This window comes from Carcharhinus amblyrhynchos, unplaced genomic scaffold (assembly GCF_965287045.1).
Source record: "Carcharhinus amblyrhynchos unplaced genomic scaffold, sCarAmb.v2.hapA scaffold_568, whole genome shotgun sequence".
Lineage (NCBI taxonomy): Eukaryota > Metazoa > Chordata > Chondrichthyes > Carcharhiniformes > Carcharhinidae > Carcharhinus > Carcharhinus amblyrhynchos.
Genome location: NW_027650308.1, coordinates 1 through 113417, shown reverse-complemented (window position 1 = coordinate 113417; position 113417 = coordinate 1). Strand labels below are relative to the sequence as shown.

The 113417-nt window shown below is 48.5% G+C and overlaps 2 protein-coding genes across 3 annotated transcripts; both read right to left on the bottom strand.

Annotated features, from left to right (window-relative positions):
• Positions 1-2947: 2947 nt before the first annotated feature.
• On the bottom strand, positions 2948-22520 carry utp6 (UTP6 small subunit processome component; the record flags this gene model as incomplete). Its single annotated transcript, XM_080184111.1, has 8 exons — positions 22393-22520; positions 10532-10616; positions 8047-8088; positions 7866-7958; positions 7107-7154; positions 5947-6010; positions 5615-5733; positions 2948-3025 (listed from the first exon to the last, which is right to left on the bottom strand). Coding segments are annotated over exons 1-8 (621 nt in total), but the record flags the coding sequence as incomplete, so codon positions are not given.
• A 9399-nt stretch (positions 22521-31919) lies between these two features.
• On the bottom strand, positions 31920-110484 carry rnf157 (ring finger protein 157). Of its 2 annotated transcripts, XM_080184109.1 has the most exons (19): positions 110082-110484; positions 108514-108632; positions 101461-101549; positions 100283-100429; positions 95916-96033; positions 93230-93296; positions 92327-92370; positions 91073-91120; positions 90879-90950; positions 90278-90437; positions 90045-90157; positions 87871-88121; positions 87624-87729; positions 71917-72028; positions 67680-67858; positions 65204-65269; positions 54371-54428; positions 52909-53016; positions 31920-32588 (listed from the first exon to the last, which is right to left on the bottom strand). In XM_080184109.1, the coding sequence occupies exons 1-19, from the start codon at positions 110167-110169 to the stop codon at positions 32482-32484; spliced, it is 2052 nt and encodes a 683-aa protein (XP_080040235.1). In that variant the 5' UTR covers positions 110170-110484; the 3' UTR covers positions 31920-32481. The 2 variants fall into 2 exon arrangements, with proteins under 2 accessions (XP_080040235.1, XP_080040236.1); XM_080184110.1 differs by lacking the exon at positions 52909-53016.
• Positions 110485-113417: the final 2933 nt, after the last annotated feature.

Below are 113417 nucleotides of genomic sequence, written 5' to 3'. Positions count from 1 at the left end.
AGGATTGGGAGAGGTTTAAATGTCAACAAAGATTGACAAAGAAGTTGATAAGGAAGGGTAGGAGAAACTATGAAGCTGGGCTAGCGCTTAATATAAAAAAGGATAGCAAGAGTTTTTATAAATATATAAAAAGGAAGAGGCTGGCTAGGGTGAATGTTGGTCCTTTAGAAGATGAGAAAAGGGTAGGGGATGGGGATATGGCTAAGGTATTGAATAACTTTTTTGTTTCTGTCTTCATGGAGGAGGACGTGAATAATTTGCCGGGTGTTAGCGATGGAAAGGTGGTAGGACTGGAGGGTCTTAATGACATTACTGTTACTAGAGAGGAGGTGCTCGACAGACTGGAGGGGGCTGATTGTGAACAAGTCCCCAGGACCGGATGGAATGCATCCGAGGGTTCTGAAAGAAGTGGCGGAGGTGATAGTGGATGCCTTGGTGGTTATTTTCCAAACGTTGCTGGATTCCGGGGAAGTGCCAGATGATTGGAAAACGGCTAATGTTACGCCGTTGTTTAAGAAGGGTGCCAGGCAAAAGGCGGGGAATTATAGGCCGGTTAGTTTAACATCTGTGGTAGGTAAAATGTTAGAATCTGTCATTAAGGAGGAAATTGCGAGGCATCTTGAAGGGAATTGCTTGATAGAGCAGACGCAGCACGGTTTCATTAAAGGTAAATCGTGTCTGACAAATTTACTGGAGTTCTATGAGGATGTGTCTAGGGCGGTGGATAGAGGAGAGCCGGTGGATGTGGTCTTTCTAGATTTTCAGAAAGCGTTTGACAAAGTGCCTCACAAGAGGTTATTGCAGAAGGTCGAGGGACATGGAGTTGGGGGTAGGGTGTTAGCGTGGATAGAGGATTGGTTGTCAAATAGGAGGCAGAGAGTGGGGGTCAACGGGTGCTATTCGGATTGGCGGATGGTGACTAGTGGAGTGCCCCAGGGGTCGGTGCTGGGGCCTCAGCTTTTTACCATTTATATAGATGATCTGGAGGAGGGAACCGAGTGTAGAGTGTCGAAATTTGCTGATGACACCAAGATTGGGGGAACGGCAAATTGTGCGGAGGGTGTGGAGAGTCTGCAGAAGGATCTAGATAGGCTGGGCGAATGGGCCAGGAAATGGCAAATGGAATTTAATGTTGGCAAGTGTGAGGTGGTCCACTTTGGTAGGAAGAATGGTAGGAAGGACTGTTACTTACGAGGCGAAAAACTGCAGCAGGCGACGGTGCAGAGGGACCTCGGGGTCCTTGTGCATGAGTCGCAAAAACCCAGCTTGCAGGTGCAGCAGGTGGTCAGGAAGGCGAATGGGATGCTGGCCTTCATAGCGAAGGGGATTGAATATAAAAGTAGGGAGGTCTTGCTGCAGCTGTATAGGGCATTGGTGAGGCCGCAGCTGGAGTACTGTGTGCATTTTTGGGCGCCGCACCTGCGCAAAGATATTTTGGCCTTGGAGGGAGTGCAGAGGAGGTTTACTCGGCTGATACCAGAGATGAGGGGGTTGAGCTATGAGAGGCTGAATAAACTGGGCTTGTACTCGTTAGAGTTTAGAAGAATGAGAGGAGATCTCATTGAGACGTATAAGATGATGAATGGGATGGATAGGATAGAGGTGGAAAGACTCTTCCCGCTCAAAAAAGACAATAGGACTAGGGGGCACAGCCTCAAGATAAAAGGGGGGCGGTTTAGAACGGAGTTGAGGAGGAACTTCTTCACTCAAAGGGTGGTGAATCTCTGGAATTCTCTGCCCACTGAAGTGGTGGAGGCTGCCTCGCTAAATATTTTTAAGACGCGGGTTGATGGGTTTTTGATAGGAGAGGGGATTAAGGGTTATGGGGAGAGGGCGGGAAAGTGGAACTGAGCAGCGACAGATCAGCCATGATCTTATTGAATGGCGGGACAGGCTCGAAGGGCCAGATGGCCTACTCCTGCTCCTATTTCTTATGTTCTACTAAGAACTTTTGAGTTGATTTCAAAAGGACATGCTTAAAACATCTGTGATTAGCGAATTTATCCTTTAACAGTTCTCTTTCTTTCAATGTAACAATATTATGACCTTAGATACGGTTAACCTGACTAGAACAAAGGGTGTCTTCTGGAGATCGTCCATGAATATCTGTACAGGCTGTTGTATGTTTATCGATGTCTCCTTTTACATCCCCAGGTGATTCGGTCCACCTTGTTGGCCAACAAGGGGCGTACACGCTGTGGGTTGTACGAGGGCTGCTCTTGGATGTTGCTTCGAGAGTTGCCTCGTGCTTCACATCGTTAGTGTACGCTTAAACTGGACCAATTGATGGGCAACACGACAGCTCAGTGACTATCACTATCTGCTGTGCAGTTACAGGGACCCGGGTTGGATCTCCGACTTGGGTCAGTGTCTGTGGGAGTTTGCACATTCTCCCCATGCTTGCGTGGGTTTTCTCCGGGTGCTCCGGTTTCCTCCCACACCACAAAAACGTGCCGTTAGGCTGATTGTTGTTAATAAATTGTCCCTAAATTAGACCTCCCTTAATCTGGCGCACATATAATTCCCTAAATGTGCACCTCTTTATTGTGGAGTCCAAGAGGCATAGACAAAAGTCGTAGGTAGAAGGAGGATTGGAATGAGGCACTCACTGAGTGTTAAAATGGGCTGTGGGGGCTTGTAGGGCCGAAGGGCCTATTCCCTGTGCTGTGTTGTTCTTTGTCTTGTGATTAGCTATACTGTATCAGATCACACGTGATCTGAAGGATTGTAAAAGCTACATAAAGGAAGATTGTCCCGTTGCTCAGCGCGCCTTTGCTACCTGATTCCCAGCACTGGGTGGAAGTTACGTAGCAAAGGTTTGCCAGCTTGCATATGTAAGAAGAATAAAGAACTTTTGAATCGGACAACGGTTGGTGTTTGCCTTTGTATCAAAGATGGAAGAATCTCATGAAAATGAACATAAGACTGGGCTCTCAGTTCTCTGTACCTGCTCCAGGTTTGCTGCCTCCAGGAGTTGCTTTTCCTTCCGCAGTTTCTCAACATTCATCAGCTCCATCCGGAAATACTGGGAAAGACAGAAGCAGGAACAGCTGTGGACGGCCTGAACTGTACCCACTGCCCCTGCGGCCCCTCCCCCCCCCACCGCCAACCCGAGATTACCCCCCCTCCCCCACCAACCCGAGATTACCCCCTCCCCCTCCCCCGCCAACCCGAGATTACCCCCCCTCCCCCACCAACCCGAGATTACCCCCTCCCCCTCCCCCACCAACCCGAGATTACCCCCTCCCCCTCCCCCGCCAACCCGAGATTACCCCCTCCCCCTCCCCCGCCAACCCGAGATTACCCCCTCCCCCTCCCCCGCCAACCCGAGATTACCCCCTCCCCTCCCCCGCCAACCCGAGATTACCCCCTCCCCCTCCCCCGCCAACCCGAGATTACCCCCCCTCCCCCACCAACCCGAGATTACCCCCTCCCCCCCACCGCCAACCCGAGATTACCCCCTCCCCCCCACCGCCAACCCGAGATTACCCCCTCCCCCCCACCGCCAACCCGAGATTACCCCCTCCCCCCCACCGCCAACCCGAGATTACCCCCTCCCCCTCCCCCGCCAACCCGAGATTACCCCCTCCTCCCCCCCACCACCAACCCGAGATTACCCCCTCCCCCCCCACCGCCAACCCGAGATTACCCCCTCCGCCCCTCCCCCAACCCGAGATTACCCCCTCCCCCCCCACCGCCAACCCGAGATTACCCCCTCCGCCCCCACCAACCCGAGATTACCCCCTCCCCCCCACCGCCAACCCGAGATTACCCCCTCCCCCACCAACCCGAGATTACCCCCTCCCCCCCCACCGCCAACCCGAGATTACCCCCCCTCCCCCACCACCAACCCGAGATTACCCCCTCCCCCCCCACCGCCAACCCGAGATTACCCCCCCCCACCGCCAACCCGAGATTACCCCCCCCACCGCCAACCCGAGATTACCCCCTCCCCCTCCCCCCACCGCCAACCCGAGATTACCCCCTCCCCCTCCCCCCACCGCCAACCCGAGATTACCCCCTCCGCCCCCACCAACCCGAGATTACCTCCTCCCCCCCCACCGCCAACCCGAGATTACCCCCTCCCCCTCCCCCGCCAACCCGAGATTACCCCCTCCTCCCCCCCACCGCCAACCCGAGATTACCCCCTCCCCCCCCACCGCCAACCCGAGATTACCCCCTCCGCCCCTCCCCCAACCCGAGATTACCCCCTCCCCCCCCACCGCCAACCCGAGATTACCCCCTCCGCCCCCACCAACCCGAGATTACCCCCTCCCCCCCACCGCCAACCCGAGATTACCCCCTCCCCCTCCCCCACCAACCCGAGATTACCCCCTCCCCCCCCACCGCCAACCCGAGATTACCCCCCCTCCCCCACCACCAACCCGAGATTACCCCCTCCCCCCCCACCGCCAACCCGAGATTACCCCCTCCCCCCCCACCGCCAACCCGAGATTACCCCCTCCCCCTCCCCCCACCGCCAACCCGAGATTACCCCCTCCCCCTACCGCCAACCCGAGATTACCCCCTCCGCCCCCACCAACCCGAGATTACCTCCTCCCCCCCCACCGCCAACCCGAGATTACCCCCTCCCCACCAACCCGAGATTACCCCCCCTCCCCCACCAACCCGAGATTACCCCCCCTCCCCCACCAACCCGAGATTACCCCCTCCCCACCCCCCCCATGATGCTAATAACCAGAACCCAGGAAGGACATGCTGGTAGCATTTCCCCGTTCCCCAGCACGCCAGGACTCTGTAATGTGAGCGTCCACATCAGTGTGGCCAGTCATGTGACAGCCAAGGTGCATTCTGGGTAGTTTGGTCTGCATTGGTCACATTCTCTTGCTGAGGGTCAGTGAAGCTGATGTCTGCACATGCATGGGGGTGCAGCCAAGGTACCAGGGTTCATGATCTTAGAATCCCAACAGTGCAGAAAGAGGCCATTTGGCCCATCGACTCTACATCCACCCTCCAAAGAGGTTCTTACCCAAGCCCAATCCCCTTAACCTCGCTCATTATCCCCTTAATCCATCGAATCTGCACATCTTGGACACGAAGGGGCAATTTCGCATGGACAATCCATCTAAGCTACATATCTTTGCATTACGGGAGCAAACCAGAGCATCTGGAGGAAACCCATGCAGACATGGGGAGAACGTGCAAACTCTACACAGACAGTGACCTGAGGGTGGAATCAAACCCGGGTCCCTGGCACGGTGAGGCAGCAGTGCTAACCACTCCTGCCCTGTTGGTGGTCTCTTACTCACACAGAGTTTGCTCTTGGCAAATAAAGGCTTTGAAATAACCGGAAGTTTCTCTGGATTGCGGCAGAGACCTGAATGAGCCAGGAGTCATCATCATCCTTTCAAAGAGAAGGTGCCACATGGCTCAGAGACGGGACAGAACCAGTTCAAGGACGTTAATAGCTCCGTAATGCATCCTGAGCCATTGCTGTTTGCTGGGTTTTGAACCAATGTTTCCCAGATTCAGAGATGGGCCGGACAGGGTCACACTCGAGGTCTGTCGTAGCTGCCTTGGACAGACAGGCTGAAGGTAATTCCCACACTCTGAGCACTCTCAGATTAACACCTGCTGGTGAAACAGCCCTTACCTCCAGATAGATCTTCGGACAGTCAGGGTGGAAACGCAAAGCACGGAGAAATAAATGCCTGGCATTTTCAGATGACAAACGCTCCTCTATCTCCCACTTAGCAGCCATGATCCAGAAAGCTGCAAGATCATCCAATAAAAATACTTTAAAAACACTGAGTACCACGTCAGTCGCAACATATTCGCCGCCGGCACAGCCGCTCGCCCCGCCGGCACAGCCGCTCGCCCCGCCGGCACAGCCGCTCGCCCCGCCGGCACAGCCGCTCGCCCCGCCGGCACAGCCGCTCGCCCCGCCGGCACAGCCGCTCGCCCCGCTGGCAATGTGTATCTTACCTGGCTTGTTCGGGTGAATAGCCAACATTGCAGAGAACACTTTGCTCAGCATCACCTTGGTATTCTGGGAATGAAACAAGAGATGTAACCACCACACCAATATCAGTCAGTAACACAGGGTGCTGGGTGGGGAGAGAGGGGTTACTGAGTGACAGTGTGAGGGAGCTGGATTAACATCAGTACAGATACAGTCAGTAACACAGGGTGCTGGGGGGGATTAGAACATAGAACATTACAGCGCAGAACAGGCCCTTTGGCCCACGATGTTGTGCCGACCAGTTAAAAAAGCAATGACCCTCTAACCTAAACCAAACCCTTTCCATCCATAAACCTATCCACGGATCTCTTAAATGCCCCCAAACTAGGCACGTTTACAACTGCAGCAGGCAGGGCATTCCAATCCCTCACCACCCTCTGGGTAAAGAACCTACCCCTGACATCCATCCTATAACTACCCCCCCTTAATTTAAAGCTATGCCCCCTCGTGCTAGCTTTCTCCATCCGAGGAAAAAGGCTATCACTGTCCACCCTATCTAAACCTCTAATCATCTTATATGTTTCAATAAGATCCCCTCTTAGCCGCCTTCTTTCTAATGAAAACAACCTCAAATCCCTCAGTCTCTCCTCATAGGACCTCCCCTCCATACCAGGCAACATCCTGGTAAACCTCCTCTGCACCCTCTCCAAAGCCTCCACATCCTTCCTGTAATGTGGGGACCAGAACTGCACACAATACTCCAAGTGCGGCCGCACCAGAGTCTTGTACAGTTGCAACATGACGCTGCGGCTCCTAAATTCAATCCCCCTACCAATAAACGCCAAGACACCGTATGCCTTCCTAACAACCTTATCTACTTGATTCCCAACTTTCAGGGATCTATGTACACATACACCTAGATCCCTCTGTTCATCCACACTATTCAGAGTCCTCCCGTTAGCCCTATACTCTACACATCTGTTATTCCTGCCAAAGTGAATTACCTCACACTTTTCCGCATTAAACTCCATCCGCCACCTCTCGGCCCAGCTCTGCAACCTGTCCAAGTCTCCCTGCAAACTATGACACCCTTCCTCACAATCTACCACACCTCCGACTTTGGGGTTACTGAGTGACAGTGTGAGGGAGCTGGATTAAAGATATTGTTATTGGAAATATTTACCCATTTCTTGCAGAAAGCGATGTGTGAGAGCCACAGCTGGACATCATCCTGTAAAACCAAACTCACTAAGTCCATCTGCATTAAGGGATACAGCAAACACCCATCCTAATCCCCGCCCCACACACCCCAAACTCCCCCACCTGCGCCCCTAACACCCCCAAGCCGCTAACCCCCTCCCATCCCGCACCCCTAACCCCCACCACACACCCCTAAACCCCCTGCTGCACCCCTAATCCCCTCCTCCCCACCCCATCCCCCAATCCCCTTCTGTGCTGCCACAATCCCAACGCTCTTAACCCAATCCCACCCCCCTAATTTCCTCCCGCACCCCAAACCCCATCCTAACTCAGACCCCAATCTGTCCCAAAAGACCCAAACCCCACACTATTCATATTTGCCCCCAGTTTGACTCGGACCCCCTGGTCTTCCCAGTTTACATTCCTACACTAATTATAGCTCACACTCTGCCAACACCCCCAGCCTTATCCCCCTCGGTTTATACCCGCACCCCCAACCCACCCAGGCACCCGTCCACAAGCACACCCACCCCGCGGCATTCAAACAACTGTCCCATGGCACCTGCGCACACCCCGCCCTGCCCAGCCCCCCTCCCCCCGGCCCCCGCGCACACCCCGCCCGCCCCCCCCCCCCCCCCCCGACCACCCCCCCCCCCCACCCCCCGGCCCCCCCGCACACCCCTCCCTGCCCAGCCCCCCGGCCCTGCCCAGCCCCCTCCCCCCGTACACACCGCTGCCTTACCTTCCACTTGGTCAGAGCTCGATTGAATAATCTGTGAATCCGGTGAATGATGGCAAATTCAATTTCATCTTTCTTAAAGCTGTAGCCAATCCGCTAGGCAGGAAATGAATATGTTCAGAAAACAACAATCCAACAACTCACTGAGTGTAATTCAATCTCTCACAAACTGAGAATCACTCACCACTCGCCGTCGCTTAATCAATTCCAGAAAGTTTATTTCATACTGAAAGAGAAAACACATGATCAGTGAGTCCGAGGGCCAGCGGGGGGGAGGGGGGCGAGGGAGTGTACGAGGGCCAGGAGGTGGAGTGAGGGTGAGCGAGTGTACGAGGGCCAGGAGGTGGACTGAGGGTGAGCGAGGGCCAGGAGGGTGGAGTGAGGGTGAGCGAGTGTACGAGGGCCAGGAGGTGGAGTGAGGGTGAGGGAGTGTACGAGGGCCAGGAGGTGGAGTGAGGGTGAGGGAGTGTACGAGGGCCAGGAGGGTGGAGTGAGGGTGAGCGAGTGTACGAGGGCCAGGAGGTGGAGTGAGGGTGAGGGAGTGTACGAGGGCCAGGAGGTGGAGTGAGGGTGAGCGAGTGTACGAGGGCCAGGAGGTGGACTGAGGGTGAGCGAGGGCCAGGAGGTGGAGTGAGGGTGAGGGAGTGTACGAGGGCCAGGAGGTGGAGTGAGGGTGAGGGAGTGTACGAGGGCCAGGAGGGTGGAGTGAGGGTGAGCGAGTGTACGAGGGCCAGGAGGTGGAGTGAGGGTGAGGGAGTGTACGAGGGCCAGGAGGGTGGAGTGAGGGTGAGCGAGTGTACGAGGGCCAGGAGGTGGAGTGAGGGTGAGCGAGTGTACGAGGGCCAGGAGGGTGGAGTGAGGGTGAGGGAGTGTACGAGGGCCAGGAGGGTGGAGTGAGGGTGAGCAAGTGTACGAGGGCCAGGAGGTGGAGTGAGGGTGAGGGAGTGTACGAGGGCCAGGAGGGTGGAGTGAGGGTGAGGGAGTGTACGAGGGCCAGGAGGGTGGAGTGAGGGTGAGGGTGAGGGAGTGTACGAGGGCCAGGAGGTGGAGTGAGGGTGAGGGAGTGTACGAGGGCCAGGAGGGTGGAGTGAGGGTGAGCGAGTGTACGAGGGCCAGGAGGGTGGAGTGAGGGTGAGCGAGTGTACGAGGGCCAGGAGGTGGACTGAGGGTGAGGGAGTGTACGAGGGCCAGGAGGGTGGAGTGAGGGTGAGGGAGTGTACGAGGGCCAGGAGGGTGGAGTGAGGGTGAGGGAGTGTACGAGGGCCAGGAGGGTGGAATGAGGCTGAGGGAGTGTACGAGGGCCAGGAGGTGGAGTGAGGCTGAGGGAGTGTACGAGGGCCAGGAGGTGGAGTGAGGGTGAGGGAGTGTACGAGGGCCAGGAGGGTGGAGTGAGGGTGAGCGAGTGTACGAGGGCCAGGAGGGTGGAGTGAGGGTGAGGGAGTGTACGAGGGCCAGGAGGGTGGAGTGAGGGTGAGCAAGTGTACGAGGGCCAGGAGGTGGAGTGAGGGTGAGGGAGTGTACGAGGGCCAGGAGGGTGGAGTGAGGGTGAGGGAGTGTACGAGGGCCAGGAGGTGGAGTGAGGGTGAGCGAGTGTACGAGGGCCAGGAGGTGGAGTGAGGGTGAGGGAGTGTACGAGGGCCAGGAGGGTGGAGTGAGGGTGAGGGAGTGTACGAGGGCCAGGAGGGTGGAGTGAGGCTGAGGGAGTGTACGAGGGCCAGGAGGTGGAGTGAGGCTGAGGGAGTGTACGAGGGCCAGGAGGGTGGAGTGAGGATGAGGGAGTGTACGAGGGCCAGGAGGGTGGAGTGAGGGTGAGGGAGTGTACGAGGGCCAGGAGGGTGGAGTGAGGTGTCAGTGAGATGTGGGTGTCACTGGCTGGGCTGGCATTTACTGCTCATCTCTAACTCACCCCTCAACGGAGGGACTTTGAGGCCATTTCACAGCAAAATAGCAAATCTAAAACTTTATTCAGGAAAGCAAAAAACTATCAGTTAGTTAGCTTAACGTCTGTCAAAGGGCAATTGCGAGAATCCTTTATTAAAGAGGTTCTAACAGAATAGCTGGAAAATGAGTCAAAGCCATTATGGCTTTTGTATTTAACTAATATCTATCTGTCTGCTTTGCACATTCTCCCCACGTCTGCGTGGGTTTCCTCCAGGTGCTCACATTTCCTCCCACAGTCCAAAAGACGTGCTGGTTAGATTCATTTACCCAAACAGGTGCTGGAGTGTGGGCAACTAGGGGAATTTCACAGTAACTTCATTGCAGTGTTAATGTAAATCTTATTTGTGACTAATAAATGAACCTTTCTGAATGTATTTGAATTTTTTTGATTCAGTCACATTCAAGGTGGATAAAGGGGAACAGGTAGATATAGTGTATTTGATTTTCGGAAAGGCATCTGTTAAGACGCCACATTAAAGGTTATTACACAAGAAGGCAGCTGGAAGTCACTCACTCAGATCTCCTACCGCTGAATTTCACAATTACCATTACTGAGACTAGCAATTATTATTTAAATTCCACCAGCAGCAATAGTGGGATTTGAATGCGAGTCCCCAGAGCTTTCGCCTGGGTCTCTGGATGACTGGTCCAGTGATATTATCACCACCCCACCTTCTTGCTGCCTCTAACCATCAAGATGTTTGGTTCTTTTTCTGTTCTGATGTTACCTGGATGTAGCTGATGAAACTCTCCTTGCTGAGTGCTCGCCTGTGCACTTTATGTTCCAGCGCAGTGACTTTCTTCATTAATGCTCTTCAAAACCAACAAAAAACAAGCAGAATTACATACCTGGCAGCTCAATATTCATCCCAAATCCAAAAACAGCTTCAAAGCCAGTGATTCTCAAACAAACCTCACTCAGCAATACACAGAGACGTTACAATTAATGACCAGAATCCCAGATCATTTATACAGCATTGTAAACACACCAGTTAGAACCGAAGCTTCACAGAATTGGAACGCCCTCTGCTCAGCTGGAAACTACCCATCCAACCTAATGTCATCTCTCAGACCTTGGCCCAGAGTTCCCTAGCATCACCCCTCAAATCCACATCCTCTAAACATGACAAGGATTTCTACATGTGCCACCCTTCAGGGAGTGAGTTCCAGATCACCAACCTAGGACACTAGGACCCAAAGCAATAATTCTGCTTCTCTCCCCCACAGATGCTGCCAGATCTGCACAGATTCTCCAGCATTTTCTGTTGTTACTTCATCACACTCCTGACTGGTGCTTCGTAGATGGTAGATAGGCTTTGGGAAGTTGGGAGATGAATTACACATCGTTGGTGAACTTTCTTAACCATAGTCAGCACTGGGGTGGGGGGGAGGGTGGGATGGTGGCAGGGCAGGTTGTTGGTGAGCTGGACACCTAAAAACTTGAAGCTCTCAACCATTTCTACAATCATTCCTGTTGATGTAGACAGGGGCATGTTCTCCACTATGTTTCCTGAAGTCGATGACAAGCTCCTTTGTTTTGTTGACATTGGGGGAGAGATTATTGTTGCTGCACCAGTTCACCAGATTCTCTATCTCATTCCTGTACTCTATCTTGTCAGTGTTTGAGATCTGACCCACTACAGCTGTGTCATCAGCAAACTTGAAAATGGAATTGGAGGGGAATTTGGCCGCGCAGTGATTGGTGTATAAGGAGTATAGTAGGGGGCTGAGAACACAGCCTTGTGGGGCACCGATGTTGAGGATGATCACGGAGGAGGTGTTGTTGCCTATCCTTACTGATCGTGGTCTGTGAGTTAGGAAGTTCAGGATCCAGTCACAGAGGGAGGAGCCGAGGCCCAGGGCACGGAATTCAAAGATGAGTTTTAATATAAAAGATAGGAGTAGGATGAGGCCATTTGGCCCTTCGCGCCTGCTACACCATTCATTACAATCACGGCTGATTGTCCAACTCAATAGCCTAATCCTGCTTTCTCCTTTAGGGGCGTAAAATAGAAAGTATTGTAGTTGATACAGAGGATGTGTTGGATATTCTAGATGGGTTGAAAATAGATAAGTCCCCTGGTCCAGACGGGATTTACCCTAGGATTCTATGGGAGGCAAGAGAGGTGATTGCAGAGCCACTGGCTCTGATCTTCAGGTCGTCGTTGGTCTCTGGTATAGTACCGGAAGATTGGAGGACAGCGAATGTTGTCCCATTGTTTAAGAAGGGGAACAGAGACTTCCCTGGGAATTATAGACCAGTGAGTCTTACTTCTGTTGTGGGCAAGGTTTTAGAAAGAATTATTAGGGATAGGATTTATAGTTATTTGGAGAGTAATGAATTGATTAGAGATAGTCAGCATAGTTTTGTAGCGGGAAGGTCGTGCCTTACTAACCTTATTGAGTTCTTTGAGAAGGTGACCAAAGAGGTGGATAGGGGTAAGGCAGTAGATGTGGTATATATGGATTTTAGTAAGGCGTTTGATAAGGTTCACCATGGTATGCTTCTGCAGAAAATGCAGATGTATGGGATTGGTGGTAATTTAGGTACTTGGATCAGGAATTGGTTAGCAGATAGGAGACAGAGGGTGGTGGTTGATGGTAATTATTCATCATGGAGTTCGGTTACGAGTGGTGTGCCTCAGGGATCTGTTTTGGGGCCACTGCTGTTTGTAATCTTTATTAATGATCTGGATGAGGGTATAGTTGGGTGGATTAGTAAGTTTGCTGATGACACCAAAGTCGGAGGTGTGGTAGATTGTGAGGAAGGGTGTCGAAGTTTGCAGGGTGACTTGGACAGGTTGCAGAGCTGGGCTGCGAGGTGGCGGATGGAGTTTAATGCGGAGAAGTGTGAGGTAATCCATTTCGGTAGGAATAACAGATGTGTTGAGTATAGGGCTAACGGGAGGACTTTGAATAGTGTGGAGGAGCAGAGGGATCTAGGTGTATGTGTACATAGATCCCTGAAAGTTGGGAATCAAGTAGATAAGGTTGTTAAGAAGGCGTACGGTGTCTTGGCGTTTATTGGTAGGGGGATTGAATTTAGGAGTCGCAGCGTCATGTTGCAACTGTACACAACTCTGGTGCGGCCGCACTTGGAGTACTGTGTGCAGTTCTGGTCCCCACATTACAGGAAGGATGTGGAGGCTTTGGAGAGGGTGCAGAGGAGGTTTACCAGGATGTTGCCTGGTATGCAGGGGAGGTCCTATGAGGAGAGACTGAGGGATTTGGGGTTGTTTTCACTGGAAAGAAGGCGGCTAAGAGGGGATCTTATAGAGACATATAAGATGATTAGAGGTTTAGATAGGGTGGATGGTGATAGCCTGTTTCCTCAGATGGAGAAATCTAGCACGAGGGGGCATGGCTTTAAATTAAGGGGGGGTAGTTATAGGACGGATGTCAGGGGCAGGTTCTTTACCCAGAGGGTGGTGAGGGACTGGAATGCCCTGCCTGCTGCAGTTGTAAATGCGCCTAGTTTGGGGGCGTTTAAGAGATTGGTGGATAGGTTTATGGACGAAAAGGGATTGGTTTAGATTAGTGGGTCAATGTTTTTTTTTAAAAATAAGACTGGTCGGCGCAACATTGTGGGCCGAAGGGCCTGTTCCGCGCTGTAATGTTCTATGTTCTATGTTCCTCATAACTTTTGATCCCATTCGCTGCACGCCCTATATCCAGCTGCCTCTTGAATACTTTCAATGTTTTGGCATCACCTATTTCCTGTGGTAATGAATTCCACAGGCTCACCACTCTCTGGGTGAAGAAATGTCTCCTCATCTCCATCCTAAATGGTCTGCCCTGAATCCTCAGACTGTGACCCCTGGTTCTGGACTCCCCCACCATCAGGAACATCCTCCCTGCATCTACCCTGTCCAATCCTGTTAGAATTTTATAAATCTCTGAGATTTTCCTCATTCATCTGAACTCCAGTGAAAACAATCCTAACCCAGTCAATCTCTCCTCATACATCAGTCCCACCATCCCTGGAATCAGCCTGGTAAACCTTCGCTCCACTCCCTCGAGAGCAAGAACATCCTTCCTCAGAAACGGAGACCAAAACTGTACACAATACTCTAGGTGTGGCCTCACCAAGGCCCCTGTATAATTGGAACAACACATCCCTGCTCCTGTACTCGAAACCTCTCACAATGAAGACCAACATACCATTTACCTTCTTTACCGCCTGCTGTACCTGCATACTTACCTTCAGTGACTGGTGCACAAGGACACCCAGATCCCTCTGCACACTCCCCTCTCCCAATTTACAGCCATTCAGGTAATCTGCCGCCTTGTTTCTGTTTCCAAAGTGAATAACCTCACACTTATCAAAATTATACTGCATAAGAACATAAGAAATAGGAGCAGGAGTAGGCCATCTAGGTCTTCGAGCCTGCCCCGCCATTCAATAAGATCATAGCTGACCTGAAGTGGATCAGTTCCACTTTCCCACTTTCTCCCCATGACCCTTAATTCCCTTGTCTGTCAAAAATCTATCTACCCGTGACTTAAATATATTTAGCGAGGTAGCCTCCACCACTTCAATGGGCAGAGAATTCCAGAGATTCACCACCCTTTGAGTGAAGAAGTTCCTCCTCAACTCCGTTCTAAACTGCAACCCCCCCCCCTTATCTTGAGGCTGTGTCCTCTAGTCCTGCTGTCCTTTCTAAGTGGGAAGAATCTCTACCTCTACCCTATCCATCCCCTTCATTATCTTACATGTCTCTATAAGATCCCCCCTCATCCTTCTAAACTCCAACGAGTACAGACCTAGTCTATTTAGTCTCTCTTCATTGTCCAACCCCCTCATCTCCAGTATCAGCCTAGTGAACCTCCTCTGCACTCCCTCCAAGGCCAATATATCCTTCCGCAAGTGCGGTGACCAAAACTGCACACAGTACTCCAGCTGCAGCCTCACCAGTGTCCTGTACAGTCGCAGCAAGACCTCCCTGCTTTTATATTCAATCCCCCTCGCTATAAAGGCCAGCATTCCATTCACCTTCTTGATCACCTGCTGCACCTGCAGACTGGGTTTTTGTGACTCGTGCACAAGGACCCCCAGGTCCCTCTGCACCATAGCATGCTGCAGCTTTTCGCCTTTTAAATAGTAATCCCTCCTAGTATTATTTCTGCCAAAGTGGATAACCTCACACTTGCTAACATTGTACTCCATCTGCCAGGTCCTTGCCCACTCGCTCAGCCTATCCAGATCCCTCTGCAGACTTTCCACACCCTCCACGCAATTTGCTTTTCCACTCATCTCTGTGTCATCAGTAAATTTCGTCACCCTACACTCAGCCCCCTCCTCCAGATCGTCTATATAAATGGTAAATAGCTGAGGCCCCAGCACCGATCCCTGCGGCACTCCACGAGTCACCAAACACCAACCAGAATAGCACCCATTGCTACCAACTCTCTGCTTCCTATTAGGCAGCCAATCCTCTATCCACGCTAACACCTTACCCCCAACTCCATGCACCCTAACCTTCAGAAGCAACCTTTTGTGAGGCACCTTATCAAATGCCTTTTGGAAATCTAAAAACAACACATCCACCAGTTCCCCTCTGTCTACCGCACTAGTCACATCCTCATAGAAATCCAATAAATTCATCAAACACAGCGTCCCCTTAACAAATCCGTGCTGCATCTGCTCGATCAAACCATTCTTTTCTAGGTACCTCGCTATTTCTTCTTTGATGATGAACTCTAGCATTTTTCCAACTACAGATGTTAAACTAACCGGCCTATAATTCCCTGCCTTTTGTCTGCTACCTTTTTTAAACAGCGGCGTAACATTAGCCGTTTTCCAATCTTCCGGCACTTCCCCGGAGTCCAGCGAATTTTGATAAATAATTACTAAGGCATCCGCTATCACCTCTGCCATTTCTTTCAGAACCCTGGGATGCATTCCATCCGGTCCTGGGGACTTGTCCACCATCAGTACCTCTCTAGTGACAGTACATAGAACACTACAGCACAAACAGGCCCTTCGGCCCACGAGTTGCGCCGATCACATCTATACCTACCAATCCATAGACCTATCTATAACCCCCAATGCCACTAAATCCCATATACTCATCCAGAAGTCTTTTAAAAGACCCCAGCGAGTTCGCCTCCACCACCACTGACGGCAGCCGATTCCATTCACTCACCACCCTCTGAGTGAAAAACTTACCCCCTAACATCACTTCTGTACTTGCCTCCCCACACCTTAAATCTGTGTCCTCTCGTAACGACCATTTCAACCCGGGGAAATAGCCTCTGAGAATCCACCCTATCTATTCCTCTCAACATTTTATAAACCTCTATCAGGTCACCTCTCAACCTTCGTCTCTCCAGGGAGAAGAGTCCCAGCTCCCTCAACCTATCTTCATAAGGCATGCCTCCCAATCCAGGCAACATCCTTGTAAATCTCCTCTGTACCCTCTCAATAGCTTCTACATCTTTCCTATAGTGAGGCGACCAGAACTGCGCACAGTACTCCAAGTGAGGCCTGACAAGGGTCTTATAAAGTTGCAGCATTACCTCCCGACTCCTAAACTCAATCCCTCGATTAATGAAGGCCAGTACACCATACGCCTTCTTGACCACATCCTCCACCTGCGAGGCCGATTTAAGAGTCCTGTGGACCCGGACCCCAAGATCCTTCTGCTCTTCAACACTGCTAAGACTCCTGCCCTTGATAGTGTACTCGTTCATCCCATTGGTCCTGCCAAAATGGACGACTACGCATTTATCCGTGTTGAAGTCCATCTGCCACTTCTCCGCCCAGTCCGGCATCCTATTTATGTCCTGCTGCAACTTTTGACATCCTTCCAGACTATCCACAACACCACCAACCTTCGTGTCATCAGCGAACTTACTTACCCATCCCTCCACTTCCTCATCCAGGTCATTTATGAAAATGACAATCAGCAAGGGTCCCAGAACAGATCCCTGGGGCACTCCACTGGTGACTGACCTCCATGCAGAAAAAGACCCATCCACAACCACTCTCTGCCTTCTGCAGGCAAGCCAGTTCTGAATCCACAAGGCCAAAGCCCCTTGGATCCCATGCCCTCTCACCTTCTCAAGAAGTCTTGCATGGGGGACCTTATCAAACGCCTTGCTGAAGTCCATGTACACCACGTCCACTGCACTTCCTTCGTCAATGTGTTCAGTCACATTTTCGAAAAACTCAACTAGGCTCGTAAGGCACGACCTGCCCTTGACAAATCCATGCTGACTATTTCTGATCATGCCAAACCTCTCCAAATGCTCGTAAATCTTGTCCCTCAGAAGCCTCTCCATCAGCTTACCAACCACTGAGGTCAGACTCACCGGTCGGTAATTTCCCGGGCTATCTCTGTTCCCTTTCTTGAAAATAGGAACCACATCCGCAATCCTCCAATCTTCCGGAACCTCTCCCGTCTCTATTGATGGCGCAAAGATCATCACCAGGGGCTCTGCAATCACCTCCCTCACCTCCCACAATAACCTGGGGTACATCCCATCTGGTCCCGGCGACTTATCTATCTTGATAGAATTCAAAAGTTCTAACACATCCTCTTCCTTAATATCCACAAAGTCAATCTTTTCCATCTGCTGCAAATCTGTAGCAAAATCTCCCAGATCAGTTTCCACTGTGAATACTGAGGCAAAGTACTCAATAAGCACCTCTGCCATTTCTTCTGGTTCCACACAGACCTTTCCCCCTTCACCTTTTATAGGTCCTATCCCTTCTCTTCTCATCCTTTTACATTTCACATATTTATAGAAGGCCTTGGGATTCTCCTTAATCTTACCCACCAAGGCCTTCTCATGACCCCTTCTGGCTCTCCTAATTTCCCTTTTAAGCTCCTTTCTACAATCCTTATACTCCTCAAGATCCTTACCACCTCCTAGCTCCCTGAACCTTTTGTACACCTTCCCTTTCCTCCTGACTAGGTTCACCACAGCCTTCGTGCACCACGGTTCCCGTGACCTACCAAAACCTCCCTGTCTCATCGGAACGTTGTCGTGCAGAGCTCCAGACAAACATTCCTTGAATATCCGCCACCTTCCTTCGGTACTTTTCCCTAAGAACGCCTCCTTCCAGTTTATTTGTCCAAGTAACTTCCTGACATCTTCGTATTTCCCCTTACTCCAGACAAACACCTTCCTAGCCTGCCTGATCCTATCTCGTTCCAATGCAATTGTGAAGGAGATAGAATTATGGTCACCATTCCCAAGATGCTCTCCTACCGAGAGATCCGTCACCTGCCCTGGTTCATTTGCCAGTACCAGGTCAAGTACAGCCTCTCCCCTCGTAGGCTTATCCACATACTGTGTCAGGAAACCTTCCTGAACACACCTAACGAACTCCTCCCCATCCAAACCCCTTACCCTAGGGATATTCCAGTTGATGTTTGGGAAAGTGAAGTCTCCCATCACGACAACTCTGTTATTACTACATCTCTCTAGAATCTGTTTCCCTATCTGCACTTCAACTTCCCTGTCACTATTGGGTGGCCTATAGAATACACCCAGCAAAGTTTTCGACCCTTTGCTGTTCCTTACTTCCACCCACAGAGACTCTGTAGACAGTCCCTCCACGGCATCCTCCTTCTCTGTAATCGCATTTAGGCCCTCATCTCCTCCCATCCTTCTATCTTTAATAACCGGCAAACTATTCGTGTCCTCCTCCGTGAAAACTGAGGCAAAAAACTTATTTAAAGCCTCAGCCATTTCCTCATCGCCCACCACTAAATCCCTCCTCTCATCCTCCAAGGGTCCAACATTCACTCTAGCCAGCCTCCTCTTCTTTATATATTTGTAAAAACTCTTACTGTCTTTTTTTATAATTAGTGCTAGTTTAGCTTCATAGTCTATCTTTCCTTTCTTTACCACCTTCTTAGTCTTTCTTTGTTGATTTTTAAATCTTTCCCAATCTTCTAATCGCCCACTATTTTTAGCCACTCTGAACGCATCAGCTTTTGGGGGAGATCTCATTGAGACGTATAAGATGATGAATGGGATGGATAGGATAGAGGTGGAGAGACTCTTCCCGCTCAAAAAAGACAGTAGGACTAGGGGGCACAGCCTCAAGATAAAGGGGAGGCGGTTTAGAACGGAGTTGAGGAGGAACTTCTTCACTCAAAGGGTGGTGAATCTCTGGAATTCTCTGCCCGTTGAAGTGGTGGAGGCTGCCTCGCTAAATATTTTTAAGAAGCGGGTTGATGGGTTCTTGATAAGAGAGGGGATTAAGGGTTATGGGGAGAGGGCGGGAAAGTGGAACTGAGCCACAACAGATCAGCCATGATCTTATTGAATGGCGGGGCAGGCTCGAAGGGCTAGATGGCCTACTCCTGCTCCTATTTCTTATGTTCTTATTTCCTTCGATAACCACGGCTGGTTATCCCTTCTCCTACAGTCCTTCTTTACCATTGGAATATATTTCTGCCATCGATTAGCCCACTCACCCAACCTGTCCAGATCATTCTGAAGGATCTCTGTATCCTCGTCACAGTTCACCCTCCCACCCAACTTGGTATCATCTGTAAACTTTGAAATGTTACATTTTGTTCCCTCATCCAAATCATTAATATATATTGTGAATAGCTGGGGTCTCAGCACCGATCCCTGTGGCACCCCCACTAGTTACTGTTGGCCAATTTGAAAAGCACCCATTAATTCCTACTCTTTGTTTCCTCTCTGCCGACCAGTTTTCTCTCCATCTCAATACACTTCCCCCAATCCCAGGCGCTTTAATCTTGCACGATAATCTTTTGTGCGGGACTTTGTCAAACACTTTCTGAAAGTCCAAATATACCACATCGACTGGTTCCCCCTTGTCAACTCTACTCGTTACATCTGCAAAGAATTCCTACAGATTTGTCAAGCTTGATTTCCCCTTCATAAATCCATGCTGACTCTGTCTGATCCTGCCACTGCTTTCTAAATGCTCCGCTATAAAGTCCTTGATAATGGATTGGAGAATTTCCCCCATCGCCAATGTTAGGTTTACTGGTCTATAATTACCTGTTTTCTCTCTATCTCCCTTTTTGAATATTGGAGTGACGTTCGCTACCCTCCAATCTGCAGGGACTGTTCCAGAGTCTATAGAATCCTTGAAGATAACGACCAATGCATCCACTACAGGCCCTGGGGATTTATCCACCTTCAATCTCATCAATTCCCCCAACACCATTTCTCTACTAATATTGATCTCCCTCAATTCTTCCCTTTCACTAAATCTTGCATTGTCCAACATTTCTGGTATCTGATTGCTGTTCTCTTGTGGAGACAGAACCAAAGTGTGTATTCAGTTTCTCGGCCATTTCTTTCTCCCCTATTACACATTCCCCCATTTCTGTCTGTGGGGGACCTACATTTGTCTTCACTAACATAAGAACATAAGAAATAGGAGCAGGAGTAGGCCATCTAGCCCTTCGAGCCTGCCCCGCCATTCAATAAGATCATGGCTGATCTGTCGTGGCTCAGTTCCACTTTCCCGCTTTCTCCCCATAACCCTTAATCCCCTCTCTTATCAAAAACCCATCAACCCGCGTCTTAAATATATTTAGCGAGGCAGCCTCCACCACTTCAACAGGCAGAGAATTCCAGAGATTCACCACCCTTTGAGTGAAGTTCCTCCTCAACTCCGTTCTAAACTGCACCCCCCTTATCTTGAGGCTGTGCCCCCTAGTCCTACTGTCCTTTCTGAGCAGGAAGAGCCTCTCCACCTCTATCCTATCCATCCCATTCATCATCTTATACGTCTCAATGAGATCTCCCCTCATTCTTCTAAACTCTAACAAGTACAAGCCTAGTTTATTCAGCCTCTCCTCATAGTTCAACCCCCTCAACTCCGGAATCAGCCTAGTAAACCTCCTCTGCACTCCCTCCGAGGCCAAAATATCCTTGCGTAACCTCTTTCTCTTCACCTATCGATAGAAACTCTTAGCATCAGTTTTGTTGGAATGATGATAAGGCTGAATTACTAAAGCAGCTGAAGATGGTTGGGGTTGAGGACACAATCCTGAGGAACTCCTACAATGGTGTCCTGGAGCTGAAATGATTGACCTTCAACCACCACAACCATCTTCCTTTGTGCCAGGTATAACTCCAACCAGCAAAGAGTTCTCATTGACTCCAGTTTTACTTGGGCTTCTTGATGACACACTGGGTCAAATGCGACCTTGCTGCCTCTCCTCTGGAATTCAGCTCTTTTGTCCATGTTTGAACCAAGGCTGTAATGAGGTCAGGTACTGAGTGACCCTGGTGAAACCCAAACTGGGCGGCACTGAGCAGGTTGTTGCTGAGCAAGTGATGTTGTCGATGACTCCTTCCATCACTTTACTGAGTTTACAACATGTCATTGATGAAGACGAACATCTCGCCATGGCCATCCCCACACCCCGACTTCTTGCCTTCAAACAACCGCACAGCCTCAAACATTGTCCACAGCAAATTACCCAGCCTTCAGGGGAACAGTAACCACGACACCACACAACCCTGCCACAGCAACCTCTGCGAGCATGCCAGATTATTGACTTAGATGCCGTGATCTCATGTGAGAACACCATCCACCAGGTACATGGTACATACCCTTGCAACTCGGCCAACATTGTCTACCTGATATGCTGCAGGAAAGGATGTCCCGAGGCATGGTACATTGGGGAGACCATGCAGGTGCATCGACAACGGATGAATGAACGCTGCTTAACAATCACCAGGCAAGACTGTTCTCTTCGTGTTGGGGAACACTTCAGCGGTCACAGGCATTCGGCCCCTGATCTTCGGGTGTGCTCCCCAAGGTGGCCTTCACAACACACAGCAGCGCAGAGTCACTGAGCAAAGACTGATAGCCAAGTTCCACACACGAGGACGGCGTCAACCAGGATCTTGCGTTATGTCACACTATCTGTAATGCCCGTGACTTGCCTCGACTTGCAAAATCTCACTAACCGTCCTGTCTGGTGACAATACGCATCTCTTTAACCTGTGCTTAAAGCCCCCTCCACTCACACTGTCTGTACCTTTAAGACACTCATTTCAATCGTTATTTTGTAAATTGAGTTTGTGTCTTTATATGCCCTGTTTGTGAACTGAAATCCCTCTCACCTGACAAAGGTGCAACACTCCGAAGCTCGTGGATTCTGCTACCAAATAAACGTGTTGGACTTTAACCTGGTGTTGTGAGATTTCTTACTGTGTTTACCCCAGTCCAATGCTGGCATCTCCACATCATCACTTTATTGATGATCGAGAGTAGACAGATTGGGCTGCAATTGGCTGGGCTGGATTTGCCCTGCTTTTGTGTACAGTGGTTGACACTGCTGCCTCACAGCTCCAGGGACCCAGGTTCGATTCCCGGCTCGGGTCACTGCCTGTTTGGAGGCTGCACATTCTCCCCGTGTCTGCGTGGGTTTCCTCCCATAGTCCAAGTTGGGTGGATTGGCCGTGCTGAATTGGCCCTTAGTGTCAGGGGGACTAACAGGGTCAACACGGGCCTGGCTAAGATGCTGTGTCCGAGTGAGTACAGGCTCAATGGGCTGAATAGCCTCTGGCCCTGGGGTGGGGTGAGGTGGGGAATTCTCCACATTGTCAGTGCTGAACCCTCCCCCGGCCTCACCTGGTCTCCTCCAAGCTCAGCAGTCCCACTCTCTGCAGTTGCTCCAACTCCGGGAGCCGCTCCTCCAGCTCCCACTGCACAAACTCCGCCATCACCCCACGTGTACAACAGCTTCCGGTCCGTTCTCCAAAACCATCCCCGGCATTTCCGCTTCCGGCTGACACTCACGACCCTGCCCCCGGTATTTCCGCTTCCGGTCCGCGTTCCAAACGCTCCGCCGATATTTCCGGTCCGCCCCAAACCATTCCTGATATTTCCGGTTCCGGCCCGTGCTCCAAACTGCTCCCCAGTGTTTCCGGTTCCGGCTTCCGGAGGGAGGATGCGGGCCGCGCTCTCCTCAGGCAGGGGCTAGTACAGAGCTGAGTGGCTCAATGGCCTCTTGGGGGTCAGACATTGGATCCTGTACTTTTAAGAAATGTATTTATATTTTATGTCTCTTGTGAGGGGTATGTTTAAAATTGAGCTGAGTTTACTCAGTGCTGAGAATCCCAACAGTATAGGAGGCCATTCGGCCCATCGAGTCTGCACTGACCACAATCCCACCCAGACCCGTCTTCATAACCCTGTGTATTCAGGCTGCTAATCCCCCTGACACAAAGGAGCAACTTAACATGGCCAATCCACCTAACTCAGAGAGATAGGTTAGTAGTTAAGAATTGTATCTTGTTTAAATATTCCAATTAATAAAAGTTAAGCTAATTTATTAATTATAGGTAAACTGTTTAAATAATAGTTATATAAAATTTGTTTTGATGAAAGCTTCCTTGTATCACAATAGAATCACACCTGGAGTGAAACACTTGATCCTCTCACTAATGCCAAAACAAAAGTAAAGTTGTGATTTAGTCAGGATTCATAACATACTTTCTGATCTGATCCCTAACAAAACTGGGGGCTCTGGTGAGATTAAGAACTTGGTTTCAGATTATTGAACTCAAAGACAGTGGGTGTGGAGTATTGGTGTTTCCAGGTGTTGCATTCGGTTAGATTTAATCAGGAACACCTTGTGGAATTTTAGCTCTTTTGGTGGCTGAAGATTTCCTGGGTATGGAAGTCACTCAGCTGTTTTCAAAAAGCGGGTGAAGCAAAGCTTTTGAAATTGGCAAACAAGCTTCAGTTGAAGGTACTGGAAGGGGTAAGGAAGGTAGAGACAATTTTGGTGATAGCTCAGCATTTAAAACTGCCAGAAACACAGTCAGAATCCTTGGAAATAGCTAAAATTCGATTACAAATGAAACAGTTTGAATTAGAAGCAAGAGAAAGAGTAACAAAAGAGAGAAGAGAGGTAATTGCAGCAGAGAAATGCAACCGCTTGAATTACAGGCATTGGCAATGGGAAGGGGAAAGGAATGAAACAGCTTGAATTGTGATTAAAAGCAGAAGAAAAAGAAAGAATTGCCCTGGGAGAACCAAAAGTAAAGGAGTGAGAGAGACGAAAGGGAGAGAGTTTTAAAAGTTTCAGGAACTGGAAAGACAATTTCAACTTGAAATGTTAGAAATGCAAATACATAAAACTGCTAGGTTAGCAGATGATTTTGAATTAATTCATAAATCAAGGTTTGGTTTTTAACATCGGTTTCAGCCGGTGAGGGATGGAAACTGGGGAAAAGGGAAATCCTCGGGAGATAAAGGAGATCTTGTGGGAGATAATGAAGACAGGATAACTCAGGTTAAAGAGGAAATCCAGAGGGTGGAACAGAAATGAAAAGCTTCAGATGTTTTCATGTAATAAATTAGGGCTGCGCAAAGTCACAGTGTCAGCACTGGGAAGACTGACAGGATAAAACAGGACAAGCCAGTGGGATTTGTTAGTGAGAAAGGAAAGCCCAGTGAAGCTAAAGAGGTGTAAAAGAATGTACCAGGAAGATTAAGTAAACAAAGTACAGCACAGGAACAGGCCCTTCAGCCCTCCAGGTCTGTGCCAACACAGATATGTCTCCAATCTAATATTTTCTTGCCTTTATATGGTCCATATCCCTTTATTCCCTGCCTATTCATGTATCTATCAAGATGCCTCTTGAATCTTGGTATAGAATCTGCTTCCACCACCTCCCCTGGCAGCACGTTCCAGGTATTCACCATCCTCTGTGTGAAAAACCTGCCCCTCACATCTCTTTTAAACTTTCCCCCTCTCACTCTCAACCTATGCCCCTGAATAATTGACCCTTTGACCCTGGGAAAAAGACTCTGACTATCCACTCTATCCAAGCCTGTCATAATCTTGTAAACCTCCATGAGGTCCCCCCTCATCCTCCAATGAAAATGATCCAAGTTTGTTCAACCTTTCTTCACAGTCCATAGCCTCCAAACCAGGCAACATCCTGGGAAATCTCTTCCGCACCCTTTCTAAAGGACTGGAGGGTCTTAATGACATTACTGTTACTAGAGAGGCAGTGCTCGACAGACTGGAGGGACTGATTGTGGACAAGTCCCCAGGACCGGATGGAATGCATCCGAGGGTTCTGAAAGAAATGGCGGAGGTGATAGTGGATGCCTTGGTGGTTATTTTCCAAACGTCGCTGGATTCCGGGGAAGTGCCAGAAGACTGGAAAACGGCTAATGTTACGCCGTTGTTTGAGAAGGGTGGCAGGCAAAAGGCAGGGAATTATAGGCCGGTTAGTTTAACGTCTGTTGTAGGTAAAATGTTAGAATCCGTCCTCAAGGAGGAAATAGTGAGGCATCTTGAGGGGAATTGCTTGATAGAGCAGACGCAGCACGGTTTCGTTAAGGGAAAGTCGTGTCTGACAAATTTATTGGAGTTCTATGAGGATGTGTCTAGGGCAGTGGATAGAGGAGAGCCAGTGGATGTGGTCTTTCTTGATTTGCAGAAGGCGTTTGACAAGGTACCTCACAAGAGGTTATTGCAGAAGGTAAGGGGGCATGGAGTTGGGGGTAGGGTGTTAGCGTGGATAGAGGATTGGTTGTCAAATAGGAGGCAGAGAGTGGGGGTTAATGGCTGCTATTCGGATTGGCGGTTGGTGACTAGTGGAGTGCCCCAGGAGTCGGTGCTGGGGCCTCAGCTATTTACCATTTATATAGATGATCTGGAGGAGGGAACCGAGTGTATGGTGTCGAAATTTGCTGATGACACCAAGATTGGGGGAACGGCAAATTGCGCGGAGGGTGTGGAGAGTCTGCAGAAGGATCTAGATAGGCTGGGCGAATGGGCCAGGAACTGGCAAATGGAATTTAATGTTGGCAAGTGCGAGGTGGTCCACTTTGGTAGGAATAATGGTAGGAAGGACTATTACTTACGTGGCGAAAAACTGCAGCAGGCGACGGTGCAGAGGGACCTCGGGGTCCTTGTGCATGAGTCGCAAAAACCCAGCTTGCAGGTGCAGCAGGTGGTCAGGAAGGCGAATGGGATGCTGGCCTTCATAGCGAGGGGGATTGAATATAGAAGTAGGGAGGTCTTGCTGCAGCTGTATAGGGCATTGGTGAGGTCGCAGCTGGAGTACTGTGTGCAGTTTTGGTCGCCGCACTTATGCAAGGATATTTGGGCCTTGGAGGGAGTGCAGAGGAGGTTTACTAGGCTGATACCGGAGTTGAGGGGGTTGAACTATGAGGAGAGGCTGAATAAACTAGGCTTGTACTCGTTAGAGTTTAGAAGAATGAGGGGAGATCTCATTGAGACATATAAGATGATGAATGGGATGGATAGGATAGAGGTGGAGAGACTCTTCCCGCTCAGAAAGGACAGTAGGACTAGGGGGCACAGCCTCAAGATAAAGGGGGGGCGGTTTAGAACAGAGTTGAGGAACTTCTTCACTCAAAGGGTGGTGAATCTCTGGAATTCTCTGCCCGTTGAAGTGGTGGAGGCTACCTCGCTAAATATTTTTAAGACGCGGGTTGATGGGTTTTTGATAAGAGAGGGGATTAAGGGTTATGGGGAGAGGGCGAGAATGAGGAACTGAGCCACGACAGATCAGCCATGATCTTATTGAATGGCGGGGCAGGCTCGAAGGGCTAGGTGGCCTACTCCTATTTCTTATGTTCTTATGATATGAGGGGGAATCAGGATATTGAATTTGATGATCAGCCATGATTAGAATGAATGGCAGAGCAGGCTCGAAGGGCCGAATGGCCTCCTCCTGCTTCTAGTTTCTACATTTGTGTCCATTCTGTCTCTTGATGAGTGGAAGCTGCACTGAGACTCAGGGAGGAGCTCTTCAGCCACTGGGAGGGGGCGGTTGAGGAGGATCCTGGCAGTGACCTTTCCCGTGGTGGAAAGTTGGGAAATCTCTCTGTAACGCCGGCAGTTGGACTAATCTTTGTTGAAGATGGTCACAATTAAAGTATCTCTGAGATCTCGGAGCATTCCTTCCCAGACAAGGGTTGTGGATTCTTGTCAAGAATGCCTCTCTGCCATACTTTAATATTTCAGCGGGGATTCTATCTGTGCTGGAAGCCTTGCTGTTTTTCAGTTATCAGGTTGGTTTTTGGACCTCCCAGTGAGCAGGGGTTGCACAGAGATGTCGGTGGGTAGCATGTTGCAGGGTTGTGTCGAGGGCATCTGTATTGAAGGTTGCATCTTGGGTGAGGAGGTCCTCAAAGTGCCCTCTCCAGTGGGTGTTGACTGCCTCTCTGTCTTTGGGCGTGCCTCTGTTTCTGGTTCTCAGTTGGCGTGGGGTAGGGGGAGTACACGGGGTGGGGTAGCTCCCTGGGTACTCGGACCATGAATTGTGCTGAGAAAGCCACGCACGTTCTGTTGTCAAGGAGTTGCTAAGTCTCCTGCGCTCTTTCCACCTGTCTGTTCTTTGTTGTACCGTTATCTCCAGTTGTGTGTAGGTTTGTCAGCGCCGACCCCCAACCCCCGACACAACAGACAAAAGAGGCATTCTACTCCAGTCTCGATCAATCACTGTCCCGAATCCCCAAGAGAGACAAACAAACTGACTGTTCTCAGCAACTGCAATGTGACAATCCAGAGGAACGCAAAACTTTGGGAAGGCTTGTGAGGCGAGGGAGGATGTGGGGAGAAAACAAACGCCATAGAAATTCTCCTCGTGACAGAATGTCTGGACCACGAGCTGGTCATTAGGAACAATCTGATCCACCAGAGGCACAAACAGGAGAACCTCATGGCCAGACACCACCCCCCTCCCAAAGACCAGCAGCCAGACTCTATCATCATCCAGGAAAGATATCCACAACACTACATCCGGAGCCAACAACTGCTGGACTGACCACCGACAAATCCACCCGGCCACATCCATCACCCTGGCCCCAAACCAGCAGAAAAAACTCAATGTCACTGGACTCAAAGACCAGAGAAGAAAGATATTCTGTCTGTCTCAGAGACAGGATCATCTTCTGCTTTGTAACAGCTGTGTACAATGAATAACGCTGCATTGTGCTGGGTCTAGGGTATTATTGATCCTGTGTATAAAATAGGGGCCTAGGTTTAAAGAAGATGTACAAGGCAGAGGTGGGTGCCTGGAACTCGTTGTCGGGGGAAGTAGTGGAAGTGGATACGGTAGTGACTTATAAGGGTATCTTGACAAATGTCTGGAGCTCTGCACGACAACATTCCGATGAGACAGGGAGGTTTTGGTAGGTTACGGGAACCGTGGTGCACAAAGGTTGTGATGAACCTAGTCAAAAAGAAAAGAAAGGCGTACAGAAGATTCCGAGAGCTAGGCGATGTTAAGGAGTATACGGGTTGTAGGAAGGAGCTTAAAAAGGAAATTAGGAGAGCCAGAAGGGGTCATGAGAAGGCCTTGGCGGGTAAGATTAAGGAGAATCCCAAGGCCTTCTACAAATATGCGAAGAGTAAAAGGATGAGATGTGAAGGGATAGGACCTATAAAAGGTGAAGGGGGAAAAGTCTTTGTGGAACCGGAAGAAATGGCAGAGGTGCTTAATGAGTACTTTGCCTCGGTATTCACGGTGGAAAGTGATCTGGGAGGTTGTACTACAGGTTTGCAGCAGACTGAAAAGCTTGAGTATGTGGACGTTAAGAAAGAGGACGTGTTGGAACTTTTGAATAGCATCAAGATAGATAAGTCGCCGGGACCGGATGGGATGTAGTCCAGGTTACTGTGGGAGGTGAGAGAAGAGATTGCAGAGCCCCTGGCAATGATCTTTGCGTCATCGATGGAGACGGGAGAGGTTCCGGAGGATTGTGGATGTGGTTCTTATATTCAAAAAAGGAAATAGAGATAGCCCAGGAAATTATCGACCAGTGAGTCTAACCTCAGTGCTTGGTAAGTTGATGGAGAAGATCCTGAGGGACAGGATTTATGAACATTTAGAGAAGTTTGGTACGCTCAATAGTAATCAGCACGGCTTTGTCAAGGGCAGGTCGTGCCTTACGAGCCTGGTTGAGTTCTTTGAAAATGTGACTAAACACATTGACGAAGGAAGAGCAGTGGATGTGGTTTACATGGACTTCAGCAAGGTATATGATAAGGTCCCCCCATGCAAGACTTCTTAAGAAAGTGAAAGGGCATGGGATCCAAGGGGCTTTGGCCTTGTGGATCCAGAACTGGCTTGCCTGCAGAAGGCAGAGAGTGGTTGTGGATGGGTCTTTTTCTGCATGGAGGTCGGTCACCAGTGGAGTGCCCCAGGGATCTGTTCTGGGACCCTTGCTGTTTGTCATTTTCATAAATGACCTGGATGAGGAAGTGGAAGGTTGAGTTGGTAAGTTGCTGACGACACGAAAATTGGTGGTGTTGTGGATAGTCTGGAGGGATGTCAGAAGTTGCAGTGTGACATAGATGGGATGCAAGACTGGACGGAGAAGTGGCAGATGGACTTCAACGCGGATAAATGTGTAGTGATCCATTTTGGCAGGTCAGATGAGATGGAGTACAATAGCAAGACTCTTAGCAGAGTAGAGGATCAGAAGGACCTTGGGGTCCGGGTCCATAGGACTCTTAAATCGGCCTCGCAGGTAGAGGATGTGGTCAAGAAGGCGTATGGTGTACTGGCCTTCATTAATCGAGGGATTGAGTTTAGGAGTCGGGAGATAATGCTGCAGCTGTATAAGACCCTGGTCAGACCCCACTTGGAGGACTGTGCTCAGTTCTGGTCGCCTCACTACAGGAAGGATGTGGAAGCTATTGAAAGGGTGCAGAGGAGATTTACAAGGATGTTGCCTGGATTGGGAGGCATGCCTTATGAAGATAGGTTGAGGGAGCTCGGTTTCTTCTCCCTGGAGAGACAAAGATTGAGAGGTGACCTGATAGAGGTTTATAAGATGTTGGGAGGTATAGATAGGGTGGATTGTCAGAGACTATTTCCCAGGGCTGAAATGGTTGCTATGAGAGGACCCAGGTATAAGGTGCTGGGGAGCAAGTACAGAGGAGATGTCAGGGGTAAGTTTTTCATTCAGAGAGTGGTGGGTGGGTGGAATCGGCTGCCGTCGGTGGTGTGGAGGTGAACTCGTTGGGGTCTTTTAAGAGACTTCTGGATGAGTACATGGGATTTAATGGGATTGAGAGATATAGATAGGCCTGGTAGATAGGCATATGATCAGCGTAACTTGTGGGCCGAAGGGCCTGTTTGTGCTGTAGTGTTCTATGTCCTGAATGCATGAATAGGATGGGAATAGAGAGATATGGTCCCCAGAAGGGTAGGGGGTTTTAGTTGAGTTGGGCAGTATGGGCAGTGCAGGCTTGGAGGGCCAAAGGGCCTGTTCCCCTGCTGTAATTTTCTTTGTTGTTTAACCTCGCCCGTTGTTGCAATTTCTTCGGTCCCGCTGCTGTGAGTGAAATTTGGTTGAACATCAATCTCTCTGTTCTCACCGGCAGCGAGATGGGAAAATTCCAGCCAATACAGTGATTTGTCACCGTGATCACAGAAGGGGGAGGGATGTTATTTGTTGAAGTGGTTGTCAGTTATATTAACATATTTTGATGGTGATGTTATTAGGGTGTTGTAGAGGCTGCAGTTTGGGTTTTGTACAGACAGCAGCTCCACAATAACCTGTGTTCCTGTCAGTTTGATTGTGTGTGTGCAAAACACATCTCCTTATTTGTGAAAACCCACACCAACTCACAATACAAAAAATATTTACCAAGTTTCATCCCAGTCAGTTATTTCCTCAGTCAGGGGTATATACCCAGTTCGGAGGAAGGGGGGTGCAGGAAGGAAAGAGTTCCCCGTTCGGGGGTGGGGGAGGGGTGGTATATTCCCAGTCGGGGGATATATTCCCAGTTGATTCCTAGTTTGCTCCGAGTGGGTCAGTGATTATTGCCCCCCCCCCCCCCCTTTTCCTGCTGCTGCTGTTTATAGTAAAGAGTAAAAAGTCTGACAACACCAGGTTTTAGTCCAACCTATTTATTTGATAATATTCTCACAAGCTTTCGAGGGGTTACCCTCTTCGTCAGGTGAATGGAGAGTTCTGGCCTCAGACAGAGCATATAAAGCACAGACAGTTTAGAGATTACTGATTAAAATGCGAATCCTTACACCTAACCTCGACTCATAGATCGGCAGTTTCGATGCGCCACAGCGAAAAACCGCACCGATCTCCTCAGAAGACAAACACGGGACACAGTGGACAGAGTTCCCTTCGTCGTCCAGTACTTCCCCGGAGCGGAGAAGCTACGACATCTTCTCCGGAGTCTTCAACATATCATTGATGAAGACGAACATCTCGCCAGGGCCATCCCCACACCCCCACTTCTTGCTTTCAGACAACCACACAACCTCAAACAGACCATTGTTCGCAGCAAACTACCCAGCCTTCAGGAGAACAGTGACCACAATACCACACAACCCTGTCACAGCAACCTCTGCAAGACATGCCGGATCATCGACATGGATACCATCATCACACGTGAGAATACCATCCACCAGGTACATGGTAAATACTCTTGCAACTCGGCCAACATTGTCTACCTGATACGTTGCAAGAAAGGATGTCCCGAAGCATGGTACATTGGGGAGACCATGCAGACGCTACGACAACGGATGAATGAACATCGCTCGACAGTCACCAGGCAAGACTGTTCCCTTCCTGTTGGCGAACACTTCAGTGGTCACGGGCATTCAGCCTCTGACCTTCGGGTAAGCATTCTCCAAGGCGGCCTTCACGACACACGACAGCGCAGAGTCGCTGAGCAGAGACTGATAGCCAAGTTCCGCACACATGAGGACGGTCTCAACAGGGATCTTGGGTTCATGTCGCACTATCTGTAACCCCCGTGACTTGCCTGGGTTTGCAAAACCTCACTTACTGTACTGTCTGGAGACAATACACATCTCTTTAAACTGTGATCAGTGCTCCTACCACTCACATTGTCAGCCACTTCAGGTCTTGAACAGCAGGTTAGGTGTAAGGATTCGCATTTTAATCAGTAATCTCTAAACTGTCTGTGCTTTATATGCTCTGTCTGAGGCCAGAACTCTCCATTCACCTGACGAAGAGGGTAACCCCTCGAAAGCTTGTGAGAATATTATCAAATAAATAGGTTGGACTAAAACCTGGTGTTGTCAGACTTTTTACTGTGTTTACGCCAGTCCAACGCCGGCATACCCACATCATGTATAGTAAAGAGTGACAGTGCAGACTGACTGATTTTGAATTTTAATGATCTTTCTATGTAAGAGATTACAGAGATTCATTTACAATCTTCATAGTGAGAACCAGCTTGCTGGGAGATTGGGAATGCTATAATAATATTGTTCACTTAATATACACCTAGGAGTGGAGTTCATGCGTGTTTGAAACAAGGTAAATTGCTGGCAACACATGTATGTATTGCACAGCATGATCCCAGGACCCTGACAAACACATGAAAAAGCAGCATGACATGATAATCAGTGACAGTGGGAGCGAGCATAGGGCCCATAATGCAATTTCCCAGATTGGGAGAGAGGGAATGAGGCAGGGACTGAGAGACTGATAGAGGGGGTGAGGCACTGGGGGAGGGAGAAATGGATAGTAGAGATTCAGATGGGAGAAAGAGTGACTGCTGAGGGATTTGGTGACGGGGAGATGGAGGGCTGATATCTCAGTGCTACACTGTGCTATCTGAGGTATTGCTTCACTATTGCTACAAAGTGCCTTGCTCCCAATACTGGTTGACTTCAGGAGGCATCACACTGCATGTTGGATTCTGATCCATTGTTGGTGTTTCCTTCAGACAACCAGGGCTCCGTAGATTTGGTTGGGATCTGCATCCTTCAGATCAATGTTACTAGCAACAGAGAGTGGATGTTCAATACTGTCTTCATTCAGAGATGTACCTGTGACAGTTAGAGGAGATTGTTAGAAACCAACAGCAAGTATCTCAGTCCTGTTTACATCCTTAGCACATCAACAACCTGTGTCAAACTTGGATACATTGATGTCAGCTCCTTGTGGAAAATCAACTAATCACTAAGCATCTATCCATTATCCCTGCTCACCTAATGCTTAATCAATCTCTTAACCAGATCCATATTTTGCTTTTAATTAAATGAGCTTTAATTTTTAGCTAACAGTCTATTTGGAACCTTCTAGAAAAGTACAAATGAACAACATGAAAATATATTCACCTGTCCACTATAGTAACTTGCTCAGAAAATAAAATGTTTTATTAAACGTTACCCAACTTGTACAAGTTTATATTGACTCTCTGACCGATGACATTTTTCCAGTTATTAACTTTGAGATGAACAGCTTGCTCATTCTCTCTGCTCTTAAATAGCAGAGGAATATTTGCAATTTGCCAATCCCAAAGGGACAGTTCTGAAAATAAGAAAAGCTTTGGCCACAAATCCCTCATCGATTTCCTTCAAAACCAGAATTGGAAACCACCAGGTTTACAGGCATGTTTTTTCTGTATACAGAAGGAGGCCATTCAGCCCATCGAGTCTATACCAACTCTAATACAGAGCATCTTACCCAGACCCATCCCCTCCCCTCCAACTCCAGCAACCTCACACACTTACCCCACTAATTCCCCTAATCTACATACCCTTGGACACAAAGCAGCAATTTAGCATGGCTAATCCATCAAATGTGCACATCTTTGGACTGGGGGAGGGAACCAGAGCATCCACAGGAAACCCACGCAGACACAGGGAGAATGTGCAAACTCCACACAGTGACCCAAGACAGGAATCAAACCCAGGTCCCTAACACTGTGAGACAGCAGTGCTAATGACTGTGCCACCCCAGGGCCCTGGCACTGCAAGGCGACAGACCTAATCACTGTGTCACCATGCTGCCCCGGGTCCCTGGCGCTGTGAGACAGCAGTGTGAATCACTGTGTCACCGTGCTGCCCCGGGTCCCTGACGCTGTGAGACAGCAGTGCAAATCACTGTGTCACCGTGCTGCCCCAGGTCCCTGGCACTGTGAGACAGCAGAGTGAATCACTGTGTCACCGTGCTGCCCCGGGTCCCTGACGCTGTGAGACAGCAGTGCTAATCACTGTGTCACCGTGCTGCCCCGGGTCCCTGGCGCTGTGAGACAGCAGTGTGAATCACTGTGTCACCGTGCTGCCCCAGGTCCCTGGCACTGTGAGACAGCAGAGTGAATCACTGTGTCACCGTGCTGCCCCAGGTCCCTGGCACTGTGAGACAGCAGAGTGAATCACTGTGTCACCGTGCTGCCCCGGGTCCCTGGCACTGTGAGACAGCACTATGAATCACTGTGTCACCGTGCTGCCCCGGGTCCCTGGCACTGTGAGACAGCAGTGCTAATCACTGTGTCACCGTGCTGCCCCGGGTCCCTGGCGCTGTGAGACAGCAGTGCGAATCACTGTGTCACCGTGCTGCCCCGGGTCCCTGGCGCTGTGAGACAGCAGTGCTAATCACTGTGTCACCGTGCTGCCCCGGGTCCCTGGCGCTGTGAGACAGCAGTGTGAATCACTGTGTCACCGTGTTGCCCCGGGTCCCTGGCGCTGTGAGACAGCAGTGCTAATCACTGTGTCACCGTGCTGCCCCGGGTCCCTGGCGCTGTGAGACAGCAGTGCGAATCACTGTGTCACCGTGCTGCCCCGGGTCCCTGGCACTGTGAGACAGCAGTGCGAATCACTGTGTCACCGTGCTGCCCCGGGTCCCTGGCACTGTGAGACAGCAGTGTGAATCACTGTGTCACCGTGCTGCCCCGGGTCCCTGGCACTGTGAGACAGCAGTGCGAATCACTGTGTCACCGTGCTGCCCCGGGTCCCTGGCACTGTGAGACAGCAGTGCGAATCACTGTGTCACCGTGCTGCCCCGGGTCCCTGGCACTGTGAGGCAGCAGTGCGAATCACTGTGTCACCGTGCTGCGCCGGGTCCCTGGCGCTGTGAGACAGCAGTGCGAATCACTGTGTCACCGTGCTGCCCCGGGTCCCTGGCGCTGTGAGACAGCAGTGCGAATCACTGTGTCACCGTGCTGCCCCGGGTCCCTGGCGCTGTGAGACAGCAGTGCGAATCACTGTGTCACCGTGCTGCCCCGGGTCCCTGACACTGTGAGACAGCAGTGTGAATCACTGTGTCACCGTGCTGCCCCGGGTCCCTGACACTGTGAGACAGCAGTGTGAATCACTGTGTCACCGTGCTGCCCCGGGTCCCTGGCACTGTGAGACAGCAGTGCTAATCACTGTGTCACCGTGCTGCCCCGAGTCCCTGGCGCTGTGAGACAGCAGTGTGAATCACTGTGTCACCGTGCTGCCCCGGGTCCCTGACACTGTGAGACAGCAGTGTGAATCACTGTACTGCAGTCTTCTTATTTACATTCAGTTTACTGAGTTCCAGATACTCAATGATGATTGGTTTATCCCTATTGTGAAGATTGACTGAGGTCAATAAATTAGTCAATTCCTTACTTTCATTCCAAAGAACCAATATTTGAATATTCTTATTCTCCCAACTCAATTATAAAAACATTAGTATCATCCACAGAATAATTTTAATACCATAACGACACCAAGCCTGATTTACACCCAGACAGATTTATGTTCTGCAATCATGCAGGCACAGGCACAGCAGGCACAGGTGCAGACGCAGCAGGCGCAGACACAGCAGGCACAGGTGCAGCAGAGGCAGATGGCACAGAGGCGGACAGCGGTACAGTGGTTAGCACTACTGCCTCACAGCATCAGGGACATAAGAAATAGGAGCAGGAGTACGCCATCTCGCCCTTCGAGCCTGCCCCGCCATTCAATAAGATCATGGCTGATCTGTCATGGCTCAGTTCCACTTTCCCGCCCTCTCCCCATAACCCTTAATCCCCTCTCTTATCAAAAACCCATCAACCCGCGTCTTAAAAACATTTAGCGAGGCAGCCTCCACCACTTCAACGGGCAGAGAATTCCAGAGATTCACCACCCTTTGAGTGAAGAAGTTCCTCCTCAACTCCGTTCTAAACTGCCCCCCCTTTATCTTGAGGCTGTGTCCCCTAGTCCTACTGTCCTTTTTGAGCAGGAAGAGTCTCTCCACCTCTATCCTATCCATCCCATTCAAGGTTCAATTCCCAGCTTGGGTCACTGTCTGTGTGGAATCTGCACATTCTCCCCATGTCTGCATGGGCTTCCTCCCACAATCTGAAAGATGTGTTGGTTAGGTGGATTGGCCATGCTAAATTCTCCTTCAGTGTATCTGAACAGGCACTGGAGTGTGGCGACTAGGGGATTATCACAGTAACTTAGATACATTGAAATATAGTAAGCAGAAGCAGGAGGAGACCATTTGGCCCTTTGAGCCTGCTTCACCATTCATTTTGATCATGACTGATCGTCGAATTCAATATCCTGATTCCCACTTCCCCCAATATCCCTTGATCCTTTTAGCCCCAAGAACTATATCTAATTTCTTCTTGAAATAAGATGTTTTGGCCTCAACCACTTTCTGTGGGAGTGAATTCCACACATTCACCACCCTCTGGGTGAAGAAATTTCTCCTCACCTCAGTTCTAAAAGGTTTACCCCTTATCCTCAAACTCTGACCCCTAGTTCTGGACTCCCCCCACCATTGGGAACATTCTTTCTGAATCTACCCTGTCTAACCTGTTAGAATTTTATAAGTTTTTGAGATCCCCTCTCACTCTTCCAAACATCGGTGAATATAATCCTAACCGACTCAGTCTCTCCTCATATGACAGACCTGCCATCCCAGGAATCAGCCTGGTAAACTCTCGCTGCACTCCCTCTATAGCAAGGACATCCTTCCTCAGATAAGGAGACCAAAACTGCACACAATACTCCAGGTGTGGCCTCACCATCGCCCTGTACAATTGCAGCAAAACATCCCTATCCCTATAATCAAATCCTTTCACTGTGGAGGCCAATGTATCATTTGCTTCTTTACTGCCTGCTGTACCTGCAAATTTACTCTCAGTGACTGATACACAAGGACTCCAAGGTCCCCCAAAAATCCACCTCTCTCAATTTACACCTATTCAAATAATAATCTGTCTTCCTATTATTGCTACCAAAGTGGATAACCTCACATTTATCCACATTTTACTGCATCTGCCATGCAGATATCCACACACTCAGCCTGTCCAAATCACACTGAAGCATCTCTGTATCCTCCTCACAGCTCACCCTCCCACCCAACTTTGTATCATCTGTAAATTTGGAGATAATACATTCAGTTCCCTCTCCCAAATCATTAATATATAATGTGAATAATTGGGTCCCAGCACAAGTCCCTGTGAAACTCCACTAGTCACTGACTGCCAATCAGAAAAAGACCCATTTATGCCAACTCTTTGCTTCCTATCTGCTAACCAGCTTTCTATTCATCTCAAGACATTACCTGCAATCCCATGTGCTTTAACTTTACATCGTAGTCTGTTATGTGAGACCTTGTCAAAAGCCTTCTGAATAAACCACATCCACTGGCTCTCCTTGGTGAGCTCCACTAGTTACATCCTCAAAAAATTCCAATAGATTCATCAAGTATGATTTCGCTTTTGTAAATCCATGCTGACTTTGTCTGATTATACCACTGCCTTCCAAATGCTGAGTTATGAAATCCTTGACAATGGACTCTTGCAACTTCCCCAGTACCGACGTTAGGCTCACTGGTCTGTAGTTCCCTCCTTTCTCGCTACCTCCCTTTTTGAATAATTTACATTCGCTACTCTCCAATCTGTAGGAACTATTCCAGAACCCAAAGAATTTTGGAAAATAACCACCAATGGATCTACTATTTCCAGGGTCACTTCCTTCAGTTCTCTGGGATGAAGATTATCAGGACCTGGAGATTTATCCACCTTCAATCCTATCAATTTCCCCAAAACCATTTCTCTCCTAATGCTGATTTCCCTCAGCTCCTCACTAAAACATCTTTCTCTCAGCACTCCTGGTACATTATTCATGTCTTTGTGAAGACTGAAGCAAAGGACAGATTTAATTCTTCAGCCGTTTCTTTATTCCCTGTTATAAATTCTCTGTTCTGACTGTAAGAACAAAGAACAATACAGCACAGGAAACAGGCCCTTCAGCCCTCCAAGCCTGCGTCGCTCATGCTTCCAACTATTCGTTTGTAACCCTCCATTCCCAGTCTGTTCATGTGGCTATCTAGATAAGTCTTACATGATCCCAGCATGTCCGCCTCTACCACCTTGCTTGGCAGTGCATTCCAGGCTCCCACCACCCTCTGTGTAAAATACATCCCTCTGACATCTGTGTTGAACATTACCCCCCTCACCTCAAACCTGCGATCCCTTGTGTTCATCCGACCTGAGAAAAAGTTTCCCACTGTTCACCCTATCTATGCCCCTCATAATTTTATACACCTCTATTAGGTCACCCCTCATCTTCCGTCTTTCCAGGGGGAACAACCCCAGTTTACTCAGTCTCTCCTCATAGCTAAGACCCTCCATACCAGGCAACATCCTGATAAAGCTTCTCCGCACTCTCTCCAAAACCTCCATGTCCTTCTGGTAGTGAGGTGACCAGAACTGGATGCAGTATTCCAAATGTAGCCTAACCAACGTTCTATACAGCTGCAACATCATATGCCAACTTTTATACTCTATGCTCCGTCCAATAAAGCAAGCATGCCATATGCCTTCTTCACCACCTTCTCCACCTGTGCTGCCACCTTTAAGGATCTGTGGACCTGCACACCCAGGACCCTCTGTGTGTCTATACTCCTGATGGTTCTGCCATTTATTGTATAGCTCCTCCCTATATTAGTTCTACCAAAATGCATCACTTCGCATTTATCTGGATTAAATTCCATCTGCCATTTCTCTGCCCAATTTTCCAGTCTATCTATATCCTGCTGTATCTCTGACAATGTTCATCACTATCCGCAAGTCCAGCCATCTTTGTGTCATCCGCAAACTTACTGATCACACCAGTTACACCTTCTTCCAAATCATTTATATATATCACAAACAGCAGAGGTCCCAGTACAGAGCCCTGCGGAACACCACTGGTCACAGACCTCCAACCGGAAAAAGACCCCTCCACTGGTACCCTCTGTCTTCTATGGCCAATACAGTAAAAAGTCTGACAACACCAGGTTTTAGTCCAACCTATTAGTTTGATAATATTCTCACAAGCTTTCGAGGGGTTACCCTCTTCGTCAGGTGAATGGAGAGTTCTGGCCTCAGACAGAGCATATAAAGCACAGACAGTTTAGAGATTACTGATTAAAATGCGAATCCTTACACCTAACCTGCTGTTGGACTACTACTAAAACCTGGTGTTGTCAGACTTTTTACTGTGTTTACGCCAGTCCAACGCCGGCATACCCACATCATGACTTCTATGGCCAAGCCAGTTCTCCAACCATCTCGCTAGCTCTCCTTTTATCCTGTGAGATTTAACCTTGTGCACCAACCTGCCATGAGGGACTTTGTCAAACACTTTACTAAAATCCATATAGACGACATCCACGGCCCTTCCCTCATCAATTGTTTTTGTCACCTCCTGAAAAAACTCAAATTTGTGAGGCGTGACCTCCCTCTTACAAAACCATACTGTCTATCGCTAATGAGATTATTCCATTCTAAATGTGCATACATCTTATCTCTAAGAATCCTCTCCAAGGGGTAAGGGGCCGACATTCGATTTTGTCAATCTTTTTCTGTTTACATATCGATAGAAACTTTTACAGTGAGTTTTCATGTTCTCCACTAGCTTACTTTCATTCTCTATTTTTCCCTTCTTAATCAATCCCTTCATCTTCTTTTGCTGAATTTTAAACTGCTCCCAATCCTCAGGCCTATTGCTTTTTCTTGCCATTTTGTATGTTTCTTCCTTGAATCTGATACTATCTCTATTTTCCCATGTAATCCATGGTTTGGCCACAGTTCCCTTTCCACTCTTGCGCCAAACAGGAATAAACAACTTCTGAAGTTCACCTTTTCGTTCTTTAAATGCCTGCCATTGCCTGTCCACTGTCTTTCAGTTCAGTAATGTTTCCCAGTCCCATAATGGTCAATTCATGCCTCATATCATCATAGTTACCTTTACTGTGATTCAGGACGCTGGTCTCAGAATCAACTATATCATTATCCACCTTGACAAAGAATTCTACCATATTATGGTCACTTGTCCCCAAGGGTTCTCTCACAACATTGAATACAGGAGTTGGGACGTCTTGTTGAAGTTGTACAAGACATTGGTAAGGCCACACTTGGAATACTGTGTGCAGTTTTGGTCACCCTATTATAGAAAAGATATTATTAAACTAGAATGAGTACAGAAAAGACTTACTAGGATGCTACCGGGACTTGATGGATTGAGTTATAGGGAGAGGCTGGATAGACTGGGACTTTTTTCTCTGGCACGTAGGAGGCTAAGGGGTGATCTTATAGAGGTCTATAAAATAATAGGGGCACAGATCAGCTAGATAGTCAATATTTTTTTCCCAAGAGTAGGGGAGTCTAAAACTACAGGACACAGGTTTAAGGTGAGAGGGGAGAGATACAGAAGTGTCCAGAGGGGCAAATTTTTCACACAGAGGGTGGTGAGTATCTGGAACAAGCTGCCAGGGGTAGTAGTAAAGGTGGGTACATTTTTGTCTTTTAAAAAGCATTTAGGTAAGTTACATGGGTACAATGGGTATAGAGGGATATGGGCCAAATGTGGACAATTGGGATTAGCTTCGGGGTTTTAAAAAAGAGAGAGCAGCATGGACAAGTTGGGTCGCAGGGCCTGTTTCCATGCTGTAAACCTCTATGACTCTTGACTAGATTGCCAACTAATCCTTTCTCGTTGCACAACACCCAGTCCAAGACAGCCTGTTCCCTTGTTGGTTCCTCAATGTATTGCTCCAGAAAACCATCCCGTATGCAATCCAGAAATTCCTCTTCTATTGTACTGTGACAAATTTGATTCTCCCAATTTATATCTAGATTAAAGTCACCCATAATCACAGCTGTTCCTTTAATACATGCAGCTCTGATTTCCTGTCTAACGCTTTTCCTAACATTACCACTGCAGTTTGGTGGTCTGTATACCACCCCACCAATGCTGTTTGCCCCTTGTTATGTCTGTGCTGCCTGTGTTTTCACAGACGCAGGCAGCCCCAGACGCAGATAGCCCCAGACGCAGGCAGCCCCAGACGCAGGCAGTGCATGCAGACACAGACGGAGACAGCACAGACAGTCCAACGACCACCCAGAGGATGACACAAGGCCTCAAAGTTAGGAAAGGACATACAAGCGTCAAAAATGAAATGACACAACACACTGGCAGCAAATGGAGGTCAAGTGACAGAGGTTATAAATAAATGTAGCAGTTTGATTGGTGGAGTGTTTGGACCTGATGAGTAATTGTGCAGGCAGACCCTTTGAACAGTCGATAGGTGCTGTGAAGATGAGTAATTGTCGATTGAGGAGTAGAATGTTAGAATTTGGTGTAAAAAGCCGAGAGGTGTCAGCATTGCATGGTTCTGTAAAAAAGGTGATATTTTTTCTGTGCTTAGAAAGTTAACAAAAATGCAGCTGCCTTTGGGGCCCCAGAAATATCTGAATCAAAGGCCAAGCAGCAGGGTTACCAAGGCAACAAACAGGCTTTTGAATTTTTTTGAATTCAACCAGTTTAAAATCAGGCACTTGGATACCAGCAACTTATTAGATTTGAATTTGATGGTTTTGGCAACCCCGGAACAATCCGACTGTCGGGGATGTTGAGATGTCATCACAGTATAAAAGAGGAGGGCAGTGGGAAAATAAGCAGACAGCGACTGCCATTTGCCAGGGAAACAGCCTGATCCATGTCTCAGAAAAAGCTCCATCCTGGACGAGTGAAGGTACCAAAGAAGACAGAAGTTCCAGACAGAGGAATCAACCGAGAAAGCCCAGAATATTTCAGAAGGTAAAACCTGGTTGTAATTTAGAGAGTGACTAAGTGGAAATTGTGTTTATCTAAACAGTTTTCCATTAGAATGGTGATTTATTTGAGATGTTAATTGTTGAGTTAACCCGTTCACTGCTAATTAGATAAATAAAATGTTACTTGTTGATTTTACGGAGAGAGTCTCAGGGAGACTTTTTGGTTTAACCACTAAATGTTGCTAAAGCGCCAATCGTCCCACTTCACACTCACTTTAACAGATTATAAGGCGAGGGACTCCTCTTTCAGTGTTAGTGTTAGCTCACAGAGAGGGAACACTTCTGCTTTACAATAAAAAGTGTGTATGTTACTGAGGTCAGTGTGTGTATTGCACCGTCCTGCACTATACCGTGCCGCATTGTGTTGTGAAGTTGGGAAGAGTAATTTTAGACTGGGAGGGAAAAAGTTAGAATTTGGTGTTTGTAAAATTGTACATTGGGGACTGGGGGACTGGGGGGGTGGGTGGTGCCGGGGAGCATTGCACAGTCCCAATAACAGTTAGTGCTTTTTCCGTACTCAGAAAATTTAAAATGCAAGTACACAGAGAGCCAAAACTGAAAAATCTGCTGGTTTTGACAACCTAGAACCAATCCTATCGTGGGAAATATTGATATGTCATCAGGGGTATAAAAGAAGGGGCAGTGGGACAAAAAGAGAAAACAACTGTCACCTGCCATAGCTAACAGCTAACAACTCACAGATCTGGAAGAGAGAGAGAATCACTGTCTCACAGCTTCATCAATGTCTTAGAGAAAGCACCATCTAGGTAGCAAAGGCACCAGAGGAGAAAGACATCCAGACAGAAGAATCAACAGAGAAAACCCAGGATATTCCAGGCACAAAACCCGGTTGTAATTTAGAGAGTGACTAAATTCTATTTTGTTAATGAGAGGGAATTGTATTATTTGAATGGCATTCCATTAGAATCTTGTTTTATTCGTGAATAGTTAGAAGGGATTTATTCAGTTTGTTAATAGTTTAGTTAATTTGTTCATTGTCAGTTAATAAATAAGTTATTATGTGTTGATTTTAGAGAGAGCGTCAGGGATTTATTTGTATTTAACCACCAGGAGGAGCAGGTCACACCACGTCACACACACTTTTTTACAGATTATAGAGTGAGGGACTCCTCTTTGGGGGTTTTGGTATTAGTTCTCAGAGGGGGGAATCACCTATGCTTTATAATAGATTGGAGGCTTGTCTGGGATTTGAACAGTCTGAGATCTTTAAATAAACTTGTAGTGAAAAGTGGAAAATCTGTTTAATTTTGGTGTCTTGTTGTCGGTTAAATCAAAAGTGGGGAAATGGCTCTTAGCATTGCTAAAGAGGTTCTGTGGATCCAAGATGCTTCCCAAATTTGCCAACAAAGATTAGAAAGACAGAGAAAGAAGACACTTGTAGAATTAGCAAATTAGCTGAAATTGGGTTTACCCAGGAATAATAAAAAAGCTGAAATTGTAATGGAGTTAGCCAAACATATAGTGTATCAGAGAAACAGTAAAGTGCAGTGGAGTTAGAAAAATTAAATTGCAAATGAGGTGACTGGAGTTAGAAAAGAGAGAGAGGGGGAGGGGGGAAGAGAGAGAGAGGGGGAGGGGGGAAGAGAGAGAGAGGGGGAGGGGGGAAGAGAGAGAGAGAGGGGGGAAGAGAGAGAAGAGGGGGGGAAGAGAGAGAGGGGGGGGAAGAGAGAGAGGGGGGGGGAAGAGAGAGAGGGGGGGGGAAGAGAGAGAGGGGGGGGGAAGAGAGAGAGGGGGGGGAAGAGAGAGAGGGGGGGGGAAGAGAGAGAGGGGGGGGGAAGAGAGAGAGGGGGGGGGAAGAGAGAGAGGGGGGGGGAAGAGAGAGAGGGGGGGGGAAGAGAGAGAGGGGGGGGGAAGAGAGAGAGGGGGGGGGAAGAGAGAGAGGGGGGGGGAAGAGAGAGAGGGGGGGGGAAGAGAGAGAGGGGGGGGGAAGAGAGAGAGGGGGGGGGAAGAGAGAGAGGGGGGGGGAAGAGAGAGAGGGGGGGGGAAGAGAGAGAGGGGGGGGGAAGAGAGAGAGGGGGGGGGAAGAGAGAGAGGGGGGGGGAAGAGAGAGAGAGGGGGGGGGAAGAGAGAGAGGGGGGGGGAAGAGAGAGAGGGGGGGGGAAGAGAGAGAGGGGGGGGGAAGAGAGAGAGGGGGGGGGAAGAGAGAGAGGGGGGGGGAAGAGAGAGAGGGGGGGGGAAGAGAGAGAGGGGGGGGGAAGAGAGAGAGGGGGGGGGAAGAGAGAGAGGGGGGGGGAAGAGAGAGAGGGGGGGGGGAAGAGAGAGAGGGGGGGGGAAGAGAGAGAGGGGGGGGGAGAGAGAGAGGGGGGGGAGAGAGAGAGAGGGGGGGAGAGAGAGGGGGGGGAAGAGAGAGAGAGAGGGGGGAAGAGAGAGAGGGGGGGGGGAAAGAGAGAGAGGGGGGGGGAAGAGAGAGAGGGGGGGAGAGAGAGAGGGGGGGGGGGAGAGAGAGGGGGGGGAAGAGAGAGAGAGAGGGGGGAAGAGAGAGGGGGGGGGGAAAGAGAGAGAGGGGGGGAAGAGAGAGGGGGGGGAAGAGAGAGAGGGGGGAAGAGAGAGAGGGGGGGAAACAGAGAGAGAGGGGGGGGAGAGAGAGAGGCGGGGGGAAGAGAGAGAGAGAGAGAGAGAGAGAGAGAGAGAGAGAGAGGGGAAGGGGGAAAAGGGAGAGAGAGGGGAAGGGGGAAAAGGGAGAGAGAGAGAGGAGGAGGGGGAAAAAAGAGAGGGAGAAAAAAGAGAGGAAAGCCCTAGCAGAAGATAAAGAAAAAGAATGTTTGAGTTGGAAAAGGTGAAGTTGGAATTTGAAGCAAAAGGACTTCAAATAACAGAAGTAAAAGTACAAGATAGAAGTGGCGATGAGCAAACTCATTGTAGCCAACCGCCTGGTGGGGATATATAAATATGTCCAAACGCTACCAAAGTTTGATGAAAAAGATGCAGGACCCATTTTCAATTCCTTTGAGAAACTGGCTACACAGATGAATGGGTCAGAGAAGGTGTGGCTAATATTAATTCAGACTAAGTTGGAAGGCAGGGTGACTGAGGTGTTTGCAGTGCTGTCAGAGGAGGTGTCAGGAAAATACGGAAGAGGTAAAAAGAGCTGTTTTGAATGCCAGAAGTATATAGACAGGATTCAGAAACGTAAGAAAGAGCTTGTATCAAGTTTAAAATAATTAAACAGAACAACTTCAATAGATGGGTGGGAGCATTAAAGATAGAAAAGACAAATGAGGCTCTTAGAAATAAGAAGTGTTAGGAATTTATGTTGAGGAACAGAAAATTAAAACAGCGTGAAGAGCTGTAGAGATGGTGAATGAAAACACACTGGTGCATAAATTGAAATCTAGCTTCCGACAGCAATTTCATTCCATAAGGGGGATCATTCAATGAAAAAAAAAGTAGGTCAGACAGGGAGCAGTTTACCACAGGTGAATAAAGAAACCCAAGAGGGTAGAAATGAGGGGAAAGACCTGAGGTGTTTTCACTGTAATAAGGTGGGACACACAAAGGTACAGTGCTTACTCAAGAAAGGCACTGGGGAAAGGATGTGGTAAAAGATGCTCAATGAGTACGATTAGTTAAAGTAATGAAGGAAATCCCAAGAGAAGTTGAGGAGCTGAAGGAAAGTGCACAGCCTAGGCATGGGTTAGATTGTAAGGTAGTGCCTGATCTTTTCAAAGACTTCACTTGTATGGGTAAGGTTTACTCAGGTAGAGCAGGGGGAGTAGGTAAAGAAGTTAAACTATTGAGAGGTACGGGAGCTAGTCTGTCTCTAATAGTAAGAGATGAAAATATATGCACTCCTTCTGAAATACTGCCCGAGAGACTGGCAATCTGTGGAACAAATGGAGAAAGCAGTTGTGTTCTCCTGTGTAAAATAAGGCTGGAAAGTCCAAACAAGACTGGGAAAGTGATAGTGGGAGTGGTGGAAAACAGTTTATCCTTGGAAACGATACAGCTATATTGGAGTACAGGTGGGAGTGATGCACATTGTCGTGGAAAAGCCAAAAGAAAATCAGGGAACCGAGGAGTTAAGAGAATTTTTCCAGACTGTGTGATGACATGTTCCCACAACCAGAAGTTAAAACAAGAAGGGAGAACAAGAGAGAACGTTGAAGGAGTTGAGGTTCAGGTAGCTGACACTCTGTTTGATGAGATGGTAAAGGAAAAACCTAATCAGGTGGAAGATTAGGCAGAGGTGTTTAGTTCTGAAAGATTAATTAAGTTACAACAGAAAGATGAGATGATAAAGGATTTATATCATAAAGCCTACAAGGCAAAGGAATCAGAATGTATTCTAGAATGCTATTACCTTAAGGATAAAATCTGAAGGTGGAAATGGAGACCTTGGCAGGTTAGTGCAGATGAGAAATGGGGGGGAAGTTTGTGTTGCAATAGCATACAGACAGGAAGTACTTCATAAAAATAGAAACACTACAGTGCAGAAAGAGGCCATTCAGCCCATCGAGTCTGCACCGACCACGATCCCACCCAGGCACCACCCCCATATCCCTACATCTTTACCCACTAATCCCTCTAACCTACGCATCTCAGGACACTAAGGGGCAATTTTAGCACGGCCAATCAACCTAACCCACACATCTTTGGACTGTGGGAGGAACCTGGAGCATCCGGAGGAAACCAGAGCATCCGGAGGAAACCCACAGACACGAGGAGAATGTGCAAATTCCACACAGACAGTGACCCAAGCCGGGAATCGAACCCAGGTCCCTGGAGCTGTGAAGCAGCAGTGCTAACTACTGTGCTACCATGCCACCCTTTTGCAGGTATTGCGGGTAGCACATGGATTACCTGTAGGAGGTCATCTAGGAGTGAAGAGACTCAGGCTAAAATTCAGAAGCATTTTTATTGGCCTGGATTACATAAAGATGTGGTTGAATTTTGCCATATCTGGTTGGAAAGCTACAGGCAGTAATAGAACCAAAGGCTTTGATGCCAATTTGAAGAACCTTTTACACGGATTAGAATTGATTGTGTAGGTCCCCTCCCTAAAACCAAAAGGGGGAACCAGTATTTGCTAATTGTAATGGACGTGTACACCAGGTTTCCAGAGGCAATTCCTTTACGAAATGTCAAGGCAAAAAGGGTTGTGGAGGAGTTGTTTGCTTTCATTATGGATTACCCAGGGAGATTCAGTCAGACCAAGGATCCAAATTTACTGCCAAATTATTTCAGGAGATCATGGATAATTTAGGCAGCAGACACTTTACGTCGAGTGTGCACCACCCTGAATCCCAGGGAGCATTGGAAAGGTGGTGTCAGACCCTAAAGACCATGTTGAGGGCTTATTACCAGAATCACCCAAATGACTGGGATGAAGGTGTCATCCCATTTATATTATTTGTTATTTGCAATGCTCCAAATAAATCGACTCAGTTTACTCCATTTGAATTGATATTCGGACACAAAGTACGAGGACCTTTAAAATTAATTAAGGGCAGTACAGTGGTTAGCACTATTGCCTCACAGCGCCAGGGACCCGGGTTCAATTCCCAGCGTCGGGGCACCGTATGTGTGGAGTTTGCACGTTCTCCCTGTGTCTGCATGGGTTCCCTCCAGATGCTCCAGTTTTCTCCCACAGTCCAAAGATGTGCAGGTTAGATTGATTGGCCATGCTAATGTCAGTTATTAGCAGGGTAAATATGAGGGGTTATGGAATAGGGCCTGGGTGGGATTGTGGTTGGCACAGACTCGATGGGCTGAATGGCCTCCTTCTGCACTGTAGTGTTTCTATGAAAAGCTGGTAGGTCTGAAGTCAGAGATCTCACAGTTGGATTATATATCTGAGGTGAGAGAAAGATTAAACAGAGTGGATGAATTAGCTAAACATTTGAAGGTGGCCCAGCACCTAATCAAACAAGAAGCACATAAGAAATCTAAAATTCATACATTTGCCCATGGGGATAAAGTATTGGTGCCATTACCAGTGGTAGGAGATCCCTTCAAAGCAAGATTTAGTGATTCCAATCAGATTGAGAAGATGTTAAGTCAGGGGAATTATCTGGTAAAGATGCCAAATAGCAAAATAATGTATAGGGTACGTCATGTGAACATGCTGAAATAGTACTCTGACAGAGTAAGGGAATCAGAGGAATAGGAATTAGTTACTGCTACTCAGAAAATGTGGAGTTTGGTATGTCTCAGAATAAGTTGAATAATCAAGAAGTCCTTAAGTAATGGAATAGGATAATGAGCTACCTGTCTCAGGAACAGAGAACTGAATTGAAAGATTTGTTACAGTGCTCTGAGGACCTATATAGAAATGGAATGGGGAGGATTAATGATATGGTACATGAGGTTGACATAGAGAATGCTGTTCCAATGAAACAACACCCGTATCGGCTTAATCCTCTCAGAGCAGCACAGGTGCAGAAGGAAGTGGAAGCAATGCTAAAGGAAAGCATCACAGAGTCGAGTTAAAGCGAATGGAGTTTGCTTATTCACGTTGTCCTCCAAACCTGATGGTGCTCAATAATTCTGAGTAGATTACAGGAAGGTCAACATTGTGCCTAACACTGACTCATACCCATTCCCAAGGCTGGAGGATTGAGTGGAAAAAGTCGGACAGGCCACTTACATCACAAGTTGGACTGACTTCGCGGTTACTGGCAAGTACCTTTATTGAAGAGAGCAAAAGAAGTTCTGCCTTTGTAACTCCAAATGGCTGTATCAATTTAAAATAATGGCCTTTGGGATGAGAAATGCACTGGCTACTTTTCAAAGGCTTATGAGCAGAGTTGTTGCAGGATTGGTTAACTGTACCATCTACAAAGATGACTGAGTGATCTTTTTTCAAAGTTTATTTATTTGTCACAAGTAAGGCTTACATTAACACTGCAATGAAGTTACTGTGAAATTCCCCTTCAGCCATTCATGGAAAGATCACAAGGAGCATTTGGCAGAGCTCACTGAGACACTGCAAAGGCGAAAGTGACATTCTTAGGGCACAACATTGGATACGGACAGATGACACTGAGAAACATGAAGACAAAAGCCATTGAGGAATTTCCATGATCATCAAAGAAGGAAGTGCTATGATTTTTGGGACTGAGTGGATTCTACAGGAAATTTGTACCAAACATCAGTAGCGCAGAGGCACTGTTGATGGATTTGATAAAAAAAAACATGAAATTTGGGTGGACGGAACAATGCCAGGAGATGTTTGAGAATTTGAATGTGGAGATGCTGGCGTTGGACTGGGGTAAACATATCCTGGACTTCTTACTGTGAGAATTTGAAAGCAGTGTTAACCACTGCACCTGTTTTAGCCACACCATCGCCAGCAGTGAGTTGGAGCTGTGTTGTTACAGGACAATGATTGTGGAATTGAAAAACCAATTGATTATTTTTCAAAAAACCCCCCAATATCCACCAGATAAAATATTCCACTATTGAAAAGGAGTTACTGAGTTTGCTAATGGCCTTGCAACGTATTAATGTTTACGTTGCAAACAACAGAGACAATTGTGTCTACCAATCACAATTCTTTGACATTTCTGGGAAGATTTAAGGTCAAGATAACCAGATTATTTCATTGGACTCTCATGGTACAAGCACCTAATTTACAGATTGTACAAGTTGCAGGTGGGGAGCATGTGTGAAAATCTTATTGTGGATGCTTTATCACGAGTTTAAAAGAAAAATGTTTATATAAGATAGAAATGGCCGTGTTCAATGTTATATATAAATAGAATTAGTATAAAGTACGAGAGTCAAGAGTAATGAACTATGGGTCGAGTAATATAATGAAGTTAAGGCATTTTAAAAAAAGCCTTCTTTTCATGATAATGGTTCATTTTTTTTCTGAAGGGGGAGCACTGAGGTTGGGCGGAGCAATTGTAGATTAGGAGGCAGGAAATTAGAATCTGGTGTTTATAAGAATGGTAAAATTCTAAAATGCTCGGGAAGTGGGGGGGCAGGGTGCATTGCACCGTCCCTTTAACAGGTGGTGCTTTTTCTGTGCTTAGAGATTTTTAAAAATGCAAGTACACAGAGAGCCCAAACTGAAAAATTTACATCAAAAGGCCAAGCAGCATTGTTACCAAGACAATAGGCTTTTGAATTTAGTCAATCAATTTGAATCAGATCCTTAGATACCAAAAACCTATTAAATTTAAATCCGATGGTTTTGACAACCTAGAACCAATACTATTGTGGGAAATATTGATATGTCATCATAGGTATAAAAAGAAGGGGGCAGTGGAACAAAGAGAGAGCAACTGCCATCTGGCAGAGATAACAACTCTCAGTTCTGAACTCTCTCTCAAGAGAAAATCGTCGGCTCTCATCTAGAAAGCAAAGGTACCAAAAGAGAAAGAAGTTCCAGACAGAAGAACCAACAGAGAAAGCCCAGAATGTTCCAGAAAACATAAAACCTGGTTGTAATTTAGAGAGTGACTAAATTCTATTTTGCTAATGAGTGGAAATTGTGTTTATTTGAACAGTATACCATTAGAATCTTGTTTTATTCAGAAATAGTTAATTAGAAAGGATTTATACGGTTTGTTAATAGTTTATTTAATTGGCTCACTGTTAGTTAGATAAATAAAATGTTAGGTGTTGATTTTAGAGAGTGTGTCAGGGATTTATTTTGTATTTAACCAGGAGAAATTGCTGAAAAGCAGGTCACACCACTCCACACACACTTTTTACAGATTATAGAGCGAGGGACTCCTCTTTGGGAGTTTTGGTGTTAGTTCTCAGAGGCGGGGGGGAATCACCTACACTTTGTGTTCAGTTCTGGTCACCTCACTATAAGAAGGATGTGGAAGCATTGGAGAGAGTGCAGAGGAGATTTACCAGGATGCTGCCTGGTTTGGAGGGTAGGTCTTACGAGGAAAGGTATCACGCACTCATCCTCAAAAACATGGCCCCTCTCCTTAGTGAGCACTGAAGAAAAGTATTCATTCAACGCCTCACCTATCTCTTCTGACTCCATGCACAAGTTCCCACTACTATCCTTGACTGGCCCTAACCTCACCCTGATCATTCTTTTATTTCTCACATAAGAGTAAAAAGCCTTAGGGTTTTCCTTGATCCGACTTTATAACACATGCAGCGTGCTGTATTGCATTATAGAAACACAGAATAGTACAGCACAGTACAGGCCCTTCAGCCCTCAATGTTGTGCCGAGCTATCCCACTCCCTATCATTCTGGAGTGCTCCATGTGCCTATCCAATAACCGCTTGAAAGTTCCTAAAGTGTCCGACTCCACTATCACAGCAGGCAGTGCATTCCACACCCCAACCACTCTCTGAGTAAAGAATCTACCTCAGACATCCCTCCTATATCTCCCACCATGAACCTTATAGTTATGCCCCCTAGTAACAGCTACATCCACCCAGGAAATAGTCTCTGAACGTCCACTCTATCCCCCTCATCATCTTATAAACCTCTACCAAGTCACCTCATCCTCCTCCGCTCCAAAGAGAAAAGCCCCAGCTCCCTCAACCTTTCCTCATAAGATCTACCCTCCAAACCAGGCAGCATCCTGGTAAATCTCCTCTGCACTCTCTCCAATGCTTCCACATCCTTCTTACAGTGAGGTGACCAGAACTGAACACAATATTCCAAATGTGGTCTCACCAAGGTCCGGTATAGTTGCAGCATAACCCCACGGCTCTTAATTTCAAACCCCCCGTTAATAAACGCTAACACACTATAGGCCTGTTTCATGGCTCTATCCACTTGAGTGGCAACCTTCAGAGATCTGTGGATATGAACCCCAAGATCTCCCTGTTCCTCCACATTCCTCAGAACCCTGCCGTTGACCCTGTAATCCAAACTCAAGTTTGTCCTACCAAAATGAATCACCTCACACTTATCAGGGTTAAACTCCATCTGTCACTTTTCAGCCCAGCTCTGCATCCTATCAATGTCTCTTTGAAGCCTGCAAGAGCCCTCCACCTCATCCACTACTCCACCAATCTTGGTGTCATCAGCAAATTTACTGACCCACCCTTCAGCCCCCTCTTCCAAGTCATTGATAAAAATCACAAATAGCAGAGGACCCAGCACTGATCCCTGTGGTACATCGCTGGTAACTGGCCTCCAGTCTGAAAACTTTCCTCCACCACCACCCTCTGTCTTCTATGATACAGCCAGTTACTTATCCAATTGGTCAAATTTCCTTCTATCCCACATCTCCTTACTTCATGAGCCTATCATGGGGAATCTTATCAAACACCTTACTAAAATCCATGTATACGACATCAACTGCTCTACCTTTGTCTACACACTTAGTTACCTCCTTAAAAAATTCAATCAAATTTAAGAGGCAGGACTTACCCCTCACGAAACCGTGCTGACTATCCCGGATTAAACTGCATCTTTCCGAACAATCATTAATCTCAGGATCTTTTCCATTAACCTACCGACACTGAAGTAAGACTGACTGGCCTATAATTACCAGGGTCATTCCTATTTCCTTTCTTGAAGGAAGAACATTCGCCACTCTCCAGTCCTCTGGCACAATCCCCGTGGACTGTGAGGACCTAAAGATCAAAGCTAAAGGCTCTGCAATCTCATCCCTTGCCTCCCAAAGTATCCTCGGATGTATCCCATCTGGCCCAGGGGACTTATCCACCCTCTGGTTTTTCAAAATTGCTAATACATCTTCCCTCAGAACATCTACCTCCTCCATCCTATCAGCCTGTATCACACACTCATCCTCAAAAACATGGCCCCTCTCCTTAGTGAACACTGAAGAAAAGTATTCATTCAATGCCTCACCTATCTCTTCTGACTCCATGCACAAGTTCCCACTACTATCCTTGACTGGCCCTAACCTCACCCTGGTCAGTCTTTTATTTCTCACATAAGAGTAAAAAGCCTTGGGGTTTTCTTTTATCCGACCCACCAAGGACTTCTCATGCTCCCTCCTAGCTCTCCTAAGCCCTTTTTTTAACTCATTGCACCGTCCTGCGTTGCACCGTCCTGTGCTGCAGGCAGTGACCTTTGTCCACTTGGACCCAGGCAGAATGTAAAGATGATAGTGCACCCCATGGTGGTTTTGCATTTGAAATAACGGAGTTTGATCCAGTGGATTCAGGCTTTGAAAAAACATTTTCTTTCGCAAATCAGAAAATGGAGCGGATATTATAATTGAACCTTACTCCAGGAGGAGGAAGATATGTTTCAGAGACAGACAGGGGCGGGGAGGGTCAGCAAAGGTTTAGATTGTGTTCCGATTGGTGAAATGAGACTCTGAGGTGGGAAAATGCTCTCTGACTGGCTGTTCAATGTAGATGGTCAGTCATCACTCACCAGGCAAAGCATCCTCTGGACAGGGGTCATTGTCCAATCGCATCTGGCCGCTCTGCTGATTATTATTGTCACACACAAGCGTTGTGACAGCTGGAAATCGCCATCCTGCTGCAGGGGCAAAAATCCAACAAGGTGGGCAGGCAGTGAAGAAATCTCAAAATGACCAACCCATCAGACTGACGCAAATCCCAAACTGGGCAGTGAGGAATGGTGAGAAAGGGACGCTGCACTCAGCTTTCAGAGTGACTGTCCCAGAGAGCACACAGTTTATCACCCCTCACCCCCAAACCCTGACCCTGGCACTGCTAATCTGTCCTTAGTCACAAGGACAGGCTGGACCTGATTCATTGGCAGTACCTCACACAGAGTCACTGACTGCCGTGACAGCCACTCAGGAAACACCAGGAAGATTCCCCCCGCAGCGAACCCCCCCCATTCTCAACACCTTTTCCTTGGGCAAGTCCACCCCACCCCCACACCACTCCACACATCTCCTGGCAGTGAATCTCTGCTGACAGAATCATCCACATCAACTCTCCCAACACCACCTGCACGTTGGGAACAAGGCCAGAAAATATTACCCCTCAGTGTCCCCAACTCCCCCAATAAACACCCCCTCCCCCCACCCACCCACCCACTGGGAGGATGTAAGGCAGGAGTGGGCATCAACTGTGTCTCTGTCTCTTTGACCCATTCATTAGCACAAAGGGGGGAGGGGGCTGGACAGACCCTCAGGGTGAGGGAGGGAGGGGTAAGGAATGGGGGGGGTGGGGAGAGGAGGCAAGGAGTAGGGAAGAGGGGATGGGGAGGGGAACTTGGTTAAGGGCAGAGGGGAGGGGGAGTGGCATACAAGAGGGATGAGGGGGACAGGCGAGAGGGGGAGGGAAGGGAAGGGAGTGGGGGGGGGAGAGGGCAGCAGGAGAAGTTGGGGGGGGAAGGGAGTGGGGGGAGGGGAGAGGGCAGCAGGAGAAGTGGGGGGGGGGAAGGGAGTGGGGGGTGGGGAGAGGGCAGCAGGAGAAGTGGGGGGGGGGGGGGAGGGAGTGGGGGGTGGGGAGAGGGCAGCAGGAGAAGTGGGGGGGGGGGGGGAGGGGAGAGGGCAGCAGGAGAAGAGGGGTGGGAACAGATTGACTGAATTGTTCTGGGGTAATCCCCAGCCAATAAGGGCTGCTAACAGGTGACTGGTCAATGATGCCAGGAATCCCAGGTTTAAAGGGATAGTTCATTGGCTCCTGGTTCCAGGTCAGAACATCCCATAACTGCAAGAATCTCACCAATCCCAGAGCAGACGGTCACCAGTCTCACCAATCCCAGACCAGACACAGTCTGTGAACCGGATACATTCCCTTCGATTTGGATTAATTTACAGTTTGCGCGATTGGTGCCTTTTCAACAGCATTGTGCTGCTATGGGGCGGGGATGCAGGTGGCGGGTGGGGTGGGGGGGCAGGGAGGGGGACAGTTACCGTCATTCTGCGAATCCACCTCAGTCGATGCTGACACTTCCTCACTAACCGAGTTACCCTAGAAAACAGAGAGCACAGTAACAGCACTGAACATTCCAGCTCTCCATGTAGCAAAGCCCCAAAATACACACTCTAAAAAAATACACAAATCCCCCCCAAAATACACAACCTATCCAAAATAACAAACCCAAAAATACACAAATCCCAAACACCTTGGCCTTACATCACTGTCAATATTTGAAATACATCCTAAAATATAATTCACAAATGTCCAAAATCCCCACCCTGCCCAGGCCCTCCCCATTCTGACTTTTAACTTTGATGATATTAGGCAGGAATTTTCAGAAGTTGATTGGGGGGAGACTGTTCGCAGGTAAAGATCGGTCTGGCAAGTGGAAAGCGAGCCAGAGTTCAGGGGCAGCATGTTCCTGTTAATGTGAAGGGTAAGACTGGCAGGAGGAGGGAACACTGGATGAAGCGAGATATTGGGGCTCTGGCTAATAAAAGGAAGAATTTGTCAGGTATAGGCAGCTGTATCTGACTCTCTGTAGGGAGGGGCAGAGGAGTACACTTCAAAGGGAAATCAGGAGGGCAAAAAGGGAGCACGAGATAGCTTTGACAGATAAAGTGAAGGAAAAGCCAAAGAGATTGTACAAGTATGCTAAGGGCAAAAGAGTAACTAAGGAGAGAATAGGGCCTCCATAGGGGCTTTGTGAATTTTGGGGCTTTGCTATGTGGAGATCAACAAGGATTCCTATATATAGAGCCACAAGAGATGGGTTAGATCCTAAATGAATATTTCTCATCAGTATTTACCATGGAGAAAGACCTGGAAGCTCAGGAACTCAGGGAAATAAATAGCGATATCTTGAAAAGCGTCCACATTACAGAAGAGGTGGTGCTGGAAGTCTTAAAATGCATCAAGGTGAATAAATCCCAGGAACCTGATGAAATGTCTTCCAGGATGTCTAGGGAGGAAATTGTGGGGCCCTAGCAAAGATATTTGAATCATCAACAGCCACGGGTGAGGTGCCTGAGACTGGAGGGTAGCAAATTTTTTTTTGTCTTTCAGCACAGTACAGGCCCTTCGGCCCTCGATGTTGTGCTGAGCTATGTCCAAACCCAAGATCAAGCTATCCCACTCCCTATCATTCTGGTGTGTTCCATGTGCCTATCCAATAACCGCCTGAAAGTACTTAAAGTGTCCGATAATCCTTTCTAATTATTAACTATTCCAAATGTGACCTCACCAAGGTCCGGTATAGTTGCAGCATAACCCCATGGCTCTTAAACTCAAACCCCCCGTTAATAAAAGCTAAAGTGTTGTACCTTTACTTAAGAACGGTGGCAGGGGAAAGCCTGGGAACTACAGACCAGTGAGCCTGATGTCAGTGCTGGGAAAGTTGTTGGAGAGGATTCTGAGAGACAGGATCTACATGTATTTGGAAAGACAAGGACTGATTAGGGACAGTCAGCATGGCTTTGTGCTTAGGAAATCACGTCTCACAAATATGATAGCTTTTTGAAGGGGTAACCAAGAAGGTAGATGAGGGCAGTGCAGTTGATGTTGTCTACATGGACTTTAGCAAGGCCTTTGACAAGGTACCGCATGGTAGGTTGTTGCATAAGTTTAAATCTCACGGGATCCAGGGTGAGGGATCTAAATGGATACAAAATTGGCTTCCTGACAGAAGCCAGAGGATGGTTGTAGAGAGTTGTTTTTCAAACTGGAGGCCTGTGACCAGCAGTGTGCCTCAGGGATCAGTGCTGGGTCCACTGTTATTTGTCATTTATATTAATGATTTGGATGAGAATATAGGAGGCGTGGTTAGTAAGTTTGCAGATGACACCAAGATTGGTGGCACTGGGGACAGTGAAGGTGGTCATCTCAGATTGCAACGGGATCCTGATCAATTGGGCCAGTGGGCTGATGAATGGCAGATGGAGTTTAATTTAGACAAATGCGAGGTGATGCATTTTGGTAGATTGAACCAGGGCAGGACTTACTCAGTTAATGGTAGGGTTTTGGGGAATGTTGTCCAGAGAGACCTATGGGTTCAGGTACATGGTTCATTGAAAGTGGCGGCACAGGTGGACAGAGTGGTGAAGGTGGTGTTTGACACACTTGCCTTCATCAGTCAGAGCATTGAGTACAGGAGTTGGGATGTTTTGTTATAACTGTACAAGACATTGATGCAGCCATGTTTGGAGTACTGTGAATGATTCTGGTCATCCTGCTATAAGAAGGGTGTTACCAAACTGGAAAGGGGCAAAAAAAAAAGATTGACAAGGATGTTACTGGAACTGGAAGGTCTGAATTATAAGGAGAGGCTGGATAGGATGGGAGCGCAGGAGAATGAGGGGTGACCTTATAGAGGTCTATAAAATAATGGGGGCCATAAATAAGCTGAATAGTGAAGGTCTCTCCCCCAGGGTAGGGAAGTCCTAAACTCCTGACAGCATCTGTGGAGCGAGAATAGAGACAACACAGTCAGAAGTTGTTGCGTACATCGATACAAATGATGTAAATGGAAATAGTGATGAGGTCCTGAGGAGTGATTCTAGAGAGCGAGGAAAAAGATTAAGAAGCAAGACCTCGAGGGTGATAATCCCCAAACTTCCAGTGCCACGTGCTAGTGAGGGTCAGAACAGGAGAACATGGCAGATCAGTGAGAGGCTAAAGAATTGGTGAGGGGACAGGGATTCAGATTCTTAGATCATTGGGATCTTTTCTGGGGCAGAAGTGACCTATTTAAGAAGCTTAGGTTGCATCTGAATTGGAGGGGAACCAATATCCTGGGTGGCAGATTTGCCAGTGCTACAAAAGAGGGTTAAGCTAGATTGGCAGTGGGATGGGATTCTCAGCAGCAGGAGAGTAAGCGAGGGGTGGAAAGGAGATGCAATAGTGAGACCACATTTGGACTAGTGTGTTCAGTTCTGGTCACCTCACTGTAGAAGGATGTAGAAGCATTGGAGAGAGTGCAGAGGAGATTTACCAGGATGCTGCCTGGTTTGGAGGGTAGGTCTTATGAGGAAAGGTTGAGGGAGCTGCGGCTTTTCTCTTTAGAGCGGAGGAGGGTGAGAGGTGACTTAATAGAGGTTTATAAGATGATGAGAGGGATTGATAGAGTGGATGTTCAGAGACTATTTCCTCGGGTGGATGTAGCTGTTACTAGGGGGCATAACTATCAGGTTCATGGTGAGAGATATAGGAGGGATGTCCGAGGTAGATTCTTCGCTCAGAGAGTGGTTGGGGTGTGGAATGCACTGCCTGCTGTGATAGTGGAGTCGGATGCTTTAAGAACCTTCAAGCTGTTATTGGATAGGCACATGGAGCACTCCAGAATGATGGAGTGGGAGAGACTGATCTTGGGTTTGGACATAGCTTGGCACAATGTTGAGGGCCGAAGGGCCTGTACTGTGCTGTAATGTTCTATGTCTATGATTAATAGGACCCCTCAAGGACCAAAGTGGACACATGTGGAACCGCAGGAGATGGGCGAGGTTCTCAATGAATATTTCTCCACAGTGTTTACTGTGGAAAAAGACAAGAAGACTTGGGAACCTGGGAAAGTTAGTGGCGATATATTGGGGATAGTTTGCATTAGAGACAGTGATGGAAATATTAAAATGTATGAAGGTGGATAAATCTCCTAGCCCTGACCAGGTGTATCCAAGAACACTGTGTGAGGCTAGAGAAGAAATTGCAGGAGCCCTGGCTGAAATATTTACATCATCAATAGCCATGGGTGAAGTACCAGAAAACTGGAGGGTAACAAACATTGTGCTCTTGTTTAAGGGCTCCAAAGAAAAATCTAGGAATTATAGTTCGGTAACACTGTCTTTTAAAAAGTATTTAGATAGTCACATGGATAAGATGGGTATAGAGGGTTATGGGCCACATGTGGGCAATTGGGATTAGCTTAGGGGTTAAAAAAGGGTGGTATGGACAAGATGGGCCAAAAGACCTGTTTCCATGCTGTACACATCTATGATTCTATCATCTGTGGCGGATAAGTTACTAGAGAGGATTCTGAAGGATAAGATATACAGACATTTGGAAAGACAGGATTTGATTGGGAGCAGTCAGCATGGCTTTGTGCAGGGGAGATCATGCCATACAAATGTGTTAGAATTCTTTGAGGAAGTGACCAGGAAGGTTGATAAGGGCAGGGTGGTAGACATAGTCTATATGGACTTCAATGAGGCCTTTGAGAAAGTTCCACATGGTAGGCTGGTCTAGAAGGTTAGAACACATGGAATCCAGGGAGCGCTGGCAAACTGGATATACAATTGGCTTGATGTTTGGAAGCGGGGGGTAATGGTGGAAGGATGGTTGTCAGACCGGAGACCTGTGACTAGTGGTGTTCTTCAGGGGTCAGTGCTGGGCCCATTGCTGTTTGTTATCTATAGCAACAATTTGGATGAGAATGTACAAGACATGATCAATAAGTTTGCAGATGACTTTAAAATAGGTGGTCTTGTAGACAGTGAGGAAGGTTATCAAAAATTGCAGCAGGATTTTGATCAGCTGGGGAAGTGGGCCAAGAAATGGCAAATGGAGTTCAATACAGATAAGTGTGAGGTGTTGCATTTTGGAAAGTCAAATCAAGGTAGGATTTTCATGGTGAATGGTCGGACATTACAGAGAGATTGAATAGGTTAGGACTTTATTCCTTGGAGTGTAGAAGAATGAGGGGAGATTTGATAGAGGTGTATAAGATTTTGATGGGTACAGATAGAGTGAATGCAAGCAGGCTTTTTCCACTGGGGCTAGGGGAGAAAAAAACCAGAGGGCATGGGTTAAGGGTGAAAGGAGAAAAGTTTAAAGGGAATATTAGGGGGGGCTTCACACAGAGAGTGGTGGGAGTGTGGAATGAGCTGCCGGATAAAGTGGTAAATGTGGGGTCACTTTAAACATTTAAGAAAAACTCGGACAGGTTATGGATGAGAGGGGTGTGGAGGGATATGGTCCAAGTGCAGGTCAGTGGGACGAGGCAAAAAATGGTTCAGCACAGACAAGAAGGGCCAAAAGGCCTGTTTCTGAGCTGTAATGTTCTGTGGTTCTATGGTTCTACATCAGGGAGTATTGTGGAACAGAGGGACCTTGGAGTTCAGGTGCATGGCTCTCTAAAGGTGGAGTCACAGGTGGATAGGGCAACGAAGGAGGTTTTTGACAAGTTGGCCTTCACCAGTCAGGGCACCGAGTATAGAAGTTGGGAAATTATGTTGCAGTTGTACAGGATGTTGGTGAGGCGGCACCTGGAGTATTGTGTTCGGATCTGGTCACCTTGCCTTCAGAAAGATGTTATTAAACTGGAGAGAGTACAGAAGAGATTTACAAAGGTGTTGCCAGAACGCAAGGGAATGAGTTATAGGGAGAGATTGGGCAGGCTAGAGCTTTTTTCTTTGGAGTGTTGGAGACTGAGGGGTGATCTTATAGAGGTGTATAAGATCATGAGAGGCATGGATAGGGTGAAAGCACTCAGTCTTTTTCCCAGGGTTGGAGAATGGAAAGCTAGAGGGCAGAGGTTTAAGTTAAGAGGGGAAAGAATTAATGGGAACCTGAGGAGTAACTTTTTTTTTTACACAGAGGGTGGTACGTGTGTGGAATGAGCTGTCGGAGGAGGAGGTTGAGGCAGGGACATTGATAACATTTAAAAGGTACTTGGACAGATACACGGACAGGAAAGGTTTAGCGGGATGGGGGCAAATGCAGAGAAGTGGGGTTAGCTTAGATGGACATTTTGGTTTGCATGGATGTAGACTGTGTGAAAGACCTGCCACTGCTTGCTTTCTGTCATTTCTGCTAATCTATCTGCCCTATCCACTTTAACTAACTCTATCCTCATTTCAGTGTAATTCACTTTATTTCAGTTAAACATATTCTGCTTTTAGGACCTCATCCCTTTTTTTACCCAAATGGTTTTTACCAAGGTGTATCACGGCCACTGGCTGTTCACCTTCCCTCTTCGGAATGTCCTGCAGCTATTCCGAGAGATCCTTGATCCTAGCACCACGGAGGCCACATACCATGCTGGAGTCCTGGCTGCGGCCAAAGAAATGTCTGTCTATTCTCCTCATAATTGAATAGCCAAAACTTGCCGATAAGAAAAGCTCATGGTGTAGAGGGCAACATATTGGCATGGATTAGAGACTGACTGGCTAACAGGACACAGGTGCTTGACTGGCACTCCATCCACAAATTTTCACTCCCTCCATTACTGATGCTCAGTGGCAGCAGTGTGTACTATCTTCGAGATTCACCACAGCAACTCACTAAGGCTCCTTAGACAGCACCTTCCAAACACACAACCGCTTCCATCTAGAAGGACAAGGACAGCAGATAAATGGGAACACCACAAGGGGGATTGAATATAAAAGTAGGGAGGTCTTGCTGCAGCTGTATAGGGCATTGGTGAGGCCGCAGCTGGAGTACTGTGTGCAGTTTTGGGCGCCGCACCTGCGCAAAGATATTTTGGCCTTGGAGGGAGTGCAGAGGAGGTTTACTAGGCTGATACCGGAGTTGAGGGGGTTGAGCTATGAGGAGAGGCTGAATAAACTGGGCTTGTACTCGTTAGAGTTTAGAAGAATGAGGGGAGATCTCATTGAGACGTATAAGATGATGAATGGGATGGATAGGATAGAGGTGGAAAGACTCTTCCCGCTCAAAAAAGACAGTAGGACTAGGGGGCACAGCCTCAAGATAAAAGGGGGGCGGTTTAGAACGGAGTTGAGGAGGAACTTCTTCACTCAAAGGGTGGTGAATCTCTGGAATTCTCTGCCCGTTGAAGTGGTGGAGGCTGCCTCGCTAAATATTTTTAAGACGCGGGTTGATGGGTTTTTGATAAGAGAGGGGATTAAGGGTTATGGGGAGAAAGCGGGAAAGTGGAACTGAGCAGCGACAGATCAGCCATGATCTTATTGAATGGCGGGGCAGGCTCGAAGGGCTAGATGGCCTACTCCTGCTCCTATTTCTTATGTTCTTACAACCTGGGAATTCCCCTCCAAGTCACTCACCATCCTGACTTGGAAATATATCGCCGTTCCTTACTGACTCTGGGTCAAGATCCTGAAATTCCCCCCCTAACAGCACTCTGGGTGTACCTACCTCTCGGGGACTGCAGTGGCTCAAGAAGGCAGCTCATCACCACCTTCTCAATGGCAGTTAGGGATGGGCAATAAATGCTGGCCTAGCCAGCGACACCCATGTCCCGTAAATGAATGATATTAAATCCAAACTTGCTAGTGACATAACGGTGACATTGCAAGCTGTATAGATGGAAGTTTAAAAGAAATACTGATGGATTAAGTGAATGAGAAAACTGTGACCAATGAAGTTCAAAGGACAGAAATGTGAGGTTTGGCCACTCTGAACCTGAAAAGTATAGAAGGGGATATTTCAAAATGGTGAGAGATTAGAAACAGTGAAGGTTCAAAGAGTTTCAAGAATCAGAGAACATAGAACATAGAACACTACAGCGCAGAACAGGCCCTTCGGCCCACGATGTTGCGCCGACCAGCTTTTAAAAAAAAAACACTAACCCACTAATCTAAACCAATCCCATTTCGTCCATAAACCTATCCACAGATCTCTTAAACGCCCCCAAACTAGGCGCATTTACAACTGCAGCTGGCAGGGCATTCCAGTCCCTCACCACCCTCTGGGTAAAGAACCTACCCCTGACATCAGTCCTATAACTACCCCCCCTTAATTTAAAGTCGTGTCCCCTCGTGCTAGCTTTCTCCATCCTAGGAAAAAGGCTATCACTATCTATCCTGTCTAAACCTCTAATCATCTTATATGTTTCAATAAGGTCCCCTCTTAGCCGCCTTCTTTCCAGCGAAAACAACCCCAAATCTCTCAGTCTCTCCTCATAGGATCTCCCCTCCATACCAGGCAACATCCTGGTAAACCTCCTCAGCACCCTCTCCAAAGCCTCTACATCCTTCCTGTAATGTGGGGACCAGAACTGCACACAGTACTCCAAGTGCGGCCGCACCAGAGTTGTGTACAGTTGCATCATGACGCTGCGACTCCTAAATTCAATCCCCCTACCAATAAACGCCAAGACACCATATGCCTTCTTAACAACCTTATCTACTTGATTCCCAACTTTCAGGGATCTATGTACACATACACCTAGATCCCTTTGCTCCTCCACACTATTCAAAGTCCTCCCGTTAGCCCTATACTCAACACATCTGTTATTCCTACCGAAATGAATTACCTCACACTTCTCCACATTAAACTCCATCCGCCACCTCGCGGCCCAGCTCTGCAACCTTTCTAAGTCACCCTGCAAACTATGACACCCTTCCTCACAATCTACCACACCTCCGACTTTGGTGTCATCAGCAAACTTACTAATCCACCCAACTATACCCTCATCCAGATCATTAATAAAAATTACAAACAGCAGTGGCCCCAAAACAGATCCCTGAGGCACACCACTCGTAACCGAACTCCATGACGAATATTTACCATCAACCACCACCCTCTGTCTCCTATCTGCTAGCCAATTCCTGATCCAATTACCTAGATCACCCCCAATCCCATACATCTGCATTTTCTGCAGAAGCCTACCATGGTGAACCTTATCAAACGCCTTACTAAAATCCATATACACCACGTCAACTGCCTTACCCCTATCCACCTCTTTGGTCACTTTCTCAAAGAACTCGATAAGGTTAGTAAGGCACGACCTACCCGCTACAAAACCATGCTGACTGTCTCTAATCAATTCATTACTCTCCAAATAACTATAAATCCTGTCTCTAATAATCCTTTCCAAAACCTTACCCACCACAGAAGTAAGACTCACCGGTCTATAATTCCCAGGGAAGTCTCTTCTCCCCTTCTTAAACAATGGGACAACATTTGCTGTCCTCCAATCTTCCGGTACTATACCAGAGACCAACGACGACCTGAAGATCAGAGCCAGAGGCTCCGCAATCACCTCTCTTGCCTCCCAGAGAATCCTAGGGTAAATCCCATCCGGACCAGGGGACTTATCTATTTTCAAACCCTCTAAAATATCCAGCACATCCCCCGTATCAACTGCAATACTATCTATTTTACACCCCTGCACCCCAGTGTCCTCCTCAGCTACATTCATGTCCCCTTGCGTGAACACCGAAGAGAAATATTGGTTCAACGCCTCTCCAATCTCCTCCGGTTCCACACACAACTTCCCTCTACTGTCTGTAACTGGCCCTAATCTTGCCCTAACCAACCTTCTGTTCTTGACATACCTGTAAAACGCCTTAGGGTTCTCCTTAATCCTATCAGCCAAAGTCATCTCATGTCCTCTTTTAGCCCTTCTTAACTCCCTCCTAGCCAATCTAAAACTTTCTAATGCACTACCTGAGCCCTCAAGCCTCATCCGAACATAAGCCTCCTTTTTCTTCCTAACCAACGAATCAACTTTTTTAGTGCACCACGGTTCCCTGGGCCTACCAAATCCTCCTTGCCTGACAGGGATATACCTACCACAGACCCGCAGTAGCTGCTCCTTGAAAAATCTCCACATCTTGGACGTTCCCAGTCCCTGTAATCTCCTAGTCCAACCAATGCTTCCTAATTCTCTCCTAATAGCCTCATAATTACCCTTCCCCCAGCTGAAACTACTGACCCGAGGTTCATGCCTATCCCTTTCCATCACTAAGGTGAACGTAATCGAATTGTGGTCACTATCCCCAAAATGCACACCAACTTCCAAGTCTAGCACCTGGTCTGGCTCATTACCCAGCACCAAATCCAATATAGCCTCACCTCTAGTTGGCCTATCTACATACTGAGTCAAAAAACCTTCCTGCACACTTTGAACAAAAACTGACCCCTCTAACGAGCTAGAGCTATAGCAATTCCAATCAACATAAGTAAAGTTAAAGTCCCCCATAACAACTACCCTATTACTTTCACTCCTAACAAGGATCGTCTCCGCAATCCTTTCCTCAACCTCTCTAGAACTTTTTGGAGGTCTATAAAAGACTCCCAACAGGGTGACCTCTCCTCTCCTATTTCTAATCTCCGCCCATACTACCTCAACAGACAAGTCCTCATCAAAGTTCCTCTCTGACACTGTGATACAGTCCTTGACCAATAATGCTACCCCACCCCCCCTTCTACCTCCTTCTCTACTCCGACTAAAGCATTTGTACCCCGGGACCTGCAACATCCATTCCTGACCCTGCTCTATCCAAGTCTCTGAAATGGCCACAACATCAAAGTCCCGAAATCGATCATCAAAAAGTCATGAGCAGGAACAGAACATAATCCAAAAGGAGAATGGAATTCTGGTCTTTCTATTTAGAGACCGGAATACAAGGAGGTCAAAGCCACACTTTACCTATACAAAGACCTGGTTAGATCACACCTGGAGTTACTGTGATCAGTTCTGGGAACCACACCTTAGGAAGGATAGATTGCCCTTAGTTAGATTTACCAGAGTGATACCTAGCAGTTCAAAGGTTAAATCACGAGGAAAGTTTTATTCCTGGGATTTAGACGGTTAACAAATGATTTCATCAATGTAATTGGGAGAACCTATTTCCGCTGGGGTCTCTGGTTGTCTCTTGAATGTTGTTATAGAATGTGCTTCCACCACCTCCTCCCACAGCGTGTTCCAGGCATTCACCATCCTCTGTGTGAAAAACCTGCCCCTTACATCTCAAACTTTTCCCCTCACACTCAACCTCTGCCCGAGTAATTGACCCTTCAACCATGGGAAAAAGACTCTCCATTCTATCTCAGCCTGTCATAATCTTGTAAACCTCTATCAGGCCCCTCCACTGTTTCCTCAGTCCCTACTCCAACTCCACTCCCCTTACCTCAACATCCTGATCTTGAAGGTGAGTCACCACATAACTGGAGTGTGCAGCCTCTGCTGGCAATGTCTGCAAAGAGAATCACAGATGTGTGGAGCTGATTCTTCCAAAAACATTCTAGGTGTCAACTTTATGTGGAAACTGGAGTTAATTCACACTGGTTTTTCAGCAGGAGTTCAGAGAAGAATTTCCCACACACTGCACTGCAGAGGTCACCATCATGGATATTATTACATTTCATTGCTGGGAGCCCATTCCTGTTGGGAGGAGCACGCAGTATACTGCTGAGTGGGCCAGTGAGAGTGTGCACTGATCTGTCAGCACCCAGACTGGCACATGCGCAGTGCCTCCTACGTGCTGGCCTCCCAACGGCTGCCCAACCCTGCGACCCTCGCATTGCCGGCTGTACAACCACCCCCCCATCCCAATCACTGCCCCCCCCCCATGTCCCCACCAAGCATGCCCAAGCTCAGCGCCGACCCCCACTCCCCCACCAAACAACGGTCAGTCCCTCCCTCTGCATGCAATCACAAAGTACAGCGAGGCAGCAGGACCCCACCCTCCCCCCCATCCCTACTGATCACCCCACACCAGACCTACAGCCCTGCCTCCTTGGCATTGCCCACACCCAGGAGGCACCACTCTCACTGCCCAACTCTCTGGGGTGGGGGGGAATTTGGGGCCTCAATTGCACCCCCCCCCCCTCACTCTAGTGGGCAGCGCTGTAAACCCTGCTGGAGTGGCAGGGGGGCGGGGGGAAAGGTGAATGTGGGCTGTGTGACCAATAGGCTGTCTTTATCCAGGCCCCAGGCTGAGATACACAGCTCAGCCAGGCCTGACATTAGCTTGATTCTGAGGAGAACTGGAGAGAGCAGAGCTCTGGGGACAGAGACATTGTGGTCCAGCCGGCGTGAGGGGCGGCTTCGCTCCGTCCAGCCGGTGCAGTTAAAGTTAAAAGTTAGATTTGCATCTAAGTTAGAATGCATCCCAGGGTTCTGAAGGAAATGGCAGAGGTGATAGCGGATGCCTTAGTAATTATTTATCAAAATTCGCTGGATTCCAGGGAAGTGCCGGAAGATTGGAAAACGGCTAATGTTACGCTGCTGTTTAAAAAAGGTAGTAGACAAAAGGCAGGGAATTATAGGCTGGTTAGTTTAACGTCTGTAGTTGGAAAAATGCTAGAATCCGTCATCAAAGAAGAAATAGCGAGGCACGTAGAAAAGAACGGTTTGATAGAGCAGACGCAGCACGGATTCGTTAAGGGGAAGTCGTGTTTGATGAATTTATTGGATTTCTATGAGGATGTGACTCGTGCGGTAGACAGAGGGGAACCGGTGGATGTGGTGTTTTTAGATTTCCAAAAGGCGTTTGATAAGGTGCCTCATAAAAGGTTGCTACAGAAGGTTAGGGTGCATGGAGTTGGGGGTAAGGTGTTAGCGTGGATAGAGGATTGGCTGTCTAATAGGAAGCAGAGAGTTGGTATCAATGGGTGCTATTCGGGTTGGTGGTTGGTGACTAGTGGAGTGTCGCAGGGATCGGTGCTGGGGCCTCAACTATTTACCATTTATATAGATGATCTGGAGGAGGGGGCTGAGTGTAGGGTGACAAAATTTGCTGATGACACAAAGATGAGTGGAAAAGCAAATTGCGTGGAGGGTGTGGAAAGTCTGCAGAGGGATCTGGATAGGCTGAGCGAGTGGGCAAGGACCTGGCAGATGGAGTACAATGTTAGCAAGTGTGAGGTTATCCACTTTGGCAGGAATAATAGTAGAAGGGATTACTATTTGAAGGGCGAAAAGCTGCAGCATGCTATGGTGCAGAGGGACCTGGGGGTCCTTGTGCACGAGTCGCAAAAACCCAGTCTGCAGGTGCAGCAGGTGATCAAGAAGGTGAATGGGATGCTGGCCTTTATAGCGAGGGGGATTGAATATAACATTACATTAACACTACAGTGAAGTTCCTGTGAAAATCCCCTAGTTCGCCACACTCCCGCACCCATTCACATACATTGAGGGGAAATATAGCACAGCCAATGTACCCTAACCAACATGTCTTTCAGACTATGGGAGGAAACTGGAGCACCTGGAGAAAACCCAAGCAGACATGGGGAGAATATGCAAAGTCCACACAGATAGTGACCCAAGCCAGGAATCAAAGAACAAAGAGCAACACAGCACGGGAAACAGGCCTTTTGGCCCAACGAGCCCATGCCGCCATTTCAACATTGTGAGTCCCCTCTTCCACCCATGACCCTTGCCTACGCTTATCGAACCCAGGTCTCTGGACAGATAAAATGTGTTGCTGATTCTGGTCTTTCTCATTGACCGTTTGGACAATCAACTCAGAGGTCTGGAACAATGTGGCCAGACTGCGAGGCCAACACTGCGTTATGAGGAAATCCAACCTCCTATACTCACACAATTTCCCAGGAATATCTCATGACAAAGTGAGATCAGACTGAAAGATAAAGGAGCCTCACCTCCACATCATCATCCTCCTCCTCTGTCACCGGGAGTCGCTGGTGCTCGTCTGTAATTCCATCCAAAAAATCCTCAGGCCCTGTCGCCACGTAGGAGCCGGACATCGAGGAGATCGTATCAGTGCTGAGCTGGGAGGAAGCCATTGACATCACAGACTGTGCTAGACTACTGCTGGCGTCTGAGACAGAGAGAGGGAGAGCACGAGGGCGAGAGATAATGCAAAAGGAGATGGAGGAAAATGGATAAAGGGAAATCAGAGAGGAGAGGGAAACGGGAAGAGTGAGTCAGTGATACAGAGAGAGAGAGAGTTAGAGTGAGCAGGAGCAGAGAAGTCAAAGATTAAATATTTCAGAAACGCATTCTCCATTCTCAACTTCCAGAGTATCTCAGGATGGGACATAGACTACACGAGACATCCCTGTGTGCGCACTCAGCGGTGTCCCCGTGTGCACTCAGGGATCGGGGGGATGTTTAGGGTTAGGCTGGGAGATGCGTGGAGACCTGGCTGCCCAGTGGGAATCTGACGAAACGGCTGCCGCTGATGACTCCCGGCCCGCTGCGCTGTGGAGTATCTCGGTGGGCTGGGAGAATCCACCCTCTCCTCAGTTTCACATTTCAGTTTGGCAGAGGTGAGCCTTTGGGTCTCGGCTAATTTCACAAAAAACTTTGGAGTTTCTGGCCTGGCTGAAAGCATTGGGGAACTTCAGCGGGATTCAAACCTCGATTTCTTGTTAGGTTTGAGATTATTGGATTCAAAGGCAGCGAGTGGGAGTATATTTGTGTTTTGTGTTCAGGGTTATATTCAGGTTTAAAAAGGAAATCTCTTGTGCAGTTTTGTATCTTTCGGTGGTTGAAGTGTTCCTGGGAGTGGGTGAAGTCACTCAGGGTGGTTCACAAAAGGTAATTATAACAAAGCGTTTGGAATCGGCAGCTGGCATCAGCAGAAGGGCCGAGGGAGGCTGAGATAATTGCAGCGATAGCTCAGAATTTAAAATAGCCAGAAACACAGTCAGAATCATTGGAAATAATTAAAATTTAATTATAGATGAAACAGTTTGCATTGTTGTTAAAAAGAGAAGAGAAAGAGTAGTGAAAGCAAAAGATAGGGAGGCAATTACAGCAGAACAACAAGCAAAGGGATTGCAACTGCTTAAATTACAGCAATGGGAAAAAGAAAGCGCAGTCCTGGCAACACAAAGAGAGAGAGAGAGAGAGAGAGGAGAAAAGGGAAAATGAAAACAAACTTGAATTTCAGAAACTGGAACTGAAGAGTGAATGGTGAAGGTAAAGAGAAATGTTGAGAGTGGTGATGAGGAGAGTGAGGAAGAGTGAAAGCATCGACCTGATGAGGGTTTGTTTGAACATGTCAAAGCATTGCCAAGGTTTGATGAGAAGGATGTAGAAGCCTTTTTCATTCCATTTGAGAAATTAGTTAAACAGATGAAAAGGCCACAGACCACGTGGGTATTGCTGATTCTAACAAAGTTGATGGCCACATTTCAAGGATTAACCAAGAAGATCATGTTAGAATCACCTGAAAACCTGGTGATTTTTAATCAGACAGGGAAAGAACATTTGGAGCACCTGGCAGACTTGTTCAGTCGAATTCAGGAGGCTAGGGGCGGTGGTAAGCTTAGTGGAAAGCGAGTTTGGAAAAGCCCAAGTCACATTCCTCGGCCATACAATTGGTCCTGGGCAGACAGCCCCACGGGATGGGAAAATAAAGATTAGCGGCGATGGTGGAGTGTTAGCTGTGTTACCACTGATCCAGTGTTGGCCAAACCAAATTACACAAAACCAATCAAGGTGGCCATTGGTGCGAGTGATGTGGATGTCCTGCTATTACAAAGAAACAATGAGAATATAGAATAGTTATTGGATATTTTTCTAAAAAGCTAAACAATCATCAGAATATTCAACAATTGAAAGAGAGAGCTTGAGATTGGTGCTGGATTTGAACATTTTAATATTCACGTTGCTAGTAATTTATCTGAGATGATTGTTTTGAAGGGCCTGTGCTGTAATGTTCTTTGTACACTGATTACAATCCATTGATGTTTTTGGTGAAATTAAAGAATAAAAATGCCAGACTGTTGAAGTGGAGTTTATTAATTAATTTGAAAATTATACATGTGGCAGGAAGAGAGAACGTGATCGTTGAATGTTCTGTCACAAGTGTGATCAAAGCAGAAGGAATATTTGATGGTGGAAGACGAGGGCTGAAAAGGGCTACATTCCTGTTATGTTTGCATGTTTCAATTTCATGAAATGCATCAATATCTATTGTAGAAAACAGGTGACCTGAAGCTAAAAGGCTTTGAAAAATGAAACATTGAATGTTGATGATTCATTTCTTTTCTTAAGGGGGAGGTGTGATGATACTGTGCCTTTAAGAAATGTGTTGTAACATTGATTCTCTCTCTGCAGGATGTTTCCAGCAAGCCCTGGCATTTTGTTGAGGCATCCTGTCGACCAGGATCTGTGTTGTTGTTGCAGCAGCACGGTTGTTTCTAATGGCTAGAATGTTGGTTTTAATCTGAACTAATGCTGTTCTGCTGTTTTTCCCTGGGAATTTGCAGAGTGGAGCTTCATTGGGATGATTCACAGGTATAGTCATGTAATGAGGAAGCTGGACTTCACACAGAATATTCAAATTCGATTGCTGTTTTTGAGATAAGAAAGCAATTTTTTTTCCCCCTCTCTGAATTTGGAGATTAGGAGTTGCTAAAGGATGGTTTGTTTCTCAGAGGTTTTGCTGTTTTGAGGATATACCCTTCTCTGCAAATTGTTGCCTGGATTTCTGCCCAAAAGTATTAAAAAAACGGAAAGTCCAGCATCATGTGAGCAAAGTTGTTTCTGTGCTGATTCTGAAGGTTGTTTGTCTATGGGATATCTCTTTAAATTGGAACAACAGAGATGAGCAAGCTGTTAAGGTTGATATTATGTCATGTTTAAATATTGTAACTGGTAAAAGTCATTTTTATGCTAATTATTTTGTTATATTCTAATTTTGTTTGATAAAAGCTTCCTAATGGATCACTTGAATCATTCCTGGAATGAAACACCTTCTGCTCACCCCAATGCCAAAATCAAATGTAAAACAGATGGTCTTGGCTAACCTCATAAAACAACTTGGAGTTTCTGGCCTGGGTCTTAACAATTTTTCGCTGGAGGAGAGAATTAAGGGTCTGTGCTGGGCCTCTATATCAATGACTTACATCAAGAGACAGAGATTTGTATATTGCAGTTTGTTGATGATACAAAGCTAGGTGGAAAAATAAGCTGTGGGAATGATAAACCATCTGCAAACAGCTATAGACAGAGGGCAACAAGATGGTGGATAGATTATAACATAGAGAAGTGTGAAGTTATTCATTTTGGTCAAAAGAATAGAAGACCTGAATATTTTTAAAACTTGTAAATGCGAGTGTTCGTGGAGACTTGGGTATGCTTGTACAAGGAATGCAAAAAGTTAACATGCAGGTACAGCAAGCAATTAGTAGGCAAACTGTTAGCCTCTATTGCAAGGGGATTGAAGTACTGGAATAAAGAATTATTGCTCAAGTTGGACAGTGTTTTAGTGAAATCACATATGGAATACAATGTGCAGCTTTGGTCTCCACATTTAAGAAAGGATATACTCGCATCAGAGGCAGTACTGCAAAGTTTCACTGGATTGGTCCCTGGGATGTTTTAGGATGAGAGGATGAATAAATTGGGATTATATTCTCTGGAGTTAAAAGGATGAGAGAAATGAGTAAACTGCATCTACTTTCTCTTGAGTTGTGAAAAATGAGAGGTGATTTCATTGAAATGTACAAGATTCTGTAGGGGCTTGATAGTTTAGACACGGAGAGATTGTTTCTGCTGGTTGGGGAGTCTAGATTACAGGGGCACAATCACAGACTAAGGGGCTGATCATTTAGGATAGAGAAAGGGGAAACTACTTCAAAGGGTTGTGAATCTTTGGAATTCTCCACCCAAAGGATTGTGGATGCTCCACCATTAAATACATGAAAGACTGAGATTAATAGAGGTCAGGTCTCACAGGGAATCACGGGCAGGGAAAAGGAGTTGATCCCGGGATCAGCCACGGTCATACTAAATGCAGAATCTGATGCTCCACTCCTGTTCCTAATCCTTGTGTTCGACACAGTTCTTTATACAAGTCAATTCCCATGATCCAGATGTGAAACATTTGCGGAACAGAAGCAGCTGTGTGTTTCTGTAGATTACCTTCGGGTGATGTAATGGTGGAGGAAAGCGGAGTTCCTGTACACGAGGACTGGTCCACGGCTCCAGAGGACGAGAGTGTCAGGTTCTCACTCTCAGGAGTGACACCAGAATCCTAAGGATAAAGAGGTCAGATCAGGGACAGTGCATTAGGAAGCCTGACATCAGCGTACAGACAAGAATAAATGTAAACTGCTCTGCTGAACTCAGTCTTAAACACAAATCAGCCCAATTCCTTGGAATCATTGTAGCCTACGTTTATCTTGAAGTTACAAGGGGACTGTGTTTATTGTGGGGTTTCTGGGGCCTCTGTTTATCTGGAGATCAGGGTGCCCTATGTTTATCTCAGGGTTTACAGTCATCGAGGTTTACAGCATGGAAACCGACCCATCAGCCCAACTAGTCCATGCTGCCTTTTTTTTTAAAAACCACAAAGCTAGCCCCAGTTGCCCACATTTGGCCCATATCCCTCTATACCCATCTTACCCATGTAACTATCTAAATGCTTTTTATAAGACAAAATTGTACCCGCCTCTACTACCACCTCTGGCAGCTCATTCCAGACACTCACCACCCTGTGTGAAAAAAATTGCCCCTCCTGGACCCTTTTGTATCTCTCCCCGCTCAGCTGAAACCTATGCCCTCTAATTTTAGACTCCCCTACCTTTGATAAAAGATTTTGACTATCTAACTGATCTGTGCCCTCATTATTTTATAGACCTTAATAAGATCCCCTCAGCCTTCTACACTCCAGAGAAATAAGTCCCCGTCTATCCAGCTTCTCCTTTTAACTCAAACCATCAAGTCCCAGTAACATCCTAATAAATCTTTTCTGCACTCTTTCTAGTTTAGTAATATCCTTTCTACAATAGGGAGACCAGAACTTCACTCAGTATTCCAAATGTGGCCTTACCAATGTCTTGTACAACTTCAACAAGACGTCCCAACTCCTGTATTCAATGTTCTGACCAATGAAACCAAGCATGCCGAATGCCTTCTTCACCACTCTGTCCACCTGTGACTCCACTTTCAAGAAGCTATGAACATGTACCCCGAGATCTTTGTTCTGAAACTCTCCCCAGTGCCCTATCATTAACTGAGGTAATACATTTTGGAAGGTCTAATATAGATAGGAAATATACAATAAATACAGAAAAGATTTATTAGGATGCTACTGGGACTTGATGGTTTGAGTTAAAAGGAGAAGCTGAATAAATGGCAGAACTCTTAGGAGTACTGATAGGCAGAGGGATCTGGGTGTTCAAGTACACAAGTCACTGAAAGTGGCAATGCAGCTGGAGAAGGTAATCAAGAAGGCATACGGCATGTTTGCCTTCATCGGCCAGAACACTGAATTTAAAAATTGGCAAGTCATGTTGCAGCTTTACAGAACCTTAGTGAGGCTGCACTTGGAATATAGTGTTCAATTCTGGTCGCCACACTACCAGAAGGATGTGGAGGCTTTGGAGAGGGTACAGAAAAGATATACCAGGATGTTGCCTGGTATGGAGGGCATTAGCTATGAGAGGTTGGAGAAACTTGGTTTGTTCTCACTGGAACGATGGAGGTTGAGGGGAGACCTGACAGAAGTCTACAAGATTATGAGGAGCATGGGCAGAGTGGATAGTCAGAAGCTTTTTCCTAGGGTGGAAGAGTCAATTACTAGGGGGCACAGGTTTAAGGTGTGAGGGGCAAGGTTTAACGGAGATGTACGAGGCAGGTTTTTTTTTTACACAGAGAGTAGTGGGTGCCTGGAACTCATTGCCGAGGGAGATAGTGGAAGCGGACTTGATGTCTTGACAAGTACATGAATAGGATGGGAATAGAGGGATATGGTTCCCAGAAGGGTAGGGGGTTTTAGTTCAGTCGGGCAGCATGGTGAGTGCAGGCTTGGAGGGCTGAAGGGCCTGTTCCCGTGCTGTAATTTCTCCTGCCCTGGTTCGATCTACCAAAATGCAACACCTCACATTTATCTGAATTTAACTCCATCTGCCATTCGTCAGCCCACTCCCCCAATTGATCAAGATCCCATTGCAATCCTAGATAAGCTTCTTCATTGTCCACTATGTCACCAATCTTGGTGTCATCTGCAAATTGACTAACCATGCCCCTTATATTCTTATCCTGATTCCTGAGGCACACTGCTGGTCACAGGCCTCCAGTTTGAAAAACAACCCTCTGGCTTCTGTCAAAAAGCCAATTTTGTATCCATTTAGATACCTCACCCTGGATCCTGTGAGATTGAACCTCATGCAACAATCTACCATGTGGTACCTTGTCAAAGGCCTTGCTAAAGTCCATGTAGTCAACATCAACTGTACTGCCCTCATCTACTTTCTTGGTTACCCCTTCAAAAAACTCAATCAAATTTGTGAGACATGATTTTCCACTCAAAGCCATGCTGAATGTCCCTAATCAGTACTTACCAGCCTTGCCCTTCACTCCAAGAGGAATGTGTTTACCCTGAACCCTGATTAACACACTTTTTAAAGTCTCCCACTTACCAGACATCCCTTTGCCTTCGCACAGACTCCCCCAATTAACTTTTGAAAGTTCGGCAAGGCCGACTGGGAAGAAGTGCCCAGAGTATGATAGAGTTCTTTGTCAAGGTGGATAATGATGTAATTCGTTCTGAGATCAGGGTCCTGAATCTCAATAAAGGTAATTATGATATTAATGAGGCAAGAATGGCCTTGACATAATAGAAAACATTACTGAAAGGAAAGACAGTGGACAGGCAATGACAGGCATTTAAAGAACGAATAGGTGAACTCCAGTTGTTTATTCCTGTTCAGTGCGAGAGTGTTATAGGAATTGTGACCAAACCATGGCTTACAAGGGAAATTACAGATAGTATCTAATTCAAGGAAGAAACATACAAAATGGCAAGAAAAAACAATAAGCCTGAGGATTGGGAGCAGTTTAAAATTCAGCAAAAGAAGACCAAAAGATTGATTAAGAAGGGAAAAATAGAGTATGAAAGTAAGTTAGCGGGGACATAAAAACTGACTGTAAAAGTACCTATCGATATGTAGAGAGAAAGATTGAAAAAAAATGTCGGCCCCCTCAGAATAGAGAATTTATAACAGGGAATAAAGAGACAGCTGAGGAGTTAAATCTGTCCTTTGCTTCAGTCTTCACAGAGGAAGACATGAATAATGTACCAGAATTGCTGAGAGAAAGATGTTTTAGTGAGGAGCTGAGGGAAATCAGCATTAGGAGAGAAATGGTTTTGGGGAAATTGATGGGATTGAAGGTGGATAAATCTCCAGGTCCTGATCATCTTCATACCAGAGAACTGAAGGAAGTGACCCTGGAAATAGTAGGTCCATTGGTGGTTATTTTCCAAAATTCTTTGGGTTCTGGAATAGTTCCTACAGATTGGAGGGTCACTAATGTAAGCACACTATTCAAACAGGGAGGTAGCAAGAAAACAGGGAACTATAGACAAGTGAGCCTAATGTAGGTACTGGGGAAGTTGCTATCATCTATTATCAAGGATTTCATAGAACCATAGAACCCTACAGTACAGAAAGAGGCCCTTCAGCCCATCGAGTCTGCACCGACCACAATCCCACCCACGTCCTACCCCAACATCCCTGCACATTTTACCCACTACTCCCTCTAACCTAAGCCTCTCAGACACTAAGGGACAATTTTTTTAGCATGACCAATCAACCTAACTGCACATCTTTGGACTGTGGGAGGAAACCGGAGCACCCAGAGGAAACCCGTGCAGACACGAGGAGAATGTGCAAACTCCACACAGACAGTGACCCAAGCCAGGAATTGAACCCGGGTCCCTGGAGCTGTGAAGCAGCAGTGCTAACCACTGTGCTACCGTGCCACCCCCTAACTCAGTATTTGGAAGGCAGTGGTACAATGAGACAAAGTCAGCATGGATTTACAAAAGGGAAATCATACTTGATGAAACTATTGGAATTTTTTGAGGATGTAACTAGCAGAGCTGAGTGAACCAGTGGATGTGGTTTATTTAGACTTTCAGAAGGCTTTTGACAAGGTCTCACATAACAGACTACAATGTAAAGTTAAAGCACATGAGATTGCAGGTAATGTTTTGAGATGGATAGAAAGCTGGTTAGCAGATAGGAAGTAAAGAGTTGGCATTAATGGGTTTTTTTCTGATTGGCAATCAGTGACTAGAATGGCACGGTGGGTTAGCACTGCCGCCTCACAGCGTCAGGGACCTAGGTTCAATTCCCGGCTTAGGTTATTGTGTGTGTGGAATCTGCACATTCTCCCCACGTCTGTGAGGGTTTCCTCCCCCAGGCCAAAAGACATTGGCCATGGTAAATTCTCCCTCAGTGTACCCAAACACATGCTGGAGTGTGGTGACTAGGGGATTTTCACAGTAACTTCATTGCAATGTTAATGTAACCCTATTTGTGATATTAATAAAAAAAACTTTAAAACTTTAGTGGGGTTCCACAGGAATCTGTGCTTGGATCCCAACTATTCACATTATATATTATAACATAAGAACTAGGAGCAGGAGTCGGTCATCTGGCCCCTCGAGCCTGCTCCGCCATTCAATAAGATCATGGCTGATCTTTTCATGGACTCAGCTCCACTTACCCACCCACTCACCATAACCCTTAATTCCTTTACTGTTCAAAAATATATCTCTCCTTGCCTTAAAAACATTCAATGAGGGAGCCTCAACTGCTTCACTGGGCAGGGAATTCCACAGATTCACAACCCTTTGTGTGAAGAAGTTCCTCCTCAACTCAGTCCTAAATCCCCCTTATTTTGAGGCTATGCCCCCTAGTTCTGATTTCAAGAAGGAATTAGATTTAGGTTCTGCGGCAGCAAAAGAGACTCAGGGACGGTCTGTTGCCTCCTGGGTGGAGTCTGTGATGTCTCAGATCGTGTTTTCAAGATCCTTAAGTGGGAGGAGGATCAGTCGCAGGTCGTGGTGCACACTGGTACCAACGATGGAGGCAGAAAGAGGGATGGGGATTTAAAACAGGAATTTAGGGAGCGAGGCTGGAAGCTGAGAGCCAGGACAAAGCATGTTGTCATCTCTGGTTTGTTTCCGGTGCCACATGTTAGTGAGTTGAGGAACAGGGAGAGAGAGAGCAGATTAACATGTGGCTGCAGGGATGGTGTAGAACATAGAACACTACAGCACAAACAGGCCCTTAGGCCCACAAGTTGCGCCGATCACATCAATACCTACCAATCCATAGGCCTATCTATAACCCCCAATCCCATTAAATCCCATATACTCATCCAGAAGTCTTTTAAAAGACCCCAGCAAGTTCGCCTCCACCACCACTGACGGCAGCCGATTCCATTCACTCACCACCCTCTGAGTGAAAAACTTACCCCTAACATCACTTCTGTACTTTCCTCCCCGCACCTTAAATCTGTGTCCTCGCGTAGCGACCATTTCAACCCGGGGAAATAGCCTCTGAGAATCCACCCGATCTATTCCTCTCAACATTTTATAAACCTCTATCAGGATGGTGTAGGAGAGAGGGTTTCATTTACACGGATAATTGGAGCACATTCTGGGGAAGGTGGGACCTGTACAAACAGGACGGTTTGCACCTGAACCAGAGGGGCACTAAATCCTGGGAGGGAAATTTGCATCTGCTCTTCAGAGGGAGGGATTTAAACTAATTTGTCAGGGGGATGGGAAAATGAAGTGTAGTCCAAAAGACAGTGTCGAGAGTTGTGAGGTACTGAGGAAGGTATCAAGGTCACAGGAGTGTACAGATAGACAGGATGGAGGGTTGAAGTGTGTCTACTTCAATGCAAGGAGCATCCGGAATAAGGTGTGTGAACTTGGAGTGTGGATTGGTACTTGGGACTATGATGTTGTGGCCATTACGGAGACATGGTTAGAACAGGGACAGGAATGGCTGTTGGCAGTTCCGGGGTATAGATGTTTCAGTAAGAGTAGGGAAGGTGGTAAAAGTGGTGGAGGAGTGGCACTATTATTCAAAGATAGTTTAACAGCTGCTGAAAGGTATTTCGAGGGGGATCTGCCTACTGAGGTAATATGGACTGAAGTTAGAAATAGGAAAGGATCGGTCACGTTGTTAGGAGTTTTCTATAGGCCCCCAAATAGTAATAGAGATGTGGAGGAGGAAATGGCAAAGCAGATTAAGGATTGGTGTGGAGGTCACAGGGTAGTTATCATGGGTGACTTTAACTTTCCAAATATTGATTGGAACCTTTATAGGTTGAATAGTTTGGATGGGACACTTTTTGTACACTGTGTGCAGGAGGGTTTCCTGACACAATATGTGGATAAGCCGACAAGAGGTGGGACCACATTGGACTTGGTACTGGGTAATGAACTGGGCCAAGTGTGAGATTTGTTTGTGGGAGAGCACTTTGGAGATAGTGACCACAATTCATAAGAACATAAGAAATAGGAGCAGGAGTAGGCCATCTAGCCCTTTGAGCCTGCCCCGCCATTCAATAAGATCATGGCTGATCTGTCGTGGCTCAGTTCCACTTTCCCGCCCTCTCCCCATAACCCTTAATCCCCTCTCTTATCAAGAACCCATCAACCCGCTTCTTAAAAATATTTAGCGAGGTAGCCTCCACCACTTCAACGGGCAGAGAATTCCAGAGATTCACCACCCTTTGAGTGAAGAAGTTCCTCCTCAACTCCGTTCTAAACCGCCTCCCCTTTATCTTGAGGCTGTGCCCCCTAGTCCTATTGTCTTTTTTGAGTGGGAAGAGTCTTTCCACCTCTATCCTATCCATCCCATTCATCATCTTATACGTCTCAATGAGATCTCCCCTCATTCTTCTAAACTCTAACGAGTACATCCTGCATTATTGCAATGGAGAGGGATAGGGTCACTCAGCAGGGCAAGGTTTATAATTGGGGCAGTGGTAATTATGATGTGATTAGGCAAGAATTAGGGAGCATAAGATGGGAACAGAAACTGTCAGGTATGGGCACAAATGAAAAGTGGAACGTTTTCAAGGAACAAATACTGTGTGTCCTTGATAGACATGTCCCTGTCAGGCAGGGAGAAAATGGCCGAGTGAGGGAACCATGGTTCACAAAGGAGGCTGAATGTCTTGTTAAGAGAAAAAAGGAAGCATATGTAAGGGTGAAAAAACAAGGTTCAGTTGGGTCACTCGAGGGTTACAAGTTAGCTAGGAATGAGTTAAAAAAAAGGGCTTAGGAGAGCTAGGAGGGAGCATGAGAAATCCTTGGTGGGTCGGATAAAAGAAAACCCCAAGGCTTTTTACTCTTGTGTGAAATAAAAGACTGACCAGGGTGAGGTTAGGGCCAGTCAAGGATAGTAGTGGGAACTTGTGCATGGAGTCAGAAGAGATAGGTGAGGCATTGAATGAATACTTTTCTTCAGTGTTCACTAAGGAGAGGGGCCATGTTTTTGAGGATGAGTGAGTGATACAGGCTGATAGGATGGAGGAGGTAGATGTATGTGGATAACGAAGGAGGTGAAGGAAAGTGTTAAATTAAAAGCGGAGGAATTTAGAGTAGCTAAGAGTAGTGGGCGAGAAGAGGATTGGGAGAGGTTTAAATGTCAACAAAGATTGACAAAGAAGTTGATAAAGGAGGGTAGGAGAAACTATGAAGCTGGGCTAGCGCTTAATATAAAAAAGGATAGCAAGAGTTTTTATAAATATATAAAAAGGAAGAGGCTGGCTAGGGTGAACGTTGGTCCTTTAGAGGATGAGAAAGGGGATCTAGTGGTAGGGGATGGGGATATGGCTAAGGTATTGAATAACTTTTTTGCTTCTGTCTTCACGGAGGAGGACGTGAATAATTTGCCGGGTGTTAGCGATGGAAAGGTGGTAGGACTGGAGGGTCTTAATGACATTACTGTTACCAGAGAGGCGGTGCTCGACAGACTGGAGGGGCTGATTGTGGACAAGTCCCCAGGACCGGATGGAATGCATCCGAGGGTTCTGAAAGAAGTGGCGGAGGTGATAGTGGATGCCTTGGTGGTTATTTTCCAGACGTCGCTGGATTCCGGGGAAGTGCCGGATGATTGGAAAATGGCTAATGTTACGCTGTTGTTTAAGAAGGGTGCCAGGCAAAAGGCAGGGAATTATCGGCCGGTTAGTTTAACGTCTGTGGTAGGTAAAATGTTGGAATCTGTCATTAAGGAGGAAATTGCGAGACATCTTGAAGGGAATTGCTTGATAGAGCAGACGCAGCACGGTTTCATTAAAGGGAAGTCGTGTCTGACAAATTTGCTGGAGTTCTATGAGGATGTGTCGAAGGGCGGTCGATAGAGGAGAGCCGGTGGATGTGGTCTTTCTGGATTTTCAGAAGGCGCTTGACAAAGTACCTCACAAGAGGTTATTGCAGAAGGTCAGGGGACTTGGAGTTGGGGGTAGGGTGTTAGCGTGGATAGAGGATTGGTTGTCAAATAGGAGGCAGAGAGTGGGGGTCAACGGGTGCTATTCGGATTGGCGGATGGTGACTAGTGGAGTGCCCCAGGGGTCGGTGCTGGGGCCTCAGCTTTTTACCATTTATATAGATGATCTGGAGGAGGGAACCGAGTGTAGGGTGTTGAAATTTGCGGATGACACCAAGATTGGGGGAACGGCAAATTGTGCGGAGGGTGTGGAGAGTCTGCAGAAGGATCTAGATAGGCTGGGCGAATGGGCCAGGAAATGGCAAATGGAATTTAATGTTGGCAAGTGTGAGGTGGTCCACTTTGGTAGGAAGAATGGTAGGAAGGACTGTTACTTACGGGGCGAAAAACTGCAGCAGGCGACGGTGCAGAGGGACCTCGGGGTCCTTGTGCATGAGTCGCAAAAACCCAGCTTGCAGGTGCAGCAGGTGGTCAGGAAGGCGAATGGGATGCTGGCCTTCATAGCGAAGGGGATTGAATATAAAAGTAGGGAGGTCTTGCTGCAGCTGTATAGGGCATTGGTGAGGCCGCAGCTGGAGTACTGTGTGCAGTTTTGGGCGCCGCACCTGCGCAAAGATATTTTGGCCTTGGAGGGAGTGCAGAGGAGGTTTACTAGGCTGATACTGGAGTTGAGGGGGTTGAGCTATGAGGAGAGGCTGAATAAACTAGGCTTGTACTCGTTGGAGTTTAGAAGAATGAGGGGAGATCTCATTGAGACGTATAAGATGATGAATGGGATGGATAGGATAGAGGTGGAGAGACTCTTCCCACTGAAAAAAGACAGTAGGACTAGAGGGCACAGCCTCAAGATAAAGGGGGGGCGTTTTAGAACGGAGTTGAGGAGGAACTTCTTCACTCAAAGGGTGGTGAATCTCTGGAATTCTCTACCCATTGAAGTGGTGGAGGCTGCCTCGCTAAATATTTTCAAGAAGCGGGTTGATGGGTTTTTGATAAGAGAGGGGATTAAGGGTTATGGGGAGAGGGCCGGAAAGTGGAACTGAGCCACGACAGATCAGCCATGATCTTATTGAATGGCGGGGCAGGCTCGAAGGGCCAGATGGCCTACTCCTGCTCCTATTTCTTATGTTCTTATGTTCTGAGGGAAGATGTATTAGCAATTTTGAAAAACCAGAGGGTTGATAAGTCCCCTGGGCCAGATGGGATACATCCTAGGATACTTTGGGAGGCAAGGGATGAGATTGCGGAGCCTTTAGCTTTGATCTTTGGGTCCTCACTGTCCACAGGGATTGTGCCAGAGGACTGGAGAGTGGCGAATGTTGTTTCTCTCTTCAAGAAAGGAAATAGGAATGACCTTGGTAATTATAGGCCAGTTTGTCTTACTTCAGTGGTCAGTAAGTTAATGGAAAAGGTCCTGAGAGATAGGATTTATGACCATTTGGAAAGATGCAGTTTAATCCGGGATAGTCAGCACGGTTTCGTGAGGGGTAAGTCCTGCCTCACAAATTTGATTGAATTGTTTGAGGAGGTAACTAAGTGTGTAGATGAAGGTAGAGCAGTTGATGTTGTATACATGGATTTTAGTAAGGTGTTTGATAAGGTTCCCCATGGTTGGCTCATGAAGAAGGTAAAGAGGTGTGGGATAGAAGGAAATTTGGCCGATTGGATAAGTAACTGGCTGTATCATAGAAGACAGAGGGTGGTGTTGGAAGGAAAATTTTCAGACTGGAGGCCAGTTACCAGCGGTGTACCACAGGGATCAGTGCTGGGCCCTCTGCTATTTGTGATTTTTATCAATGACTTGGAAGAGGGGGCTGAAGGGTGGGTTAGTAAATTTGCTGATGACATCAAGATTGGTGGAGTAATGGACGAGGTGGAGGGCTCTTGCAGGCTGCAAAGAGACATTGATAGGATGCAGAGCTGGGCCGAAAAGTGGCAGATGGAGTTTAACCCTGATAAGTGTGAGGTGATTCATCTTGGTAGGACAAACTTGAATGAGGATTACAGGGTCAACGGCAGGGTTCTGAGGAATGTGAAGGAACAGAGAGATCTTGGGGCTCACATCCACAGATTCTGAAGGTTGCCACTCAAGTGGATAGAGCCGTGAAGAAGGCTTATAGTGTGTTAGCGTTTATTAACAGGGGGTTTGAGTTTAAGAGCTGTGGGGTTATGCTGCAACTATACCGGATGTCGGTGAGACCACATTTGGAATATTGTGTTCAGTTCTGGTCACCTCGCTATAAGAAGGATGTGGAAGCATTGGAGAGAGTGCAGAGGAGATTTACCAGGATGCTGCCTGGTTTGGAGGGTAGGTCTTATGAGGAAAGGTTGAGGGAGCTGGGGCTTTTCTCTTTAGAGCGGAGGAGGATGAGAGACAACTTAATAGAGGTTTATAAGATGATGAGAGGGATTGATAGAGTGGATGTGCAGAGACTATTTCCTTGGGTGGATGCAGCTGCCTCTAGGGGGCATAACTATAAGGTTCATGGTGGGAGATGTCCGAGGTAGGTTCTTTACTCAGAGAGTGGTTGGGGTGTGGAATGCACTGCCTGCTGTGATAGTGGAGTCGGACACTTTCGGAACTTGCAAGTGGTTATTGGATAGGCACATGGAGCATTCCAGAATGATAGGGAGTAGGAGAGACTGATCTTGGGTTTGGACATAGGTCAGCACAACATTGAGGGCTGAAGGGCCTGTACTGTTCTATGTTCTATAGCTCTTGGGGCTAAAGGGATTGAGGGAAATGAGGGGGGAGATCAGGATATTGAATTTGATGATCGAAATGAAAGGCGGAGCAGACAGGTCTGAATGGCCTCCTCCTGCTTCTAGTTTTAGGTGGGTGATTTTGAAGCCGCAAATTTCTGCCTCAGAAAATGGCAGTGCCCGCTTAAAATCCCAAAGCGCAATTCACATTGGTGAGTTTCTGAGTTCTGATTTTACAGGCCCTCTTGCCAGTCGTGTGGTGTGAAACAGGTTGTGGGACTGCAGGAAGCTCACTTTAATACATTAGCGTTCCATTCGTGAGCACCGTCCCGGCTCTTCATGCCATTCGCGAGCACCGTCCCGGCTCTTCATTCCATTCGCGAGCACCGTCCCGGCTCTTCATTCCATTCGCGAGCACTGTCCCGGGTCTTCATTCCATTCGCGAGCACTGTCCCGGCTCTTCATGCCATTCGCGAGCACTGTCCCGGCTCTTCATGCCATTCGCGAGCACTGTCCCGGCTCTTCATTCCATTCGCGAGCACTGTCCCGGCTCTTCATGCCATTCGCGAGCACTGTCCCGGCTCTTCATGCCATTCGCGAGCACTGTCCCGGCTCTTCATTCCATTCGCGAGCACCGTCCCGGCTCTTCATTCCATTCGCGAGCACCGTCCCGGCTCTTCATTCCATTCGCGAGCACTGTCCCGGGTCTTCATTCCATTCGCGAGCACTGTCCCGGCTCTTCATGCCATTCGCGAGCACTGTCCCGGCTCTTCATGCCATTCGCGAGCACTGTCCCGGCTCTTCATTCCATTCGCGAGCACTGTCCCGGCTCTTCATGCCATTCGCGAGCACTGTCCCGGCTCTTCATTCCATTCGCGAGCACTGTCCCGGCTCTTCATTCCATTCGCGAGCACTGTCCCGGCTCTTCATGCCATTCGCGAGCACTGTCCCGGCTCTTCATGCCATTCGTGAGCACTGTCCCGGGTCTTCATTCCATTCGCGAGCACTGTCCCGGCTCTTCATTCCATTCGCGAGCACTGTCCCGGCTCTTCATGCCATTCGCGAGCACTGTCCCGGCTCTTCATGCCATTCGCGAGCACTGTCCCGGCTCTTCATTCCATTCGCGAGCACTGTCCCGGCTCTTCATTCCATTCGCGAGCACTGTCCCGGCTCTTCATGCCATTCGCGAGCACTGTCCCGGCTCTTCATTCCATTCGCGAGCACCGTCCCGGCTCTTCATTCCATTCGCGAGCACTGTCCCGGGTCTTCATTCCATTCGCGAGCACTGTCCCGGCTCTTCATTCCATTCGCGAGCACTGTCCCGGCTCTTCATGCCATTCGCGAGCACTGTCCCGGGTCTTCATTCCATTCGCGAGCACTGTCCCGGGTCTTCATGCCATTCGTGAGCACTGTCCCGGCTCTTCATGCCATTCGCGAGCACTGTCCCGGCTCTTCATGCCATTCGCGAGCACTGTCCCGGCTCTTCATGCCATTCGCGAGCACTGTCCCGGGTCTTCATTCCATTCGTGAGCACCGTCCCGGCTCTTCATGCCATTCGCGAGCACTGTCCCGGCTCTTCATGCCATTCGCGAGCACTGTCCCGGGTCTTCATTCCATTCGCGAGCACTGTCCCGGGTCTTCATTCCATTCGTGAGCACTGTCCCGGCTCTTCATGCCATTCGCGAGCACTGTCCCGGGTCTTCATGCAAGAAACCTCCCACCTAACTCTACGAGCACTTAGCTCACAGCCCTGAACGTTATGATGTGTCAAGTGCTCATCCAGGTACTTTTTAAAGAATGTGAAGCATCCCATCTCCAACACCCTCCCAGACAGCGCATTCCAGACCCTCACTGCCCTCGGGGTAAAAAGGATTTTCCTCATACCCCCCTAAACCTCTTGCCCCTTACCTTGAATCTATGTCCCCTCGTAACATAAGATAAGGTTGTTAAGAAGGCGTACGGTGTCTTGGCGTTTATTGGTAGGGGGATTGAATTTAGGAGTCGCAGTGTAATGTTGCAACTGTACACTACTCTAGTGCGGCCGCACTTGGAGTACTGTGTGCAGTTCTGGTCCCCGCATTACAAGAAGGATGTGGAGGCGTTGGAGAGGGTGCAGAGGAGGTTTACTAGGATGTTGCCTGGTATGGTGGGGAGGTCCTATGAGGAGAGACTGAGGGATTTAGGGTTGTTTTCGTTGGAAAGAAGGCGGCTAAGAGGGGATCTTATTGAAACATATAAGATGATTAGAGGTTTAGATAGGGTGGATAGTGATAGCCTTTTTCCTCGGATGGAGAAAGCTAGCACGAGGGGGCATGGCTTTAAATTAAGGGGGGGTAGCTACAGGACGGATGTCAGGGGTAGGTTCTTTACCCAGCGGGTGGTGAGGGATTGGAATGCCCTGCCTGCTGCAGTTGTAAATGCGTCTAGTTTGGGGGCGTTTAAGAGATCTCTGGATAGGTTTATGGACGAAAAGGGATTGGTATAGGCTAGTGGGTCATTGTTTTTGTAACTGGTCGGCGCAACATCGTGGGCCGAAGGGCCTGTTCTGCGCTGTAATGTTCTATGTTCTATGTTCTATGTAACTGACCCTTCAACAGAGGGGGAACAGCTGTTTCCTTATCCAATCTGTCCATGTCCCTCAATCTCGTATATCTTGATCAGTTCACCCCGTCAGGCTTCTCTGCTCTAATGAAAACAACCCAAGTCTTACCCAACCTCTCTCCATAACTTAAATGTTCCATCCCAGGCAGCATCCTGGTGAATCTCCTCTGCACCCCCTCCAGTGCAATCACATCCTTCCAATAACGTGGCGATCAGAACTGCACACAGTGCTCCAGCTGTGGCCTCATCAAAGTTCTATACAACTCCAACGTGACCTCTCCGCTTTTGTAACCTAAGCCTCGATGGTTAAAGGGGAGTGTCCCATATGCCTTTTTCACCACCCGAGACTAACATTCCATTCTGCCTTCAGAGATCTGTGGACAAACGCACCAAAGTCCCTTTGTTCCAAGGAACTCCCTAGTGTCCTACCATTCATTGAGTACTTTCTTGTCAAATTACTCCTTCCGAAGTGCATCACCTCACACTTTTCAGGGTTCAATTCCATTGGCCACTTATTTGCCCATTTGACCATTCTGTCCATATCTTCTTGGAGCCCAAAACACTCCATCTCACTGTTAAAGACTGGCCAGGTGGTTAAGTTGGCCACAAACTTACTAATCCTATTCCCATATATTCATCATAAGAACATAAGAACTAGGAGCAGGAGTCGTCCATTCGGCCCCTCGAGCCTGCTCCGCCGTTCAATAAGATCATGACTGATCTTTTTGTGGACTCACCTCCACTTACCCACCTGCTCACCATAACCCTTAATCCCTTTCCTGTTCAAAAATCTATCTCTCCTTGCCTTAAAAACATTCAATGAGGAAGCCTCAACTGCTTCACTGGGCAGGGAATTCCACAGATTCACAACCCTTTGTGTGAAGAAGTTCCTCTTCAACTCAGTCCTAAATCTGCTCCCCCTTATTTTGAGGCCACGCCCCCTAGTTCTAGTTTCACCCGCCAGTGGAAACAACTTCCCTGCTTCTATCTTATCTATTCCCTTTATCATCTTATATGTTTCTATAAGGTCTCCCCTCATTCTTCTGAATTCCAATGAGTATAGTCCCAGTCTACTCCGTCTCTCCTCATAAGCCAACCCTCTCAACTCTGGAATCACCCTAGTGAATCTCCTCTGCACCCCCTCCAGTGCCAGTATGTCCTTTCTCAATGTTGTTTATATCAGTAATAAATAATAAGGGGCCCAACACAGATCCCTGTGGTACACCACTGGACACTGGCTTCCAGTCATTAAAGCAGCCTTCCCATCACCTTCTGTCTCCTACAGCTGAGCCAATTTTGAATCCACTTTATCAAATTACCCTGTATCCCATGTGAATTTACCCTCTTTACAAATCTCCTTTGTGGGACCTTGTCAGAGGCTGTGCTGAAATCCATAAAAAAACATCGACTGCGTTACCCACATCTACAAGGGGACATAGGTTGAAGGCAAGGGGCAGGAGGTTTCGGTGGCATGTGAAGAAAAACTTTTTTTTTTTACACAGAGAGTGGTGAAAGTCTAGAAGGCGCTGCCTGGGGAGGTGGTGGGAGCAGGTACAACAGCGACATTTAAGGGGCAACTAGACAAATACATGAATAGGATGGGAATTGAAGGATACAGGCTCTAAGTGCATACAGTTTTAGTTTAGGCAGGCATCATGACTGGTGCAGGCTTAGAGGGCCGAAGGGCCTGTTCTTGTGCTGTACTGTTCTTTGTACACATCTAGTCACCTTCTCAATGGTTTATTCACAAACACATAAATGCACCAAGAACTTTTACAATGTTCTCACTTCTGACTCTAGGATCAGTTCTGGCTACTTAGGCCTGTGGCCTGCTCTAGATCCTTGCATTTATTCACCACTGGGCGATCAGGTCACATGATCCTCCCAATGTACGCCCCTTAAAGGTGCAGCTACCACAAGGGGCCTGCGTTTATCACGGGGTTTAGAGGGCCTGCGTTTATCACGGGGTTTAGAGGGCCTGCGTTTATCACGGGGTTTAGAGGGCCTGCGTTTATCTGACGACAGGTAAGCAATTAAAACTGAGCCAAGTTTTTCAGAACACAGTACCTCAAGTTCCTGATTGTTGGGTTTTCTGGGGGATGCTATCTCCCCTTCACTAAAGGATTTCTCTTCATCTTCCTCATGCAGAATGGAAGAGTTCTGTGAGAGTGACCTTAAAAGAAAGAGTGAATTCTGTCAAGAGAGAGAGAGAGACACAGAGAGAGAGAAAAAAAAGAGAGAAATAGAGTGAAAGAGACAGAGAAAATCAGAGATTTCTCAGACCTTTCCATTGGGGAATGAAGATTTTGCTTACTTAGAAGTGGTTCTCTTCAGCTTGAAGCCTTGGCTGGTACTGTCACACACTCTGTCACATGCTCTGTCCAGCGGAGACAAGGTGCGCACAGAAAGAGTCCGTCCATCCGGCCCAAAGGAAGGTAACGGAGTGGGTGCATGGCCATCTCGAATCAGGTGAATGGGAGGGGCTGACGGTGATGGAATGAGGGGGCCATTCAGCGCTTCCAGCAGTGAGACAGCCTCATATCCCGAGGGAATACGATCAGAGGACTGGGGAAAGAAGGAAATACATTTTATAATCAGTGACCAAACTACCAAATCCAACAGCAAACCCCGGAAGATGCTGGAAATCTGAAACAAAAACAGAAAATGAACAAAGAACAAAGAAAATTCCAGCACAGGAACAGGCCCTTCGGCCCCTCCAAGCCTGTACTGACCATGCTGCCCGACTGAACTAAAACCCCCCACCCTTCCGGGGACCACGTCCCTCTATTCCCATCCCATTCATGTATTTGTCAAGAACCCCTTAAAAGTCACTACCATATCTGCTCCCACTACCTCCCCGGCAATGAGCTCCAGGCACCCACTGCTCTCTGTATAAAAAAATCTGCCTTGTACATCTCCTTTAAACCTTGCCCCTCACCCCTGAAACCTGTGCCCCCTAGTAATTGACTCTTCCACCCTGGGAAAAAGCTTCTGACTGTCCACTCTGTCCATGCCTCTCAAAAAACAAAGAAACAAAATGTTGGAGGCGCTCAGCAGGTCTGGCAGCATCTGTGGAGAGAGAGAGAGACAGAGGCTGGGATTCCCCAGCCCTGCCAATGGCAGGCATCATCATGGGCAGATTGGAAAAGTGAATTAACTTTTGGCCTTGTTCCAAAGTCTATGCTGTCACCATGATGATGCCCACAGCTAGCAGGGTCCTGCCCAGTGTTAATGGCTGGGGGTTTCGGGGCAGTGACAGGGGTTCTGCCTGTTGATTGGAGAGTTGGTGAGAATTGCGGATGGTGCAATTACAAGGTAATCATTTACTCTGACAGTGTCCAGCCTTCCAACCAATCAGGACTCCAGTGAGGGCAGAAACCCCTACTCCAAGACCTGCCAGCCAATCATAGTAGCAGTAACAATCTGGGAATGCTGCTGGATGCCTGGACAGAGTGAAGCAGATTGGGATGGGGATTCCTGGGAAGAGAGACCAGGCAAGGGCTGATGGGAGAGAGGGTTCAGATGCAATGGGAGGGTGACAGCTTTCACTGGGCCGTATGCTTTTCATTGCTGGGTCCCCGATTGGGCACCAAGCAAGAGACTCCCAGCAACCCCAACCCCAACCCCGCCCCTACCCCAACCCCGCCCCTATCCCAACCCCAACCCCGCCCCTACCCCAACCCCGCCCCTACCCCAACCCCAACCCCGCCCCTACCCCAACCCCACCCCTACCCCAACCCCGCCTCAACCCTGCCCCAACCGCAACCCAACCCTGCCCCAACCCCGCCCCTACCCCAACCCCGCCCCATCCCAACCCCGCCCCAACCCTGCCCCAACCGCAACCCAACCCCGCCCCAACCCCGCCCCTACCCCAACCCCGCCCCTACCCTACCCTAACCCCAACCCTGCCCCATCCCAACCCCGCCCCAACCCATCCCCAACCCTGCCCCAACCCCGCCCCATCCCCAACCCCACCTCAACCCTGCCCCAACCCCGCCCCATCCCCAACCCTGCCCCAACCCCGCCCCAACCCATCCCCAACCCATCCCAACCCATCCCCAACCCTGCCCCAACCCTGCCCCAACCCCAACCCAACCCATCCCCAACCCCAACCCTGCCCCAACCCCAACCCAACCCATCCCCAACCCTGCCCCAACCCCAACCCCGCCCCAACCCAACCCATCCCCAACCCCAACCCTGCCCCAACCCCAACCCCGCCCCAACCCCAACCCTGCCCCAACCCCGCCCCAACCCATCCCCAACCCCAACCCATTCCCAACCCCAACCCTGTCCCAACCCCAACCCTGTCCCAACCCCAACCCCGCCCCAACCCCAACCCCGCCCCAACCCCAACCCCGCCCCAACCCCAACCCCGCCCCAACCCCAACCCTGCCCCAACCCCAACCCTGCCCCAACCCATCCCAACCCCAACCCCGCCCCAACCCAACCCCGCCCCAACCCCACTCTGCTTCAATAACTGACACCCACCGAATGATCGTCAGACTCTGAAATCTGGGAAGCAAGGATTGGGTTGTAGCCACTTGGTGTCAGAGGGTCCACTTTCTTCCTCATCGCTCTAATCTGCAGAAGAGCACGGAACGCTGTTAGGAACAAAGAGAGAGAAAGAGAATAGGGTCGATGAACACGCCGGTCACCGTGGGGAACACGCCGGTCACCGTGGGGAACACGCCGGTCACCGTGGGGAACACGGAAGTTCTTACGTAGTCGGCAGATTGGGCAGTTGTTGGCCTGGTACCGCAGCGTATCTGCGCAGGCGTTGCACAGACACAAGTGACGACACGGGAGGATGAGGGTATCTCGAACATCAGAGAGACACACGACACATTCAGCACTGTTATCGCTGAGCTCATCATCAACTCCCTGCACAAGAAGAAAAGAATCATGAGGAACAGACTGCAGAGAAGGGGGATGCTGGGGTGGGGGGGTGAAAAATCGCTGGGGCGTGGGGATGCTGGGGCATGTGGGGGGGGGAAGCTGGGGCACGGGGGGGGAGGGGATGCTGGGGCGTGGCAGGGGGAGGGGACGCTGGGGCACAGGACACGCTGGGGTGGGGCGTGGGGTGGAGGAGTGAAAAGGGGACAGTGAGCGGGAGGATGAGCCAAGGTAGTGAGAGGGAGTGGGGAGGGGACTTTGAGGGGGAGAGTGAGCTGAGCAAAAGGGGGAGGGGTGGGCGGCGGGAGTGGGAGGAGAGAATGCAGATTCTGATTGGGGAAAGACAGTCTGTAGACGGAGGGATGCAGGGTTTGAGTAAGTGTCCCGCCCGACAAACTCCCAGATGTGAAGATTTCTGTAATCCCCTACCTTTGATTGCTGGCAGTTATATTTATTCTCAATGCCATAGATTTCCTGCAGCAGGTAACTAACACCATCGACCTGGGGATGCAGGGAAAAGAGAGAGAAATATTATCATGAATAAAAATAGGATGAGAAACTGCGCATTTGCACCGAGTGGGGGCAAAAGTGAGGCGGAGGGCGAGGGACGGAGGGTGACTCACCACCTGTTTCTGTTTGAGTGGTTTCACTGAGCAGTTACCATCTGCATTCTGTAAGTGAGAAAGAAAGAGTGATAACTCTCACCAACCCTGATATAACTCAATATAACTCACTAATCATCAATTTACAGCAATCCCCACAATAATTATTACTTCTATTTATCTTGTGCTTTAGTGTAATGTCCCATGGTGCTTAACAGGAGGATTATAAAACAATGCGACAAAACCGCATTCATAGATATTAGGGTCAGATGGCCAATGGTTTGGTCAAAGACGTGGGTTTTTGGTGTGTTTTGAAGGAAAAACGTGAGGTAACAAGTTGTAGACAAAAGTCCACAACTTGGGGCTAGGTGACTCAAGGAATAAAAATTGGAGTTAGACCGAAGAGTGGAGTTTGAAGAACACACATCTGACAGGGGTGTAAGGCTGCAGCGGATTGCTGAGTTAGGGAGGGACAAGACCATGGACGTGTTTGAAAGTAAGGATGAGAATTTTAAAATCAGGATGTCACTGGATCCAGAGTCAATGTTAATTAGTGAGCACAGGGGTGATAGGAGAATAGGATTTGCTCAGAATTAAGACATGAACAGTAGAGCTTTGGATAACCTCATGTTTACCTCAGGCAGGTGGTACAGGGGTTAGCATTACTGCCTCACAGTGCCAGGGACCCAAGTTCATTTCCAACCTTGATCACTCCGTGTGGAGTTTGCACATTTTTCCCAGGTCTGCTCCGGTTTCTTCCCACAGTCCATAGATATGCAGATATGGTTGGTTGGCCATGCTAAATTGCTCCTTTGTGCCAGGAGGATTAGCAGAGCAAATACATGAGGTTAGGGGTATAGGATGGGATTGTCTTTGGTGCAGACTCAGTGGGCCAAATGGCCTCCTTCTGTACTGCAAAAGTGAGGATTCAACGATTCTACAGAGAGTAGAATGTGGCTGGTAAAGATTTGAATATATTGGAAAAGTTGAGTCCAGATGCAATAAAGACATGAATGAGGGTTTCACCAGGGGGTATGAAAAGGTGGGGCAAAGAGAGGGGAGGTCAGAGAAGGGCAGTGTGCTGGGGGGCTGCGGGCGAGCAGGTGGGGCGGGGACCGCGGGGCAGTAGTAGGGACGGGGGGGAAAGAGATGGTGGGCAGAAGATGCAACTGAGATTGTCAGTGAATGTGTTAATGACAGTGGACAATAACTAATCTGTAATGATGGTCTATCGTGTGTGATGGGCCGAATGGAGACTGTGTATTAAGTCTGTACCTTGTCGAAGGTGGTCAGCAGCACATGGGAATGTCCAAGATGTTCTGGAGAGGAGACATCAACAAGACTGAGTGAGAGCAGCAGACAACATGGAGCCTGGCCCTCCCCCCCCAACCCCAGAAACCAGCCCCCGTGCCCCCCTCCAACCCCAGAGACGACCTGCCCCCCCATCCCCCCCACCCCCACCCGCCCCTACACCCGTCCCGCCCCCCACCCCCCTGTCCCCACCCCGCCCCCGCCCCCACCCCCCCGCCCCCACCCCCCCCATCACCCCGCCCCCACCCCCCCCATCCCCACCCCCACCACCCCCACCATCCCCGCCCCCACCCCCCCCATCCCCACCCCCACCACCCCGCCCCCACCCCCCCAATCCCCACCCCCACCACCCCGCCCCCACCCCCCCAATCCCCACCCCCACCACCCCGCCCCCACCCCCCCATCCCCACCCCCACCACCCCGCCCCCACCCCCCCATCCCCACCCCCACCACCCCCACCCCCACCACCCCCGTCCCCACCCCACCCCCACCCCGTCCCCACCACCCCGCCAGTCCCCACCCCACCACCCCACCCCCACCCCCCCGCCAGTCCCCACCCCCACCCCCCCGTCCCCCCACCAGTCCCCACCCCCCCGTCCCCCCACCAGTCCCCACCCCCCCGCCCCCCCACCAGTCCTCACCCCCCCACCAGTCCCCACCCCCCCAGTGTGGAAACATGGTCCTTTCCCCGGACAACGAAGCCTCTCTCCCTGCTGACATAGCCCACCCACTGGAGATAAAGCCCTTCCCCTAGATACAGAACCCCTCCCTGATCCCCCAGCTCTGTGTGAGGTTGGGGGCTGGCCTGGGGCCTGGGAGCTGGGGGCCGGGCCTGCCCTGTCAGTGCCAGGGCTCTGGGATTCTTACCCTCTCCTTCATCCACCACAGCGTGAATCACCATCGGGTATACAGTCCGCTCACCATCCAGGACCAACTAGGGGAGACAGAGAGAGAGAGAGAGTCACAGCACCGTGCTGGGGGGGGCGGGGGGGGGGGGGGGTGGAGGCTCTGCCCCTGCCCTGAACCCCCCAGTAAGAAGTCTCTCAACACCAGGTTAAATTCACAACTGACCCCCCAACACCCACACACACCCCTCCCAAGCACACGCAGCCCCTCGTAGGGGGGAAGGGGGTGAGGAGAGGTCGGGGCGGGGGGGGCGGGGTGTCCCTGGGACTAATTTACTGAGACGGAGAAAATCCCCCAAAAAGTATCCTGGACAGAAACCAAATCAATAACTTCAGTTAAAACAACATTCTCTTAATTCCTTCACAGATCGCGGGTATTGTAACCAGCACCAGTTACCCTTCAGAAGGTGGGACTGATCTTTGTATACCAGCTGACTGTCTCACCAAATCACCCACATCGCTGTGGGTTTGGAGTCACATATAATCCAGACAGGGTAAGGATGGCAGGTTCTGTGGTGAAGTCAAAGGTGACTCATTATGACTTCAACAATGAACAATTTATTATTAATATAATATATTAAAAGTCTGCAGACTAACGAAGCTAATACAGCTCTGCTCCCCGCTCTCCGGTTCCAAATGAGGTTCCTCCCTATCCCAGGAGACACCCTCGCTCCCAATGGGCTTGGCTTCCCGTGCAGATTCTCCATAGGGGCTAGCCTGATCACATGACCCTTAAAGGCACCCCCCCCCCGCCCCCAAATCCTGCATCCACACATGAATGAAAACAAAATATTATACACAGGGATGGCACACACACACACACACACACACACACACACACACACACACACACACACACACACACACACACACACACACACACACACCAGGGACACCCCAGCGAAACGTCCATTCACAAGTCAACCAGTCTGAAGGCTGCCAGGTTCTGGCGGAATGTCTCAACTCAACACTGGCTCTTCCAGAGAGTATAGAATCCAGGCTGCAAAAGGCAAACTCAGCAATCTGGGCTGGACATTTCCACATTAACCCTGGATATCTCTGAATCAGTGGCTGGCATGCCCAAATCCACACCCAGATACAACCTTTGGTCTCTGTATCCAGCCCAACTCCCTTGTTCAAGTGATCCATGTGCTTCTTTCACACACTGACCTTGTACTCTTACAATGTATCAGACCAGTTGCATTCTTTCTAAAATACTGCAGGCCACCCATCTCGGTCCACCACAGTCCCGACTAAAGCTAAATCATCAACCTGGAAAACTCTGTACCCTTTTCTCGATGTGGAGATGCTGACATTGGACTGGGGCGAGCACAGTAAGAAAACTCACAACACCAGGTTAAAATCCAGCAGGTTTATTTGGTAGCGTGAGGTACAAGCTTCTGGAGCGCTGCCCCTTCATCAGGTGAGTGGGAATTCTGTCACAAACAGGGTATAAAAAGACAAACTCAATTTACAGAATAATGTAAAGTCCAATAAGTCCTGTTTGTGAACAGAATTCCCACTCACCTGAAGGGGCAGCGCTCCAGAAGCTTGTACCTCGCGCTACCAAATAAACCTGCTGGATTTTAACCTGGTGTTGTGAGATTTCTCACTGTCCTTTTTCCCCAGTCATGGTGTTCTAACTGGGAGGCTTGACTCGCCTCACCCTCACTGACAAAGCAGCAAATATCAAATCCAAACAGGTTTGTAGGTGTCACGCCATTAATAATTCTGCCAGCGTAACCATGGTATTATATTTGGTGTTGTATTTATTATTCAGTAACAAGAAACCTGCCAAACGTAAAGACAGTGGTCAGAGAACTTGCTTTTTCATTGATTTAAACATTTGAACATTTGTACAGATCATTGTGCTGAGCTATGGGAGGCCAGGTGGAAGGAGCTGCGCAAATGAGACAAATACCACTGGACTTGATAAATTCTGGAAACTCCTCTGCTGTAAATGCCATGCTGACGCTAAGACCTCCAGCCCCTACACCCCCTCCCTATCTCTGTAACCTCCTCCAGCCCCTACACCCCCTCCCTATCTCTGTAACCTCCTCCAGCCCCTTACAACCCCTCCCTATCTCTGTAACCTCCTCCAGCCCCTTACAACCCCTCCCTATCTCTGTAACCTCCTCCAGCTCCTACACCCCCTCCCTATCTCTGTAACCTCCTCCAGCCCCCTACACCCCCTCCCTATCTCTGTAACCTCCTCCAGTCCCTTACAACCCCTCCCTATCTCTGTAACCTCCTCCAGCCCCTTACAACCCCTCCCTATCTCTGTAACCTCCTCCAGTTCCGACACCCCCTCCCTATCTCTGTAACCTCCACCAGCGCCCTACACCCCCTCCCTATCTCTGTAACCTCCTCCAGCTCCCTACACCCCCTCCCTATCTCTGTAACCTCCTCCAGTCCCTTACAACCCCTCCCTATCTCTGTAACCTCCTCCAGTCCCTTACAACCCCTCCCTATCTCTGTAACCTCCTCCAGCCCCTACACCCCCTCCCTATCTCTGTAACCTCCTCCAGCTCCTATACCCCCTGAGATCTCAGCAATTCTCTCATTCTTGCCTTTTCTAACCGGAGGTTTGATTTTCCATTATTGCTGGAATAACAGCCAGGAATTTGGAAATCGATGAAAATTCTTACCTCCTCCTCCATCCAGTCAGATGGGTCAATGGTGTGAGAGGGTAAGCAGAACTGTTGGCAAACTCCACGTTTATAATGAACTGTTTCTGATTGGAGCGAGCGATCTTTTGCTGTGTAACTGCAAACATCCAGAGCAAAGGAGCAGCGTAAAGATCCTGGAGTAACACAGACACCCCCCCGCCCCCCCAACTCCCCACCCCACCCATCTCCCCAAACCCCCCACCCCACCCATCCCTCCAAACCCGGCCACGTCCTCCACCCCACCCCCCAAACTCCCCCAAACCCGGTCACCTCCTCCACCCCACCCCCCAAACCCGGCCACCTCCTCCACCCCACCCCCCAAACTCCCCAAAACCCGGCCACGCCCTCCACCCCACCCCCCAAACTCCCCCAAACCCGGCCACCTCCTCCACCCCACCCCCCAAACCCGGCCACCTCCTCCACCCCACCCCCCAAACCCGGCCACCTCCTCCACCCCACCCCCCCCCCAAACTCGGCCATCCCCTCCACCCCACCCCCCCCCAAACTCGGCCATCCCCTCCACCCCACCCCCCAAACTCCCCCAAAACCCGGCCACACCTCCCCCCGCCCCCCCCAGCCCCGATAGGGTAGCGTATGCGCTGTGCAAACACCTCCTGAGCGACTGCGTACTGTTAGAATCACAGCCCCGGGCTCAGTCATGTTTTCTGCCTCATCTTGTTGCTGTTTTCATTCTGCACTTTCTGTATCTCTCTGTACCTGATTCAGATTGAAACACCTCAAAACAACCACTGTTTCCCACGGCAACCCATCTCACACGACTCTGCACACCTCGCAGGTTAGGCATGGCACAAACCAATTCCAGCTTCTCAGATTGCTGGCATCCACTACAGTTCACCTACTGCCACAACAGGTCCACAGCAGACACCATCTCCCTGGCGCTGCACCCAACCCTGGAACACCCGGATAACAAGGACACCAATATCAGACTCCTATTTATTGACTACAGCTCAGCCTTCAACACCATTATTCCCACAAAACTCAACTCCAAACTCCGTGGCCTGGGCCTCGGCTCCTCCCTCTGTGACTGGATCCTCAACTTCCTAACTCTCAGACCACAATCAGTAAGGATAGGCAACAACAGCTCCTCCGTGATCATCCTCAACACCAGTGTCCCACAAGGCTGTGTTCTCAGCCCCCTACTATACTCCTTATATATCTGTGACTGTGCAGCCAAATTCCCCTCCAACTCGATTTTCAAGTTTTTAAGAGATAGATAAGTTTAAGATAAAGGTGAATGTAGCCCAATCCCTCACGCAAACCAGCCTCCCATCCAATGACTGTCTACACTTCCCACTGCCTCACCAGCATAATTAAGGACCCCACACACCCTGGACATTCTCTCTTCCAACTTCTGCCTTCGGGAAAAAGATACAAAAGTCTGAGGACACGTACCAACCGACTCAAGAACAGCTTCTTCCCTGCTGCTGTCAGACTTTTGAATGGACCTACCTTGCATTAAGTTGATCTTTCTCTATCTCTAGAACATAAGAACATAAGAAATAGGAGCAGGAGTAGGCCATCTAGCCCTTCGAGCCTGCCCCACCATTCAATAAGATCATGGCTGATCTGAAGTGGCTCAGTTCCACTTTCCCGCTTTCTCCCCATAACCCTTAATCCCTTGTCTATCAAAAACCTATCAACCCGTGACTTAAATATATTTAGTGAGGTAGCCTCCACCACTTCAACGGGCAGAGAATTCCAGAGATTCACCACCCTTTGAGTGAAGAAGTTCCTCCTCAACTCTGTTCTAAACTGCAACCCCCCCCCCCCATCTTGAGGTTGTGCCCTCTAGTCCTACTGTCCTTTCTGAGCGGGAAGAACCTCTCCACCTCTACCCTATCCATCCCTTTCATCATCTTATACGTCTCAATAAGATCCCCCCTCATCCTTCTAAACTCTAACGAGTACAAGCCCAGTCTATTCAGCCTCTCTTCATAGGTCAACCCCCTCAACTCCGGTATCAGCCTAGTAAACCTCCTCTGCACTCCCTCCAAGGCCAAAATATCCTTGCGCAAGTGCGGCGACCAAAACTGCACACAGTACTCCAGCTGCGGCCTGACCAGTGCCCTGTACAGTTGCAGCAAGATCTCCCTACTTTTATATTCAATCCCCCTCGCTATGAAGGCCAGCATCCCATTTGCCTTCCCGACCACCTGCTGCACCTGCAAGCTGGGTTTTTGCGACTCATGCACAAGGACCCCCAGATCTCTCTGCACCATAGCATGCTGCAGCTTTTCGCCCTGTAAGTAGTGGTCCTTCCTACTATTATTCCTACCAAAGTGGATAATCTCACACTTGCTAACATTGTATTCCATCTGCCAGGTCCTCGCCCACTCGCTCAGCCTATCTAGATCCCTCTGCAGACTTTCCACACCCTCCGCACAATTTGCTTTTCCACTTATCTTTGTGTCATCAGCAAATTTCGACACCTTACACTCAGCTCCCTCCTCCAGATCATCTACATAAATGGTAAATAGCTGAGGCCCCAGCACCGATCCCTGGGGCACTCCTCCACTAGTCACCAACTGCCAATCCGAATAGCACCCATTGACCCCCACTCTCTGCCTATTTGACAGCCAATCCTCTATCCACGCTAACACCCTACCCCCAACTCCGTGCCCTCTAACCTTCTGTGCAGCACCTTATCAAGCACCTTCTGAAAATCGAGAAACACGACATCCACCGGTTCCCCTCTGTCCACTGCACTAGACACATCCTCATAGAATTCCAATAAATTCGTCAGACATGACTTCCCCTTTTGCCTGCTACCCTTTTTAAACAGCGGCGTAACATTAGCCGTTTTCCAATCTTCCGGCACTTCCCCGGAATCCAGCGAGGTTTGGAAAGCAATCACTAAGGCATCCACTATCACCTCCGCCATTTCCTTCAGAACCCTGGGATGCATTCATAGAACATAGAACACTACAGCACAAACAGGCCCTTCGGGCCACGAGTTGCGCCGATCACATCAACACCTACCAATCAATAGACCTATCTATAACCCCCAATCCCACTAAATTCCATATACTCATCCAGAAGTCTTGTAAAAGACCCCAGCGAGTTCGCCTCCACCACCACTGACGGCAGCCGATTCCATTCACTCACCACCCTCTGAGTGATTCCATCCGGTCCTGGGGACTTGTCCACCATCAGTCCCACTAGTCTGTTGAGCACTACCTCTCTAGAGACAATGATCTCATTCAGGCCCTCAACTCCTACCATCTTTCTATCTTTAATACCCGGCAAACTATTTGCGTCCTCCTCCGTGAAGACCGAAGCAAAAAACTTATTTAAGGCCTCAGCCATTTCCTCATCCCCCACCACTAAACCCCCCCTCTCATCCTCTAAGGGTCCAACATTCACCCTAGCCAGCCTCCTCCTCTTTATATATTTATAAAAACTCTTGCTATCCTTTTTTATATTTAGCGCTAGCCTAGATTCATAGTCTATCCTTCCTTTCTTTACCAACTTCTTCGTCATTCTTTGTTGATATTTAAACCTCTCCCAATCCTCTACTTGCCCACTACTTTTAGCCACTCTAAACGCATCAGCTTTTAATTTAATACTCTCCTTTACCTCCTTTGTTATCCACGGCTCATTATCTCTCCTCCTACAATCCTTCTTTACCATTGGAATAAATTTCTGCTGAGCACCAAGAAAGATCTCCTTAAAGATCCTTCACTGTTCCTCAGCAGTCCTACCGCCCAATGCGCTCCCCCAATCTACATTCGCCAATTCCTCTCTCATCCTATCGTACTCCCCTCTGTTCAAACAAAGGACACAGGTCTGGGATCCTACTTTCTCCTCCTCCATCTGCATCAAAAACTCCACCATACAATGATCACTCTTCCCAAGAGGATCCCTCACAACAACGTCCCTAATTCTACCTGCCTCATTACATAGCACCAGATCCAAGATAGCTCGCTCCCTCGTCGGCTCCAAGACACACTGTTCAAGGAAACTATCCCAGCAGCGTTCCAAGAACTCCTCCTCAAGCCCACCGTGTCCAACATGGGTCGACCAATCAATATGTAGATTGAAATCCCCCATAATTATCACCGTTCCATTCCTGCACGCCGCATTTATTTGCGCGTTAGTAGCCCGCCCCACCTCCAGGTCATTATTCAGGGGCCTATAGACAACACCCACCAGTGTCTTCCTCCCTTTGCTGTTCCTAATCTCCACCCACAACGATTCCACATTCTGCTCTTTGGCGCCTATATCTTCAGTATGCTTTGTTTGTATAGTGCACAAGGAACAATACTTTTCACTCTGTACTAATACATGTGACAATAATAAATCAAATTAAATCAAAGCACCCTCACCTCGCGCACCCATTCTGAAAGTCCTCCGTTGCCTGGTAATAGATGGTGATGGCGACCCGTGCATCCGCATCAAAGGTAAATTCCACATTGTAACAGATTTTGGGTTTGGGAATCTCTTCCCCCACATTCTTCACCTCCTCAGTGCATCTGAAAAGCAGGAAAGTTTTCAGGCAGTCAGCATCTGTTTTAGAGTAACAGACTCATTGAGACTTCCACAGCGCGCTTCCTATACCATGCAGCACATTGTGCTTATGGTCATACAGGTTTACAGCATGGAAACAGGTCCTGTGGCCCAACTTGTCCATGTTGCCTCTTTTTTTTAAAACCCCTAAGCCAGTCCCAATTACCCGCATTTGCCCATATCCCTCGATACCCTTCGTACCCATGTAACTGTCTAAATGCTTTTTAAAAGACAAAGTTGTACCCCCTCTACTACTATCTCTGGCAGCTTGTTCCAGACACTCACCACCCTCTGTGTGAAAAAATTGCCCCTCTGGACACTTTTGTATCTCTCCCCTCTCACTTAAACCTGTGTCCTCTAGTTTTAGACTCCCCTACCTTTGGGAAAAGATATTGACTATCTAGCTGATCTGTGCCCCTCATTATTTTATAGAGGTCTATAAGGTCACCCCTCAGACCTTTTAAACTCCAAAGAAAAAAAGTTCCAGTCTATCCAGCTTCTCCTTATAACTCAATCCATCAAGTCCTGGTAGCATCCTAGTACATTTTTTTGCATTCTTTCTAGTTTAATAATATCCTTTCTATAATAGGGTGACTAGAACTGTACACAGTATTCCAAGTGTGGCTTTACCAATGTCTTGTACAACTTCAACAAGATGTCCCAACTCCTGTATTCAATGTCGTGACCAATGAAACCAAGCATGCCGAATGTCTTCTTCACCAATCTGTCCGTCTGTGACTCCACTTTCAAGGAGCTATGAACATGTACCCCTAGATCTCTTTGTTCTGTAACTCTCCCCAACACCCTACCATTAACTGAGTAAGTCCTGCCCTGGTTCAATCTACCAAAATGCATCACCTCACATTTGTCTAAGTTAAACTCCATCTGCTTCCTGTACCATGCTCTGTACACGTGTCGGCTGCTCTCAAAGCTCACTCTATTACTCAGATATTTGCAGTCGGTGTACATCAACACTCTCGCAATTCAAATCACTTACTTTACCAATCTCAGTGTGTCTTTCCGGATGTTTATCAGACTCCGCAATGTCTTGACTGGATCCTGAGGGGGAGGGGCAGCATACGGAAACTAGAAAAGGACAAGAAGCAGAAAATGTCCCAATCAAGGCACCCAGAAGAGAATTTCCTATTGGAATGTGGAATCAGATTCGAAAAATCCTGTGGGTGGAACTTCAGTCACAGACATAATAACTCTGAGTTTAACAGCAAAAACACATTCAAATATAGCAACGCAGAGAGAATGGCCCGAATTCTCCAATCCACTGGCAATGGGAATGGAGAATTGAACACATTTGGGGAATTCCAGCCTCTGTGTCGAGTATAAATGGTATAAAGTTTCAGCAGAAATAGACAGGGGTGCAGCTACAGGAATCTGAGTGGACAAGTTGGGAAGGTCATCATTGCCATCCTTTACCTGAATCATTAAAACTCGCTGAAGCCAAGGAGTCAGGATAAGGTGTTTTATTTTCCATGGGGCACCAGAGATTCAGTGCAGATTTAACGGACGTATTCACAATTTGGGTTTTGATAAACTAAGCAAGGAAAGTCAGTAAGCAGAGAGGCAGAGGTTTATGGTGAGGCAGTTATGATCTGGAATGTGTTTCCTGAGGACACAATAGGAACAGATTCCATTGGAAATTTCAAAAAGGAATTGGGTAAATGTGTGACAGGGAAAGATTTACAGGATTGGGGGGAGGAGGAGAGTGGGCCTAATGGGATTGTTCTTTCAAAGAGCTGCCAGACACATGATAGGCTGAATGGCCTTCTCTTTGCAGTGAGATTCTCACTAGGGCAGTCAGAGAGATTCACCTTCCATTCTACAAAGAACAAAGAAAATTCCAGCACAGGAACAGGCCCTCCAGCCCTCTAAGCCTGCACTGACCATGCTGCCCCGACTGAACTAAAACCCCCTACCCTTCTGGGGACCATATCCCTCTAACTCCTGAAATAGTCATTTCCAGGAGAGGTGACCACAAAGCAGCTGGAGTATCATAAAAAAACTTCATTTTTAATCTGCCATTCTTACCTAGTCTGTCTTATTTATAACTCGAGACCAACCGCTTTTAGCTGCCCCTGACTTTTGGAAAATCCACCAACAAACAATTAAAGGTTCCACAGCAAAGTCTAAGGAATTGTACCAAGTGCCACCTTTGTATCTCTGAGGATCAATCCCAGAATTAACTTAAACCAGTGTTATTCACAACAGGACTGGCCGATAGCTCCTAGGGCCAACACACCTTCTGGCTCTTTGTGAACGATGATGTGGAGATGCTGGCGTTGGTCTGGGGTACTCTCAGTAAGAAGTCTCACAACACCAGGTTAAAGTCCAACAGGTTTATTTGGTAGCACGAACAAGCACAAGCTTGTACTGCCAAATAAACCTGTTGGACTTTAATGTGGTGTTGTGAGACTTCTTACTGTGTTTGTGAGTGGACAGACTGAATAACAAAGACATCACAGTGCAATCCGTTGGCAAGTTCCATCTAGTGGTTTGGGAGCTGGGGGCTTCTAACCCTGGGACCGTTCTGTACGACTGATCCAAGTGAGCCAGGCTGGGGATAAAGACTAGGATCGCTCTGTGTTCTACCCTACACCAAGTAAAGACAGCACACTCTCATGATTGAGTTGTTATTTTTAACACTAATAACTGTGACCTCTGCAGACTCATATGGAAATGTCATCTGTGAGATCAGAGCTTAGCTCCGTTACCAGGGTAACCAGCCTACTGTCCGCACTTGATCCACACACCGATTGTTGAAGCCAGGCTAAAGGGCAGCATTTTAATTACTAATCTCACTAATTTAAAATCACATTTTAAGAAAGCCGTAAATACCTGACACTAAACAGAGTGCAGAATCCACTGGATACAATCATATAATCCCGACATTTGGCCCATCGAGTCTGCACTGACCCTCCAACAGAGCATCTTACCCAGACCCTCTTGCCCCATAAGCCCACATATTTACCCCAATCCTCATAACCTGGAAACTAAGGGGCAATTTAGCATGGCCAATGCACTTTAAAGAGCACATCTTTCAGACAGAGAGAGGAAACAGAGCACCGGAGGAAACCCACGCAGACACTGGCAGAGTGTGCAAATTCCACACAGACGTGACCCGAGGCTGGAATTGAACCCAGGTCCCCGGCACTGTGAGGCAGCAGTGCCACTGTGCCAGCATTTACCAGCAACTGATGAATCTCAGTGATCAGAACGACGTGTCACATACTTCCTGAGGGCACACAATTCACTGCTTTTATTCATTGTGTTTGATAAGGTTCCCCCCAGTAAGCTATTACAGAAAATACAGAGGCATGGGATTGAGGGTGATTTAGCGGTTTGGATCAGAAACTGGTTAGCTGTAAGAAGACAGAGGGTGGCGATTGATGGGAAATGTTTATCCTGGAGTTCAGTTACTAGTGGTGTATCACAAGGATCTGTTTTGGGGCCACTGCTGTTTGTCATTTTTATAAACGATCTGGATGAGCGTGTAGAAGGATGGGTTAGTAAATTTGCGGATGACACTAAAGTCGGTGGAGTTGTGGACAGTGTGGTAGGATGTTGCAGGTTACAGAGGGACATAAGAACATAAGAAATAGGAGCAGGAGTAGGCCATCCAGCCCTTCGAGCCTGCCCCGCCATTCAATAAGATCATGGCTGATCTGTCGCTGCTCAGTTCCACTTTCCCGCCCTCTCCCCATAACCCTTAATCCCCTCTCTTATCAAAAACCCATCAACCCGCTTCTTGAAAATATTTAGCGAGGCAGCCTCCACCACTTCAATGGGTAGAGAATTCCAGAGATTCACCACCCTTTGAGTGAAGAAGTTCCTCCTCAACTCCGTTCTAAAACGCCCCCCCTTTATCTTGAGGCTGTGCCCTCTAGTCCTACTGTCTTTTTTCAGTGGGAAGAGTCTCTCCACCTCTATCCTATCCATCCCATTCATCATCTTATACGTCTCAATGAGATCTCCCCTCATTCTTCTAAACTCCAACGAGTACAAGCCTAGTTTATTCAGCCTCTCCTCATAGCTCAACCCCCTCAACTCCGGTATCAGCCTAGTAAACCTCCTCTGCACTCCCTCCAAGGCCAAAATATCTTTGCGCAGGTGCGGCGCCCAAAACTGCACACAGTACTCCAGCTGCGGCCTCACCAATGCCCTATACAGCTGCAGCAAGACCTCCCTACTTTTATATTCAATCCCCCTCGCTATGAAGGCCAGCATCCCATTCGCCTTCCTGACCACCTGCTGCACCTGCAAGCTGGGTTTTTGCGACTCATGCACAAGGACCCTGAGGTCCCTCTGCACCGTCGCCTGCTGCAGTTTTTCGCCCCGTAAGTAACAGTCCTTCCTACCATTCTTCCTACCAAAGTGGACCACCTCACACTTGCCAACATTAAATTCCATTTGCCATTTCCTGGCCCATTCGCCCAGCCTATCTAGATCCTTCTGCAGACTCTCCACACCCTCCGCACAATTTGCCGTTCCCCCAATCTTGGTGTCATCAGCAAATTTCGACACCATACACTCGGTTCCCTCCTCCAGATCATCTATATAAATGGTAAAAAGCTGAGGCCCCAGCACCGACCCCTGGGGCACTCCACTAGTCACCATCCGCCAATCCGAATAGCACCCGTTGACCCCCACTCTCTGCCTCCTATTTGACAACCAATCCTCTATCCACGCTAACACCCTACCCCCAACTCCATGTCCCTCGACCTTCTGCAATAACCTCTTGTGAGGTACTTTGTCAAACGCCTTCTGAAAATCCAGAAAGACCACATCCACCGGCTCTCCTCTATCGACCGCCCTAGACACATCCTCATGGAACTCCAGTAAATTTGTCAGACACGACTTCCCTTTAATGAAACCGTGCTGCGTCTGCTCTATCAAGCAATTCCCTTCAAGATGCCTCGCAATTTCCTCCTTAATGACAGATTCTAACATTTTACCTACCACAGACGTTAAACTAACCGGCCTATAATTCCCCGCCCTTTGCCTGGCACCCTTCTTAAACAACGGCGTAACATTAGCCGTTTTCCAATCATCCGGCACTTCCCCGGAATCCAGCGACGTCTGGAAAATAACCACCAAGGCATCCACTATCACCTCCGCCATTTCTTTCAGAACCCTCGGATGCATTCCATCCGGTCCTGGGGACTTGTCCACAATCAGTCCCTCCATTCTGTTGAGCACCACCTCTCTAGTAACAGTAATGTCATTAAGACCCACCAGTCCTACCACCTTTCCATCGCTAACACCCGGCAAATTATTCACGTCCTCCTCCGTGAAGACAGAAACAAAAAAGTTATTCAATACCTTAGCCATATCCCCATCCCCTACCACTAGGTCCCCTTTCTCATCCTCTAAAGGACCAACGTTCACTCTAGCCAGCCTCTTCCTTTTTATATATTTATAAAAACTCTTGCTATCCTTTTTTATATTAAGCGCTAGCCCAGCTTCATAGTTTCTCCTACCCTTCTTTATCAACTTCTTCGTCATTCTTTGTTGACATTTAAACCTCTCCCAATCCTCTTCTCGCCCACTACTCTTAGCTACTCTAAATTCCTCCGCTTTTAATTTAACACTTTCCTTCACCTCCTTCGTTATCCACGGCTTATTACCTCTCCTCCTACTATCCTTTTTGACCATCGGAATAAATTTCCACTGAGCACCAAGAAAGATCTTAAAGATCCTCCACTGCTCCTCAACAGACCCTCCCTCCAACGCGCTCCCCCAGTCCACATTTGCCAATTCTTCTCTCATCCTACCGTACTCCCCTCTATTCAAACAAAGGACGCGTGTCCGGGAACCCACTTTCTCCTCCTCCATCTGCACCAGAAACTCCACCATACAATGATCACTCTCCCCAAGAGGATCCTTCACCACAAGGTCCCTAATTCTACCCGCCTCATTACATAGCACCAGATCCAAGATAGCTCGCTCCCTCGTCGGCTCCAACACACACTGTTCAAGGAAACTATCCCGGCAGCATTCCAAGAACTCTTCCTCGAGCCCCCCACGTCCAACATGGGTCGACCAATCAATATGCAGATTGAAATCCCCTATAACTACAGCCGTCCCATTCCTGCACGCCGCACTTATTTGCGCATTAACAGCCCGCCCCACCTCCAGATCATTATTCGGGGGCCTACAGACGACACCCACCAGCGTCTTCCTCCCTTTGCTGTTCCTAATCTCCACCCATAACGATTCCACCCTCTGCTCCTTGGCTCCAATATCATCCCTTGCTACCACTGTGATGCTATCCTTAATCAGCAGAGCTACGCCCTCCCCTTTTCCCTCCTGCCTATCCTAGCCTAAACACTTGATAACCCTGTACATTCAGCTCCCAGTCCCTGTCACCCTGCAGCCACGTCTCTGTAATGGCCACCAGATCGTATCCATTTGTGTCGATCTGCGCCACATAGATAAGCTGCAGAGCTGGGCTGAGAGGTGGCAAATGGAGTTTAATGCAGAAAAGTGTGAGGTGATTCACTGTGGACGGAGTAACAGGAATACAGAGTATTGGGCTAACGGTAAGATACTTGGTAGTGTGGATGAGCAGAGAGATCTCAGTGTCCATGTGCATAGATCCCTGAAAGTTCAGAGACTATCTATCCTCCTCATCATTTATAAACCTCTATTAAGTTGCCTCTCATCCTCCTCCCCTCTAAAGAGAAAAGCCCCAGCTCCCTCAATCTTTCCTCATAAAACCTACCCTCCAAACCAGGCAGCATCCTGGTAAATCTCCTCTGCACTCTCTCCAATGCTTCCACATCCTTCTTATAGCGAGGTGACCAGAACTGAACACAATATTCCAAATGTGGTCTCACCAAGGTCTGGTATAGTTGCAGTATAACCCCATGACTCTTAAACTCAAACCCCCTGTTAATAAACACTAACACACTTTAAGCCTTCTTCATGGCTCTATCCACTTGAGTGGCAACCTTCAGAGATCTGTGGATATGAACCCTAAGATCTCTCTGTTCCTCCACATTTCTCAGACGCTGCCGTTGACCCTGTGATCTGCATTCAAGTTTGTCCTACCAAAATGAATCACCTCACACTTATCAGGGTTAAACTCCATCTGCCACTTTTCGGCCCAGCTCTGCATCCTATCAATGTCTCTTTGAAGCCTGCAAGAGCCCTCCACCTCATCCACTACTCCACCAATCTTGGTGTCATCAGCAAATTTACTAACCCACCCTTCAGTCCCTTCCTCCAAGTCATTGATAAAAATCACAAATAGCAGAGGACCCAGCACTGATCCCTGTGGTACACCGCTGGTAACTGGCCTCCAGTCTGAAAATTTTCCCTCCACCACCACACTCTGTCTTCTATGATACAGCCAGTTACTTATCCAATCGGCCAAATTTCCTTCTATCCCACATCTCCTTATTTTCTTCATGAGCCTATCGTGGGGAACCTTATCAAACGCCTTACTAAAATCCATGTATATGACATCAACTGCTCTACCTTCATCTACACACTTAGTTACCTCCTCAAACAATTCAATCAAATTTGTCAGGCAAGACTTACCCCTCACGAAACTGTGCTGACTATCCCGGATTAAACTGCATCTTTCCAAATGGTCATAAATTCTATCCCTCAGGACCCTTTCCATTAACTTACTGACCACCGAAGTAAGACTAATCAGCCTATAATTACCAGGGTCATTCCTATTTCATTTCTTGAAGAGAGGAACAACATTCGCCACTCTCCAGTCCTCTGGCACTATCCCTGTTGACAGCAAGGACCCAAAAATCAGAGCCAAAGGCTCTGCAATCTCATCCTTTGCCTCCCAAAGAATCCTAGGATGTATCCCATCTGGCCCAGGGGACTTATCCACCCTCAGGTTTTTCAAAATCAGTTGATAATTATCAGGTGAGGAGCAGCGTTCCAAAAGTTCGTGCTACCAAATAAACCTGTTGGACTTTAACCTGGTGTTGTGAGACTTCAAACATGCTTACCCCAGTCCAACGCCGGCATCTCCACGTTATGTGTATAGTACACACACATATACAATACTTACAGCTACAGGGCGAATTCCCAGGAAATTCAGGTCACTGTTCTCTCCAAACAAGTAGCCTTCAGGATGAGTGGAGTCAAATGTCTGAGCTCCCATGATGAAATGACTCGCAAAGTAATTGCCTGAAAGAGCAGAGAACGCACGTCTAAGTGAGAATCAAATGGCAGATACACATCTCCAGCTTAGACCGAGTGCCCAGGGCCAGGGGTCAAACAGGGGAAGATTTGTGAGGTTCAGTGTCTGTGCGATTGGAAATGTTGACACAGCCAGTGGAAGGGAAATTGATTCTAACATAGCAATGTAACTAATTTCTGAATCACCATTAGATTTCCCACAGGAGAACTTGCAAAACAAAACCTCTTCGAAACGCAACACCTTGTTTGAAATGCAGTGTCTCTGGGTTTTAATAATGACTGATTTCAGTATCTCTAACACCCACCCGCTCAGCAATATATCAACTTTCTCCCAACCAGTAACAAACCCCCCAGCCCTACCCCCTGCACCTCCCCACCCCACCCCACCCCCACCCCACCCTCTGCCCCACACCCCCCACCCCACCCCCTGCACCCCCCCCACACCCCCGCCCTACCCCCTGCACCCCCCCACCCCACCCTCTGCCCCACACCCCCACCCCACCCCCTGCACCCCCCCCACACCCCCGCCCTACCCCCTGCACCCCCCACTCCAACACACCCCCACCCCCCACACCCCCCCACCCCCTGCACCTCCCCCCACACCCCCGCCCTACCCCCTGCACCCCCCACCCCACCCCCCCCACCCCCTGCACCCCCCACCCCACCCCCCCCACCCCCTGCACACCCCACCCCACCCCACCCCCCCACTCCAACACACCCCCACCCCCCACACCCCCCCACTCCAACACACCCCCACCCCCCACACCCCCCCACTCCAACACACCCCCACCCCACCCCAACACACCCCCACCCCCCCCACCCCAGCACACCCCCACCCCACCCTCTGCCCCACACCCCCCTCCCCACCCCGCCCCACACCCCCCCCCAACCCCCTCCCCCCTCCCCACCCCACCCCGCCCCACACCCCCCCTCCCCCCCCACCCCCTGCACCCCCCACCCCCCACTCCAGCACACCCCCACCCCCCACCCCCCCCTCCAGCACACCCCCACCCCCCACCCCCCCACTCCAGCACACCCCCACCCCCCACACCTCCCCCACCCCCTGCACCCCCCACCCCCACTCCAGCACACCCCCACCCCCCACACCTCCCCCACCCCCTGCACCCCCCACCCCCCACTCCAGCACACCCCCACCCCCCCCACTCCAGCACACCCCCACCCCCACCCCCCACACCTCCCCCACCCCCTGCACCCCCCCCCCCACTCCAGCACACCCCCACCCCCCACCCCCCACCCCCCCCACTCCAGCACACCCCCACCCCCCACCCCCCACCCCCCCCACTCCAGCACACCCCCACCCCCCACACCTCCCCCACCCCCTGCACCCCCCCCCCCTGCACCCCCCCCCCCACTCCAGCACTCCAGCACCCCCCCCCCCCCCCCCCCGGTTACAGTGTGTCCGCTCCCGGTATTTACCGGATTTGGGGGGGTATCTGTACACCGATCCCGCCGGGATATCCAGCTCCTCCACCCCGGCTTCCTGGCGGCTGCTTAAAGCTCCCATTCCCGCTATTCCCGCTTTTCCCGCTCTCTCCTCCCGGTTTTCCCGCTCTCTCCTCCCGGTTTTCCCGGTTTTTCCTCCCGGTTTTCCCGGTTTTTAGGCCGATCTCTGCAAAGCGCGTTCCCGGAGCTGCGGCCGCGGCGCGTTCCCGTCACGCAGTTTAATCCGGATTTAAACTGGACCCGGATTCATTTCCCGGGAAAAGTTTCTCAAAACCGGGAGCGAGGGTCCGGCTAATCCCGACAGATAAACCCAGCTCAAAGCTTCCAACACCCCGGGACCACCCTCAATACAGCAAAATCACCCAAAAATCATCCCAAATCACCCAGAAATCATCCAAAATCACCCGAAAATCATCCAAAATCACCCAAAAATCATCCAAAATCATCCCGAAAATCATCCTGAATCACCCAAAAATCATATAAAAACTCAGCAAAAAAGAATGACCAAAATTCAGCAGGGAATTGGTAGGAATTCCCATTTGATTGGCGGGTTGTGTCAAATGGGTAATGAAGAAATTTAAAAAAACTAAAGCTGCCTTTGCTGGAAATCTGAGCCAGTCAGAGTCTGAATGTCCAGAACCTCCCATCAGAGAGAGGAAAAACCCTAACTCCATAAACCCTAACTCAGCCTGCCTTCAGTGTCCCCAGCGCAGAGGAAACTGCATTGGAAGCAGTGAATACAACAAACCACAATGAAGGAGGTTCAAGTGAAACTGCTTCACTTGAAAGGAATGTTTGGGTCCTTGGGCATTGAGGGGAGGGGAGGTAAATGGACAGGTGCTGCATCTTCAGTGATTGCATGGGAAGGTGCGTGAGAAGATGAAGGGTTCAGGGCAACGGAGGAGCAGGCGAGTCAAGGAGGGAGTGGTCCCTGTGGAATCCAGCCCAGGGTGGGGGTGGGGGTGGGGGGGATAGTGCCATTGTGCTGGAGTTGACGGAATGGCAGAGGATGATCCTTTGAATGCAGAGGCTGGCGAGGTGGAAAATGAGTACAAGAGAACCCAGTCCTGGCTCTGGGAAGGGGTGAGGGCAAAGATGTGGGAGATTGGTCAAATACAGTTCAATGCCATCAACTACAGTGGGGGGAGCCTCAATTGGTAAACAGACGGACTTGTCAGAAGCATTGTTTCCCAAGTCAGAGGCGAGGAAACTGGGAGGATGGGATGGGATCCTTATGGGAGCTGGGTGTGAGGAGCTGTATTCAGGGTAGCTGAGGGAGTCAGCAGGTTTATAATGTACATTATTAGACAATCTATCTTCAGAAATACTCAGTCAATGGGAGGGCATTGGGGGCAGGTACAGAGCAAAGAGATCTAGGGGTACAGGTTCACAGCTCCTTGAAAGTGGAGTCACAGATGGACAGAGTGGTGAAGAAGGCATTCGGCATGCTTGGTTTCATTGCTCAGAACATTGAATACAGGAGTTGGGATGTCTTGTTGAAGTTGTACAAGACATTGGTAAGGCCACACTTGGAATACTGTGTACAATTCTGGTCACCCTATTACAGAAAGGATATTATTAAACTAGAAAGAGTGCAGAAAAGATTTACTCGGATGTTACAGGGACTTGATGGATTGAGTTATAAGGAGACGCTGAATTGACTGGGACACCCCCCCCACCCCCGTACTCCCTCCCCACCCTCCACACCTCCCCACCTCCACATCCCCCCACCCTCCACACCCCCATCCCCCAAACTCCGCACACACATCCTCCACCCTCTGGATCCCCATCCCCCACTCTCCGCAACCCCCATCCCACACCCTCCATCCCCCATCCTCCGTACCCCATCCCCCACCCTCTGCACCCCCATTCCCCACCCTCCACTCCCCCATCCCCACCCTCCCGCATCCCCCGCAACCCCATCCTGCACACCCTCATTCCCCCATCCTCCGCACCCCCATCATCCATCACCTTCCGCATCCCCTGCATCCCCCCCATCCCTGCACCTATCACCCACCCACCCTGACAGCCACAGTTAGAGCTTCTGACCAGAGGCTGTGGATATTCTGAGCAGGGGAATGGCAGGGGGGGGAGAGGAGGAGAATCGAGCAACATTTCAGGAAAATGTAACTCCCTCCCCATGGAATAAATTTGCAGACAGTAAAGGTCTGATCAGTGTCTTCAGTGAATGGACACAGGTGATGAGGGGGATCCCGTTGCTGTGAACTTCCTAAAGCTCTTTGACAAATTTATTTTCAGACAGAAAGCTCCGGTGTAAAAGCACAGCGAGGATACAGGATGGTGGAAAGGACAGAAGGGAAACAGCTGGTACTCAGACTGGGGGAGAGCATTTGCTCTCAGTGTGGGGGTGACATCAGGGAATTTATAACCAGTGTTTCATCTCATAATTTCCATAGGTCAGGAATTTTCAGGTTGATGCGGGTGAGTCAGGTTGAGCGGCTGATGGAGTTTAATGCGGATCAGGGTGAAATTCTGCACTTTGGTTGCAGGAATAAAAACACAATTTATTAACTAAATGGAGACTGCAAAGTGCATTGGTGCTGAGGGATCTGGGTGTCCTTGTGCATGAATTGCAGAAAGTTAGTATGCAGGTGCAGCAGGTAATAAGGAAGGCAAATGTGATCGTGGCTTTTATTGCTAAAAGAATGGACTAAGAAAGTGCTGTTGCAACTGGATAGGACCCTGGTGAAACTACTGAATATTACACACAGTTCTTTTGATTTTGATTTGATTTATTATTGTCGTACAATGAAAAGTATTGTTTCTTGCATGCTCTACAGACAAAGCATTCCGTTCACAGAGAAGAAAAGGAGAAGGTGCAGAATGTAGTGTTACAGTCATAACTAAGGTGCAGAGAAAGATCAACTTAATGCAAGATAGGTCCATTCAAAAGTCTGACGGCAGCAGGGAAGAAGCTGTTCTTGAGTCAGTTGGTACGTGACCTCAGACTTTTGTACCTTTTTCCTGATGGAAGAACATAGAACATAGAACACTACAGCACAAACAGGCCCTTCGGCCCACGAGTTGCACTGATCACATCAACACCTACCATCTATAGACCTATCTATAACCCCCAATCCCATAAAACCCCATACACTCATCCAGAAGTCTTTTAAAAGACCCCAGCGAGTTCGCCTCCACCACCACTGACGGCAGCCGATTCCATTCACTCACCACCCTCTGAGTGAAAAACTTACCCCTAACATCACTTCTGTACTTTCCTCCCCGCACCTTAAATCTGTGTCCTCTCATAGCGACCATTTCAACCCGGGGAAATAGCCTCTGAGA

What these genes read in the sequence shown, in the direction of transcription:
- rnf157 (XM_080184109.1), bottom strand. Translation starts at nt 110,169, where the DNA reads ATGGGAGCTTTAAGCAGCCGCCAGGAAGCCGGGGTGGAGGAGCTGGAT. An exon ending in CTGCCCAATCTGCCGACTAC is followed by an intron (nt 90,158 to 90,277) that starts GTAAGAACTTCC and finishes TGTTCCTAACAG; the next exon opens with CGTTCCGTGCTCTTCTGCAG. An exon ending in TCCAGAGGATGCTTTGCCTG is followed by an intron (nt 32,589 to 52,908) that starts GTGAGTGATGAC and finishes TAACTGTCACAG; the next exon opens with GTACATCTCTGAATGAAGAC.